At 40.1% G+C, this 144,179-nt stretch overlaps 2 protein-coding genes across 4 annotated transcripts in view; both read left to right on the plus strand.

The window, feature by feature from the left end:
- Positions 1-15,212: 15,212 nt before the first annotated feature.
- mmp17a (matrix metallopeptidase 17a) lies at positions 15,213-108,206 on the plus strand. 2 transcript variants are annotated; one of them, XM_038734324.1, is made up of 11 exons: positions 15,213-15,317; positions 15,501-15,714; positions 58,733-58,865; positions 60,159-60,294; positions 83,705-83,991; positions 92,186-92,362; positions 93,005-93,107; positions 96,550-96,632; positions 97,337-97,489; positions 98,307-98,564; positions 106,103-106,428. In XM_038734324.1, exons 2-11 carry the CDS (start codon positions 15,586-15,588, stop codon positions 106,426-106,428), a joined length of 1,785 nt encoding a protein of 594 aa, XP_038590252.1. In that variant the 5' UTR covers positions 15,213-15,317; positions 15,501-15,585. The 2 variants fall into 2 exon arrangements, with proteins under 2 accessions (XP_038590252.1, XP_038590253.1); XM_038734325.1 differs by lacking the exon at positions 15,213-15,317 and having other exon boundaries at positions 15,586-15,714; positions 106,103-108,206.
- A 10,537-nt stretch (positions 108,207-118,743) lies between these two features.
- ulk1b (unc-51 like autophagy activating kinase 1) overlaps positions 118,744-144,179 on the plus strand; it is a 28,503-nt gene continuing 3,067 nt past the window's right edge. Inside the window, exons 1-26 of one of the 2 annotated variants that reach the window (XM_038733647.1) lie at positions 118,744-119,402; positions 120,487-120,579; positions 121,024-121,065; positions 124,147-124,179; positions 125,311-125,347; positions 126,882-127,055; positions 128,136-128,209; positions 132,481-132,582; positions 133,457-133,515; positions 134,663-134,745; positions 135,092-135,142; positions 135,591-135,682; positions 135,905-136,070; positions 136,390-136,453; positions 136,660-136,746; positions 137,163-137,306; positions 137,423-137,571; positions 138,527-138,786; positions 138,895-139,100; positions 139,383-139,504; positions 139,865-139,990; positions 140,521-140,705; positions 141,029-141,222; positions 141,824-141,942; positions 142,080-142,237; positions 143,720-143,855. In XM_038733647.1, the coding sequence (XP_038589575.1) occupies positions 119,313-119,402; positions 120,487-120,579; positions 121,024-121,065; positions 124,147-124,179; positions 125,311-125,347; positions 126,882-127,055; positions 128,136-128,209; positions 132,481-132,582; positions 133,457-133,515; positions 134,663-134,745; positions 135,092-135,142; positions 135,591-135,682; positions 135,905-136,070; positions 136,390-136,453; positions 136,660-136,746; positions 137,163-137,306; positions 137,423-137,571; positions 138,527-138,786; positions 138,895-139,100; positions 139,383-139,504; positions 139,865-139,990; positions 140,521-140,705; positions 141,029-141,222; positions 141,824-141,942; positions 142,080-142,237; positions 143,720-143,855 (3,046 nt within the window). In that variant the 5' untranslated portion in view covers positions 118,744-119,312. The remainder of the gene's footprint in view (positions 119,403-120,486; positions 120,580-121,023; positions 121,066-124,146; positions 124,180-125,310; positions 125,348-126,881; positions 127,056-128,135; positions 128,210-132,480; positions 132,583-133,456; positions 133,516-134,662; positions 134,746-135,091; positions 135,143-135,590; positions 135,683-135,904; positions 136,071-136,389; positions 136,454-136,659; positions 136,747-137,162; positions 137,307-137,422; positions 137,572-138,526; positions 138,787-138,894; positions 139,101-139,382; positions 139,505-139,864; positions 139,991-140,520; positions 140,706-141,028; positions 141,223-141,823; positions 141,943-142,079; positions 142,238-143,719; positions 143,856-144,179) is intronic. The other variant, XM_038733648.1, reaches the window with a different exon arrangement.

Here is a 144,179-nt window from a genome sequence, read left to right on the forward strand (position 1 = left end):
TTTGTAAGTGGGCAAACCTGCAAAATCAGCAAGGGGTCAAATACTTATTTCCCCCACTGTAAGTGTAAAAAGTGTGGAACAATCAGAACTCTTGTTAGAGCTAGCTGTGTGGCCTAGACCCCAATGGCCACTCTAACAGGGCATCTGGGCTCCTCTGAAACAATGGACAATCAAGCACAACTGGGATTTCTAAGGCACTTTAGGACTTTGAGCATGAGGGAAGATATTTATGTCTTGAGTGCCAAGTTCTACATCTAGGGAAGGTCAGGGACCGTGCATGCTTAAATTCTCCAATCTCTGTAGTGGTAGTGTAGGACCCTGAATCCCTCAAACCCTCAAATAGAATGAAGGACCAAATCTGGAATCACCTAGTGGAGTGCCTTTTAGCACTACAGTACAAGAACAATGCTTAGGGACAAAGCTCTGAATGTCCTTGAGTGGGACTGTCAAAGTCAAAGACTGAAACCTCCATAGCTAGTCTGACAAAGGCAAAGACGAACAACTATGTCAACATGAGAAAATGCGGAAAAAGGTGAAAGTATCTGAATATTTTCAAAAGATGCATCAAAAGCTGCTACTGAGAAGGTAAATCCACAAAGTAGTCTTTTTAAGCTCCAGGATTATTTATATCTTGCTACAATTGACTGAAAAATCTCTTTATCACTTCTTTGGCTGTCATTTATTACCATGAGCAGTCTGAAAAACACACAGACACACACACACACAAACAAGTTGACTTTATAAGCTGGACTTAGGGGAGATCAGGATGGGGTGGATAAGAACATAAATTAAATTATCAAGCCAAATGGAATTTCAAAATGGGGATCTGAGTTGATGGCTGGTCAGCGTTCCCTGTGTCAAAATAAAATCATAAAGTCTCATCAATTAAAGTTTGCCATTTAAAGCTTAAAAACACTAAGATGATGGATAAACAGCAGAAAGATCAGGAACAGAGCCGTGTGCACTCAAGCAGCACAGAAACGCTGCACTCTGTTTACTTGCACTCTGATGATTCCATTAATGTTAATTTAAGGGAGGAATCAAAAAAGGAAATGGAATATTTTAGAAAGCCCAGAGCAGGGCATATTTATCTGAACTGTGCTCATATGAATAAGTAACCAGGGAAAAGGTTAAGACAGGTTATTCTTGTGTGCATGGGATGAATCTGTAAGACCAGCCTGACAGATTTTTAACTGACAGTCATATCAGTAATAGGAGCCACTGTTGTTGGGAGAATGCCCTGTATCTAGTGAGTATGTGTAACTTTTTCTTATCAATAAGTAATTTGGGACAAGGTTAAAACATGGTTTTAATTTATTCATGGGATGGCTCTACAACCCCAGACTGACTGATTGAATTCTGATTTTGTACCAAATCTGACAACCTCTTTGAACCTCTTTAAAAAATATAATTGTGTAGATTGTGAAGATTTAACAAGGTTTAGATTAACAAGTAAGCAGTGAAATGATTAATAATAACAGTGAATGTTTAATAACAAAGAAGCAACTTTAAGTATAACTGTCAGCGAACAGGGTATTTAAATATTTCCAGACTCAAATAACAGCAGCCTGTAATTTTAAAATTAATGATGTCTCATGTTCAAAGTGCAACTGTCACATTGTACAAAACTGCTGCCTTTTAGACATTTGACAAAATACTGGCCAAGATGTGTTATCCAAGCAACTTCCAGATGGTTGCAGCATTTTCAGAATCAGCTGCATTCCTTGGATTGTTTGTGCACAACATTTGCCTAAAAATGACAAAGAATGTGGCACATAGAGCCTTGTGATGGCGTGGGAGTGTTTCTTGGCATACTGAGCTCCTTAACATCTGGTGAGGATCATTTAAATGCAACAATGTACCTCAGCATTGTAGACTAGATTAATCCCTTCATAGTCACAGTACTTTTGGCTGCTTCTGGCAGAATGATGTGCCTTGCCAAGGTGCTGAAGTGGCTCAGAGTCTCAACCAACACAACACCTTCAGATGTAGGTGGAACATGAGGTTTGTAGCCTAAATGCAAAGCTGAAAGATATGCAGAAACGGCATCACTCTATTAAGGCAGCATAGACCAAACTTCAAGTAAACTACTGTACCTCTTAAAAATGTAGGCTTTTCTTAAGGCAATGGTGTCCTCCCCAGTGTAGATGGTGAATGGTAAATATTAAAGCCTAATAATAAAAGTCCTATTTCATTGTATCAGTTTGTGGATGACATTTAGACCTAATGTCCATTTAATCTCAGCCTAACTGTGGTGCATGTATGCCAGTTTCTACACTTGACTTCATAGAATGTTTTTTCTCTAATTCTTGGTCACCTAAGCCACGAGCCAGGAGATCTTGCCATGAAAATTTTAGCTTGTGATAACCACATTGTGAGTCACTGGCAGTCTTTCAATTACTAATTGATGTTAACCGGATATCCAGGTGGGAGCAGATTACAGCAGGTTTAATATTCATGAACTTTGTTCAAGATTTCACTGTACAATGTTGTCTTTTCCAAGATCCCCAGCTCCAGGAAGAGATAAGCATATTTGTATTGGTTATAGTTTTCCTTTAATATGTCTGTAATTAATGGAATCATTTGTTAAAGTGTCACCTGTGTGTTTATGCACGTGTTCCTTGTGCTTTATTTATGTTTATATGCCTAATATAAGATAGTAATAAGTCTTCCATGACATCAAAGTGATGAGGGCAACACAGAAAAGAGCCTTTTCAGCAATCTTTCTTGAAGCATTTTATTATATTTAAGTACAGTACTATTATCCTTCAAAGATGTCACGCCCGCAACTCTCACAGATTTGGACAAGGACACATACTAGCAAGGCGCTGGCAGCCAAGTGCAGTCCTGCTGTCTTTTTCCTCATCAGCACTTGCTAAACTGCCAGAGGACATGTCAGGCCTTTAACATGGCCTGCAAAACTGTCAAAGCCAAAACATTTGGCATTGTAAACTCCTCCAAAAAGTAATGGGCAATGCCTTATGGGCACTCTTAAAAACAGTCTTTAAAGTATCCGTATCTCATTCTCTTTCCTTCCCAGCCTCCATTTAGTAATTCACCCTCTTCTCTCATTGTGTCACATTGCCTCCCTCCCACCCTCAAAAAAAGCAACACCTTTTTTTAATTATTAAACTATTTTGAGATTTAAAACTTTAGTATTTGATCCAGTCTGCACCTCCTGCACTCTATGCCAGGATAGGAAGCCTGAAACAAACACTCGCATCCATTGAACACACACATAAACAAGCAACATTTATAAGATGGACTCGGGGGAAATTAGGATAGGGCGGAGAATAACATTGGGGGGGTTAAAACAGTAGTATTTGGCCAAATCTGCACCTCCTGCACACTATGCCTGGATAAGGCACAATGCACTAGATAGAATCACAGGTCTTACATCACACCACTGTGCAAACCTGGCCTCTGTAGGACTTGCAGGAAGCTGCAGGCTGGTAATTAAGCTGGATAACTAAATAGCTATTAACCCCACTGTTTTTACTGTTACTTGCTAATATTAGAGCCTTTAATTTGACTCCTTAGGGTGTTTCCATGGCCTAATTCTGTCTTTTACATAGACAGTGAGAAAGCACTTTGGTGTAGGGAGCCATGTACCAAGCTCCTGTGATAAATTATAAGTAGGCCTTTTAAGAGGTTTTGTATTTAGCTGTGTGCCAATAATAATTATAATGTTGTTTTCCTGTACCTTAAATATTATTTTAAGTGGTCACTCCTGTGTCACCTAGTGAAATGCAAAACAATTATTCTTGTTCATCTGTGTATTTAAGGCATTTTCAGAGCAGCAGTACTCTTTTGGTTGTTGAATTGCGTGTAACCTTGTAGCACTTAGGCACTGCCTCACATACGGATGCAAATAAGCCAGGAGTGATCTTTTCTTTGAACTGCTCTTCTTGCTAAACATTAGTTGGCGATGTTTTTTTTTAATTGTGTTACAGGCGAGAGACAGCAGGCCTTCAAAGGCGAGCGGCGTATACTGACAAATACAAATTGTGGGAATGACATAGGCGATGGAATAGCAGGATGTGTGAAGAGCAGATGAAAGGGGAATACAGAGAAGAAGAAGGAGGGCAGGGTGACTAGACCATTGCTTCCATGATGCATTGCTTTGCTGCATTCCCTATGGTGCAGCTGTTTGTTATCCGTCAGAGTCCCGGCGCTGTCAAAAGGAGGGAAAGCAAGCAATGTTAACTAGCCTCCCTGTGCTGACACTTATTAACACTGAAGAATAGAAGCTGAATAGACCACCCAACACATAAACATATGCACAGGGAATATAACTGCTGTACAATATGAAGTCATATACAGTCTGTGCATGCACCCACATGCCTTTGCCATAACATAACATATAGCCATTGTCATGGGTTCTACTTTACCAGACATTCAGATTAAAAAAAGCGCTGTGTAAAAAGGCACAAGGGGCTATGTTAGTGGGGGCGTGTTGCTTCAGGTTCAGGTACTTGTTGTTAACTGTTTGAACATAGCCTTAGCGTCTTTTGCTCTACACTCAATTTTGAGGGGAGGTCCATGGACTAAATTGTGATACTAAATAATATAATTAAGCCTTTGGCCATTTTTAAAGGTCAAGAAAAGGCTAGAGTTACAGGTCATTATATGTTCATCTGGTGAGAAATCAAAGGGCAACCTCCGGAACCCATTAGTTTGTTGCTAGATACGACTAAAATTAATCACAGCATGCCATGTCCATCTTTGTTTGCATGGAGGCGGAAGTTACTTATCACAGATCCTCTGGGCACAAGTACCCATCAGAACCTCACTAGAGTCTGATTAGCATGAGAGATGCATATGTACAGCTTGCAGATCTACAACTTCTTGACCTCTCTGGTGTTCACTCAGACTCAAGAGAATGCAGAAAGGAGATGGTAGATGTTAAACTTTGGACATTCATCTTTTTTTACAGTGGCAGCGTGTCAGATTTCATTACGGTGTGCTGCAGCTGGGCTGTAGGCACGGATTTAATCAAGCGTGTAACCATACTATTGCCACTAACAACAAATGGAAGTGCATTCTGTGATCAATATGCGTGTGATGAAAGCAAAATTATGTAGGCGCACACTGCAACATTAGTTCTGTGACAAACCTCTTACAGGCCTCTTAAGGCTTGGCCACTCATCTTTTCATCTCTGCATAGTGACAACTTGCATGCACATGCTCAGCTGAAGAGCATTATCCTTTGTCCTCTCCAGTTGAACTAAATCCCAATATTTAACTGGTCACACGGGTCGCCACTCTGGACCAGAGCAGCTTCTCAGAAAAAGATGAGAGGACAACAATCTCTAATTCCAGACACAACCCTGACTGTCATTGTACAGGAAGTCTGGCTGAACCACCACATCCCACTTATCCTTCTGCCACACAGGAGCCGGTGGACTATCTAGGTGACTCAGAACTGGCAGTCTGTGTACCTTAGGTTTGCCTTTTGTGCTATTTTGAAATGGAAATAAGAAAGCAAATGTCAGTATCTCATTAAAACGTATTGCTCAAATTTCGTTGCCTCTTTATTTATAAAATTATTGTGCTCTCCAAGAAACTTCAGATATATGGTTTATTGTGTACTCATTATGCTGTTTGGAAACATCCCAAATGTTTCTGTGGTTCACACCAAAGCAGTATTTTGGAAGATACAGTATGTATGTCACATTTCTCACCCCTCTGAATCACCACCCACATCTCAGATTTGTTAAGCGATTTAAATATGCACAGTTGTGTACCCACTGACAGCTGTTTCCGTCAACTGAAAACGACAAAGAAGTCACTGTCCTATGCAGCTACAGATCTAGATTCATGAAAAAATTGTGGATGAGTCCAATGAAGCTATAAAAGGTATTGTTAGGCTACATGCAAAAACAACAACTATAAAATATCCTCATATTAACGTCCATCCAACCACTAGCGCAACTTCCTTGTCAAGTAAAAATTATATTGACACTTGCTACTGATTAATTATTATTGGTTAAGGCATAACAAAGTACTTCCAAACAAAAAAACATTAACACAATGTCAGGTTGAACGCATGAAGTGAAACAAAATAAGAATTCAGTCTCAGTACTAAAGGCATATAATAAGTGATGTGTCCAATACACTTTTTGTTGAAATTCAACAAATATTTCCTCACAGTTTGGCTCCGTAAATGGAAAACAAAGAAATCGGTGAGGACCTTTCCCACACCATTGTTCCAGCAACTGGTGGCGTTAATGCTCGTGCACAAGAACAGTGGGAGAGAGTTCTATACACTAGCACATTCGAACGTGCTGGACTCAAGGCACTGTGAAGATGGAGAGATGGTCAAGAAAGTATAGGCAAAGAATAAAGTTATACAATCAGGCAAGGGTGAATGCGTTTCAACGCTGGAGAGATTTGAAATTTGGGGGGCGGGGCTTCTGAGGGAGCACTGAAGGGAGGGGTGTATTTGTTTGGCAGCTCAAATATCAACGATCCTTCATCAGAATCACTCACTCTCCGTTTAAGCAACCTCTTTTCCTGCAATTCAAACAGAAACATAACATGCATCTCAAAGAGATCATGATATTATCATGACAAGAAATATATAAAAAAGAAGAAAACTATTTATCAGTTTGACAGAATTCAATTTGAGAGGTGACGCAATTGCATAACAAATAAATGAAAAGATGCAATTAGAGGAAAATTTACATGGGGTGACGCAAATATAGACAGAGACGTCTCAAAACTTGGATATGATAAATATGTGGATATCTTGGGGATTCATGAATGTGCTTCCTAAACGTAGCAATGAGAGAGAGAAGAACCAAATCAGTTGTCCCTCCACCATGGTGACACTGAATCTCCTGTGACCCAGTCCTATAGAAAGAAAATGTACAAAAGAAGCAATATTGAAGCAAATTACCTGTAGGTGCCAGTATTGTGTGGAGTCTGACGAGAATCTAACCAAAAGACATGTTATTGAAGGAAAAATGCTTTTAATTACAGCTCATTACACTTCTCTCGGCACAATGGTTTACCAGGCAGTGAGTATGATTGATAAAAAGTTGTTACACGTTGTTGTGGAAGCTAAGAGAGAGTGAAGGACCTTTGCTTGTGGTGCCACTGTAGGAAACTAGAGGAGAATTGATAATGTTTCAGTGATGAATGATAGTGCCAGCACACCTGCGGATCGTGTTAAGGAGCGAGGAGAGTGCTGTTGATCTAAATCATTGATGGCTCTTACCGATGGCTCACGCTGGGGTCCTACCAACGAGACGAACGAGTTCTTAACACAAAGCACGTTTTCTATTAGGGCAGTGACTATAACAAGAAGGGAGCAGGTGTGCTTTTCGCTGCCTCGACCGCTGTAACACTGACAGTAACAGACACTGTGTTTAGAGAACAAGAATGGAAGCGCGACCTGTGGATACAAGCGTTGCTTTTCTTAGAAATGCACCTCACACATTTCCTCCTTTCTAATGCTTACATGCCGAATGTGTATTTGTATTACTGGTTGTGCAATCTCACATAATAGAAGAGAATAGAATAGATACTTTATTGTCATTGCATATAAATATCCAACGACATGCAGTTTGGAGCAAATAGTTGAACAAAACAACTTTAAAAATAACATATATAAATAGGCAATAAAGGTGGTAGCGTTGTATGTCTTGTAGTTCTCCTTTGAAGTCTAGCTTATGTGTCACTATGTATGGGTTTTTAATTGAGGTCAAACTATACCAGAAAGAATAGTTTAAAATTTTAGGAAATACAAATAGTAGCTTTCTTGCCAAGAGTTATCAGAAGATTGATACCACTCTCATATTTATACAATAAATATGATGCTGGAGCCAGGAGAACGTAGCTGATCTTAGCACAAAGACTAGAAACAGCTTGCCTGGCTCTGTCCAAAGGTAAGAAACTCCATCAACCACCAACCTCTAAATCTACTTGCCTGGCAACCCCAGTGAACATCACTGGCCCTAAAAAGAGAATTCACACTCGCAAATGACCTGAGCATAATAAAATGTCTAAAGAAAAACTAAGAAAAGTGACTACATACAGACTCAGTGAACACAGCCTGGCCACAGAAAGGGGTCATCACAGACAAAGCTGGCTACCAGAAGTTGAGAAACTCTGCTCCCAGTGCAACGGAGGACAGGTAGAGACAGAGCTACACTTTCCCACTCATGTCCTAAATAGAAAACCTTACGAGAAAAACCCTTCCCAAACATTTCCCAGAAATTCTCCGATTTACTAGGAGAAATACCCAAATGCCAATAATTGCAGCAAAATTTATCTCCTCTTGCCCGAACTGAGAACAACCAGTGGAAATTCAGACTGATATGGAAAATAAATCATTATTGTTGTTTTCTATAAACTTACTGTACTATTATCACTATTATTGTTATTAATATTATTGGTTGATATTTTATTAATTGTCCCTTGGCAGGAAAATAAACTGCTGCATGTCAAAAAGACATATTTTCTAGTTTTTTTGTTGTTGATTTTTCTCTCTCTCTCTCTTTTTGTCATTTTATTTTTTACAGGTACATCTCAAAATTTGAATATCGGGTAAAAGTCAATTTGTTTTACGTAATTTAATTAAAAAAGTGAAACATTTACATTCATTGATTCATTACATATAAAGTGAAATATTTCAGGCCTTTTTTGTTTTATTCTTGATGATTAGGGTTTACAGCTCATGGAAATCAAAAATCCATATCTCAAAATATTAGAATATTTGAATTGAGAATGTATAATACAGAAATGTCGACCTTCTGAAAGGTTGAAAATTTATGAAAAAGGTTAATTTATGCACTCAGTACGTTCTCAGGGTAAGTTGGCTGGCTAATCAAGCACAGTAATCACATGGTCAGCAAACCAGTTACTAGTCTTTTAAGCACTGTGGGCAGGTGCCAAATCCTGCTGGAAAAGGAAATGAGCATCTCCATAAAGCTTGTCAGCAGATGGGAGCGTGAAGTTCTCTAAAATCTCCTAGTAGATGGCTGCATTTAATCTGGACTTGATTAAACACAGTGGACCAACAACAGCAGATGACATGGCACCCCAAATCATGACGGTGAAAACTTGACTTTAAACAACTTGGATTACGTGCATCTTCACTTGTCCATGACCATGAATTCCAAACAAAATGCAAAATTTACTTTCAACAAAAAGGACTTTGGACCACTGAACAATGGGTTCTTTTTCTCCTTAGCCCAGGTAAGACACTTCAGACGTTGTCTCTGGTACAGCAGTGTCTTGAAACGAGGAATCTGACACTTATAGCTCATTTACTGGACACGTCTGTGCCTGGTGGCTCTTGATGCACTGACTCCAGACTCAGTCCACTCCTTGTGAAACCCCAAAGTTCTTGAATCGGTTTTGATTGACAATCCTCTCAAGGCTGTGGTCATCCCTGTTGCTTGTGCACGTTTTCCTACCACTCCTTAACCTTCCAGTCAACTTTCCATGAATATGCTTTGATAGAGCACTCTGTGAACAGCCAGCCCTTTCAGCAATGTCCTTCTGTGGGTTACCCTCCTTGTGGAGGGGGTCAATGAGTGTCTACTGGGTAACTGTCAAGTCAGACCATGATTGTGGTTGTGTGTACTGAACCAGACTGAGAGATTTAAGGCTCTTCTCAGGTCGACATTTCTGTATAATACATTCTTTATTGTAATATTCTAATATTTTGAGATATGAATTTTTGATTTCCTTGAGCTGTATACCGTAATCATAAAGATTTAAACAAAAAAGGCTTGAAATATTTCAATTTACGTGTAATCAATCTAGAATATATTAAAGTTTCACTTTGATGAAAAGATGAAAAGTTGACTTTTTCACAATATTCTAATTTGGGGAAATGCACCTTAATGTGACTGTGGTTTGGCAATATTATTTACCTAAAGATTCATGCCACTAAAGCATTTTGAATTCAACTGAAACTTGATTTTTTAATGTATTAAGCAGAATAACTAAAATCTGTATTTTACTAGACATAGTACTTTAAACCCAACAAAGTGATGCTGGCTTCAATTATGTCTGTCCTATCTTTGGAACAGGAGCAGTTATTAATGAAAGTGTCTTTGTTTTAGGGTGATGAGAAAATCCGACAGGTTTGCCCCTTTTAAAGTCATAACATTAACTTTACTGACAAGGGGAGATTTTAAAAATGACCCTCATGCAGGACTTAAATGGATACCTTGGCATGTATAGGGGGACAACGATATAGATGAAGGGATACATTTTTAAACGTATAGCTTTTATGATGTTGTTAAAAATAAGGATGATGCTTTGTTATTATGGTAATGGATGCTAAGCAGCTACATCACTTTAATATAGCTCAAATCCTATCGTTGGAACACACACACATAGACACCCACTATCATTACTATAACATACAATCTCACGGTGGAACGCAGCTCTAGAGGGGCTTTCAAAATGAGGCCCTTATGGTAAGAGGAGTACAGTACTCCACATACTGAAGTGGCACTTCAGCTTTTCTGTCTAACTAGAGCAGTCTTTTTGACTATGAAAAACAAGTACTGACTATTGTAAGTCGTTCTAATCCATAACAGATACTAATACATGAAACAATAGTCCTTGGGCGATAGATATTGATTTACTGTCTGGTTTTTCACATGTAAGATTTATCATTTATCTACTGCTATTATTGATTCAGAACTTTAAACTGAAGGTTTTCCAGAAATACATTAGCAGAACGGAAGACCAAGTAAAGTTTTCCACATTCAGACTTTCCCCAAGGTAATAGATTTTTGATTTGCATTTATCAAAAATTTCTCTCGACCCATAATAGATCAGTGACCTTTCCAGGGTGTTTCTTCCGCATTCTGCCCAATGCATGCTGGGATGAATACATAGATTTTTTTTCTCTGTAGTGCCCTGTGCTCCTGCTGTAGAGGTCAGGAGAAAAACTGTATTTTTAACAACCCAAGAAGACTCTTTTTGTATAAGAATAATGTGTGTTTTTTCTGCACCAGAGTGAATGTGAATAGAGCAGTAGGGTGCTCAGAAATGTGACAGAACTCTTTTGGGGAAAAAAGGCTGTAAAGGAGTTTAGACAATATGACTTGGAAACTGAGGATCAGTTTGGGAGAAGCCTTTTAATAAATCCTGCCTCCCTTCCACATTAATACATTATAAAAGGAAAAAACAAACAAAAGAAAGACTGTTTTGTTATTTGCTTTGAACCCTATGACACTCGTATGTGACTGACATGGTCTTTTATACCAGCTTATACTAGCTGTGCTTTTGGTGAACTGAAAATAGTTGCTACCCTTCAACCAACATAAACCTTATTAACAGCAATTAATATGGCTACATTTAATATCCTCATAACATGTAGGATCTGCCAACAATGTTTCCTCTTATTTCTCAAAAGGGTGATGGCGGAGTTACAGTTAGAGCCTCTAATCTTTAGAACAGTCTGCATATCTTAAAGCCAAATCTGAGATCTTAAATCCAGAGTGGTTTTTACTTTTTAAATCCCCTTTAAATACTTTCCTTTGGGTGCACAGGTGGTATAGGGATAAAGTTCCCATCCACAGAGGCCCAGGGTACAATTCCTGGTACATTAGGCCTGGTCCTGCATTCCAACAAACTGGCTGGTGGGTGGGAAGCTGGTGCTGGTTGAAATCCCTGCAGCTGCAGTGACTCCTCTCACTGGTTAGTAATGGTACTGCATGACCTTCCTTTTCACATGATCCACATTTATTTCTGTTATTGTTTGCAATCTTTGTTCTTTTTAATCTCGTTTTTGATGCTCCTTTTTTGTGTGACTTCTTTTGTTTTATCATGATGACAATCATTATTATGAATCATATTACTGGAAACCAGTTGAATACATTTTCATTCAATTAAAGCTCATTACACATACAACGATGTCAGGTGAGGTGTCATCATAATCATGAATGCACTGCCATCTTGCCATCTAGATTATTTCAATTAACCCACAACAAGAACATGAGAAAAGTTATGGGTGTCAACTTTGATAATGTTAAAAGTTTATAATATAACAAAATAAAGAATAGTTTTAATTACTATATCACAACTAAAATGACAAAGAAATTAATGCCATGTTGCTTTTTAACACCACAACGTTAACTTGACTAATGAGAAAGCCCATTAAGCAGAGCTGACAGTGTGAATACAAAACACATTAGGTATGAATTATGTTATTAACAACTATAAACATTGTCTGTATAATCAAAGCCACCTAAAAATATTCACTCCTCTGTGATACATGATGTGATTCGATGGTATACAACGATATTTGACAATATTAATTAATTCTCAGGATATTAACCTCACCAGCGCAAGGGGTCTGCAGCCAACTTGGCACAAACATGCTGCAACAAATATTAAAATGCACGTGTTACAATGGCAGCCAACAAACTCGATTCAGTCCACGTCTGCGCTGGCCAATGGGTTTTCCTATAATTATACGATCTGACCAAAGAAAATGAGCTAAATCTCTCTGGGAAATAGTCTGAAGATGGTGAAACACTTCAGGTAAAATGTGCACAGCAGACTGAGATGAGTAAATGGATGTTTTAACCTCCTGTTAATATAAAACTGAATGACTGTAGCTTCTTTTTGCCAACAGACATGCTGTGAGACACCATATTCAGATGCTACAATTATCATAATGTTGTGGTTATACAGCAGGTCTGAGTAGAACTAGAAGCAGTAAAGTTGAGAAGTTTTGAGCCTTCAGCAGATCTTAACGCTGCTGAGCAAAAACACTTATTTTTCATGTCTTTCTCCTCTGGAGCATGATGAATGACTGCTGTAATGGACCTGAATGAGGAATGGAACCAGCCAAGTAAGCATGCATGCATGTATGACCTTCTGGATCAACTGATTGATCACTTCATTGATCATGAAATGCCCCTGGATTAGTTAGTGAATTTTGATAATTATTAACATAAAATATATAAATTAATGAATGAATGGGCTGATGGAGTTGTATTATGCATTAACTGAAAGTGATTTCGTAATTGTGTTTATCTCTGCAGTTCAGCAAATGTTGAGCTTTTCTGTCATGTTTTTATAAAATATGGTTAAAAAAAGGTGTAATGGTAGGGTTCAAAATCTATGCATTTCAGAGGCTTGTGCGCTTTCTTCACTTCAAGGGGCAATCTTCTGCTGATATGTGTATTTAATCGGGTGTCAATTCATTTAAGTGTTTCCCAGCACATTCTGAAGCTGCACTTTAACTGCACAAACAGACACATCATGTAGCACCAGCTGTGTAAACCTGCAGGTAGAAAATAATTACATAACTGTTAAATGTAACATATAAATCTATCTGAAGTGGAAATGCAATATTACCAGCAGTAGATCAACTGGATAAGCTTAATTTGTGTATGTGGGTGTCCGTGTCCATGCACTCATTATGCATTTCTTTGCAGTTGAGTCATGAGGCTGTGGTACAATAAAGGAGAGCTGTGAATCATTAGTGACAGTGCAGTAAGGTTAAGGAGACTGTCCATCAAAGTAGACACAGAATAATTAAGATGCTTGCGTGTGGGTGCCTGCGTGTGGGTGAACACCAAGGTGTGTGCGTGCATCTGCATCATGATACAAGATTTGAATGGATAATTCACCTTGATGTTGTGGAGGCAGTTAATGGTGATTCTTAACAGCTAACAAAATGTTCTTTTTTACGTGCACCCTCCAGTGGAAGGTCTGGGTGCAGTGGTGCAGGGTCGTCTTCAGGTCAGCACTGCTAGAACTAATAAGGATTCAGTCTAGCTTGAGGACATTTCATGAGGGTGGATAATTGCCATATTGGGGGCTTGAATTTTGTTCCTCCAGTTGAAGGATCTTGCTTGTCATGATGTCCTAAGTTTCAAACTAAGAAAATTGTAATTGCTTGTTGCCGACTTCCAACTTTAGTCTTTTAATTGACATCTGGCTTCCTTTGACTTAATTTATTTCAAATGAGGATTTTATAATGTTTATTTAACCTTGGGCATGGCAGTCATCCTTGTCAGTGAGTCATACACAGGCAAAAGAAAATTTCACTTTTGAGCAAAACTGTTCAGCTCTGGAAGAAATAGAAATAGTAATTATTATCATGACTAATATAATTAGTCAGTAGTTGCAGCAGTTATTAATAACTGACATGTCATCTATTTTCCACCATCATGTTACATAACATTACTACCTTAACAACATGGGCATCCTACCTTCTTTATGACATTAACTGTTTTATCTTTTTGATGAATCATGATTAAAGGCCAGAGAGATTAAATAAAAGGCTCCTCGAGCTAAATTCAAATTCTCTCACAGCTGTTTAAATAAAGTCGGAGACCAAATCCTCAATACCTGACTGGAAGTTTGAACATCGGACTTCAAAATAAAAGCACGGGTAGGCTACTGTGTGGTTATTATATATATATGTAAAAAAGAGGAAAGACAAATACGCCAACAAATAAGTAAACAACAGGCTGCTGCATGGTTCAAATGTGTTTTTTTAGGCTAGGCTACATCATTATGTTTGTGGGTGAGATCAAGAAAATTTAGTCTGTAGCCTATAGCATGTAGGCTATATTCATGTATTGGCCATATCTAAAACAGCAGTCATATCTGTGTGAAATTCCTTAGCTTAAGTCTAAACTTTAACAATATTTTATTTTTTATTAAATTTAATGAACCATTTAGACAATTCAATCCATCTAAGTGAATGTGACTAATTAATATAATTGCCTGTTTTACTCTATAAAAGTAGACTAATACTTATCACAAGTTATTTCAGCCCTGATCAATGTTTTTAAATAATTGTTTATATTGGGATCCAACAAACCTATGTAACCTATTTAATGTACATTGATATGAAACAGTGAAAAGCAGCAAATAGCTACTCTTATTCATAGCATCCTACTGTAATCAGAAAATATTAGGTATAAGTGTGAATTTCACAAATTCAACAGCACTGAAAAATGCAATTAACTGATGTGAAATCAATAATTTCAGCATAGATGTACTTAAATAGCCTAACACTGGTTATCTTTGTTGTTATCTGGCATTAATGGTTGGAAGCTTTATCCTCTTAAAGCCCTAATATGTTGAGTTATATTACGCTTGTGTCATTCAGTAGAACTTCGTCCGAATCCAGCAGCGGGGATTTTACTTTGGGAATCCGGTCCGGAAGTTTGATAGGCTATTGTGGCGGGCTTGAGGTTGGTCTCCAGTGTTCGCGACACAACCGCACGCAGCTGCTTTCATTTTCCAGCGCTCGAGACGCAGCGACGGAGAGGGGAGCTCGCGCTTCTTGCTCCGGGGATGTCACCTCAGATGGACTTGATGTAGGACAAGTATACGCAGTTTATCTCCGATTAAGGCCACTTAGGTGTTAGTTTCAAGTGCAGTTTTGCGGGACACAGACTGCTTTAATGGTCTCAAGTGTTTCCAGCGCCGGTTTTAATGTGTTTTATGTGCTTGCGCTCAACAGTGAGGTAGACTTACCGGTATTCGGGCTAATTTTACAGGAGAGTCGGCGTGGGATTTATCCCGTGGATGCGGCTGTCGGGGTCGGTGTATGAGCCCTGCAGGATCAGCCTGTCATAGGGCATCATGGTTTCTCTGGTTCACACGTGGATGAGGAATATGTCTGAGATGATGCTGCTGCTGCCGATATTGTGGTTTTTACCTCTGACTGGAGCGGCTCCGTCTGTGGCCACCGAGCAGCTGGACACTGGGGTGGTAAGTTTTCTTTTCTACCTACTTAAGGAGAAGGAGGGGGCGAGGGGGTCACAAGCTTTTCTATCTGCTAGCACCAATGAACTGGGACGGTGTGGGTTTTTTTTTCTATCAAACCCTACCACACTGTGGCGAGGTTTTCCTCTGCTTCCTTAGGGCTACTCTTGGCCGTCCAGGAAAGAGCAAGTGCTGTCTCCGGATACTTGCTCTGAATTTTAACGCCGCTCTGCAGTCCAGTACAAGAGGCAGAGTGGCGGTACACACCGCATGATGGAAACCTACAGGAACTTTATTCACCCCGTCAGGAAACACCCCTTTCCAAAAAATAAATAAAACAATAAATGTGTTGGTCAAGTTGTCTGTAGGCCCTAATTAATCAATGTATGTGAAGGGATTTGCCTTGGCGTTATATCGACCTCTTTCACAGTGTGCTGACATATCCAGTGCTAATAAGATGACTGGAGCTCGCTGGGACTGACTGAACGCATGAGACAATTTATTTTATCAGGAATTTGTCAGTTATGCCTCTGAAAGACCCGGTGCCAAGTTCAGACAATTGCTGTTTAAAATACAGGTCCCACACTGGACTCTGTGGGGGAGCCAAGCCATAAAACAGCACAGTTGAGGAAGGATATAAACAAATCGATTTGAACTGAACTCTAAGACCATATTGGTACCATGCACCTATAACACCCCACCCCAGAATATCTTAATATATTTTATGTTTTTAGGCTATATGTTTTGCATGAATGATGAAGGAAGCCACACAGACTGTGAAGTGGGATCAAGACTGAGGTTAAGGGAGCAGCAAGGCAGCTGCTGTTGTAGTTGAGTTTAGTGTAATACACTATTCTGCATGTAAAAATATGAGATTATGCAAAATTCCCTTCAAAAAGTTTTGTTGTCTTGTAATAGCTGATTATTGTCACCATAATTTCATCCCCATTGAAGCTGCATTTTTCTACAATTTCACTCCTCTGGGCAACATCCGTTTTTGTTGCTCCTCATCCCGACATCTGTCTGGCTTTCTTTCAGCGCTCAAACTTTTCTCTCTGAAAACCTACGCTTGGGGATTAAGTTTTTCCCCAACAAAGACTAGAACAAGAGCACTAAAATAGATCCATTTCTGTTTCTTTACTTGTTTTTTGCTTAAAGTTTTTTCTTCCACCTCGAGGCTTCTTTGACTCGCTACTTTTTTTTAATACATCTAACACAACAGACTCTTTAATTGTGAGATTGTGTGGCCCATCATTTTTAATCTAGCTTAGACTGTGTGTGGGCGAGACAAAGAGAACAGCAACTTGCAAAACAACTCATTCAGACTCATTGCTGAGGAGGATGCCAACAACCCTGACATGAAGACATGGTCTGCTGTACCTTAGCTATGAATTCATTTTTTCAGGTTTTCAAAAAGGTCAGTTGGTTCCACATCTGACAGGGTTTTCATCACTACCTGTAGCTAGCTTTGGCCACAAGCAGCCAAATCCACAAAACAGGCTATTACACTGACATAAACAAAATAGAAGTAAAATCTTTAAAACACAGTTATGAAACTACATGAATGGACTTCAGCTGACACATCATCCTGGGTAAAGATAATAGCTTTTACTGTTTTATAAAGTTTTGTATTTTAACTAACTTTATTTTTCTTTTTGGAAAGTTGAGTGAACTCTGACAATACAGACACAGTGGTATCACTAGATGAAAAGCTGTGGTAACAGCAGTGATTTTACTCCATTTGCCATGACAGAGAAGAATTACTCAAGGGGGAAGCTTTCCTGCATTTCTAGATAGAGCTGTATGATACACTGAGTCCAAAGTGGTACTGCACCTTGTGCGCAGCCCGGGTCATTACTCTTGTTGTGATGTCTGGGAGGCGGCCTTGCCCCACTTCATGTGGCAGTAAATGCAAAGCAACACTGTCAGTCCAGGGAGGGATGCAGACCTGAAAATGTCCACATTTGTTCTATGGACTCGAACTAAATATGCCTCTTGGTTCGTGCAGTAAAAGCCTGATGTAAGCCTCATTTCCCAGTTTATTTTTGCTGAGGAAACCAGCTCAAACAATACTTTCCCATGTGTAAACTAAGATTTACAGTCCATTGTCTTGAAGTGAAACCCAAACTAAAATCTATATTTTATCATCATGCACTTGAGGTTTGTAGGCTTCTGTGGTGGCTGTAACGTGTTTCTAGCTTCTTTCTGGTAGAGGAAGAGCAGCTATAGTGACAAGTAAAGATGTTTCACCAAAACGTGGCTTCATACACCGCTTCTGTCCTGGTTCTCGGAGGATAATCGTGCAACATGGACCATTAGCCGTAATTTACTGGGCATCGATGGTGAGGTTGTCTGACCAGAATAAGACATGCATTCCCTAGCACCGCAGCTTATTTCTCACTTTGAAAAGTGGGAGCATCTGAAAATGTACCAGGTGTACTCGTAAGGTCCTCCCTGGAAGGCAAAATATCGGAACCTTTTTGTGCCTATAAACCACAGACATGAAAGTGCCTTTCAAGTTTATCATTTTGAACCAGTCACCCAGCTTGACCAGTTCTTATGAGTAAGCAGGTGCCCTGATCTTTGTAGTGTGCCTTCAGGTTCAGGACAGGTTTCGTATATATATTTTTGCGGTGCCAAGAAATAGCTGAAATACAGACTCTTTCTTCTGGCATGGAATAGGATGTCTTTGTAAGGCTTTGTTGTAAAGCTCCAGGGAGAGTGGTTCCTCCTGCCTGCTGTTCACAGGCCACATGTGACTCCTTCACTCTTGTAGAGAGCAAAAGTTAAGTTCACAGTCATGCATATTTCACAAAAATAAGCGACCATACTGTACGCTGAAAAGCCTCGTTAGAGGGGAAAGCACGTGTGAAGTAGGGCTCACTGCAGCGCCTTCTTGGGAGAGGATACATCTGATAAAGGGAGAAAATTTTAATTTAGAGATACAATGTTCTCAATTACCTGAGAGATAAAGAGTTTTCCTGCTGTATTCATTGCACAAACAGAGATTCTCATGTTTGATCACTGATAGCGAAGACAATTCTTCTAGATAATGTAATGTAACTACAACTCCTAGTTCATAATGAAAGACTGAGAGAATGTATCGGCGCAGACGGCTCTGATGATGATTAGTTGGCCAATGACTGATCTCTTGTCGCTGGGGTGCTGCTGGGAACCAGAGGGCACACCGAGAGTGTCTTTCAGTGCCGCCGAGAAGGGCTGTAAAGCACAGATATGATTAGATGATTGTACACGTCGTTCTTTCTCCAATGTGCGTGTGTGTGTGCTATACAGTCAGCACTTGAAACACGACAACAAGCCTCTGATCTCTGTCATTGCTCCAGTCCCTTTACACTTCATTAGTGGTGGTGCTCCATCACTTGGCATGTTAGTTGAGATTGTGAATTTTATGTATGTTGTGTGTCTTCATAACAGCCACACGCTGGGTCCTTAAATAACTGAACCGCACACTCAGTCTCACATCAGTGGTATTCATTTTATAGCATTGCTGCTATCTGGTTTGATACATGATTGCATGGCGTCAATTTGCAATTTCAGCACTTGAGGGAACTAAGTCATAACAACTAAAACGTAATACGCTCTCTGTTTCCTGCTCATCGTGTTATGTTCCTCCTAAGGAGTATTTCCTCCACTGAAACAGAACCGGCGAGCTTTCCAAAGTAACTATTCACCTGAACATTCAGGGCTTCCGTTTTGATAAGCAAGAGTGAGCTGACCAGATTAGCAGCTGATAAGTTACCTCAATTACTGTATATTCAGCCAGCTGTGGAATTTTATTCATTAAAGAAACAAGACCAATGATCCTAAAACCTCACAGACTGAGTGTTTATGTGTGTGTGTGTGTGTGTGTGTGCACGCGCCTGGAAGGATGACCACACCTCACCAGTCCATTTCTCACTCTCATTTTCCTGTTTAATTTCTTCAATGACAGCACCATCTGGCATCAGTTCCTCTGTAGCGGTACGCGTCCCCCCTCTGCTCCCATACCTCCGCCACTCACTCTCCATCCCTGCTAGAAATGTTTTACCAGGTATCTTATAAGGAGCAACGACAAAAAACAAACTATGGGGGGAATATGGGGGAAGATGCGCTTTAACCCTTTCAGTCTGGTGTCCTGCTCGCTGTTTAAGTGAGACGTGTATGTGGACCGATTGGTCTATCTCGCTGTAAATCAACATATCAATAGCCCAGGTCCTTATGAACAAAAGGAACGATCGCACTCTGCATGCTGTTACAGCAACACAAACGATATTTGAGAATCATCAATAGGAAATGTTAATATATAGAGTTCACTAAATAGCCTTGTTGTCATCGTTGGTTATGATGCATTGACATGGTTTGGCTTGAGTAAAACCTGAGTAACAGTTAGGTTTTGGACGAGTGAACTGTGAGTTTGAGCAAAGCTTTGTTGTTTTTACCTGTGTTATTATTTGTTAGTTATAAGGCTGTTGTAAACTCGTAATTGCTTCTTCACCAGAAACCTCACAGGTTACACAGGTTAGTTCAGTTAGTGTTTTTTAATGAAATATCATATCTGATTCTAATAAAATGTGTTTTGTTGCAATTTGTCTTACCTAAATTCTACATATATATAATCCATTAATAAATCTTAAATAAATACATCTTGCTAGTATTCACTTCAGATACATTTTCATTTTCAAATAGTTCTAGTTATTCTGAAAATGAGCATGTGCAATACATCTATATTTGAAGCTAAAAACAGACTTTGGCCTGGGACTCAAAGGGTTAAAAAATGATACTGGAACCAAACCGTTATTTTGATATAAACAAGGGTTATTTGGTATGGTTAAAAATGGCGAGGTTGCTAGAAAGAAAATGTAAATAGGGCTCACTAATACCCATAATATGTTCAGTAATTAGGTCAGTAATTTAAGTGCAGCTTGTGCTCTTAAGAGAACCACAACAATGACTCAAAGAGCATTCAGCACCAAAATAAAATCCTCGCTTCAAACATGCTCATAGAAAAATACCCGCTCGCTCTCTGCTGTTTAAATCCCAAATCATTTTATTCAAGTGCCATTAATCCTTCACCCAGCAGTGGTTCGGGAACTTTTAGTAACGCAAGATGAAAACTGTACATTTTAATAATTCAGTTTTTGTTCTGAAGGATATAATAGGGGAAATCATTTCCTCTCCAAACCCTGTTTCTCATGCGACCAGCCTGGCTGCCAACAGTACCACTACCCTCATTAGTACCGTGTTTGCCTGAAATTTGTGTACATTTCTCCTGCATTATATTCAGTCCTCTCACTCTCTCAGTCTCTTTCCTTCCATTTTACTCCTGGAATTCTAGTAGGAGGCTTTCTTCTCCACCAGCACATTGTGGTTCTTACGCCCACAGGCCCAGGGATAGAGGGGACTCAAAAAGACGGGACGCAGTGACAGTCAAGGTAAAGTACAATGGAAGTGAACATGGGGATTCACACCTGTATATATTATACACAGGTGTTATGCAGGAATTTTAAACCATGCCAGAAAAACACACTGGATGCTGGTTCCCATGTAAATCTGTTATTACACTCTTAGCCTGGATTATTAGGATTCTTTTAGCACCGCTGTCCCACTTCCATCAAGCAGTGTGACCTTCTGTCAGTAGAAAGGCACCGTGGGACTCATAATCAGGGCGAGAAGATTATTTCAGGAACAATGTCATGTGGGAGAGGGCTTCAGTGTTGGAGAGAGTGTGTTTCCCCATAAAAATTGACAGAGAGCGAATGTTCAGCATGGAATATATAGCACATTCTCAGCGTCTCAGGAAGAGGGGAACCAGTCATTCAATCTGCTCCTATCCAATCTGTCACCTCAGCCTTGTTAAGCATAAAAGTTCTCCAGAGACTTGCAAGTTTCTGAGAAGACTGTCAGCCTTACTGAGGAGTTTATGATTTCCTCAGAAACCAATTGTCAAGGTCTCAAGAGCCCTGACACCTCATTGGCTGCCACTGTAGTATGGCGGTTCTGGACTGATGTGTGGCAGCTGCGAGACTTCTGTTCGACGCTCTCAGATAATGACAATACATCGATTTCCAGATAATGTTTGACAGCATGGATTCGGAACCTGATTTAATGTAGGCGATCCTCGTGTAGACTCCTGAGTAGAATAAATAGCATTGTCAGAGGAGTCTTATCAACACTTCTGGCTACATCCTCCCAACTTTGAATTCAAGTGTAGCAGTTTGAGTAATGGGGCAAAGGTAAACAACACACGTATAAAGGTTGGGCGCACAAATAAACCATGCATAAGCCATGTCGCACACATAAACTGTAATTTTGTATTTTAGAACATGCACATCTCTCACTTACTTAAAGGGGCATTATGTAGTTTTCAGCCGCCACTAGCGGTGTGGTTTTAAGATTGCAACCAGGCGTGTGCTCGTACGCGTGGGTTGTATATTATGTGGGTCATGTTAGGTGGAGAAGCTATATACCTGAGTATTGGTAAAAGGCAATAAACCTAAACTGAACGTTATGAAGCAAACAGAGGCAGGTCCGAGCTACTGTAGCGTTAGCTGGCTGCTCCTGGCTGCGTCACTATAGGCTAACGTTAGTAAACAAATCGCTCCACATTTGCTTTTTGCCGTTACATCCTTTCTTCCAGGCTAAATCAACAGTGGTACACAGGATAGTAACATGGGTGGCGTTAGTTGGTGAAGTAATGTGGAAAGCGATATAATTTTGCACTGGATAACATTAGCAACTGCTCGGCGTTAGCCGGCGAGCTAACGTGACTTTCTCTGTGTTTCTCCAGCTTTACTAATGCTCACTTTGTTCTTACTCAACATCATCTGAACCTGTTTGGTCTGATGGGTTTCAGCACATAAACCTTTACTGTTGTTTTGTATCCTTACCTGGAGCCTGTGTTTTGCTGTGAGACGGTTGTTTTATGGTGTTAGTGGACTGCATGTCGTTACCTGCCGTGTTGTCGCTGTAGTCTGAGAGAGGCCCGGGAGCGCACAGGGCTGAATCCAATCTGGAGACCTCACATTAAAAGCAGAATAGTGGCTGATGCAAGCAACGGAGAAAACAGGTGTGTGCTTCATTTCTGAGTGAGTTTTGAGCCCATTGACAATAAGGCAATGAAAATTTGATTTATTAAAATCAAAAACTTACATATAGCCCCTTTAAGACCATGCAAGTGATTATATACTAATTATATGCAACATTATTCTTTTAAGGTGTGTACATCACTGACTGCACACCTAGATATGTGAACTATGATAAACACACATTGTAAAGTGGATTCTCAAAACTGTGTATTCAGTTTCATGCTTTTTATACCTTTGATGTTTTCCCTTGTTAAATCAGTTCCATGTGTGTTGTGTGTTTCTCGTTTTATTCTGTTCTATGTTGCACTGGACACTGCTTGGACACTGCTTTGATATGACTGCTAGAAACAAAATCACAAAATGGACACTATGGGCAATATTTGACTAATGCGGGAACAAAAAATCGGTAAAAAGTGATAAATCTTGGGCACATGTACTTTGTGGGCATCTGACAGCAAGTGCAAAAGGGCTATAGAAAATAATGCCAATTATATGATCGCATCAATCCAACGCTGTATTTCATATCTTAAAGGGTCACAACATTTTGTACAGTATTTGCACTGCAGTGCATTTAAAAAATTAAACTTTTGCCAGAGATTTTGGCAAAAGCAAACTTTTGATGCACAGAGTTGATGAGCCCCAGTAATCCAACTTCTGCTTCATAAACAGGCAGAATACAGAGTTATAAGATGCATGTGTGGTTATTTTGTAGCAGGCTGGTGTCGTTTGCATGTGATTTAATCAAAGGAAATGGTCGTGTATAATGGCACTGTGCTGTGGCGCCTCACTTCTCAAATTGGAGGCTGCAAATTTATCACATATATCTGTCATGGTGCCTTCAGATGGCCGCAGGGATTTAATGAACTGAAGGAGAAGCCCTTCTAACAGTATGAAACAGCTTCAGATAACAGACTCTGTTTGAATCACTTATGTTAACTTATAGATGAATACATACTGAATTACCAACATTTTGTGTGTGCACCACATTAATTACGTTGATTATTATTCTGGCATTTCGGTGCATTTGCTGAAAGAATAATCACCAAACTGGCAGCAGACTGACTGCACCAGAAGAAGACGTGGGTCTGATTCGTCTAATCTCAGTGCAACGTCCCAATTTCCACCAAAATACCAACAACTGTCTTTGTGCCGCCTCATGTGAATCAAGCACCCACCTGTTTGTGACTCTCCTCCCACCTGTGCAACATGCGCTCTGCTCTGGGCACCAAAATAACCAGACATAAGGGAAAATCAAATTTCAAGGTCAGGACCAGCAGCACCATGAAAATAGGGCCCTATGGGTGTTAAAACTAGCCACAGTCATATAGAGGGATTGCTGCTCTGGTGATAACTGAGGACTTAGCCAATGCAATTCTATGAAATTGTGTTTCATTGAGAGACTGGAGGAGCAGATGGAGGCTTTTTATCAGCAAACAGTCGACTGAGGGCATCTATGACTAACTGTGAGAGCGGGAATCAGGCCTGTGCAGGTGTGCCCAGTTTCACAACAAGTGAGATTTATAAAACAGAACTATGTACACTATGCAAAGCTTATGAATCTGAAAAAAAAAATGTGTTTGCATATTTCCGCTTTTGTTTGTTGTGTTTTAATCCTGTCAACACAGAGTTTTGGCACAACTAAATGTCAGACTATAGGTGAGTTTACAGAAGTAATGGAACGAACTGTGTAAGCAGTCAAGCAGAAATTACTGCTTCCCTCAGCTGCATATGATTCTCCGTCTCTCTCCATCTCTCCTGGCTCTTGCTGGTTTCATGACTTACTGTAACTATGGTTTAGAAGCATGCAGGCTCACTCTCAGGCTCCCCATGTAGAAAACCCCAAATAAACTCCATGTGGCCGTCCTATTTTAACAGAGGCATCCCTCCCCCTTCTAGTCATATACCAGATCAAGGTTTTGGTTGCCAAAACTATTCAAAGGACTGACCAGATCTTGTAATTAGGGTGGTTTCTGGAGTTGCGTTGCTTGCACGTTAAAGTTAAAATAATGCAGAGGCCTGCCATTTGAACTGGAAGAACCCCAAAGCAACAGAACTCCTCTGAAGTTCGCCTTCTGAAACTGGCAGAATTTTAATAAACCCAGTATGCATGTGTGTTTGCGAGGATAAAGAAAAAGGCTGTTGCTTCTCCGGAGCAAGATGCATACTGATTTTCATCGCTGACATTGGCACAGGAGTGATGGGCACTGCTGGCTTTTAGATTATTTTATATCAAACAGAAGGACAGCAAAAAAAAAAAGAAAAGTAAAATAAAAACTATTTCTGTGAGGAGCGTTTGATGTTTGATTTGGAATTTAATTCCAGTACTGTATGCTCTCAAAATGAGACATTTGTCAGTACATCTAAGTGAAATTAAGGAAGAGGGAGAAAGACAGACAGAGAGACAAACTGCACAACTAGGAGACGTTGGGTGTTCGTAATGTCTGTGAGTTTATTAGAATTATCATAAAAGCTTGGATGCAATAAGCATTATGGCATAAAAATCAGACTTTGCTACTGAGAGCAGAATCACTTTGTCCCGATGCACAATACACAGCCCCATTAATTTGAGAGTGACTGTTACATTCAAGATTGTATCTTGAGGTGCCCATTAAATCAGCAATTATTCATTGGCTAATTGGGTATTCAGAGTGTTTTTACTCTCTCCAGCCCATGGGAGACAAACAAAAAGAGTTATTTCTCAGTATGTCTCTCCCTAAGTGACAATTAAACTAATTACATATCCTCCACAAAAGAACAAGTAATTTAGTGATCCGACTGTTTTTCTAAATACTGTAAACTCTACTTGAATAAATTAGAAATGGCATCAAAGTTCAGTATCATGACTGAAGAGCAGGAGTTATTCAGAGCAGGTTACCAGCATACACTCACTGCAAAAGCAGAGTAGATTAATGTTTGGCCTTGATCAATTATCAACAGATTGATTATCGCACTGGAATGAACAGCAATACTGGAAGTGATGTCAGAGTGCAGTTAGGTAAGCCTATGTTTTAGTTTACACACACAAACATGCTTATGGGAGGCAGGAGGCATGTGTTTATATTGTACCTACAGTACCTGAATATGAAACATTCATCTTCAAAAGAGAAAAACATATGATCTGAACAGGACCCGAGAACAATCAGACCAGATCCGAATAGGATAATAAGATAAAATCCATTTCGTTCCACCTGAACAGAACCAAATGGCCAGTGAACACCAATGCAACGCACATGCTCCATCTTATAACCGAGACGACTACAATTAAACATGAAAACTAAACATGCCATGCTTTCCTGCAATTAACAGTTAAACACTCTCACGTCAAAAAAACAAGGACACCCTAACCAACCTTCTCGAGACCCTCCTCCTCTTGGACTAGTCTAGGAGACTATGGATAGAGCAACACTCCGCTCAGTTGCATATTTTTAGCAGTGGGAAAAAGAATAGATTCTCCGATGTGATTCTGTTTTCATCGGCTGCCGACTGCTCACATCAGTCTGTCCCATTCTTTTAATACACCATGATGAAACTGTGCTTAACTGATTGCGATGAGTGTTCTATTAATCGGGGTCAGCCATTATGCTTACCCTGTTAAGTTTAACTAAGTTTAATGAATTGATCAAGTGTTCTGTGGCTCTCCCAAAGACTTTATTCTTTATTATTCTTACAGACAAAAATGTCCCTCCCTCCCCCTGGGAAAAGGCATTGCGAATATGGTCTTATTCATCTCATAATAAAATCTAGATAAATGAACACTTGATTGTTACTTGTTTTGTTGTTGGAACAGAGTCTACAGCAATTTCTTTCTGGCTGAGTATGAGCTTTCATTCCTGATTTTCCAGCAATCCAAATGGACACATTTCGGATTTTACAAATTTAATAAAGAAAGGCAGCTGGATGAGAGCCATGCAGTATGCAAACTGGGTCACGGAGAGAGCAAATATTTCAGCAATACAACTAACATTCACATTACACTTGTTCCACCTGGTGCTGGAGGAGTTGTTGATGCCAAGCAGATAACCCTCGAGCAACTGTCAAAGCGGCACACGTTTTTTTTGGTCTATTTGAATATTCACACTTTTGGAGAATATGCTGACTTTCCCACTCATGCAACCACAAGCACAACCTGCATGTTGTTTTTTGCTGTGTTTTTAATCGCAGCGCCTTCAACTGTAATCCAGTCTTTGAGATCCACATTATATGCAGAAATGTTCTACTTTGCTGTTTTTTCACAACAAATCTGAGCATTTAACACAGACTGTGACTGTGTATTGATTATATTTTAGATGTTGACATTTATTAAACTTAGAGGCGCAAAACAAATTCTCAGATCTGACAGCTTGTCTGTAATCTGTGGCTGCTTTGACACTCACATTCGTTATTATGGGTACAGAATTGAAGCTACACTTAGTGAGTAAACAGTACACAGTTGCATGTGCAGCGTGGCAGTACAAGTGACAAGACCAAAAGATGTAAGCATATGTTAGCATACAATATGTAGGAGCACTGTATCCTGAGAGGGCAATCACCCTCAGGGACCAACTCTGCACATGCTTCCTGAGTGAACTCTGACAGAAACTGTTTTTGGTTTCACAGATTTTACATTTTTACATATTCATTAGACCAAAAATATGTGTGTAGATTTTTATGGTTTGCCTTTTCAGCCGGCTCTGCAAATAAAGGACCAGGGAGCTACAGTAGCTATTTGATCGAACTAACAGACCAACAGACCAAATCAAATTACCACTGCATACAAAAATTAAAGTGTATTATTCATTCAATTAAATTATTTATTATTCATTCTATGTTATGTCAGCAAAAAAACAAACAAGGACTAATGGCCATTCCAACTGGAACCGATAAATATTGGGCATTTTAAATGATAAACTACTTAAAATGAGGTATTGATTTAAAATAAAAAGTTGAAAATTTTCTCTCAGTCAACTAATTGCTTAATCGATCAATCATTCCAAAGACAACTTTTTGTACCTGGTACTCCTGTGTATGCTAGACGTTGTTGTGTATATCCAAGTGGAGTTGTTGGAGTGCATTGCAATGTTTAATGCATTTTTAATGCATGTAAACTTAGAATGAAGGTGCATTTTAACATCACTGCAGAACTGAAGAAACTCTTTATAACTGTTCTTGTTTAAATCTGCTCAAGTACTGCAGAGGTAAACTAAAACCCTGCAGCTCCAAAAACTTAGTTATACTTCTTAGAATTCTATGTTTCTACGCATTTCTATCTAGTGGTCTTATCAGATTTTGTCAGCATGATAAAAGCATATTCATTGTATTCCAGGACTGTAGGGCTTTCTCTCTCCTTTATCTAGCTTTCCCTATCTTTGTCCCATGAACACAGACTTTGTCTAAATCTTTACTTTTTTTATCCTGTGTGCAATTGTGAAGCAGATCTAGCTAGATAAGAAATGTGTGCCTATGGTGAAGATAGGAAACTGCTCTGTCATGATTTGTTACTGTATGTATTTACAGTATACTGTATGTGTGTACTTGTGGTCTTTTTTGCTTAGGTCAGTTTTGTATTTTTGTATAGTTTGGCCGCCTTTTAAAGGCATTGTGAGAAGAATCAACAGAGATGTTCTTACAGGATAATTGATTGTAAAAGTGCCAATGTGACATATATAAGTAATAAATTAATTCTGATATTTCGGTTATGTTTTTACTATTGGACTATGCAGAACAATGGATTAATACTGTCAGTGATTCTAGGACCCCACACGGACATGGACAAGGATCAATAGTGAAATTCGAAGTTCAGTTCATTTACAAGTTTCCAAATGTGCAATCCTGAGGTCTTGCTTGGAGTTCTCTGAAGAACAGGGCTGGGCAGGCGGCTGAACACAGAGACAGATCAGGCAACGAACGAAGCTGAGGCACAAGCAAAAACATGATCAGGCAAAAGTGTGGTAACAAGAAGCAAAAACACTCACTACAATGTGAGGTGGGCCGTAGTGTGAGTACCACATGAGAGAACAAGTGATATGGCAACGACTGGCGTGAAGGACACGGGGTTAAAATACTGTGGAGCTTGATTGCTGGGATGAGTCTCAAGTGTGCAGGTGGTCACAGGTATGTAGGAGATTGGACAGCCAGGGAATGAGCCAGAGCGCCATGCCCAGACACACACACATACAAACACACACACACACACACCTACAAACACACGCACACACACAGTGAAACACTAGGCAGAGGAAGAAAAGTGGTAAAAACACATGGAAATGGAGAGGAGGCACTGCTGACTGTGCAGGTGGTTTTTTTGCTATTGAAATAGTGAAAATAGATTTGCTATGACCTTTTTTGGTTTGTTTTTATACTCTCAATTTGACCTTTGATTTAAGCTGGACAGGTGCTACACAAAGTTCTCTGTCTCTGTTCTCTGTTGGTGTATCGTATCTAGAGCTGCAACATTTAGTTGATTAATTACTATTTGCATAATCCATTCATCGCTTTGAGTCCTTTTTGTAAGTGAAAAATGCCCAAATTCAAACTCAAATGTGAATATTTTCTCATCTCTTTAGTCCTCTATGTCAGTAAACTGAATATCTTTGGGTTGTGGACAGAACAAGACATTTGAGGAGGTCACGTTTAGCTTTGGGAACAAACATTTTTCACCATTTTCTGACATTTTATGGACCAAACAATTGATCGAGAAAGTGATCGACGGATTAATCAATAATGAAAATGATCCTTAGTTGCAGGCTGATCATATCCTCCATGTTTGGTTTCTTTTTCCATCCTGTGTGCACTAGTGTTATTTCAGCTGTGCATTTTTAGAGCTGTTTTACCCTCTGTGGACATCATAAAAGACAACAGTTATTAAGCTCAAACTATTTTTCCCCGACGACCTGACAGTCAAATTCAAACTCAAATTAGCTTTATTGGCATGAATGTATAGCAACAATATTGCCAAAGCTATATATAAAGTACATAAAGACAATTAATTTCATACATTTCATTAGATAAGGAAATAAAACTGTCAAATAAAACATGAGTGAGTCATGAGTGTGACATGAGCTCCGCTTGGATTTCTCTCCTACTACTGACTAAAATTCAGGAATTCAGTTTCACACTTAACTTCACACTTATGCAGCTGGACTGTTAGTAAAACATCTTATTACCATATATCATCACAACTTTGTCCACAGGAGGTGAGTTGAAAACACACACACACACCACCCCCTGGCATCCAGCATGGAGAAAGACATGCATTAGGAATAAAGACTCACACACTGGCAAGCTGCCTGTGTCAGTCTGGCTGTGTGGTTATGTCACAGCACCACATTTCACTCCCAGGCCAGAAGTATTGCCAGAGTTTGAACTTTGACTTAATTTTCAGGCTACAGCCGTGTCAGATAGCAAAGCTAGCAAACTCCCTCTGCACCTCATTTTGTCCAATTCCTGTCTTCAGCCTTGAAGTTTTGACTTTGTTGTGTTCTGAGCTCACTTCTGCAGGTTTGAGGGTCTGGCTGTGGAGGAACCATCTAATCCACAGCAGGCCTGCTGCTTCTTTGCAGCCGTTTTATTGCTGTAGGTCCAGTACAACGTATTTCTCTTCCTAATGAAACAGCACATGTCCAGAGAGCTCATGTCATTCTGCAGGTGCAGCACACACACACACACAAACACACAGGCACACGCACACACACACACACACACACACCAACATACTACCTCTTCTTCGTTTCTGGTAGTACTCAGTAAATGCTTTGTGGTGTCACAATAACTGCTTGTCATGTGTGTTGTACTTTTTTCACAGCTGGGAGCTTGGGGGTTTCTAAATAATGATGAAGTTTTTGTGTGCAGGAGGTTGAAACAGCTTGTATGTAAAAATGAACCAACTAAAGTTTGAAGCCAGGTAGGGATAAGATGTTTCTTTGACGTTTAAGGAGGTATTTTTCTTGTATTGTCAGACACTAGCACGCATGAGGTATCACATAAACAGACAGCATACACACTCCTACAATGTTAGACTCCATCCAGAGGGAGAATATCCCTGAGTGCAGCCCAAAAGAGAGTTAAGGCAAAAAACATTCAGCCCGGCTACAAATTCTCTGCTAAGCTGTTGCAAATACATGCTAGTGCACATTCCAGTTTTGATTACTTTGGGGCATATACTGTGTAGCATTATGCCAGGCAAGCTTTAGGACAGATTAACAAATTGTAAATGCCGTTGTTTTTACAATCTAGAATGTGAAATCCTGCATCAACAAAGCAAAGCCCTACTTTCACCCCGAATGTACAAGTATGACACAAGCAAGGTCAGTTATTTTAGAAGAGAGTCTGGCTTTGTGGCCAAAAGGTGAACTAAACTAAACAATGTGATTTGAAAATGCTCATTTAAATAAAATATAATAAAATAATAATAATAAAATAAAACAATATAGTAGGCTTCGGCGATCTTCTATATTTTCATATTGTCTAATTATGGCTACCTGAGATCACAGATTGGCTATCTGATCGCCAGGGGACAATGTCATGTTGCAGCATGCCAATGAAATGCCAGCATGGAAGAAATAGGCTTTAAGAGAAACCACCAGAAACATCTGTAAATGCACAGTACAGTGTTTCCCACAGAATTACAGTAAAGGCCTTTCAACATAGGAGGGATTTGCGCTGCATTTGCCCCTATTCAGCGCAAAACCACCAAAAGTTCCATTATTTTGATCACCATGCATTGCCCTGGCACGGTGCAAGGCATTGAAAAAATGGGGATCATGGCGCAGCAGTACGGTAGTCGTGATCTGTCTGAAAGACCTATCACTATAGCACGCCGTGCGCGTGCAGGCGGGGTACAATCAATATTGACTAGCAGCAGAACTGGCGTTCCCAGGCCAGTGTGGAGATATAATGTCTCCACCTAGTTCTGGGTCTTCCCCGAGGCCTCCTCCCAGCTGGATGTGCCTGGTAGGCACAGGTCCAGGAGGCATCCTTACCAGATGCCCAAACCACCTCAACTGGCTCCTTTCGACGCAAATGAGCAGCGGCTCTACTCTGAGCTTCTCGCCCTATCTCTAAGGGAGACACCAGTCACCCGCCCAAGGAAATCAATTTGGGCTGCTTGTACCCGTTCTTTCGGTCATGACCCAGGCTTCATGACCATAGGTGAGGGTAGGAAGAAAATTGACCAGTAGATCGAGAGCTTTGCCTTACAGCTCAGCTCTCTTTTCGTCACAACAGTGCGGTAAAGCGAGTGCAATACCGCCCCCACTGCTCCGATTCTCCAGCCAGTCTCCTGCTCCAGTCTCCCCTCACTTGTTAACAAGACCCCGAGGTACTTGAACTCCTTCACTTGGGGTAAGGACTCACTCCCTACCTGGAGTTGGCACTCCACCAGTTTCCTGCTGAGAACCATGGCCACAGATTTAGAGGTGCCAATGCTCATCCTAACCGCTTCACACTATGCTGCGAACCGATCAAATGAGAGCTGAAGGTCACGGACTGATAATGCCATCCGGACCACATCATCCGCAAAAAGCCCACCGAACCGCAACCCCTCCTCACCACGACTACGCCTTGATATTCTGTCCATAGGATATCTCCGTAGTGCCCCATGTTAAAATGCCAAACTTCATAGCAGAACTAAACATGTTGACTGCCTGGTACAAAAAAATGTTTTTTGGCTCTATACCTAATTTAATCTGACATCTGTACGGGGGGATGTATTGTTAGCACTCACCCATTTAAATTATATTAATGCTTAAAGAGTCAGGGACTGCCAAGATGGTGACGGCCAGAGCGGCCCACATTGAGCTTCACAACGGCTCTTCAGAAACCTGACGTCACAGACACTGCGTTCTTGTTTTATAGTCTATGGTTGGCAGCTTGATAAACCGAAGTGGACTTCCTGGTTCTTATTTTAATTTCTTGACAATACCCAGAGCAACATTCCCAACAGAGCCATTTTTATATTGTCTGAGTTTTGAGGGGACGGAAAACTAACATGGAAATAGATCTGAATAGTGTGTGTGTCTTTGTGTTTAACACCAGTTGCCACCAGTTCTCAGTGGGTGTTGTCATACACTGGCCCCCTAGCTAAACCCTCAGGCCTATAAATTACATACAAGATCCATAAATATACTAATATATATTCCTACAGCTTGTTTGAACTTGGAGCCGTCAGAGATACCATCTCTCATAAGTTCACATGAATGCAAACCGAGCCAATAAACCTATAAATAATAGGAAATAGAAGAACATCAGTCTTAATTCAGTGAATTTATTTTGACTGTCACACATAAAACCTTGTGCAGACTGAAACCCACTCACAAATTTACCCTGTCAGACACTTAAAAGTTAAGATTATTCTTGTCAGAGGATTGTATATTTGGCAGTTTAACAGATCTGTCACGCAATCAAGCATGCGTGTGTCTACTTGTGTGTTTGTATGTATATCTGTATGTGTGTGACTTTGCATATTTCGTCATCATTGTGGCATAGGGGATGAATGCCACAACGGGGACACTGGGCAGGCGTTATTCAATCCTTGTGTTTGTGGGCTCTGGCTGGGTGCCATGCCACATTACCACCCACAGAGAGGAACTTCAAAGAAGGTTTGGGGGCTTTTTCCCTGAGTGGAGCCACTGAATCTTCTGCCTGTTAAAATAGACTCCAGTTATGGGGGCATGTCCTAATTGGCTCCAAAAGCCATCAGTTTGTTTATCTTTAAACCTAGGCTGACTTATTTTTACTGCATGCACTCTGTGAAACCCCTTTGGAGCTAACATAAAATATACTATTTGGTGGATAATTTTGTTCAGTGTTGCTCAGAAGTCCACAACACTCTGACAGCTGTGGAAAGACTGACACCTTTGTAGTGTTAGTGCTGTGCTCTACACTTTGATGGGACCACACTTTGATGGGACCACAAAGTTTGATGGGAACTATTCTCATACCCACACATAGCAGCTCAGACTCACAAAACAATATATTCTACTTTGGTACTTCAGTTTCATTACAATGGAATAAACAGTGTTTAATTTGGCAAGTAACATAAAAATGTATTCTTCTGCACTTTTTACTTTTAACCCATTAGGACCGGATGCAGTATTTGCTCGTATATAACCACACAGGAATTCACATCCAATGCTAAAAAGGACTGTTTCCTTTTTGGTCTTTAAAAGAAACACAGATGTAATTATGAGAGGGACATGTAGGAAAATATTTTTTTGAGAGCAGCAGAATGTTGTTTTAGCACTTGTATGGCAAAGGATTTGTTCAATAAAAAAAATCCAGACGTCAGCTCTCCAATAAAACACACTAAATTCAAACCACTGCATCGTGGAAACTTGCTACGACTCTTGGCCTGCAGTGGGAAGGACTTTATGGCAGTTTACAAAGCTGCTGTTTACAGTACACCTTTGGAAGGCATTTACATCTGGAATCAATTGAATGTGATGCATGGTGCTCCATGAGCTGGACTGGTAATGCTGATAGTACTGCCACAATGTACAGCCTGGCCTCGTTGCATTTCCTCAGCGGATTCTGGCTCACATTATTTCTTACTCTTTCTCACAACCTGGAATGGCTCCTGCTAATATCCTGCACATCTTTTCACACTTGCCATGAAAAACTAGAGCTGCATTGCCAACCACAGGTGAAGAAACCAGACTCTCTCTTCTTGTAGTTCTCCCTCCTTCCATTGACACAAGGAAACACCAATGCAATATGGATATAAACGCCCAACCGGTGGTTACAGGTGGTCGAAGTGTCCTCGAACAAGATGCTGAACTCCTTGCACAGTGGGCTCCGCCACCATCAGTGTGTAATTGTGGGTGTGCATGGGTAAATGAAAGGCATTGTGTAGAAACTTTATCCTGCTCAGTTAGAAATCAATGTGTAAGTGCAGCCTATTTACCATTTACAGTGGAACTGATAGTATAGTAACATGTCACTTCTATGACTACTACAAAGAGTTGGAGTTTAAACGGGTACAATTTTCAGCAGAATTAATGGACACATGCAATATTGTGTGTCTCTGTCGGTCACTCAATGCGCGCGTCTTGAGAGTCATTACATGCATTGCATTCCATTGTTGTCTAGCTCCAGCACTGCTGCCTCTCAGATCAATTCCCTCTATTACCAGCTCTCCATCAATCCCTCTTTCACTGCTTCGTGTTGAACGGGACTGAACAAATGGCAGCCTCCATTAACCAGGCATGTCTAGGTCACTTAGTGGTAAAGATTTAGGTGAGAGAGGTACTAATTTGAAATCTCTCTCGCCTTCTCTTTCACTATACGTCTCGCTCTTTTTCTGTCCTCCCCTCCCTCAGTCAAAAGACAGGAGTTGTGTCTCAGCTCTCTGTAGAACCAGCTGTCTCTAAGCCAGGGATTAAATGATTCACTTACCAGCCCCATTTTTAATCCTCACTGTCACATTCTCGCTGTCACACACACACACACACACACACACACACACACACACACACACACTTTGTTGCTTTACATAGGTCCACAAAATTTAATTATATTTGAATTATATCTGAGAGTTAGATATGTGTAATTAAACATTGACATTCTGCTGTGAGTGGAAACTAGGCGTTAAAGCAAGCACATCCAGCAAAATGTATACTTACTACAAGTCAGCCATGTGTTCCATTATAAGCACATTAGATAAAAGTACTTGTCTAATGATGTGATTGAGTGCTGGGGTGTGTGCCATCTGCTTGCAGCAATAGTGGCTTTGAATCCAACAGATGACTATTATTATATGTCACTCCCTGGCTGTCTTTACTGCTTCAGTCCACTGCATGTACAGAAGTGTCTTGCTGAAGCAATTTTCATAATTGATTGACCGTTTAAGTCATTTATCAAGGAAAATTGCCAAATGTTTGCTGGTTCTAGAATGTCCAATAGGAGGATATGCTGCTTTCCTCTATTTTACTCAGACAGTATGAAAGAAGTGGACTTACCTGCCATGATTTCATTGGTTTGTGTTTTGAAGCCCTGAGGTGTTATTTTGACTGCTGCCATCTCGTTTTTTTGGATCCAGAAGCGACCATATTTTGACTCAAGGTCAAAGTTCTTAGATAAAAACAGAGATGGCACCCATAAACAAGTTCACGACTAGGTAAATGCAGCGCTGTTAAATAAGCTTTTTCAACAGCGTTAAATGTGCATATGCAGTGGTTACGATTCACCTCTATCCTGTCCAGGTTGCCATGGTAGAAACCTTGTGTGATTGTGTTCAATCACAAGGTAGCCAGCCCCTAAAGTATTAGGGCTGACCATGAATAGTTGAAGATTCGATGCTTCGATGGGTGTAATAGCCTGATTCGACTGTCAATCTCACAGTCCAAGCTTTGCAGCGAAATGAGGATCATACCATTTTGGCGATATGGGGCTGCTCAATGTCTGATTTTACGTAGAAAGTTTTCTCCCAGTAAGTTAATATACTGCCTATTATGATATATTTCAACATATAATGCTGTAAATAAACGTGATAAAAAAGAAGCTTTTAATAAAGTTTTTTAAAGTGTGTGAATAAATCCAAAATTGTAACCCGAACTCTCAAGGAAGGGGGGTAATACACGTGCGAGGAACTGTGACATGCGTCGGTCGCACGGCATGCATGCAAAACTCTACACAAAACCACAAAAGTGGCAGGTGAGCAGAGAGAAAATGATCAACAATAAGTCTGAGTTTAGTTGGAAATATACATAAATAGAGACTGCAGCCAGAGAAAAATAGAAGTAGGGCTATCTTGTCATGAGACTTTTTTTTACAACCAGTGGAGTCGCCCCTGCTGGCCAATAGTAAGAATGCAGGTTTAAGGCACTTCTGCATTGGCTTTACTTTTCAGACCTGAAGGTTATATCGTTGGGTTTTAGACCTTTGATTTGACAAAACAATCAGTTTGAAGGTATCACCATAGGTTCTGGGAAAGTGTGACAGTTGAGTAAATACAGACAGATAAATAATTAAAATAAGTATGAAGAAAATGGTAAAATTATGTAGCAACATCTTCTTCATGGTCTTCTGACTAAATATTTTCTTGGTGAAGGGGAAGATAAACATTCACTGACACTGAATCAGAGAGATTCTGGTGCCAACCTTGGCTCCCTGTGTTTTGGTTCTCTTGTTCATTCATCGTTTCTTTCTATGTTTGTTTTTGCTCTGTGCCATGTGCTTTTTACTCATTCAATATGAGCTTGTGGATGGGCCAGCTTGCTCTTGATTTTTTGTACCGTCCCAAGGATATTATATGACTAAACCCAGCATTTGGTTCGGAGGAATATGAGACAGAAAAGGAGAAGAAAGAATGGCGGCCCTCTTCACTGCAGGAGGAAATACAAATTTCATGTGGTCTTTGTGGCATCTGAACAAGATGCCACAAAGGCCACATGAAACTCTGCTGCCCCGCAGGGTTGTTTACTCATGCTTCATCCTGTACTTTTTTGCTTATACTGTCAAGTCTGATGAGGTTTGCAGATTACACAACCCTGCCGGCCTTACAGTGAGGTGGCCCACTTGGCGATGTGGTGCTCTGAAGAGAAGCTTCACACTTAAAACACTTGAGCTGAGGGTTGACTGTGTTAAAACCTCTCACCTCATCTTTCCCTATAAATCATCAGCACAGCTGTGAATGTAGCGGGCTCCTTCTTATTCCTGGAAACTGACATTTGCAGTTCTCTGTCATTGCAGGAAACCATTGTCAGAAAAGCTGCTCTGCGGCTTCTCCTCCTCTGTGGATGTCCTTGTGTCTCAGAACCTGCACTTGCACCATAGGACAAATTACAGTATGTACTGTTGTCAACAAGACAGAGAGGGCTTATCAGCCACCAACTGTTCTCAACTAAGAATCTGCATGAGGGCAGAGCCAAGAAATAAGTAAGAAAGCGTTCAACTGACCCTCCTACCCAGGAAACCATCTGTCTTTGAAGCCCCCCCCCTTAGGGATATGATACTGTTCTATCTCAGCCAGCAATATCTACCACATCAACAGCTCCTTATCCAATGTGATCTCTTAGCTCAGCAGGCCAACTGAGATTAATTGAAGTCAGGTCAACTGAAATACTGTTGTGTTCAGATTAGATTCTATTAATTGCAACAAAAGACTAGAATGGTGCACACAAAAGTGATGGTTTAAGCTGTTTAACCTAAAATTGTAGATGATATCAAGTCTCACATCAATATATCAATTATTAATATACAGTATGGCTCAAGTTAAGCAAAGTATTTTGTCAGTGGGGTAGTAGCTGGTCTGGTCATACTGTAGCCAGCTCCCCACACACAGTTAATAATGTCCCTCCTCCATTTTCCCTTTTACTCACTGGAAGGCACATACACAGCAGATTCCCACTGTAGTGTTAGTGATTATTTACTCTACGGCTCCCACTTGTAAAGGGACTTAAGAGCTTATATGAATCATCTCTGATGCCTACATTTTATAAGATAATGACTATAATATATCAGATTTGAAATGTGAGAGCACTGTGGCTACTGGAAGCATATACTGTAATTGTGTGTGTTCTGTTTACAATCCACTTTTTCCGCACATTGTACAGTGTACAGATTGCTTTATGTGGGTAAACGCACTTAGTGAAAATACCCTCCCAACCTACTCTACTTTTTGTGTTCCAGCAAACACATTAACAGAGTTTCTCTATGTAAATTCAGAAATAAGGTAATGAAATAGGTTGATTTTGTTGCAGTCTGCCTACACGGGAGGTCATGTTTTATTTACTTTTTATATTGTTTGAACTGTTTGCATATTTTACTGATAAGAACAGTATTACAATAGCCGACAGATCAGTGGCGTCTGCATTTACATAACAGAAAGAAAAAAGTGGAAAAATAATAAAACCATGAAACGTGTGCCCCTCTTATGGGCAAAACCCTGCACTTTATCTGAAATTTTAAGACCATGCTGAACAATTTTCAATTAGCTTCAGTAAATACTAGGGATGCACTGAAATTAAAATTCTTGGCCGAAGCCAAAACTGAATATAATGAAAAAAATAGCTGAATACTGAACAAGTACATTGACATTTTTTCCATTTTTATTTTCATTTTTTTTACCATTGCATAAATTAAACAGTCAAAATGTGCTTTTTGCTCAGTGTTTCCTATAGGATTTGGAGAGACTATGGTGGGTGGGTCTAAGGGCCAAGAGTGTCCGGTAAAGTAAATTACATTATGTCCATTTACTTTTAATGGACATATGTTATATGTTTTATACTTTCTGTGAATATAATCCAATTAATCTTGTTTCCATCCTGAATAGACACCTTATTTTGAAACTATTTTGTCACATGTGTATCATCTTCACGCTAAATTCATCAAGGCCGATCCAATTTGATAAATAATGTTGTATGCGGTTCTCGTATCGCGTAACATGAAGACATCATGGCCTCTCTTCAGGTAAGACTCTCATACTGGAACACTTGTCTTTGTAAAGAAAGAAAATGACAGGATAAAGTGGCTAACCTGCCTGTCATCTCGCACTGGTCTGTTTCAGTGGATTTACTATAAAGGCTTGAATGTGTGTGCACTCCAAATTTAGGTGCGGCTTGCTAAATCACCTTCTCACAAATTAGACAGAAATACTCAGAGGGTCAGAACATTTGTTGCCTTTTCTAAGACGTCAGTTACAGATGGAGTGGATGTGCTAGGAGACATTTCAGCAGAACAGTGTCTGCAAACGGCAATTTTTTGCATCTTTCTCGGACACTTCAAAATGCTTCCACACTGCCGACATGTCAACGTAATTCTGTAAAATTTCTTCGGTCTTTTAACTTATTAGGCCCGAACACTGAAAGTGCTTTTTTTTTACTATTTTCAGCCGATTAATTTCAGTGGCCGAACATTCCCTAGTAAAAACCCTGTAGAGCCCAAATAAAAGCAGCAGATGTTAGTAGTATGTAGAGAGCAATAAGCCTGGCCACTAAATTTGGCAAAAACTACACCACCGGATGCCGGCTAAGTAAAAAAAAAAAACCAAAAAACATTGCACCATCAGACATAGTGATCATATCATATAGTCTGGGTCCAGAGAAAAAGTTTAACCGGCGGCATTAAAGCTCCAGATAAGCACAAACCATGGAAATATGTCCTCACACTGTTAATGCTGCATCAGCTGGAAACAACACAAAGAAATGAACTGATGAATAAAGAAATGGTTTGATTTAATATTTTATGTATATGTCTCGCAGCCAAGAGAGGACAGGAGAAGGTCAACGAGGTAGAACTGGATGAGAAATGAATGATGCACATTTGGGGAGGCTGCAGTGATGTTTGTGAACTCCAGTTGGTCCCTGGATTGCAGGGAAATGAACAAGTAGACTACAAAATGCTAAAAAAAAGTTTTGAGGAACTTAAAAGGTTCACAAGATGCAAAATCCAAACTGTAACGCCTCGGAGTAGAATTTGGCTTGCCCACTTGTTTTGCACTTTACATGCCTTTTTTGAAATGAGTATTTTAACTATATATACATACTGAAAGGAGTTGAGTATGAATAGTGATTGAAGGAAGAGCTTGCATCTTGAGAGTGATTTTTAGGACAAATGGAAAATAACATAATGTTGATGTGTAGGAAGATTGAATCCAATATGTCAGTCTTGGAAAAGCTTAATTTGAAGATTGCCATATTCTGCATGGACACTGAATGCCTCCTGCATGAAGCATGAATCTCACTGGATCACGGCTAAATTATATCTTGGAATAAAAAGTCAAAAAAATCCAGTCTGTATTAAAACTCACAAGTGCTTTGGTCTTTAAGTGTGATTATTATCATGCATATTATAAATGGATTTAATATTTATGTGAAATGAAGATGATGTTGAAATCAGGCCAGATTTCAAATCCTTTCCTGAATGAATGCCTGACGTTGCAGTGCATTACCCATAATTCCTCCATTGTATTTGGCCCTTTCAGAGCCTGAAGTGCCTTACCCGCAATCTGTGGCCCACACGCTGTGTCACTTCTCTTCTTTTGAAAAGTAACTTCAGTTATTTAAACTACAATCTAAAATGAGGAAGTCCACATGCCTTGTCATGAGCTGCGTGTACTTTAGCATAATTATTCCCTTAATGTCCATGCAGTTGCACAGAAAGTCCTATGGAAGTTGAATTTAAGAAAAGGTTTGGTGAATGAGAATCACTGTGTGATCATGTCAAATGTAAACGTGTTTATGGTTTTATACAAAAGGGCTTTTGTACATCTGGCTGTTTTTACTGACAGATGGAGAAGTGAATGTTACACTTGGGAATATGCTTTTAAAAGCGTTACTATAGCCCAGCGTTGCCCGTGTGATACTAAATACTTGGGATGGATGGAAGGATGGTGAACCAGTCCATTGTGATCAGCCACCAAAGTATGCTTTCAAAAGTGTTTCTTATTCTATTTAAATCTAGGACATCAGTCATACACCTTCCTAAGATTGGAGTAAAAGACATCAAGAGAGAGACTGACTATTTTTGAGCAGAGGAATGATGGAAAGGTGCAAAGACAGATATTGTCTAGACAGGTATTAACACTTTTTGTTGCCTGCTTCATTTGAATGTAGAGTTTAATGTGTCTCCAAGGCAGCACTCACATTACCATTTCAGATGTCAGAATCTGATGATTTTCTGTGTATTTCAATAAGATCTACATGCTGATGGGTGGCGGTACACAAAAATAATGTGACCTCTTTCAAAAAAGTTTAAAATGCAAAAACCTCTAGACAGAATTCAGTTAAAACTTTCTTACTGATAGAATTCAGTTGTTAATGAAATTCATACAGACAACTTGACTACATCAATGGTTACATCACATTTCTGTGAATGTGACCATTGCCTATAGTTATAACATCTGTGTAATAGTATACTGTATTTCTACCAAGCTGACCAGGCTAATCTTTTTTCTTCAGACTGGGAAGGTCTGGGAAGGAGATACCAACTCATTAACTTCTAAATCTTCATCTCATACCTGACTAAATAGATTAACACAGATATGTTTCAAACTCATTTTTTAAACATTGACTTATGCCAGTTCTAGTCTTTCTTAAATTCTCTGCAATTTGTTTCCAAAATAGCTTCTGTTTGGGTTTGACAGATCAACTTGTTTTTCATTGTATACAACTATATGTAATGACTGGTGTAACCACAGGGAACATTACTCAGTCTTGATTCAAGAAACACAGTCTGTATACCGAATCCAAAGTTGGATTCGGTATACAGGTAAGCAGTCAGGTAGAAGGCAAACAGGCCGACCGGGAATTGGCAAAGGCAGGGTCAGGAAACACACTAAGTAAAAGCAAAAAAAAACGAACAGAAAAGCAAAACACAGAGAAAATGCTGGAATGCTAGACAGTGAAGGTAAGAAGATGGACTGGTAAAGAATCAGGGGAGAGCACAGACTAAATACACTAGAGGTAAGAGGATGATGATGGCAGGTGAAGACAATCTCACTCTGAATGGAAGAATGAAATCATGAAGGCATAACTTAGGAGACACGAGGAGATGTGTCAACATACCCATCTTCTCCTTTAATACCTGATAACAGTTGACATATCTTCAACAGTATCAATTTCTGCAAAAAGGAGCCTGGGCTAATCTTTTTCATTTATAATTCTTTGGAAGTAGGAAGTTCTATTTATAAATTATTTTAGCACTGTTCCCACACAAATGATTAACAACTATGTGTAAAGAAATTAGTATTAATTTTCTAAAAATTTGCTGATTAACACTAAACTGAAATTATGCGAATGTAATGAGCTATTTGGTAAACAAAAGGAAGAAATGAAATTTTGGCCAGCTGATGGCGCTAGATGAAAAGTCAAGGAATCAAAGTTATTACAATTCATCTGCTGGGAACCATGAATGTGCACCCATCCAATAACTTTTGAGCAGAAGACCACCAAAGTCAGGGGCCTTTGAATATGTGTACAAATGGAATGGCAATCGAAACAATAATTAACATTTCAAGTCTGGACCAAAGTGGTCGACAGATTGACCAACCAAGAGAAATTGACATCTCTAGAGCCATACCGCTAGCATGGCTCAAAAGCTGAATAAATAGGGTCTTTTATTTGTATCACTCTTTTTCTCCTGTCTTCTTCCACTTGTTGAAGAATTGCCAGTTCAGTTGTAGAGCCTGTTCTATTCTCCTGAAACCTCTCTGAAGCAGATAAAACTGGATCCTGACAAAGGCAGCGAGCTCATCCATCTTGCTCAACATCTTTGTTATATACATAACAAGACAATGGACGGAAGGTGGGGTGTAAATCTTCTGCTGCTCCCTCTCACCTTCGCACCTTTTACTGTTCTGTTTACTCAGTTTGAGTCTTTAGACATGGGGAGGGCCACAGTGTCAGGACAATCAGCTTATAAGTGGAAGAAGATCATTGGAAATGGAAAATAAAGGGTATATGCTGAATGCAAATAGGAGTAATCTGAATAGCTACAATATCATCGCTTTATAAAGATGTGGCGAAAGTGAAAGAGTAAACTGTTGCCTATTTGAGTGAGTTGATCTGATCTTGATTTGTAAGATGAAAGAAACTAAAAGGCATTATACATCATTTGATCCAATGTTAATAAGCTTTACATTTTTGTTCTTCAGAGAATACGGAGAAACTAACAGCAGAAAATTTCAGATCAATGCAAGAGCTCCAATCATATTCGTCCAGTAGTTCAAAGATGTGAACAGTGCAGTACAGTCCCTCCAACCATCCTCAGTTATTCTCTTTGTGAAGCGTCTCAATCCTCCAAAGTACACATACCATTAGATGAAGAGAAACGATGCTCCTCTCGCCAACTTTCCGTTCAACTTGCCCTTCTTGCCCTCTCTGACATCATGCTTGCAATTGTGAATGTCACACAGTCACACACACACACACACACACACACAGAGGAACATACTGTAGGAACATCTCAGATTAAGCATGACCTGGGGGTCAACATATGCTGTTAGTGTAGTGCACACATAGCACTACTGTTTCAGTTTCTCACTCAACACGCGGTATCAAGCACACTCTTTCCAGCAACACACAAAGCATCCACGAGCCATCTGGGTCTAATACATCCGCTTACATTTCATTTACATTCTAGGCATATGTTTGTTTTCTTGAGAATGAAGATCTTCTTACCTAAAAATGTACATTTTGAATATGTTAACAGGAAAATAAAGAATGTTTGTACTATAGAGGGAATCAATCACTGAGAAGACCATTAGGAGGATAAAGTGAAGCATTTTAATGAATTAAAACATAGTGTGTACCTCTGCTGTACACTGAAAGACATAAGGGCCTCTGTGATTTGTTGACCTTTACTTTTCCAGACCATAAGGTAAAAGGACCTCCTTTCTGAGCTGAGGAATGGAAGTAAGAGAGAAAGGAGAGGAGGGAGTTTAAGTTCAAGTTTAAGCAATTTATTATCGTCTGCCTTACACGTACAGCAGTACCTGTAAGGCAGATGATTTATGCCCGGTGGAAAGCTTGTGCCTTGACTACTCTCATCGACAAGATGCACAATGTAAAAATGCACAACAATGTGTACTGACAATAGAAAATGCAGTAGCCATATGCTGGTATTTAAATATCCAGTCTACCTCATCCCATCTCTTTTGCAACCTAATGTCAGCCAGTAACATTTTACATTAAATGGTGGTTAAAAATGCACAACATAGTAGATCAAAATAGCACCATAGTCTACTTAGAGCTGATTAGTGGTGACGCGCTCCTGTGACCCTGTTGCCTTGCTATTAAATACTAAGTCTGCCTATGGATAAAAAAAAAATATATATATATATATATTACAAATGGTGAAAATGTAAATAAATAACTGTATGTGTGAATGGTCTTTTTATGTTGCCCTACACCCTCATGCATCAGCAGAAAAAGACTATATGTGTGAAAGCTATGCCGTTTTTCTTAAGAGTCCTCAGCTTATTTAAAGGTGCAGCAGAATAAAATAAAAAACATTCTCCAGGTTGTTCCTGAGTAAATGAATGTGTTTAGCAAATTCATTGTAATCCATCTAACAGTTGTTTTCACTAAAGACCACACCTAGAAATCGACCATCAGGTCTGTGCTTGTTTGTGGAGATATCCATTACTCTTGTGCTGCTTATTCCACCTTAAAACCACCACTGTGCCCTGTGTTTTGTTACAGGAGATGTACTGTATATTGCACTCATCAGCAGGAAGGTACATTTAGAAGGGGTAAGTTCCACTGCTCATCATGATTTACTGGAATCTGGGTGACTTTCTATTCACAGTCAGTGATGATCTCTCAAGTTTTGTCAGCACTGAGAAAGTGATTATCTTTACACCACCGAGATACTGTAAGTCAGCCTGTAAGCATCCTTGTTGTAGAACAGACCAGTCATTTGCAGGGTGTTAAATCACAGATGGGGTCTGGCTCTGTAGTTGGCGGAAGGTCTTCTTCATCTTTATTTGACTAGAGTGTCTGGCTCTCAGGTCAAAAAGAAGTCCTGTTTGTGAGAAGCGACATATCAGGTGATGGAAATGCATCAACAGAAAACAGCCGATATCCAGGCTCAGTTTAATTCTCACTTTTTACCGCCTGGCAATACTGCAGCAATTTTTTTTGTGTGTGATCAAACATGTTTCTAAGGCAGCTCAACCTTCTCTGTTGATCACCTGCAATTTCTCTCTCTCCTGCTATTTTCTTATATCCTGTTTCTTTCACCTCCTCTGTTTGCACAGGTGAGAGTGAATCCTTCATTTCTTCAGGAAATGTGTGTTTGCTTTAAAAGTCTGCCATTGCTTTCGGTTTTTATGAGCTCCTTAGTCAAACACACAAGCTGTCATTGCTTGCCTGTTATATCATCCCAGTGTAATGCTTTGAGTAAACGATTTCTTAGAATAAGCCGGTGATATAAAATGGAAAGCTGCTTCAACTGCTTTGGAGAATGATAGCATCGCTGGAGCTTTTGCGTACACTCCCTGGGTGTTATAGAGAGAAACGGTTTGGAGAAATCTCCTTGGCTGAGAGCAGAGATTTTGAGTTGATTGATGTGACACAGAATGGGGCAGGATTTTTTTAGGACACTTTTAGGAGATATTTTTTGAAGACAACATTCAATCTTTTACGTGTGACACTGGATATTTGTTTGGATGAACATATACTGTATGTCTCATGTGCCATTTGTGAATAATAGCACATCAAGTATTCATCAAACCGTTGTAAGAAACGTTGAACTCAAGTAAAATATCAATGTATAGAAGAGTTGGTTTGTGTGCTAAGTGGCAGTGGTTGCGTCGAAAGAGGCGAACACACACCTTCTGAAACATGGTTTGGAATTACTGCAATTATAGCACTCATAACGCTTAAGCAGAAATCCTTTGAAGAAATATCTATAATTCAGAAACGTGTAGTTGTAGTTTACCAGTTGCAGCTGCTGCTTTCTTGTAAATTGTTGGCTCTAAATGCACTTTGGATGAAGGATGTTACCCCGCTTTCTTGCATTTCTCATGAATTCTAATGACTAGAATAAAGCTGCCATTGATTTTGCTCGCTTTGCCTGCGTCTTTTATTTCTGCACTTGTCACCATGGTAGTACAGTAGATTCCCCTTTTTACATAGTTTGGGGGTTTGGGTGTATCTCCTCAGCCAACAGCAAACTTTCCCTCCAGCTTGGGTTTTCTTTTTGTTTCCACTTTGGCCAGTTTTGTATTGTATTTAATATTCTATAAAAAAAATCAGCTTTGCTAATGTTTTCTGAGGACATTGCGTTTTTGGCAAGCAACACTGAATGAAAACACAAATTTAGTTTATTTTACAAGAAATATTCAAAGGGCACCTTTAATTGCTCCCCAAGATTTAGGAATTCCACACAAATTAAATAAAATACTCGTAAATGCTTTAGCAGAAACTTAATAATGCAAATAATGCTTCTAAAAGAAGGAAAAATGGTAAGTTTAATCCTTGCCTGATTGGCTCTTCCTTTCTGAGCATACATGTGATTAATCATTTGAGAACTTGAGAGCTGCTGTTAAAGGTTATCCCCGAACTTCACTGTGTCATTTGATAGATTTCCAAAAACTTTTTTATTCCCCAGTTGGATCTGTAGAGAATCTTTTAAATCACTGTATCCATGTTAATATAAAAGAGTCATGGAAATTAGTCGGTGAATGCTTGCCCCCTGAGGCATTAAACAACAGTGTAAACACGAAAGTGGCCACTGCTACTTCATTAAACTTTGAGAGACAGTGAGGTCGCAGGGTTAAACGTCTCCCGGTGACTCATTTCTTGTCAATAAGGCAGAGGTTGAAGGGAGTCAGCAGCTGTTCACTGGGGAAAAACAGAGGGAGGTTTTGTCAGAATGAGAAGCTTACAGGCACGGATGAAACAGACTGAGCTTTATATAGAAGCTGAAGGGGTGGCAGGGTGAACTTTGACCTGTTGGGGAAGAGAGTTCGTCCCATCTGGCAGGAAGTTGTTGTATGATGACTTCAATCTGTAACAGGAGGATGAGGGAATGAGTTAAATACAGCATGCTCTGTTTAAAGGCTGTTTTTGTCTACCTCTGTGCTTTTCCGTCTAAGGGTCCACACTCTCTTGCTGTTCTCTCATCTCATCTCATCTTTGCGGTCAGTAGCTCTCTTTGTTTTTCAGGGCATCAGAACATGCCAGTATGTACATGAAGCATTGCCCCAGCAGGGAGGGAGAAAGGCCGTGATTCCACGGAGACAAAGTGAAAACGAGACAACTGTGGTAGAAAAAGAAAAGGGGGGGAGTGAAGGAAGAGAAAGAGAGATTATTTAACAGAACAAAAAATAACTAGTCGTTTACCTGCTGTAGACCTAACTGTATAATGGGATTACAGTGATCAGGGCTCAGCATTTCAGAGCAAACTAATTTTGTTTTACAGGTAATGTAGCACAAAATAGAACAAACAAAACATCAGATGATTTAATACTCACTTTAATACCCATTGACAATTTGTATGAGCATATGAGAGAGGCTGAGAAGCAGAGAGGATGTGTGCATGTGCATGGGAGAACTATTAAATTACAGTGGAACAAAACTGAGAATATTGTATTATAAAGAAGTGTTGATAAAGTACAGACGGCATTTGTTGTTTACTGGAACAGAGTGCTTTGGCGCTGTATCAAAGACTTCAGAATTGTGTTATACACTCTGGTGACTTACTTGGTTGCTTCGCCATTTCTGGGATGTTTAAATTGATGAAACCCTAGACTTGACGACTACATTAGTTCCAGTAATGTTTCTAAGAAGATAACTTAAGTGGCAATATCCTGTAACGCAGTGGTTCCTAACCTTTTTGGCTACCCACTTTTAAGCAAAACTGTCACAGGTTGCATTATGTCTAGTGATGTTCCCTATTCAGTCTCATTTGAATAGCTTTTTAAGGCTAAAAGGGGAGAAACTATCCAGTAACATCAGAGAAATTTTTCTTTTGTTATTTCTTACATCAGAACCCCGTCCCCCCTTAGCACCTGTCTGATATCAGATTGGGAGGGCTGTGTCCGACAATTTCTGTAACTTTACGAAACCGATATTTAACAGATATTCACACCAACTTTACAAAGTACAAACATTGTACAAACTACTTCTTTTCTACCATAACCCGGCCTGTCGTGAGTATACGCATTGTTTTTTTGTGGACCCAAAAGACACAAGCACTAATACTAAAAATGCAGGCATGCTGAATGGGCACTTGCATGCTGAGTGGCCTTGACCTAACATGTTCGGACTTTTGAATTTGTACAGTTTGTGGCTGTGTCACTCCATGCAATATTAAAGCAGGGAATTTTACAGCCACACTGTGAAAAGCAGTATATAATTAAAAGTGTCCCATCTTAGTGAAGCAGTGGATAGTTTGCAGTGATCGCTTAGCTGTATCTTCTTTGGCTCTAGCTGTTTACATTCACTGCTTTTACTAATCCTATTGAGTTCTGCGTATCATTACATAACTGTCTTACTAATCTGAGAACTAAGTGGTTTGATGTTGGTTTGCGCATGCTGGCACAAAAATGACCGGATGTGATGATTAATGCGAATGGGAAATTTGGAAAGATCTACTGGACAGTATAAATAAGTGAGTTTATGAAGAGACATGAAGGAACAGATACAGTGACGCCATTCTATAATAAAAACAAACATTCCAATATCTTTCTTTTTGAACATGTAATTTTGTAAAAACATTTCTGTTTAAGTTGTCGATTGTGTGTATTTATGTATTCCACATTCTTTCATCTTTACCCTGCTTTTGCAGAAGTTCCTCCGTACTGCTTCATTTCTAAATCAAAACAACTGCGGGAGATCAAAGTGTCTCATTAAGAGGCAGATATAAATCCCATAAAGAGCAGCAATACTGCATGTCAGACAACACACAGTACGCAGTGAATGCGGTGTTTCAATCGCATTCTTTTAATATATAATGCAAATGAACAACATTTTAAAAGAAAGGAAAAAGTTTGTCTACCTTACATTCATTGTTTGGAAAGCATAATTCTGGATATTGTCAACACAGGCCTGTTACTGTTGTGCCAAAATATGATGTAAATTCAACCAACTTCCACATACTGTTCCTCTCACTGTGCAGGTAATGCTCCTTTCTAGTATGTTTACATCTTGCCACATGACATCCATCCCTACCTTTTCTGTCTGTCTGACACTCACTGTCTTTGTTCTAGTCTGAGAGCTACCCTCTCTTTTGTCCATCTGACTCCCTTACCTGCAAGCGATAAGGAGGGCAAGCTGACAAGATCGGCTTTGTGTTTCCCCCTCTCAACTGCTCTTGCTAAGTTGCTGCTCTTTTCTCTTCAAACTACCCCCTTTTCAACTCTACCCCCCCCATTCCTCTTTTTTTGTAGGAGACCGATTCCAATCATGTTCACTTACTGACCTCATGTCAGGTTGAGCAGCAGCAACGCTGAGTCAGTGAGGGATGGGGAGAGAGATGGGACAAGGGGAGATAATACCAAAGTTATTACAATTCATCCTGTGTACAAAAGTGCAATTTTCCTCATTTGCTGATATCAAGGTAACACTCAGGTCCACAGCCTCAGCTGGGCTGTCAAACTATGCTTTTGCATGATGACCCTTTATATCTGCTTCTGTCAAGGAATCTATCCTTCACTTGATTAAAGTATCCTGTGAAGATGATTGGTCCCTCCATGCTACACAATACTCTTTCCATTTCTTGTCAAGGAGTCAGTCTTTATTGGTACATGCACAATAAATGGTAAAGCTTTAACATTATTGATCAACATCCATTATTCTTTCCACACTTCTATCATTAAACTCTAAAATAGACACAAATGACTTTTATTGTGTTTCACAAACTCCAGAATCAACCAATGAAACCAGCTTGTTAATAACCTTTATTTCTGAGATAATTGCTCCTTGATGAATTCCATGTTGGTGTATTTATAATTAAGATATATAGTGAATCTACATTTTTAGAATGAAACAATAAACCCTTAAATCTGTCTTTTTAGTACAAATGCTCTCCCTTTTGCTGGCTTGAAAAATGGTTGTAAAAAAGTTTTGTCCTTCATAGGAAACAGCAGTTGCGGTCAGCTTGAATTCATGTCAGTTGAATAGGAAACGTGTTTTTACACTGGAAAAAAGTAGCAACATGCTCAAGGGTACATATAAAACTTATATATATATACATATAAAGCTTTTTATTGATTAAGTCTCCATAAAAGTTTCTATTAAAACACACACCAGGTAAATCAACTGTCCAACCTTGTTCTGAAAGACCATATATCCATTTTTAGAAAGGTCAGATGGAATAAGGACAATAGAAATCATGAGGCACTTCTATGTGTGTATTTGCGCATGTTTGAGTTTTTTCGTCGTCCTTTTTTTGTGGTCGATGTTACTCATGCAGCTCATGCGTGACTCACATTTACACACTCCCTCTGTCTCTCTTGTGGTGTGAAATCATAGTCAGTGGTTTGGTTTGATGTTTACAAGGCTGTACAACAGAAGGCTCCCTTGAGGATGAATAGATGTTAAGACTCAAGAAGCCCCTCTCATCAAAGGTCTCCCACCGCCTTCCTCAACGTCTTTCTCTGTCTTCCCCTTTTTCTGTTTTCCCTCACGTCTTCTCTCGCCTTTTTTCCCCTGCTGTGTGTCTATTAGAGTTAGGTGGGGTTAAGTTCCCACTCTAGTTTGCTTTCACGCACTCTCACTCACACATACATGCTGATCAGCCGCAGTCACTGTACAGTCACCTTTCTGAACAGTAGGACAGTCCTGACAGTCAGATGGATGGCAGAGTTCGGGATTCTTGACACTGTAGAACATTGACCTTACTCTGTGTCCCCACACAGCACAATCACATACCACTTTCTAATAAACAACCCTATCACCTGACAGGATTTGGGAGGAGTCTACAAAACTCCAGATTAGGTTCAGTGACAACATTTTTAAAATTCCGGGCCAGCCTTTTTTTACTTTTAACACTCTTCATTTCCAGCCTTGTTAAATATATAGGTCACACTGGCTTCTGCATTGGCACTGAGCGTTGGCATTGGACGTAAATTGTGTGCTGCAAAAATGTTAAATGTTAGATAGTTTCTAGGTTTACAGGGCTGCTGATAAAAATATACTATACAAAGGGCTTATGAGTTGTAACAAATGTCTTTATTTGTAGTTAAACCTGCAGTGCAGAACTTTTGTCTCCCCCTTCAGGCAGTGAGAGTAACTACACAAACACTGACAACACTTCTTATGATGGTCTACAGGTTCAGAAGTAAGATAATCCATAAGTAAAAGTAAGTAAAAGAGTAAAAGTCATAGCTGCATAGCCTACTACCCAAATATTTTAAAAATACCAACCTGTCCAACACAACATCCATGTCCTCAGTCCCTTCTCTTGTTTCAGTGCTCTCCAATGAGGAAAAGCTACACCAATGTTATCCGTGTTAACCCTCGCCACCCATTGCTTTCTTTTTTTGACTGTAATCCTTCCTCTGAAGTCTCTTGTTTATCAGGGAGCATCACAAACCTTTCCTGGACACTTCTTAAGTCTTTCTGCCATAGAGTCCGCCATACTCTTGGCCTATTAGGCTTTAGTTTTGTCAGAAATATCGATTTTTTGATACATATCGATTCTGAATATTTTAAACGGTTTTAACTCATTTTTCACAATATTGATACTGAAAATGTGCTTCTCTTCTCCCCGACAGCTATTTGAGACACACACCGCTGCAGTGCCCAAACAGCCCCGCCTTCTCTCACTCACAGTGCGGTCTTCTCGTCTCGTTTTCTGCCTTTCCGAGATGTTTTTTTCCTGCCATAGTTTTGACAAGGCCCGCCCTACTGTGCTCTGATTGGCTAGTACTCGTCACTTGCACACGTCCTTGTGATTGGATGCTAGCGGTGAATATGGCAAGCCCTGCCTTACTGTGCTGTCTTGGCTAGTAGCCTACTCATTGACATTACTGATATTAAAGATATTGTACAATATATAATAAGAATATAAATATTTTAAATCTGTATATCTATAGAGGAAGTGCAACTCAGTCTAACCCTTGTAAATATGACATGTGCTTCTCAGCAAATTGCGTATTTATAAACATGACTTTTTTCAATGAACGTTACACTCAGTCTTGAGCCAAATAACAAAATAGGCAAGATGATTGAAATGCAATAAAAGGAACTGTTTGATGCTAGTTTTAAGCATTAAACACTTGGTGTACCATTGTCGATACCACCACCGTGGTAAAATCGAAAAATCAATATTTTTCAAGGTACTGCATCGAAGTTAGAAATTCCAGTATCATGACAACACTAGCAGGCTTTAGCCTACCCCGTCGCTAATGTTTCTCCAGAGGCAGGTGTCTTTATTAGCATGGCTACATACAATATCACATTGCTAAAGCATATTAACACATACTACTCAATCATAACAAACATAAATAAACAAAGTAAAACATTTTCAATAATAACAGTGGATCTTTCACAGCAGTGGTTGATCATGGAGCCATCTACATGGCTCTGCGATGCTCCCCCCTTCAGCTCTAGCAAACCAATCACTGCTGGTTGGCGTAAAACGCATCACTACTGGTGCACCAGCACGGGAATGTCGCCACAGACACTACATTTAAACTACATCTACTCTGTTATGCTGCGAAATACATAGAGATTTACCTGGTGGTGATAAGCTTAATTAGCCTTGCGTAAAATTGTTTGGCAAAGGTTTAAATGTAATGAACATAATAATTTATTTGTAAAAGTCCGGCACTCCAGCTTTAACTAATCAAGTTAACTTAACAAAAAAAATCTCAGTTTACCTACATTTCTCTCCATATAGCCTGTGTGACACGGGCATCTCTAAGTCCTTGAGCTAGTTGTTTATTTGTTTGTCAAATCAGTTGTTCTTTTGTTCGGCTCTACAGCTTGAAGAAGAAATATAAAGAATGTTAACTTTTATGCTGACCACAGCAGAGCAACTGAAACATGGCAGCTTACTACAAAGAGAGATTTGATCGTTCAGAAAAAAGAGCTCACTAAAGTGGCACCGGGCTTGGCAGAGTATGTTTTCTCCATTCTCATTAGAGCTACAAGACTATGGGAATACTGGAGTGTTAGCCGTAGTTTTGTCCCAACGTTTTCAGTGTCTGTATGTCTTAATAATGCATGATTACACAATACTAGAGTCTCAGCCATCTGCGTGCTACACACTTCATACTACAGTTAATCACAGATTTAGAGAGAATAAACTCACACGAGTGACTTCAGTTCTTTCATCACATACATTGTTTTCTCCGTCTGCATGAGGACGAGATGTTTGCCCTCTTTTCACACTACCTTTCTCTTTTTTCTTACTGTTTTGGAGCTAGTGTAATTGAATGTGGCATTTAGTGTCATGCATTTTACTACTAGCACTGTGAATTGAACTACTGGATATTACACGTCTCTCCAATTACCTTTCAGTAGTATTTCATATGGATTATACCCAGTTTAATTACACTCAGTAGCAGATCACTTGAATTCCAACTGTTACCTAGAGTGTGTTGTCTTTTTTTATGAGAAAATAGCTATGATCTTTAGTTTAAATGCAGCTACTGCACTAAAACGGTACTGCTTGCCCATTATATTTTGCACTAAACATTATAGTTTGTTTTTCATTCTATTTCATTTCTGCTTACTGGTTATTTTCCGATTTAATATGTCTGTAAATGTTCAAATGTATTTCTGTGCTTTATGTAAAGCGCTTTGAATTGCCTCAGAGTTTGAAAGATGCAACACATATTGCTTTGCCATTTGCTACTTTAAAACAGACAAAGACAGCACTGCTGATTGATCCTCTCTTAGTGGTTTCCACACCGGCTGGTGTGCAGAAATTGCTCAGTTGTTCCACTGAGCCATACGAGCCTAATGTGATTGTATAAAGCATTTCTATTTTTCTCATTTTACTTTTGTCTAAGGAAATTTTCTGGATATGCAGACCGTAGCTGATGTATGTCATATTTTTTCCTTTCTGGACCACGCAGAGTAAAAAGAAAAAATATTTAGCTGTAACATCGTGCTGAAGTGATGTTGTCCTAATAATAAGACTGGGTTTGAGCAAGATGCTAAATCTATAGCAGCTCCAGGGGTGTTATCCTGCAGCTGATTCTGAGCTATTATTGCCCTGTGGATGGGAAGAAACTGACATAGAAATTTTACAACTAGGATCAATATTGCTGTATATCATTTTATTTATTTTTTTTACATTCTGCCAAAACGTTCAGCATGCTGACATATCATTCAGTCAATGGAAAGTGGGCCGGGTGACTTTTGAACCTTAAAGTGCTTAGCTAGAACACTCAGCTCAGCATAACCTCCACCAGAATCCCAATGCATTTGACCAAGACCACACATACTGTGTACTACATGTGAACTGGATCAAGGTGAGACCTTGATGCTGCTCAGACTTCAGAATCAGCTGCTTCTTTCCAGTCTTACCACATTTTTCCATCATTCATTTTCTTAATTTTTTAGGTTTTTGTATTATGTTTCTAACCGCTGGCTATGTGATAATACACTTACAGAATATCTCACTCTTAAACCTGCCCTCCTCCACTATCTAAGTAGTACGCAGAGACTTAGAGCACACAATCACATAGACAGTTACTTCATTTGTATTATTAAATAAACGGCTGGTCTCCATGACATTTATCAGGACATTAAAATAATTTGTGTGTATTATTTTTTACAAAGGTATATTTTATTTCCGAACAAGAACAAGAACTCATATACACATTGAGATTTGAATCCAGATGTTGAGACCCCCATTCCTGTCTATTTGTGGGCACAGACATATTTACATAATTTAAACACTAAAACAGATGTACACTCACATACATTATCTTTCTTTTGCTAAAGGCTTGTCATTTATCGTCTTTACCAATTTTATACTATAAAAAGTAGCCAGTGAGTTTGGATAAAATTTCATCCTTGTTTTTTTCATGCCGTGTTTTTCAAGTGTTAAAGGTTCAGTGTGTTATAGTGACATCTAGTGGTGAGAGTTGCGAATTTAGCTGGCTGATGTGAGCTTTGATGCTGGAAGCTGCCTTCTTTTATTGCCAATTAGTGATCAGCTGATTGTCTCACGAAGAATAAACCAATCCAACTAACCTTACATGATTTTTCTTCCAGGGCAGTAAAAGTGTAGCTGGCTGATGCTTCCATGCTCTATGCTAACGTTACGGTTTTATTGCCAATTAACGTTACTGATCAGCTGATTGTCTCGCTAACATAACCGGCAAAGCCAACCCACAGGCTGGAGAATTATTGCAACGACAGGGGAAACACCTCATCTCTCTCGGGGTGATTATGGCCAGCTTCTAGCTAAAGCTATCAAACAACAGCTTTCAAGTCTGACAAACTTAAGTTAATTACCTGTCCAGCAGAAAACAGACAACTTCAACTCTGCTTTGAAAACATTTGTCCCACATTATAGCCTCAGCTGTTTGTATCTGTCCGGACTCCTCTGGCTTCATGGTATAAAGATCCACAGGCTGTCAGCTCTCGTGCTAAATAACGTGTTTGTGCTCGTTCATTTGTCCAAATGTCACTTCTCTTCTTACTTCTAATAAACCAAAAGACTATTCAGAGACTGTATATTATTATTATTATTATTATTTCCTGTTCTTCTTCTACGGACGCATTTAATGTAGTGACAGGTGTCGACACTGCTGGAATTATACAAGGGAGAAGAAGAACGGCATGATGACGAAACGCGCTCTGTAGTGCTGTTTGTCCGTTGTCGGCTATTGTAGAAACATGACGACAAAATACGGTGTCCTCCACAGAAGGGGGTGCCCGCGGTTATGTAGATAAATATGGCTCATTCTAAGGTAATAAAAATATAATGGTTCATTATGTAAGGTCTTTATACACCACTGAAAACATAGTTATGGATATTATATTGCATTTCTGTCAATAGATCTTCAGAAATATTACACACTGAACCTTTAAGAAGACACTTTTCTCCACACTTTGTAGGGCTTCTGGTAGCAGAAAGCAATGAGAATTAATCCATTAATTAATCAACAAAATTTTAACTTTCATATTTTCCAAGCTGTTATTAAGACGAAACTTTTTTTGCCCTCTGCATTATCAAACTGCTTCAAGAAATGTTTCTCTCTCTCATCATCCCAGATCATGCTTGGAGTCATCTGCATTCTGTAAACTTTCCTGTCTGCTGTGCAAATCCACTGATGAGGGGCAAATATCAGTCGGTCAACTTTGTAATAACTAATGTCAGATATTTAGTAAATTGAATTTCCCCCAGTGTTTTTTCTAAGAGAACAGTTGCCTTGCTATTGATCTGTGTCACTCATCTCTGATGAGTGTTGATCAAAAACCCATTAAAAACAGACTTGTCAGACTATCAGATCATGGAGGGGTAGAGCTGAAAATAGATTGAGGACAGAGATAAAAGAGACAGCAAGAGAGAGACAGCTTAGTTTTAGTAAAGTTTTCATTCGTTTTTGTCTTTGTCACTGTAGGATGCCAAGCTCTATTCAGTTTAGTTCAGTCCAGTTTAGTTTATTCACAAAACATTAAAAACAAGTTCAGTCATTACAAATAATGCACATTTGTGAAAAGGAACACCCTTTTTTAAGCTATCTGAAGCTTTTACATAGGGGCCCAAACCTAAGTGCATATATATAAAATAACATGCAATCTACAGTATAATTTCTAACCTAAACCCTAAAAGCTAGCTACACTAATCCTACTACCCAGTGGTACCAAGAATCTCTGGCTCTATCATTCTTGGTTAAATAGGTGAAATGCAATAAATGGAGGTGAAATACAATTGATGGACAGCTAAGTTAGCCTCCCCCTAACATTACATGGGGCTCTCCTCGTAACAGCGGTTGCCACCTGCTACGTTGCGGCCAGACACCGCCCTGACCCCGGCTCTCTTGACGGATAAAACAATCGTGGCAGGACAGTTACACGACACGCAGCGTGCCAGCTCTTCTGCGGAGGACAAAAGTACACACCCACAGGTGCCTGCTATCGAGAAGGGTCCAGCTGCAGCATGCAGACAAACGTGACGGAAGTTGAACTTCCATATATGGTTTGTCCCAGAAGCCACCACGCACAAAACGTGATGATGTTTATCTCGGCCGCTCGACCCACACATAGCCGTTAAATAAAAAAATAATAAAACTTTACCACATTATGGAGAATTTAATGATGAATAACAGTGGTACGAACATTAACAGTATCATTCAGCTGTTGCTGGACACGTATGCTGTGTTGGCTGCAGTGGTCTGTGTGACTCGGACTGGGGGAGCTAACTGGAGTAGTATATTACTCTTACCTTAACCATCACAGGGCGTGTGCCTAAAGTTATTGATTATATGCATGTCTCCATTGTGTTGCTGTGCAGCCTCCGGTAACGTACTGCAGCTATATAATATTGACACCATCGGCACCATGGTCGGCACTTGCAGAGCTTCTCAACTCCGAAAACGTTTGAATACATTTTCGATTTGCCATCAATTTTCGTAAACCTGCCAATATTCGAAATCTACAGTTGATTTCTCGCCTAAAAACTTCTCAGAAGTGGATTTAAAGTTCTGTTGTTGGCCTCTAAAGAATAAAACATTTTGAATTAGGATCTATACTGTAGGTGAGCCGAGATTAACGTCATCACGTTTTGTACGCGGCGTCTTCTGGGACTTCCAACTTCCGTCAGGTCTGCAGCTGGATATACTTACCTGCTATCGGCTAATCACCACGCGCACCACTGAACTGCCGGTCCGGCTTATGAAATAAATAAATAAACGAAAACTAAAGACATTTACTCTTTCATTTTAGTTAGTTTTGCAAACCTACAATACAGTTTTAGTTAGTGAACCTTGACTTGGATAGAACGGCACTGTAGCACATGTGCTTTCCGACTATGAAAAGTCAAAATGTCTACTCTTAAAAGTCCTGTTGAGATCACAGACACCACCACCAGTTTCTTCCTCCATTTTTTTTAAAATTTTGTTTACACCAAATGATTAATTTAGGTTTACAATGGAATGCTATAGCAATCTAATCCAGTGTTTTATTTCTCAGCAGTGTATGATGATTTTTGTGTAATTTGAAAGCATAGGCCCTAGTGTAATTTATATACAATGTTAGATAACATTAGAGGGCTTCACAGTAGACTTCATTACCATGTCATACCAGGACAGGAACAGGTGTTAATAATGTTAATTATGGCTGTGTTCTACTTAAGTGTAAGTGTCCCAGTAAGCCTTGAGCAGTGAGCACACGTGCACAATACCAGGGTCATGGACCTAGAACACCTAAATAGAATGCAGATAACAACTGACACATTACTACTGTTACTACTACAATGTTCGTGGGCACACAGTATCCACAGACAGTAAACATGAACAGGTGTCAAAGCTTCTCGGCAGCTTAGGGATACTTGGAGTCCTTGAAATGCCTTGGAATGACACTTGAACTCTGCGTCTACTGTTTCCCTTCCAGGACTGGCTAAGCAAGTTTGGCTACCTCCCGCCCCCTGACCCAGTGACTGGTCAGCTTCAGACCAAGGAGGCCCTGACCAAGGCCATCAAAGCCATGCAGAAGTTCGGAGGGCTGAAAGAGACCGGAGTCTTTGGTATGTGGCTGTGTGTGATTGTGGTGAAAGGGGAGGATTATGCTGTTACTTTGGATGGATGGAGGTACTATGTGTGTGCTTACTTTGCTTGTTCCAACAATAAATCCAAACACATACAGACATACAAATACAACTGGCAAACACATAAGCAGTAAAAATTTAAATGCAATACCAGGTAATGGACAAAAATCCACTTAGGTCTAGTTTCTTCATATGAGTTCCAGTGAAAATTTAGGAGCAATCACAATGACCACAATGTGTACTATTTTTGTCTAATACTGTTCTAAATCTGGGGGACCAACAGCAGTTGAAATCTTTGGGAGATTAGATGTTAGATGTATTTGAAAATAGCATGAATTTGGATATGTCTGCATTTGGATTTGTCTGCAATGGGACTTAACATCTAAGGCAGACTGCAGGAATTCAAGGGTTTGTACTACTGAAGGAGATGAGCAATAGGTGACAGTATCATCTGCATAAAAATGGAATGCAGCATTTGATCTATTGCCGAGTTTATGCTCATTGAGTGAAAGAGTGAGTTGTATTCTAATGTAAAGTGTACCTTGGGAGGAAAATATAAGGTATACCCCACCATATAACGCAATATAATGCAGATGTCTACACACCTTGAGACACCCTGTAAACATAAATCATACTTGTCAAACACACACACAGTAGAATGACAGTACTGCATGCTATGTGATTTATAATAGTGGTCTGTGTACAACAGGAGAACTGTATATCGATTGGTATGCCATCTACTCTCCTCTCTCATAAACAGTACATATTGTCAGCCTCACTTACACACACACGCCACAATTCTCTTCCACAAACAATAACATTCTTCATCATACACACCACTACTCCATCTCACATATAAAACTGTAGAGGGTAAAAACCATGATAGTCTGTGTGAATAGTTTTGAGCGAGTACATTGGGGTGTGTGTGTGTGTGTGTGTGAGAGAGAGAGTATCTGTGCATGTAAGAGGGTGTCATATATACCTTGCATGATTTATGGCCTAAGAGGTAACTCATAACATCCTGCACATACACTTTACACATTACAGGTACTGAAACAGTCATTTGCAAACAGACGTATTGGTGGATGTCTTCCACTTTATACATTCTTTATACAATGTGTTTGTGTTCAACACAATCTGCATGCATGTGTTAAGTTCATTTTTTTTCCAGCTGTCATAAAACTAAAGTAATAAAGTTATATTTACGGTGTTTGGTTTAATTAATGTACCCCCGTCAGTCTGTATCACAATTACTTCTCCTCCCCTCTTTAGACCAAGCCACACTGGGTCTAATGAAAACACCCAGATGTTCTCTGCCAGATGTTTCTGAGGCTGAGGTGACAATGGGCCGTGGGAAACGGAGCCCAGCTCCTCCGAACAAATGGAACAAGAGGCATCTATCCTGGAGGTGGGGATAAAGGAAATATGTATCTACTGCAATGCCCTGAAAAAATAGAGTCATCAGAATATCCAGGAATCAATGTCAAGATCATTCACAATTTATCTGTAGTAATGCTGAATGAAGGGTGCTTCACATAGATGAAGCCATTGAGTCAATGGACTTAACGGATGAGGAGTTTTTATCCCCATCACAATGCTGTGTTTTGCCAGTGGGAGGCATCTAGCTGTTGCTTGGCTATCACATAATGAGCAATTAGTCACTTACTGTTGATGCTCATGTTAGCCATAACAATCAACAGTAGTAACAAAATCTGAAATATAAAATTTTATGAATATTGATCTGAAGTACTCTGCCCATTCCTTTAAACTCGATATGTTTGTTTTGCCATGGCAATATCTGTCTGTAAGATCCCCAACAATTGCTAACTTTTCTTGAAAGCTTTCCATGGGTTTTTGAGCTCAGTTTTGAACATAAACTTTTTTTTGTTGCTGAAACTGTTCAAACCCATTGGAAACAAGTAGAGAAGCTCAACAACCACTGCTGAAAATGTGCCTAATTCATCCCACTAAGCTAGAGGCAGTAAAACATGAATAATAAAGATAAAATTAAATACTGTTTTATAAGTATGATCTTGTACAAATACATACTACATAGTGTTTGTGTTTCAGTATAGTTCAGTCTATCCAAGTCTAATGCAGTTGTGTTCAGTCCTACTCAGTGCATCTCATTAGTGCAATACAGCGAGCTAGATAATAATGGTTTACATTTATATAGCTCTTTATCTTAGATACTCACACATGTACTCACAGTGCTTCAGAGTGAAGGTGGGAGGAGAACTCACCTCACAGCCACCACCAATGTGTAGCGACCCACCCAAGTGATGCATAAACCATCTAATTTTAATTTTCTCCATCTGTGCATCCTTTGGTAGATAAGGTGAATCTTCCTCAAGGGGGGAATCTTTAGGTTTTGGAATCAATTTTGGCTCAGAGGAAGAGCATTCTGTAAAAGTGGCATGCTGGTTAGAGGGACCTTAAAGCAACAGCAGACACTTTCCTCCTCTCGGATGAAATACAAAAAAAACAATTCAAACAATGATTTAAAATCCGTACTGAATTGAATAGTTCTTGCACGCAGACAGTTTTGGATTACATCTCCAGGTCAGGAACAAAGTCATTTTCATGCTCCCAAAAGATAAAAAGCTTCGTAACAGAGTCAGGTTATACTGTACGCGATAAAATAATATGGTGCTCTTAAGTGCAGCTGGACCATCTGTCAGGGATATGGCTTAGTGTTAAACAGCAGAGGAAGAGGCAGTGAAACATATGGCGTGGCCTGTGCTGATTCACACATGCAAACGGGGGTGATTCAACAAGATGATGATCTAAGCTGGTGTGTCGGGCAGTTTGCGTGACATGTGTACCCGTGTGGCAACAGACAAGCTGCACATTGATACAGTAGCTACACACACACATGCGCACACAAGGACGTGCAAACATGCAGAAAAAGACACACAAATACACCCACACTGTCCCCTCCCACATGGGTGTCTCTCTGTGTTCTGTCTCTCCCTGCTGGTGAGAGGTGTTTGTAAAGAGTCAGTGCTTCTCAGTCGGTCAGCCATCACGCACAACTCTTACCACAACTTTTAATATAATCTCCCCACTGCTCTCTTTGCCCACTCATGGGCAATGACCTCTCCCAGATTTCAGCCAACAGTGTTGCTGCTGATGAGAGGAGTCAGTCTTGAACTAACTTGTTTAATGGTGTGACAATTCTTATCTTATTACCAGTTGAAACGATGCATTGTACAGTCACTACACTGTGTGCCTTACTACACTAACAGACACAGGAAAACAGGACCATTTCCTGTTTTTTTGGTCATTATGTGTTGCATCATTGTGGTGCCACAACTAGTATTATCTTAAGCCATGCTAAATGCTCCACGTATGGCAATGTCGGTCGGTCACTTCATTGGTTCTCCACTTTTGGTCCAGACTGAACTATACCATGACATTTTGTACACATGTTCATGGTCTCCAGAGGGTAACTCCAACTGACCTTGGCAATTCCCGGACATTTCATTCAGCAGCTCAAAACTGTACATTGTCTTTCATGCTAATCAGCAAATGTTTGACTCTTTGTCTAGTAGAATCATGTAACAGTTGATCAGTTGCCCCCTCATAGCAAGCACAGTTCTTTTAGCTTGTATTGAATGTTGATTGCACAGCCAGTGTTACATTATATGATGTGTGTTTTGGAGTTGCAAAGTTTATAATTACGCATAGGGGTGAAAAGCTGCTAAATATTATGATTACACCTTAGGAGAGCTAACAGCTGCAGAATTATGCATGCTAATGAGACATTTTGGCAAACATAAAAAATCTACAGTAAAGTCAATAGCTGATGTATGTAGTAACCACAGCGACATTCGATTTTGCTCGGCAAAACACAGTAAGACTGCATTCTCATCTTTTCATCATTTTGTTTAATTCTTCTTCTCTCATTGTACACTATAGTCTTGAACCATTTTTCATTAGCGTAAGTGGTTAAATTGATTTTGTGGAGATGAAGAGCAGGATGTTTACAGCTGACAGGTCAGCACGGCATCTCAGTTTAGAGGGGTGTTGCTTTGGCAGAAGCTGCGGTGGGTATCTGACAGCAGGAACACACTGAAACAGACAGGTAGGCTGTGAAAATCTTGGCTATGCTTTCAGAATATGTGATGCTGAAATACTGTTTATCAAGAAAGTATGTTCAGTTTGCAAGCGAATACACAGTGCTTCAGTTGAAAATGATGCTGGTACTATAAACTAACAACACGACAAGCTGCTTGTTTTTTTTTAGCACGTATAAAAGGTAGCAGTATTCTGTTTGGTGGAAAAGCACTCACTAAACAAGTATTTATGTACCTCTGGAAAGTCTTTATTTCAGCCAGCCCAAGTGGGCAGTGGGCACACAGGCCAGACGGGCCGAAGCAACCTGCAGGAGCCATCGAGGAGGCTAATAGATCTAAGGTAGGAAAGAAGAAGAGCAGAATGAAGCGAGATGCAGAGGGAAAGCAGGACATCAGAGCACTGGAGGACTGAAGAAACAGGTCGATAAGCAAGAACGATGGGAAGGCTGTGGGAGCATGAGGGAGTGAGGGGGCTGCGGTAGTTACTGTGAAAATAGAACAGAAAATGAATAGAGCTCGGCTCATAGAAAAGATGGTGAAGATGATGAGGCAGCACGATGAAGAGGAGTTGTATAATGTTGAGAAGAGCTCCTTTTTAAGAGAAATAAAAACATGTACAGTATCTGTCTGCTCTTTTACTGATCCAGAAAAATGTTTGAGTTCTAACAATGAGTCTGGCATGGCTCTAGGGATGGCAATGCAGGTGTGTCGTTCCGTTTTTTATCCACATGTGTACACTAAAATCTCAACAACCATCAGATGGATTGTAGTTCCATAATGTCATTGAAAATTGTGGTCTTGAGTGAATTGTCTCAGTATGGCAAGCCGTTATAACATTCATTTATTTAACGTACTAGTCGTTTAAAAGCTACTAATACTTTTTTTCTATTCATTAATACTATTCTATATAATTCCATTAGTTACTAATAACTATTCCCGTTTTACTAGTAACAGTTGATTAGATGCTAGTACAAATTTTTTTTTTGTTACTAGTGACTATTCCATTAGTTACTAGTAACTAATTTTGAAATTTTTTTTCGACCCTCATTTTAGTAGTATCTATTATTTAGATACTAGTACCTAATAATTAGTACTAGTAACTAATTCTGAACATTTTTTTCAACCCTCATTTTACTGGTATCTAATATTTAGATACTAGTACCTAATAATTAGTTACTAGTAACTAATTCTGAACATTTTTTTCAACCCTCATTTTACTGGTATCTAATATTTAGATACTAGTACCTAATAATTAGTTACTAGTAACTAATGGAATAATTGCTGGTTACTAAAAAATAAGCTCTAGTATCTAAATAATAGACGCTAGTAAAATGGAAATGGTTACTAGTAACTATTCAATTAGTAACTGGCAACTAATGAGTAGGTACTGGTATCTAAATAATAGATACTAGTAAAATGTAAAAAGTTACTAGTAACTATTTGAATAGTTCCTAGTAACTAATGTATAAGTGATATCTGGACTGCAGAGCCCCATAGATTTCAATGGTAAAAATGTGCAATTAGTGACTAGTAACTTAAAAATAAATACTAGTAACTAAAGGAATAGTCACTAGTAACAAAAAATGAAGTACTAGTAACTAATCAATTGTTACTAGTAAAAAGGGAATACTTATATATATAGTAGCTAATGGAATAGTTACCAGTAACCAATAAATAAGTACTAGCTTTTAAATAGTGACTAGTAAGTTTTAAGTAATAAATGTTAAAACAGTTTGTCTCAACCACTATCGGATGGATTGCCAATAAATTTGTTGAATACCTGTAACATTGGTGATCACACGACCTTTAGTCAGGTCAAAGTTGGAATTTGTCCAACATGTTTGTGTATGACTTAATTCCTGCAAAACTAATGACATTCCCATCAGCCTCAGCTCTGCTTTGTATGTTTTTGCTAATTAGCAAATGTTAGCGTGCTAAACTGGTGAATGTGATACCGATTACATCTGCTTAACATCACAATGTTTGGGCTTTAAGTTTCTTGCTCCACACTGGTATGCTGCATCAGAAGTAACAGATCAGACTGCTAGAGGGATGAGTTCAGAGGGATGAATCATTTGTCACTGGGGGCAGGATGGTTATGGCTTATTGATATCAGATTACCTGGCGGCTTTGTCCCTGTGGGATAGCCTTGTTGACATAATCCCCTGCATCTACACACTGGAGGCTTTCAGTCTGAGATACAGACATTTTTTGTGGTCAAGATATGATTGCATGTGAGCTCTCGTAAGGTCTCAGCTGACCTGGAAAACCGGGTGGCAGCAATACAGCACCACACCGCACCAAAACTGTTGTACAGAGTCAACATCTGCTTCAGGGGACCAGCATGCACACTTGCTGTGAAGACCTGCTGTTTTATGACTAGAACACTTTGCTTTTTCTCATCACTCGCTCCCTCTTTCTCTCGCCTTCTCTCCATTCTACGACTGCCAACTTACTACTGCCAATCACACGCCTTTCGATGCCTTCAGCTCGGCCCCACTCGGCTTTGTGAAAAAAAGGCAGCCTGTCTTTTCAGTCCAGTGAAGCCACCTTTCTACTCGAAGCTCTCAGCCAAGGAAATAGAGATATATAGACCTCGTGTCTTCAGTAGTTTTTTTTTCAGCCTGCAGCTCCTGCCAAGAAACAGATGGCACATTTATTGTGCTTTTATTACAAACACTTGTGGATTATTTTTTATTTCAGATTAACTCGCAGTTTGAGAGGTTTCCATATGGTGTGAGTTATCAGGAATACAACATAGTAAAGCATTGATATTATATATAGAGCTGCTGATTCGGGAGTGTTTGGGTATCATTTAATAAAAGCATTTTTATCTAGGTTATTTAACATCAGGGTTTCATCACGGGTGGAAAAATCCAGAGTCTATTCGGTGACTTTATAAAACATAACCTACTGCTGATGGAGAAACTCAGGGGAGCAGACAAGGAGAGTGAGACTGAGAGAGGTGGGGAAAGCCGGTGTGTTTGCAGTGAGAGACCAGAGGTAAAGGTGTGTGTGTGAGTGAGTGCAGGGAGAAAAGAAGTCGCTGCAGGTGCAAAGCAGGTTTGTTTACAAATAGTAATAAAAATAATGTCCATGGGGATTAAAACACGCTTTCACAGGGTGGTATAATGTTAGAAATGTATTTGTAGATGGTATTTTTGTGTTGGGGGTTTTTATGTTTTCCAAGAAATAGAAATGTCAATTCCACATAATTGTGGAACACTGTTATTAACACATCTGTGAATAATTATTTGGGAAATCTGGAGCAGATTTTGAATGAACTACATCCCAAAAGCTAAACTTGCTAAATTATAACCATTAGATCTGGGAAAATTCATGATTTTACATTACAATTTTGAGCCTCAGCACTTTATAACGGCAGAAAACACTGTTAATATGACCTCAGAATCATTACAGACTGTTCATGTTTGCCTTTTGTGTCTTAATTTAGTGTTGTATACATTTGTAGAAATTAACATAAATAATAGGCAACCTGAGGACCACCTCCCTTCTGTATAATTACAAGCATTTCATTTGTACATTAAAATCCAAAAGAATAATCTCCTCATTAACAGGACTAGTTTGCATCCCTAATTTGCTTTAACATTACTAACCTCAGCTCCTCCGTGGTCACCACCATGCTTTTTTATAATTTAACTAGCAAGATGTACAGTATAGGACAGAGCTGTAACCTAAAAACTTAATGCTGATCTTATCCTCCACTAACTGACTCTGTCACTTTCTGATGCTCTCTCCCTCATATTCGCTCGTCCTTTGAAGAATGAGGAGAGGGAGACAGCCATGCGTTGAGTGTTACTGTAGCTTACCTAAAATCATGTACGATCCTGTGGAATTTTTGTAGTGGCATGCATTCATTAAGCAGCGACAGTAGGCTTCAAATACGTTGCCAGTAACTAGTTTGAACCAAGCCCTAAGCTCTGTCTTTTCAGGTAAGAGTCGCTAATGTTGCACTTCCCCATTATAGACTGGTTTCTTGTATACAAACTGGATGTGCGCGCAGCCAGGGGGCAAAAGCGCTTCAGTAGCCTTTTATGATAACACTGGTAGGCAAATATAGGTGCACATTATGTCAGTATGGTAAAACAATGCAAAGAAAATGTTGTGATCACCTTTGGCCAACCTTTAGTCATAATTGCAATAAAAATTGATCAAAAAGGAGGACATTGAATTTAACCAAACTGAAGTGGGCTTAACTTCATTTCAAGCTGGCTCATCCAAACGACGCTGAAGTTAGCTTCCGATTCGGCAGTTAAATAAAGTAAAGGTTTTTCAAATCTTAAAAGTGTTTCAGACAGCGTTTAAGGCTTTGCCTAAAATGCCTAACAGCTTTCACAGCAGTAAGAGGTGCAAAAAACGGAAGAATCAGACGCTCAGCAATGTAAGTTAACTGTCTTAAGTTCCTGCCGAATGGGAAGCTGCGAATTGCAAGCTAACTTCAGCATCGTCAGATCCAACATGCTTCTTTCACACTGTAACGTTATGATTAAAGCCCACCTGAGACACATTCCAAAATGTACAAATATACGTTACGTTACACTTCACACTACAAGATATCTCCGCTTTAATATTGTAATATGAATTAGCCTACACTAGTAAATTTAACATCTCCTGGTCACTAGGGATGTCCGCCAAGGCTCCATCCTTGGCCCCACACTTTTCTTAATTTATATTAATAACATTCCCCAGGAAATTGGTAAATCTCTCATTCACTTGTATGCTGATGATACAATCCTTTATGCCACGGGTTCCTCCTCTGATGCTGTTCAAGCTACCTTGCAAGATAGCTTTTTCCTGCAGCAATCCTTTACACAACTCATTCTCATTCTTAATACCTTTCACCAAAAGGGTACTATGCCTCTTCCAGCCCTTAAAATTACCACTTGCAAGGAGGCTATTCTAGAACAAGTCACTGCATATAAATACCTGGGCATCTAGTTGGAAACTTCACTTTCTTTCTCCATCCACATATCAAAACTGCAATCTAAGGTCAAGGCCAAATACTTCTTTCAATACACACCACTGTGCTTTATATTCACCTGTCAACTGGTCCTCCCTTCAGACTCGCCGTAAAATTCACTGGTTCACTTTCATTTACAAGACCCTTCTCGGTTGCTCACCTCCTTACTTGGGTCATCTGTTGCAGCCAAAGCCTGTCACATACAACACCCGGTCCTCACTTCGTCTTCAATTAAGTATTCCCAAAACCAACTCTGCCTTTGGTCTTGCTTCTTTCCAATCTGCTGCCGCTCACGACTGGAACGCTTTGCAAAGTTTTCTTAAACTGGATACATTAATTTCACTTTCATCTTTTAAAACTATTATATCATCTTTGTTCACGGACACTTGCAGTTGCTTCTCTACATAATTTTTGTGTTGTCTACTGTGTTGCGTTTTTAATTTGTATTTTGTGTAATTGCTAAAACTGTATGTATTTCTAATGTACTGTATTATTTTAGCCCTATGTCCTTTTCCCTAAGTGGTTACCCCACTTGTCAGGCTGCCATTGTAAATAAGAACTTGTTCTTAATGATTTGCCTGTAAAAATAAAGAATAAAAAAAATAGCTTGTAATAACCACAACATACATTAACGTTAAGCACAACAAGCTAACTTAGATAATTTACGTTTGTTTAACATAACACACGCTACACGCCATATAATTTCTACATTCTGCTGCAAAGGCAGTGTGTACATACAAACATTTACATGCAAGGCCCAATGAATAAATTATGTTTAATATACTACTCACCATTAACCACGGTATCGACCGCATTCCCGACAGCAAGGGTGCATAGATTTATGGCCAGGGAATCAGACCACACTTGTGGGTCATGCGCATGCGCAGAACCGCTATGTAGCACATCTTGATAGGTAGCATTTATCAACAGAACACCAATCAGAAGACTTTAGTCAACCGCTGTAATCAACGTAGATTACACATAGTTTGTAAATTCTTATTATAAACTGCCATTTCAGAGATGGATCTGTTTGTTTGTGTTTCATTTCGCATATTAATATAGCATGCACGACCGGACATAATGTTCAAGTCAGCTGCTAGCCAAAAAGCTAAAGGAATAACGAGGGAGAGAGTCGTTCTTTTCACAGCTGTAAGTACTGCCATCAGGCATAACTTAGCTGTGTCAAACTCAGAGATGCAAAGAACATGGTCTTCCGTAAATGTTCATGTTTAATCAGCTAAGAAACGTGAAACTTAGCCTGTAAAAAGAAACTCTGGCAGCTAGCGTTACTGCCAATGAAGCATCCACTCGGCTGGACAGAGTGGCGTTAATCAACGTATTGTGTTTTGTAAAAGCACTGAATACTTCTCTTATAAATGCATGTGCAAAACAGTAACGTTAGTTCTGAAGTCGAGATTGTCGCTTTGCTTGATTTTTTTAATCTCATAAAGTGGCGTTAAAAAAAAATCATACTCATTGCTGCTGTTATGGACGCGATTAATTTCGGGAGACACCAAATTTCCAGCGTATACCTGGCGTACACCCAAAACCACGGTGACTTTGAGATTTATCAGTATGGACATTGGCGTATGGCACGCTCAAATCCTACACCAGCTCAGGAGGTGGTGTACATGTACGCAAGTTTTGAGTTTGAAAAAAAATACGCTGCAGATTCATGGAACCAGCCACAAGTCAGCACCCAAATGCGCATTCAAAATGGCATCTAAGGTTTTTTTTTGTTGTTTTTTTTTGGCAGTGTTTTGCTTTTCTCGACATTTTGAAGAGAATAATAAAATGTTTCTAAAGCAACACGAGATTGGTTTGTCTATGTTTTTCTTGCTCAGCGTTTGAATAATATCTTGCATTAAACAAAATGTAAGCATCATCCCTTGATGTCACAATAGTAGGAATTGTAGCCGCTTCAACGCAAAAACTATAACTGCACTTAAACAGAATGATGGATGATAGTTAGGATAAATCTGTACTCAGGCCTCAGCTATACCCAGTGGAGCCTGTGCGCTTTACCTGACGTTTCAGGGTTAGGCAAGGCAGGTGTGCACAGACTGGGTTCAGTAATGAAAGGCTTTTAATGAACAAAATATTATTCAGACTGACAAAATAATAAAAATGACATTCTTCTTCTTTTAAATAATAAAATAATAATAATAATAATAACAACAACAACATTCTTCTTCTAAATAACAATGATAAAATAATAAAAATCATAATAATAAGAAGAAGAATATTACAAATTGTCATGCTATTATTAATGTGATCCGCTGGGCCTCCCCCAGTCCACTTTTTTTTTCACCTGCAATAAAGAAAAAGAAAATGCATGCTTAACTTGATAAATATTGGTCTATATTAAGCAATAAAACATTCTTACCTCTGCTGGAGTGCGCTTCTCAACCCCCACACTATTAACAGAAGTTGTAATTTTGGTCCATATTTTGTTTTTGTGGGCGCATTTAATCCCACTCTTTAAACTCCCAAATAAAACAATTTTATTTCTTTCCACTTCCCTGCTGATGGTCTTGATCTCCACGTCGGAGAAGTTCCTCTTCTTTGCCATCTTCCGTGTGTCCATGGCGTAAAATGAGGGCGTGGGGGAAGCGGTAACTTGAATATATAGGGGCGTGTTATTCTAATGACAATCGTTTTCAGCCGCGCCATTTATCAAGGGCAGGTTTTGCATACACCTGGATTTCAAAGGTACTCACAGCTTCATAAATCACGTGGTGAGATGAGTGTAAGCATAATCTTACGCCAACATATACGCCCGTTTCTATGCAAGAATGATAAATGAGGGCCACAGTGTCTTGCACATTTAGCCATCCATGGTCATGTGCCTTGGCGACCTGTCCAGGGTGTAACTTTAGTTACTGAAAAGCCGGCTTGCTAGCTAATGCATGGCATTACTTCAACCTCAAACTGATAAAAATATTACTGTAACGTTGCAGTGTGAGTTTACCTGACTTTCCTGCATGTTAATGTGAATTAACTTTTTCCCTTGCTAACCAAGCTAGCGCCACCGTCTCGTCCAAATATTGTCACGTCCAGTGCCTGGTTGCGAAAAATTAAGATGGCGACAAACTTGGGTGACGCCACGGTGTCTACATCAAAGAAATAAGTTGAAATTAAATTAAAAAGTGGATTTTGTAAAATATGTTTGTTATTTGTTTGTTATATTGAAGCAGCATCCCAATATAAAAAAGCAACATATTGTATTTGGACTGTTGTTTTCATCTTCACAGCCTTTTCATTTACACGATAACTAGAAGGTTTATTACGTTAACTTCATAATACAATTTGTTATACTTTCTCATTTCCTGTCAGTACATCAATTACCTCGACTGTTGGGAAATTCATATCACTCTGTGGTAACACTTTCTATGAAGGTCATCAATATAATGACTTATGCATACATTTATAACACGATATAATGCTTCCATAAGACATTATAACAGTTGTCACAACACAAACATGCATTAGGCGCTATAACGAAGTTCATAACTTATTATGACCTTTTGATTTAATGTTTTATAACTAATAGTAATACCATTTTATATCACTGTGCACAAAGAATCTCCGACCATGTTCCATAACACATTATAACCACCGACTCTGCCTCATTATGAATACACTTTAGTCACCATTTACAATTAGTGATATAAAATGGAATAATAGCTTATAGTAATGTTTAAAGTTATATAGCATGTCTTTGTTTGCTTTAAGTAAAGTGTTAAAATATCTATCCCTGTATAATATATTACAGATGGACATAATACCATATGAACTAATTAAAGACCTTATAACACGTAATTGTTTGCTTTAAGTAAAGTGACACACATTTTGCGCAGGAAAACAACTTATTTATGTTTCTCCACTTTATGAACAATCTGTATGAATTTTGAACATTTTGTAGTTTAGCACAAAAACACAACATAATTACATCAAGAAAACTCATCCTCAGGGTGGTGAAAGATCGCTCAAGAGAAGACCTGTTGCCGACCAACATCATGTATGAAGAGGCTCAGATGTTGTCACAGATGAATGGCGAGCCTATGGACAGACCCTAACAGATGCAGTGGACGATTAAAGACAACCACTTCACAAAACGTAGCCTATTAAAAGACATTTTAAAGTAATTGAATGGGAATACTGTTTGGGCAGTAGGACTGAGAATCTCTTGGCACCTCACGATTCGATTTGATTACAGTTCCGAGGGCAGCGATCCATCTTGATGCATGCATGCTTTTTTCTGTGAAAATTCTGGATAATTACTAAGCATTTCGTTTACACATTAAAATTCAAAAGAAATATCAGAAACAACAGACTTAACGGACACACTGTGGCCTACACTGCACATGTCTGCCTGACAGACAACTTACTAAGTAACTTTAAATATATAATATAAATATATATATAATATTTTCCTCCGCTAACTTTCACCGTCACGTTCTCCCTGTTCTGCTCCTCGCTCACTCTCTTTCGCTGGCACACAGGAACCAAAACAGCGATGAGTGTTCCTGCACGGTGTGCCGGTGAAAATCGATGTCGCATTCATATTGATGAGCGTGTGAAATTTTAGTAGCGTGGTCATTCTGCAGCGGCGAAATGCGGCGAATACAACTAACTAACAGTATCCCCAATTCCCATTTCAATTACGTCTTTTAATAGGCTACGTTTTGTGAAGTGGTTGTCTTTAATTGTCCACTGCATCTGTTAGGGCCTGTCCATAGGATAGATTGCATTGTGTAATATTTTGTGTGTTCATGTAAGGCTTTATTTGCCATTCTTATTGTCCCTACACAAGGGGGTCACTTTGTGCTGAAAAGTGTTGGGGACATTTAAGGGCTCAGATTAGGAGTGCAATGATACACTTGCTCCCGAAACGTGAACAAATCAAGAAGATATTAGAATAAATATTCACTACTGAGATATATTATTTGCCAGGACTGGGGGTCCCTCAGTAGATTTTGAGCATTAAACAATTCCTTTCCTGCATTCTGGAGACATTTTCTGGACCAATTTATGGTTAAAACGGAAAATACAAAATTCAGGTGTAAGGTGACAATACAAAATATATTGTAATATATATGTAGTAATCACCAACTTGTTTTTTTTAGCTTAATTTCTTGGACAATGCACATTCGTTTCTTGGATATTTACATTGCATGTTTTTTATTGTGCAAATAAACCTTTCTCAAAGCATTCTCATTTGTTATATTCAATTTTTGGGGACATGTCCCCAGCGTCCCTAGTGTAAATAACACCTATGTCATAAACTGTTGCTGCAGCATCATGATTTCTTTTTTGTACAGGGAATAGGAGTAGGTTGGTGGATAGATGTTAATTTGCCCAAGTAATGCATTACTCTTTTGCATTGGAAAATGTTGCCCTTCTCTTATTGATCAGCAAAAAGATTTGAGCAGTTCTAAAACCTGCTTTTATATCCATTTGATGTCTTTTCATTATATTGATTGAAATTAAGTGAGACTTAGAACGCAAATGGCGGAACTTTTGGAACTGCAGAAGTGCAGCGAGGTATGCATCTCTGTTACTGGTCTGAGACCAGTGTGGCCCCTGTATTCGCCGCATTTCGCCACTGATGAATGAATGACCATGCTACTGTAACGTGGGAGTTCGATTTGTGGTGGTTGGTGCACTCTTTATGCAAAGAAACAACAGGATGGAGACAGATATCTTACGCAGTACTTTACTTTTCACCACACCACAGTCTGTCCCTTAAGTCTGTTGTTTCCGCAACTGTTGGAAAAGTGTTAGCGCTAGCTATCATCTACCCTTTTATAGCATGTTGATTTTTTTTGGCTGCAATGTAACGTCAGCTAAATTAGTAACGGAGTAATGTATGTTAATTAGTTGTGTGTCATTACCATCTAACTTGTCGAGGAATGAGAGCATCAGGTGCAAGCTAAACTGGTGTCCTATACGCATACTGTACGTCCTGAGAGTTAAATTATATTTCAGTTTCCAGAGGAGTTGGACAACTGGTTGTTAAAGGAAGGACGCTGGTGATTATGGAGGAGCTGAGGCTAGTAAAGTAAATTAGGGATATAAACTAGTCCTTTTAAGCAATTTGGATTTTAATGTGCAAATTAAATGCTTAGTAATTATGCAGAAATCACATAAAAAAAGAAAAGATGCATCAAGATGGATCACCGCCCTCTGAATTGTAATCAAATCGAATCGTTAGGGGCCAAGAGATTCCCACCCCTACTGCTCAAACAGTATTCCCATTCAATTTCTTTAAAATGTTCTTTAAAAAGTTTTGTGGAGCGGTTGTCACAATGTCTCCAGTTGTCACTGTATCTGTTAGGGCCTGTCCATAGGCTCACCCTTCATCTATGACAACATCTGAGCCTCTTCTTACATGATGTTATAAGGTCTTAACAGGTCTTCTCTTGAGCGATCTCTCGCCACCCAGAGGGTGATTTTCCTTGATGTAACTAATTTGAGTTTTTGTGCTAAACTGCAAATGTTCAAAGTTCATACAGATTGTTCATAAAGTGAAGAAACAAAATGTGTGTCACTTTACTTAATGCAAACCATGACGTGTTATAAGGTCTTTAATTAGTTCATATGGTATTATGTCCACCTGTAATATATTATACAGGGATAGATATTTTAACACTTTACTTAAGACAAACAAAGACATGCTATATAACTTTAAACATTACTATAAGCTATTATTCCATTTTATATCACTAATTGTAAATGGTGACTAAAGCGTATTCATAATGAGGCAGAGTCGGTTGTTATACTGTGTTATGGAACATGGTCCGAGATTCTTTGTGTACAGTGATATAAAATGGTATTACTATTATAATTATTAACTATTATAAAACATTAAATCAAAAGGTCATAATGACTTATGAACTTTGCTATAGCACCTAACGCATGTTTGTAAGTGATTAGAACAACTGTTATAATGTCTTATGGAAGCATTATATCGTGTTATAAATGTATGCATAAGTCATTATAGCGATGACCTTCATAGAAAGTGTTACCCAAACGACTTATTATCCACATTCTGATTAACGCTGTTTCCGTGGTATCTGCAAAAACACTGATTTCATTATGAGTAAATATTTTGTATTTTTGTGTGTATCAAGTATATTTTTTATGTGGGATTAAACACAGAAAAAGTTTAAATACGATCACAGAGCTTGTTCGACTTAAAAAAAAAATACTCTACGCAAATACTACAATAGTAACAAATACAGTCAGCAAATTTACAAATACCGATTTCTGTTGGGTTTTTTTTAAATTTAATGTAGTAAATTCTATTAAATGCACAAATAAATGTAAAATCATCAGGGATACTGTGACATTGACTCGCATATATCATCTCTGTGCCTGCTTACGCTCTCTCTCATTCCTCCTTTTTTCCCATTAGCCTGTAACAATGCCCCATTTCTCCTACATTCCTTTATTCCTCATGCTATTGCCTCCTCTTCCATCCTCTGTTTGTTAGTTAAGCACCATAGCGAAAGATGCACAGTCTGCCCAGGACTGTCTGCTCAGTAGTGTCAGGGTGTTCTTTGATGTAAGCAGTTCTTTATGGAGGTATTATATTTGATTGATGTGGAAACGTCTGACAGTACACTCTGTTCTCAGATATTTATTTGTGAGTCAGTGATGCACACTCAGGGGCTCTGATGCTGCTAAACAGCCCTTAGCCACTGAGCCACTGATGATTCCTGCTTTATGCTGTAGCCAAAAAGCTCTTACATCTGCACTTTTACTACAGACTCTGCTGGCTCATGTGCTTATCACTTTCTAACTGCTCATCAGTCACGGTCATGAAATTTCCAGAAAATACACATGATCACACAGCCATCAGCATGATCAGCCACAAGAGGTGAGCTGAAAAAACAATTCACTGATACGGCCCGTGACTGCTTTATTGCCCACAAAAACTTCACAACTTGACCATCATCAACTGTCTTACTTTCCTACAGTTCTGTAAATATAAGTTCCACAAAAGTTACTCATGTAAAAACAGGAATGTTAGGGAGCAGAGACTCATTGCAGTAGATGGTGGAGGTGGTGATTTATGCACGGTGGAGTGCTAAGTGTTAAAATAACATGTTAGCATATGGCAGCTGGCATGAAGCAAAATAGTAAGCGGACCACTAGCAGCTTAAAAGAACAGTTTTACATGTTGGGAAATATGGTTATTCAATTTCTTGCCGAGAGTTAGATGAGAGGATCATTGCCACTCTCATGTCTGTAAACTAAATATGAAGCAGGAGCCAGCGCTTAGCATAAACAATGGAAACACTCGATCAAGACATTCTGTCTACTAGTATCTCTAAAGCTCAGTAATTCACAAATGATGTCTTGTTTGTTTAAACTGTACAGAAACTTTGGTGTGCAGTGATTTCCTTGGGTCTTGTCATCTCATTGAGGTTGCCAGGCAACTAGGGGAGACTCCAGGAAGTCAGAAAACAAATAAGTGTATTTCAACATGTCAAACTTTATGATCGAAAGGGTGCATTGGATAGATGTTGCAGTGAGATAAGTAGCAGCTGACTCAAGTTTAACTTAATTAAATTTGTATTTGAAAGGGACAATGTACATAAATGTACAATTGAGATTCCTGATGTTACAGGTACAGTATGCATACAGCCATGTTAAAGGTGAATAATAATAGCATCAGTGTTGACATTGTTGATTCTCAATTAGCCATGTCTTAACATCACACGTAAATTAATAATATGATGGGGACTCTAATTGACTGTGTTACTGAATTCCTTTGCTGTGAAGATCTGAAGGAAAAGACAGCCTGGCTAAATGCAGTTTTTCTTAGTGGGATTGTGCAGTCTCCTATAGCTGCACCTCTAGTAGCTTTGTTTGTGCTAGATTGAAGTTGATGAAACCGGACAGAAGAGAGGCTCCCCCCCGAAAACTGAATGACTTCTTGTCTAAAGTTTTATGGGCTTGTTTGTATGATTCCAGTGGTGTTAAGGTTGTAGAGTGTATATTAGGCTGACTTATCAGACAATAGGTGAAGTGGAAGAGAACAGTTGAGTGGAAGTATATCTTAGCTGCTTTAAGCCTAATTCACACTACATGATGTTAACCCCAGTATACACATTTCCGAGGTCGCTGACTGTCAGGGGGAGATTGGGGGCAAATTAGCTAGTGATCAGTGCGATAGTCGCGTCTCGATCGTTTAGGGCTGACCCTGAATATTCGAAGATTCGATGCTTCGATGGGCGGAGCCTGATTCGACTTTCAATCTCACAGTCGAAGCTTCTCATCGAAACGAGGATCATGCCATTGTGGCGATATGGGGGTGCTCAACTTCTGATTTTACATAGAACTACCAGTTTTCTCCTAATAAGTTAATATACTGCCTATTACAATATACATTTCAATGTTTAATGCTGTAAAGAAAAGAAAAAAGCCGCGCACAAAAACACATGATTCAACTATCTGTCAACTATAGGCAAGACTTGACAATTATGATTCAACTATGTAAATCCTTAGTTGGGGACAGCCCTACGATCGTTATGTGTGAACCATATCAAAAAGGCTCTCTCACACCCCCATATCCACATCCAGCAAATGAGAGTAGACAGCTACTTTCTTATTACAAGGTTTTTTTACTCACTACCTCTCTCTGTAGCACAAAAATGTTTGTGTGTGCTAATCCATTCTTCCACCCATATTCTTTGTCTTTTCCTTTTTTGTAACATATATACTTAAAAAATATAAACAACTCTGCTTAGCGCGTGGTTTCGCCTCATTTCCTGTGTCATGTGTGTTGTCTTGACATAACATGGATTGGAAATCAGTCATCGGGTGAGAAAGTCGTCAGCTGGTGTAGTGTGTGACCCCCAGTCACCAATCAGTCATGTAGTGTGAACACCACAGTGACTTCAACACTCCCTATTACAAGACAGCAAGTGGTGTAGTCTGAACACCAAAGCGATGTAGCGTGTAAAATTTTCCAAACTGAACTTTATCACCAACCCTTTTTATGTGGGTTTTAAAGCCAATGATTAAATCTGCGTACTCCTAAATATTTATACAACTTCTCTCTCTCCTGAGTAGAGAAAAAGTAGCTATGTATATACACAGGTGCTGGTCATATAATTAGAATATCATCAAAAAGTTGATTTATTTCAGTAATTCCATTCAAAAAGTGAAACTTGGATATTATATTCATTCATTACACACAGAGTGATACATTTCAAATGTTTATTTCATTTATTGTGATGATACAAGTTTTACTTTTTGAATGGAATTACTGAAATAAATCAACTTTTTGATGATATTTTAATTATATGACCAGCACCTGTATATGATGTGGCCTTTGCCAAAACATTTGACACATTGACTTGCAAACAACATTAGTTATGCCAAGATACATTAAGATATCACATTTTCCAAATACAGGATTGGGTCTTATCACTTCACTAAGAACAGAGGTTTGGACCCAAAATGCAGACAAATGTGGGTATTGGCGTGAAGGTTTAGTTTATTGCAAACATACAGTGAAACTTACAGGTGAAGAGATATAGCAGTCTAAGGCACAACTGGTGAATAATCCAATAGAAGGTAAATCCAAAGAAAATCTACAAAAACATAACAGACACGAGAAACACAGGGGAACTCAGGCAAAGAAAACAATGAACTGACAAGGAGCGAAAGAAAGACAACCACTTAAATACACTAGTGAGGGAGACACTAATTAGACACAGGTGAACCCACTGAAACAATCAGAGACAAGCACAGGAAGTAAAACTTGACAACACACATTAGGAGCAGACAAAATTACAAACTAAAACAGGAACCATGAAGCTCTCAGAAACACACAAGGAACAAAGTCACAAAACAAAACATTCAAAAGCAACACAGATAGAAAAACAAAACCGGAATACAAGTAAAACCCAGAAACTACATGAAAACATAGGAAACAACTGAAAAACCACCCAACCAACCCAAACCCTCGACAGGCCTATTATACAGCCCTGTCCGACACTAGTTGATAGACATGGGCGGTTAGATTTATAATTATTGATTTTTACAAGTTGGGAGCCATTTGAGAGGATTTGGTAAGGTTTATAAACTCTGAAGACAAATTAAAGTTGAGTAGTTTATGCAGTAGGATGATATGATTAAAGGTGTCGAATGCTTTCTGTAAATTAAGGTACACTGCCCCCACAACCATTGATGCCCTAACTTTTTAGTTAGGGCATCAATAAGTAGCTGTTTGTGTGTGCAGCAGGCATGTCCACAGCTGAAAAAAATATTATTTTGACATGGGTCATATAGTATATGACTGTAAAAGATATTTCATTATTTAAAGGATAATTTAATAGTGTTTTGTTACAGCATTTTTTTATTTCATCATAACCGCAGTCTTGACTTTTCTTGGTCAAGAATATTCTTCAGGAAAACTGTTGTCATATTTTAGTCGTGATATTATTATTATATATATTATAATAAATAAATATAATTATTACATTCATATCTGTTACTCATTTACAAAAACAGCTGGTCATTTAAGTAAAATAATACATTAAGATTGATATAAGGTAAATATATCAGCATATAAAGACATGCTAAAACGTTTGTAATGACCTTTTGTATTTACATTGTCAGACATTCTATTGTACCTTGTAATAAAATATAGAACCTGAATTGTTTAATAACTTAAGCAGAAATATTGAAAAACAAAAACAATTAGTCAGTTGAAGTTTTTGATTGGATGAAATATTTAACCATGTTCTAAATTTTACTTATACAAATAATAGATTTTTGCTTCATTGGTTATATCATGAATATATATACATGTATATATAATGCCGCAGTGTTTGTTTTGTGCTATTGTCATTACACACAATTTGTCTGCAGTGGAGAAAAAATACTTTGACATGAGGAACACTAGAACAAAGAAAAAAACATACATATGTATACAAAATACACCGGTGTGGGATTAATGAGGACAAGCTGTTTAATAAACATCAGATCTGAACGCAGTTGGTCGCTTGATTAAAACATAATCAATAAGGTTGTTAAAATCAAGGTGTAAGATGACAAACTGACAAGATCCCTGCCATTTTCTGTAAGGTTATCCAAATCTAAAGGAGGCACCAGAGGGTCCATTGTTCGACACCTGGTGTATTTTTTATGCACCTAGTGTCTCCTTATGTAAACACAAGCAGTTTCCTAGGACTGCTCCGTTCATCTGCGATGCAGGGCAGGAATGCTCTGACCTTGGCTTGACTTACCTACAATTACATACCCACACTCAAAAGCTGGCACACACATTTGGATGCACATACATACTTACACACTGACAAAACCATGCACCCTGCCTCTCCATCTTTCTCTCTCATCAACATTGTCCAAACACACAAACACACAGAGGTACACAATCACCCACTGTCGTCCATCTGAATTAGAACTAATAAGCAGGTGAATTGTCTGTGGAGGTTGAGCCATTTGTGTTGACCTTGGCAAACTGTGGTTTACCGTCAGGGTCAGACGCTATGGAAGTATGAATAAGTGGACCGAGGTGGCACATTTTTGTCAACAAATCAATGCAAGAAACACAATCATACTTACTGTACACCACAGGTCTCGACACAAAATAGGTGATCTGATTAGATTTTGAAGCGACTAGGTGCATACATTTGCATCTTAATGAGGTAAAACTCATTTACAAACTGCTACCTACTTACTGCTTTAAGCTAATGTTGCTAATACCGTCCATGTGTTTTGTGACAACATGTTGACATAGACATATTTGCTAATTAATACATTAATTAGCTGCACTAATGAGCTCATTCACATCACTGGGTATGTTAAAGACATTGTGGTAGCAGCAGAACAACAGGCAGCTAAAGTGTTCACTGCTGTGAGGAGCAGGAGAAAATATCAGCCAATGTAAGCTGAAGGTTGTGATGATGATGTTAGCAAGCTACAAAAATGACCTTGAAAGGATTAAATTGGAAAGAAGTGATGTGAGAGGTGAAAGTTTTCTTTTTCTACCAAAGGGCTGATTATGCTCCTCTCCATTAGACATATTTTTTACATTTATATACTGAATCATGAAAGACTGTTCATGGGATTACTCTGCTATGCTTTCTTATGTACAACAGTAGCCTTGACTCTAAGAGAGAGAACCCAATGGCTGTATTATGGGGTGTGGCTGAGTGTAGTCTGAAAAAACTCAAACGTCGACCTGCAGTAGCTGAAAACAGCTGAGAGAGCAATGAGATGGAACAACAGTCAAGTAGCAGGCTGGAAAACCAAAACACGAGCTGCCGAGTCGGGTGAGAATTTTCTGTGGGTTCATCAGTGACCACTTTCACATACAAGTAGTCACATGACTCCATTGTTAATATGTAAATATTGATTATAGATGCTTCAAGTACCCATTAAATTATATCTGCTCTATCTCCAAATTTAAGAAATAGCATTTTTACATTCTGAACATCAGCCACTGTGTAAATATGCCCATATATACTGATTGCAAAGGTTTATGTAGCTAGGATGAAAACTTTCTAATACCTATAATGCTTCATACCCTAGCAGAAAATTAATTAAATGCTGCACAAACATACATTACATGACTTTACAAGGTGAAATAGGGAGATAAAGAAGGGATTAACTAAATATGAGAAAGAAAAATGGGAAAAGGGGAGGGACATAAGAATATAAGTATATAACTATAAGTCTGTCTATCTATCTACCGATTAACAAACTTTAAAGAGTGAATAAAAGTATGCAGTGATGAATGAGAACAAAACTAAAACAGAGATTAAACAAGAGAGATCTGTACAAGTGTGCATTGAGAAGTGATAATAAAGATGAGAGACCACACTGGTGTGAGCTCCTCTGGCAGGTTTTCAGAAGTTTCACTTTCACAGTGAAGGTCCAGTCAACCTCAGCTACAAAGTCACTACAGAGTCGCTAAAACAGCTGCTGCTCTGGCTAGTGGGGATGAAAGGCTTAAATGCTACAGGTGGAGAACTCTGTTGTGATTCAGAAGTTATCCTGTAAAAAAAGAAAAAAGAAAAATACATCAGCAGGTCATCAGGATGATGGCTTTTAGATGGATGAGAAAACCCCTGAAGAGGTCAAAAGACAGCTCACAACTTTGTTGGATAGGTTTCCGATATTTATCTTGTCAGTAGATCTTGAAGGGTCAAACACGTCCAGCTGCAGGTAACTTCTGACCTGGAATGTACAGTAGATGTTTTGCCAGAAATAGTTAGACTTGTCCACTTAATATGGCGTGTTGACTAAGTGGTTAAGTCGGGTTGTCAGCCGTTAACCGTGATATTTTAGAATGGAATGACCCCTGTGTTCAGGACATGTAACACTTTCTACATAAAGAGCAGTCTGTAAAGCTATTGAAAGTGCGAGGGGCTCCTAGTTTCCTTACTGGTTGATGCCGGTGGTGTCATCTGCTTAACTGTGAAAATCTGGAATGATCGGCAGCAGCAGAAGGGTAATTTAGCCCCAAGGAAGAAAAACGTTAGACACATCAGAGCCGTGTTAAAATGCAAGGAGAGTTTACATCCCTATGGAAAGAAATTAATATTTGTATTGAAGCAATGGAAAGTCCAGAGAGGTCTTTTGAGTTTCTGCCTTGGCTCCAACACAGATGAGGAGTTGGTATTTGGTCCAGGAGCTAATGTTCATAGTTTATTGTGAATAATAATTTACCAATATGTAACAGAGGAGACTCTGCTTGTGAAGGTAAACAACACCATTTATCTAAATCACAATTTCGGAGGGGAAAACTGAACTGAACATTAACAATATAATCCAAACACTGTCCATTCATTGTGAAAACAAGTATCACCACAACATCTGTATACCTCATCAACCTACCCAGGGATTGCAGATGAAAATAAGGCTTTTGGGTAAATCTGACACGTTAACATCATATTGACAGCTTGAGGTTTGGAAGCATCCAACCAAAACAATCCGACGCCCTCCCTTCAGTGCTCCCTCCAAAACACATTTTCATGCACAAGGAGTACACAAGCATAGTGCGCACAGGTAAGTAGATAGGCAGGTAGGCTAGCCAATCATTTCAATCAGTCCGAATGCTCTAAAGTACTGTATTAGACTTTTCAAACAGAAAAGAGAACATTCTTCTTTGAAGGAACAAAATATTCCAGTTAAGAGCTATGTGAGTTAGCCCGGGTCCATTTTCCAGCCAAAGCTGCACTAAAAATCAAACAGAAAGAGTTGACTTTATTGGCAGCAAAAAAACCAGGCATGTTATTAACTTATGTGACTTTTTAATACAGTAACACCATGGGCACCAAAGTCTCAACAAACTAACCAAAAAAGGTTGCTATAGATTATGAAAAATATCATCTGAAAAGAGACCAGTTTTTTTGGTAGCTTGGTTGAAAATGGTACTTCAAAGATCGAGTGTGAGGATTCAGGCTGTTTTTAGTCATTTATTACATTTTATTTTTCTAGTAACTGTTGGGCAATGTATCTTAAAGGGGGTTAAGTTTGTATATTACTTTAAGCATTTGGTGGGTACAGAGGACATTTTTGTGAAGTTTGCCAAGGATACATGCAAAGTGATGTCTATGCAGAAAGGTGAATTTGATGAAAACTGCTACAGGACTTTTTGAGGAGGTAAACACAAGACCTGAGAGTGAAAATCTGGTATCAACCGTAATAACCCCTACTTTATTTTCCTTCCTCTCTTATGTAACATATCTGTCTTTCCTTTCTTCTCTCAGAGTGAGGACCTTCCCTAAGGATTCGGCCCTACTGGGCAGGGACACTGTTCGAGCCCTGATGTACTACGCCTTGAAGGTCTGGAGTGACATTGCACCACTTAACTTCCACGAGGTGGCAGGAAGTGATGCAGACATTCAAATCGACTTCACTAAGGCCGACCACAATGATGGATATCCCTTTGACGGGCCGGGGGGCACCGTGGCACATGCATTTTTCCCCGGAGAGAGGTTCACAGCTGGTGACACGCACTTTGATGATGACGAGGCCTGGACCTTCAGATCTCCAGGTGATGAACGTTGCTTTTAAGTGTCAAGTGTTGTACACATGCGCTCAAATATGCATGTATTAAATTAATTAGTGAAACACAGTGTGTGTCTGAATAAAACAAAGGGTAGAAGATAGCGGGGATGATGAGGGAGAGTGGATATGGAGTGATATTCTGGGAAGCATCTCACCAAAACCTGTCTTAGAGACTCCCAGAGTACTATAAAATGAAAAAGAGCTTGAAAACTGTTTTGAACTTCCATGCTCGCCAAGACTTCTATATCCAAAACAAGATCGCTGATTGGATTTTGGAGCCAAGCGGTGGGAGCTTCTACCCTTTGTTCATGTTCCAGATTCTATAATGAATATTTAATATGTTAGAACCATAAATATAACATACAATGACTTCAGATACAGGACTCAGAGTAGTGACTAAAGCAGAGGTGATTGTTATCACAAGCTTATTAGGAGGCATAAAAGGCGTCCTTTCATTTCCTCCAACTGCCACAACAAACAATCTACAAGTATACGCCCATGAATTCTTGTTTTTAGCTTCAACAAAAGTGTTGGCTTATATTGATCCCACCTGATTGTTAAGTTATGCTAAAGGGTTTTCACAAGAATTGATTTTTTGAAATGTCTCAACAGAGAAACAGGGAAGAACAAAAAGAGACCAAAGCACCGTATTTAGAGTGATAAATGTATTTTTACCTGACACCAAAATGTTTATTTTGATTTATCGCAATAAAAAGCTGAAAGGAATATGTCTATACCAGACCTCAAAGCAACACTATAATCTGTGATGTCACCTAACCACAGCTCCAATTGCAATCAAAAATTGGACGCAATGACAGTGATTAGATTTCCAGGGTTGTGGACATGCTATTTTGTCTAGAAATATGTGCACAAAATCTGTCTGCCTTTATAATAGCTTTGGGTATCAAGAACAGTTGCAGGTTAGAGTCGGTACCAAATTCCAAGAAACCACGAACGGGAAGATGAGCTTGGAGAAAGTGGATGAATGTCACCGAGCGGTGACAAGGTTTGTGGTGAAGGATTTGGAATCAGAACTGATTCGAGGAACAAGTTCATATACTCAAGTACTGTGCTCAAGTATAATTTAAAGTAATTTATTGCACTTTATACTTTTACTCCTCTACATTTCAGAGACAAATATTGCACATTTCGACAGCTGGAGTTACTGCTTAACTGCAAGATTATTATCTAAAACAGTGCATGTTTCAGATTAAACAATAAACTATAAAGTTAACGCCACCTCAAGCAGGTTAACATCAAAATGCTGCTTACACATTAATGAGTCAGTAAAAATAACCTCACGATGTACTACATTTTGAATAAGTACTTTTACCTTTAATAAACAATGTATGTTGCTGCTCATATTTCTGTAGTCACTTTATTGAAATGATTTTTAAAATGTTGGATTTAGTAATTTCACACTGTAGTATTCAAAGGAAACGTTTGAGTGGAGTGGGACAGAGCTAGGCTTGCTGTTTACACCTGTTTTCTAGTCTTTATGCTAAGCTGGCTATAGCACAGTGGTTTCAAAATCGTATTTAGCTCTTGGATAATACGCTTATTTCCCAAAATGTCAAACCTTCCTACTTCGTCCACCACTATTGAGGTATCACTTTATAATTACCCATGCAGATCAGACACTTATGTCTACAGTTTGCAAGCCAAGAAAAGTGATGCATATGTGTGCAAATACCATGATCACTTGATTTTAGACAGAAAAAAGACACAACTCTTCATGGTACATACTCCTCAGGCTGAAAACTAGGCTCCTCGGGGGTCACATGTCCACTATGCTGTTCTGCTCCCTAGAGATGAAACTTAAAGCTTGTAGCGGGGTGTAGATGACAATGACTGTACCAGCTGGTGAGTCTATGATGCAGCCAGGACCTGTGTTCATTTCCATTCTTTGCTTTTGCCCTGTTAAAGCTGCGCACCATTTGTTATAGCCGCTCAGTCTGCTCCAATTAGACCCCCAAGCACGCTGCAGCAGTGGCAGGACAGCATGATGCTGTAGTAGAATTATCTGCATAGATGGGGGTTTGGTGAAAGGGAGCTGGGAAGTGAACGATGGAGGGGTCAGTAGTGTGTTCTTATCTTTATTCTCTCTTCAAAATCTAAATTTCCAAGATAATGACTGATGATTTAAACAGTAAAATAAAACAAAGACAGTTATCTGTGCAAAGAGTCATGTTTCCAGGCATAAATTACTGAGCTGTGGTGGCCTAATGGAAGACAACCACATTGTTAAAAACAGCCTTTACTGTGAGCGAGAGTGAAAAGACACTGGCTGTGAATCATCTTACTTTGATAGATGTTCCTGCTTCCAAGGTTACTTCTTTCACTCGGCAATAAAAGAAATGTGCATCAAATAAAACACTTCATACTTTTTCATTTGTAAATCAGGCACCTGCCTCTTTTTGGCTGTACTCCTTAGTGGCACTTGAGCCGTCTATTTCCAAAAAACCCAAACCTGCACTGTAAACTGCTGCCTTTTGATTTTTTTTAACAGAATTAAGGTTTATGTGATTTTTATATATAGATTGTATACCAGAGACAACATTATATGTACGCTATAAAAACAAAATATTGCCCTTGCGATCGCTCTCTTACGCTTACTTCGAGACTGTCTAATCAAATGCCTTAAGCAATTTGGGACTTACCTCTAGGCCAAAGTACTTGCTAATTATAGAATTTCAAATCTTCTCTTTCTTTTAATGCACTGGAAATGATAATAGCTACCCAATTAACTGTGTAGCTGTAAAGCGATGTGGTATTCAAATGTTTCAGCCTGACATTTAGGTCATTTCAAAGCACTTACAATGCACTTTTAGTAATAAATGACATACTGCGTTGTAGTTCTACACAATGAGTGCCGCCTATGATTCTGTCACAGTATACTTTTCCTTTCTTATTATTTTTCCCTTTTCTGTTTCTTAAATATGCATTATCTGATGTTTTTGGCAGTGCAGAAATGACCTGTAAACACATTTACATATTATGATATGAAAGTTGGTATGGCAAACATATTAGGAAAAAAGTTGCCTATTTACACATCCAGCAAACACAGAAAAATATGTGTTTCTGACAAGTCTAATATTCAGTCTCCTTTTGGCTTTATATTTGGTCTCCACTAACTCCTGAGGGGAATATGTGGATTTTTAGAGCTTTTTCATAGAAAAGTCACCTACTGCATCGGAAAAAGTGTGAGTAGTGAGAGTGAACCAAAACCGTAACGTTGCTGCCTGTAAAATTAAATACTATGCTAACTGACACTGACACGCTCTGTAGGGCTGAGCAGAACTGAAGGGTCATGTGATAATTCTCTCTGGATTTGGGAATTACAAGTAGTCATATGTTAATGTTTTTGACCTCTAGCAGCACAATGGAGCTGTTTTGCTGTGAGTGAGTCCCCGTTGTGTTCATCTCGTGCATGCACACAAGGATGCACGTGAATTTGCGCGCACACAGGTGATGCGATACACATTCCAAATTATGGAGTCACATTATACTGCTGATCTCCAGCAGGCGGTAATGCGGCAAGATTTGCAGCAATAGTCCAACAAAGGTAGGAACGAAGAAGACTGCTAGCTAGCAAACATGGATATAAACAAAACAGGATTTGAAATTTTAAAGAAAATTCTATCTATCAATGTAAACAGAACTTTTGTTTGTTTACTAGGAAATATCTAAGGGCACCTTTCATATCAAAATATTGATTATAGCAACTTTAAAAACATGAATTAACATGTTACACATGGCATTTCATATTGATAGTTTTGGTGAATCTGGTTATTTTTATAATGCTGGACCATAAAGAAAAGTTGATAGATATTAAATTCTTCTTATTAATTAATTAATTAATTCTTTTTATTTAACTAGACAAGCATTATTTTGTCTTCATTTTATGTGTTGATTTGCGCTTTTCTCTTTTCTATTAGTCTGCTGGTCAGGAAAAGCAACAGGTTGCATCCTTTCTTCTTTCTCAGCATTTACCCATTGATTGTTTTGAGCCACGTGCACCTGTATGTTCACTGTTGCTCACTGTACTAATTAAATTTGGACCATTGATGTAAAAGTCCCTCATCTCCTTTTTTGTATAGCGGCCGTCCAGTCTGTTGAGTAGCTTAAAGGATCATTTTTCCAGAGCTGTCAACTTGTCTAAATTAACACAAATAATTACTTATAATTTAAAAGCTGATGAGACTTTCATTCCTCTCATTTAATTTTGACATGACATCATAGCCATAATAGCTCTTTGTATCCACTTTGCCTTGGGCATGCCAAAATCACAGTGTCTCCTAACAAATACAGACTAGCTGAAAAGGGAAAGTTACATATAACAATAACAGAGCCTGATTAAATACATTGGAAGATTATCTGCCTAGACGGGTTTCTTGTATATAAACAGTACTGGATGCGCACGCAGCCAGGGAGCAAAAGTGCTTTGGTAGCCGGTGTAACACCAAAATGTGTGACCTATCAGATTCTGTGACCCAAATGGCAAGTTAAGCACCAGAGGCTTCGTTGACGATGTGAAGCGGTTGCAGTGTGGTTGGGTTTAGGCACCAAAAGTACTTGGTTATGGTTAGGAAAACATCGTCGTTTGGGTGTAGTCACAGAATCTGATAGGTCACACATTTTGGTGTCACACCTGTCAGAAGACTGTAGTCAACTGCTGTATCCATCAACATAGATTACGCAGGTTCATTATTGTTCCAGTAAAGTGGATTCATTTCTAAAATCCGCTGCTGAACAGGTTTCCCGTCACTTTTAAGGATGGGGTGCGGTGGTTGAAAGTAACTGTAACGTAACGAGTAACGTCACTATTTACTTTTAATACCCAGTAATAAGTAAAGTAATTTAATTTAAAAGTAAGTCATTACAATTTCTAAGTAATTTGCCCAACACTGCTGCTAGATATGCCGTATAAACTGATATGCCACGAGGACAGAATGCTGCTTTCTGCCTCCTGGTTGCGCGCATCTCGGTGATGATGTTGCACAGAAACCCGTCTATAACCTGGCACATAAGTAACAAGAAGTTGCAGTGCAGGGGGTAATTTACAATGTTGCCGTTACATAGTTTGTCCACCAGAGAGCACTGACAAGTTTATTTTTCAGGTATAAAATTACCCAATTTACTCACTCACCAAATTTACCCACAAAATTACCCACTCATTTTTGCTCAACATTTCCAAATTTAAGGTAGCGTAACGCCATAACAAATCAATGAGAGTTCAAGAATCTGACTTCTGTTGTAGAGTCACTTCTTGGAGCCATGGAGATAAATATTTCAAATTGCAGAGGTCTAATTTTCATTTTTCAGGACACCTTTTTTTTTATGTATTTCCAAGGATTCAAGTACATTTCTCCTCAGGAATATTAATATTCATGATCATCTCCCCATTTGAGTTTTAATGAATAAGGGGTAAGGTCTGAGCAGTACTAGAGCATCACTGTCAGGGTAAAAATGCAGGAACTGAATTTGTGGGTCAGCTCTGGCTGCAGATGCCACCAGAATGGGTTTTTAGGGAGCTTGTGAATCATTTCAGTCTTGCAAAAAAAGGGCAACCAATAAATTAATTCTTCTGCTTGAACAGTTCCATAAAAACTGAGACTCTTAATGTTTGCTAATTTGCACTATATTAAACTCTCAGAATCAACGTTATGTCATATCAAACTTTGTTTCATTGATTTAAACGATGAAATCCAACAAATTTCCAGACCTGTGAAACTACAAGGAGGGGTTGGGGGGTGCTGGAATTTCTGTATCATCATCCTCTGTTAATTTCACCAACATGCTCCTGAATAAATTAGGTGAATGTGTTGTTTCATCAAAGCACTCGTTGTTTCATCCCTGCTTTAAACATAATAAAAACAATAATATACCTCAAATCTGCTGATACCAATATTGATTCTAGAGTCATTATGGCACTAAGTAATGTAAGTCACGATACTACAAGGATGCACATCAAATGAAAAGAATAGCCCTAGGCTAGTTGTGCTCCTGCTTCTTTGCATCTACCATATGGTATCCCATCCTTATTAAACTTTTAGCCAATTGCTTCAAGCTGTGTTTGTAGCATTCTGGATACATCAAGCTATTTTCAAGGTAGCAGTACCCTTTAATTTATTATATTTACAGTATATTATGATGCCCTGAAAATAATTTGTTAATTAGTCGCTGATCTCTCTACCCAGGGCTGGGCAAAGATTTTTGCTCCTGAGTGAAAATTTAAGAAACCAGCTGGTTAATTGTGTGGTTAAACTATTCTTTTTGGTCAGAACGTGACAAACACTTGATGCCAAACAGTGGATCACTTCACAAATCTGAGGTAGAACATTCAACACAAACATTTCAAAAAATATGATTAGTAAATCTTTTTTCAGTCCCTTTTCCTCAACAATATCTTAACAGAAAAATTAAGTGTTAATTAGTTTCTGATTCAAATGAATTAAATCAAACATTCATTGCCAATATATTGAACATTTATTATATTGTTCCTGAGGAAAATTAAATTGTGATAATTATCATTATTGTTTTATTACCCAGCTCTACCTCTACCATGCAGTAATATCATTTTGCTTTCTGTTTACTCTAAACATATATTTCTGTCTGTCTTTCTCTCTTTCCTGCTCTCTGTCTTTCTGCCACGAGTGTCGTACTCTATGAGTCTCGTTCATCCAGCTAAATCTCTCAGCTCTGACTTTGTCCGCAGGCATTAGGATTTCTTTCTGTCAACCTCTGATGTACTGTAAATACGATGACATGGTACCTACTTTGTTCTGAATCCCTGCTCTCTCCCCCTCGACCCTTTCTTTTATCTACCTTTCCTTTCTGCACCATGTGCTCCTGTAGATTAGAGTTGGCATTTGGCTTCTGATCATCCCAGGTGTTGTAAGCGCAAGTGCATGTCTCCAATTGTCCTTTGTCTTGTGACAGAGCGCAGCACTGAGATGTTGCCAAGTCAAGGCCAACATAAGGTTAACTGAATGCAGACTTCAGCCTAGCCACCAAGGAGCTCTAAGCTAGCTTGGCTTGACACGCTAGCACTCACATATTTGCAAATCTAAATCTCTAAACCCCAGTTTTTGTCTTGCTCAGCAGAGCCAGACAAGGAGTTTTTCTTTTTTAGCATTACATCGAAGGAAATGTGCTTTAATAGCCTGCAGCCTCTTTAGGTGTCTTTCCACACTCAAGTTTTGATTGGCAGCCCAGGGGCTCAGGCAGTATTACCATAGTTATCTCACTACACCACATGCCTAACAGCACTCACAGCCACCAGAGCTGTCTGTCACGCCTCTTAACTTGCAACCTATAGAGTTCATGCATAAAAGGGATAAACATGCAAACAGGGGTTGTGTTGGTTCTACAAAAGTCACAAACTTTAGGTAGCAGGATGATCTCGTCAAAGCTGAAGCTGAAATAGTAGCAGTTAAACTAAAAGTAATTAATGATTTATAAAATACTACTAATACTACTCATGTTTTCATAGTGAAAACCTTCATTATCATGTCTCATTGTGACTCCTTGTTGTTTGCATCTCTTGCTTCTACGTCTGTTGTTTCCTCTTACAGCCCAAAAAGGATGCAGATTAATTTTGAAATGTTGAGAGTGAGGGAAGAGGAGCTGTGTCTAAGATTTTGAGTGTGCAATTTTCTTGTCAAGTAATTTACTGCTGTGCTGGACAGCAACGATTGTAGGGAAGAAAAATATGCTGTGTGCAGTATTCTGTTGCTGCTTCTTTGATTGAATTGACTGCTCACCTAAATGAGGGGGGACAAATTTTAAATTTTCCAAATTGGAAGGCATGTGTCTTCCTGTTTTATTCCAGTTACAAGTTCAATTATGCCTTGTTACAAATGCAAGTGCATAACATTTATTTGCTGTTTTTTTTTCAGACTATATCAACTAATGTCAGATTCCATTTACATATACATATAGCTGAACAGGAAAACACATTAAAATAATGCAAACAATACCAAAATAAAAAATACCAACAACTTCTAATGACTACATGTCAAATCCTTTTTAAAAAACAGCTGTAACTTGTGTTTAAAATGGCCCCATTCATGATCCGATTTTGGGTGTTAAGGAGTTCTACATATCGATAGAACATGTATAAAAACACATTGTAAAAAAGCATAATGGTGATTTCCGTATCTCTCTGTCTCCTTCAGACTCTCATGGGATGGATCTGTTTGCGGTTGCAGTCCATGAGTTTGGTCACGCCATCGGCCTGGTGCACACCTCAGCCATCGAGTCCATCATGAGACCGTACTACCAGGGTCCTGTAGGTGACCCTTTGAAATACGACCTACCCTATGAAGACAAGGTCCGCGTCTGGCAGCTCTACGGTACGAGGGTACATCCATCTCTCTGTGTGTGTGTGTGTGTGTGTGTGTGTGTGTGTGTGTGTGTGTGTGTGTGTGTGCGTGCGTGCGTGAAACAGGAAGAGAGAGAGCAATTGATGAACTCTGTAGAGCAAGGTTATTGATTAATGAAAACATAGATTGAGTTAATTGGACCTCTTTACAGCACATGACCTTATCACTCCAATTACTGATATAGAGAATAGCAGTGTACGGGGGAAAGACTAATGATCATGAAGTCAGGAATGAAGTGCAGGTAAGAATGCTGAAGCACAGTACTGTGAACGGTGAGATTAATTTAATTGAATTAAAAAAGGCTAAGACAAAACTAAGAGTAAGCAATTCTGTATATTTCAAATCCCGTGGTACAATAAAATAAGTGCATAATAATGTCAAAGAGGAGGAACTAAGCTAACAAATTCCATCAGCAGAATGTCTGAAAATTTCTTAGGCTTTTTCATTAACAGATTAATTGGAATAACAAAAAAGAAACACAGATAGCTTGTTTTGTTTTGTCTGACAAACAGTACAAAACCCAGTGGAATAAAATTTACATTTATATAAAACAAAGAAAAGCAGCAAATTGCCTTGACCGTTCATTTGATCTTAGTCACATATTCTCCCTAGGTGTCAGAGACTCAGTGTCCCACACAAACCGACCAGGCAACCCCTCCCCGACGGCTGAACCGCCAGTCCTACTGGACCTTCCTGAAAACAGATCTACAGTCATGTAAGTAGATGGTCTGGTGTCTTTTTTTAGTGCAACACAAAGAACTCAACTCAACTATGTGTTTGTCAAACATATGAAATAATCCACTTCAGCCTCTTCAGCAATAATGCTTCATCCCCTCTCTCTTTCCCTTTCCTAGCCCTCTTAAACACACACACTTGTCTTCTTTTCCAATCTCCCCCAGGCCCCCTGTTTTTTTCACTGTGCACTGCCTTAGTGAAGGTGGTGGAGCAAAGACTGTAGTAAATGTCCCCTATAGATAAACACAGAAAGGCAGTAAAAGTAAAAAGACCCACTAGCAATCCTACAATGCTACAGTGCCGAGGCCCTAGAACAGGGTTTCCAACCTTTTTTATTAGATTTACCCCCACAGCCCTGCCAGTTGAACTCAAGTCATCATCGTTCCAAATGTTAATTTGAACTGATTTTAAACAGCATTTTAATTTACTTTTAAAATTGTAAAACTTGTTCTAATGGTGAAATCTGAAATGACAGAAACCATGTTTTTTTACTAGTCCAAAATAACATTACAAGAAGACATAGGAAAATTGCTTAAAACATACTGACATTAGGACATTAAGATAAGTATAGTACTGTACAGCAGTGTATATTGAACTTGGGTAAGAGGTAAACAAATAAAGTGGGGAGATTGACCCCACTAATTGCATGCCAGGGAGGGAGGCTCAGGGATGGCAGCAGGAGAGCAGGGTCCACTCAAGAGTCATAATCTTAAATGAATATTATTAAAAAAAGGGATGGTATCTAGGTATTTTGTAGGAGTTATTGCGGTGGGCCATCCCAAAAGGGGATCGGCTGCTAAACTTCCCATTGGGATTGCCCCCAGACCTGTAGGAGGTAGCCAATCCAATGTTGGATGGTTGTGATTTATATTTACATTTATTCATTTAGCTGACACTTTTATCCAAAGCAACTTACAATTGCTTTTTTATGTCAGAGGTCACATGCATCTGGAGCAACTAGGGGTTAAGTGTCTTGCTCAGGGACACATTGTTGGATGTTTCACAGTGAGGAATTGACCCCAGGTCTCTCACACCAAAGGCATGTGTCTTATCCACTGCTCCATCACCACCCCACACACCCCCACGTTTTGTTTTGTTTTGCTTGTTTCTCTCATTTTCTTCTCTGTTTGTCTTTTTCCCCCCTTTGTTGATGTTTCTCTTTTTTCAGCCCAATCTTAGCCCTTATTATTTTATTTTATGTAACCATTTCTACCTAAGGGTTAGAAAGTCAAGCATCCTTGCCCACACTTGCCAACCTTCCCGATTTTCACGGGAGACCTGATTCCCTGTATTTCTCCCGATTTATGACAAATGTTCACAACAATGTGTCCTTTTCATTGCCCTCATTACCGTTTCTGGCACAGTTTCTGGCACTGTACAGTTCATGTAAGCCCTTCAACTCACTCTGTATACGGTTTCCAACCGGACAACTAGCGAGCACATGACGAGAGTACTTTTAACAAACAATTAACACTGTTTATTCATTACGTTTATCTAACCATTTTAACTGTTACTTTTAGACCCTTTTCACGCATTAGTTTTAGCTATCTGTTTTAGCCATGTATCCATTACTTTTGGCTAACTGTTTCAACTGTTGGGTTTGAGATCTGTTGGTTGGTTTTCAACTGTTACGTTTAACTAATTCAACCATTCACTCATTATGTCTAGCTATCCATTTTAACCATGCATCCATTAGTTTTAGCTAACTGTTTCAACTTCCCTGCTTACTTGCTACTCTTGTCACACTCAAGACAGGTGTTACAGAACGTGGATATATTTTTTTAATTGAATCACAATTTGTTCTGTTTAATCAAATTAACTCTACAATCTTTCAACATTACCCCTGGCACCTGCAGAAGTAACCTCTGGGGTACAAGTAGCCTCAATTGGGAATTGGTGCTCTAGGAAAACTAGAAACATATAAAGATTGGCTTAAACTTTACACACACACACACACACACACACACACACACACACACAGGTCATTGGCTCTTCATCTGAGCACGAGTGTGCTCAGTGTCATGGCATTGTGCTGGTGCTAAAGGCTGATGGACCTTCACAATAAGTACATTTCATCCTCCAGCCACCATTACCACAAATTTCATGACCATCTGGGCATTTACTGACCATTTGGCTTTTGGGGGGTATTAAAGAGAGAGATAATAGTCAAAATTTTCAAAAGACAGTGGATGAAGGGATATGTGCAGGTGGATATTTTGGTCAAACAGTGATGATTAAGGTAAGATCATCACGTAATTCATCCTCCGTTATTGTCTGGAACAATAACTTGGACAGACCAACAGGCTCAACCTATATGCACAGCAGTGCTGCGTGTCAGTCAGACTACACAGCACATGAACCTAAGTGAATTTTGAGTGATGACCTGGATTCAGGAGTCTAGACATTCCTCACAGTAGAACTAGCCACAATAAAATATCTTATTATATTATCTTATATTGCCAGGACTATATGTCTTATACTTTCCTATACAGCACAGTAGCTCTTTGAACATGTATTTCTGTTAACTTGCCATTGTACTAACCTTATAGATTTTGATATGTTAATTATAATCAAACATCAACAGTGCCTGGTTGCTTTTCAACTGCATCAACTGTACTCTCGGTCTCTTGAATTAATAGGCTCAAGAGGGGGCAGCTTGCTTAGGGAGTGTTTCAAACTACGCTGACAACAAAACCCAGTGCTGGCTGACCTCCATGCACTCACACTAACATACAAAGAGTATGCAGCAGTTCTAAACTAAGCAGGTCTATAAAATCCTCTTTTCGTCCCTACTATTGGCCTTTCACTGCACTCATTACTCATTTTTCACCACTTCCTTCTGGTCATGAAGTGTGGAAAAGCTGAATTATACTTGACAAGGGTCACAAATGCTGACCGCTAGGCAGAGGTGTCGTGTTAAAAGAGCTCTGAATGGAGATCTTTGTTGATAATACAAGAGTGGGCTCCCACTCACAGTGGCAGCCCTGTGGTGCTAATGGCTTCATCATTGGCATGCCGACCACGTCAGTGCTTTAAATCACTTATTAGCCCCGGGGATAAATGCACTGGGGGTTCTCACTGTGTCAGCGTGAATTCATTTCATGTTTCATGTTTAGCCTATTTAATTGAAGAAAACACATGCACATGCATGCACAGTCAGACTCTCTCAGTAGGTGGCTGCAATAATCACATAGTTGGGTTTTTTTGGTATGCAAATGGCTTTAAGTGGTTTTGGTATTTATTCGTGAACTGCTAACCCTACAAGTGAAGTTGTTTTATGTTTATATAAAAAATAGGTATGTATGTATATAGCCTGTAAATGTATTTCTTGTTTTTTTTTAACAAATAAAACTTCGTTCCTCTTTCTCTGTTCTATTCTCTTCAACTTTTCTTTCCTCCTTCCTCCAACTTTCCTCTATCAGGCTGGCGCGAGATGCCCCTGACAGATGCACCAGTCACTTTGATGCCGTGGCCCAAATACGGGGGGAGGCCTTCTTTTTCAAAGGTACTCAAGTCTAAAGGGAGAAAGTGAACAAGAGAGACAGACGGACAGAGATAGAGAGTGAGGTGAATGGAGAGGAGATAAAAGTGAAAGAGAAAGGGACAGGGGCTGGGCACAGGACAGAGTGGTGGCTCCAGCGATCAATAGAAAGCTGAGTCATGTGTGGCTCCCAGGCCTTGTATCACAGACTCACACTGTCACATATGCTGCAGTCCAAAACAAAATAGCGCCATACAGCAACATTCTGGCCCCTGTTTTGCTGTATATTTATTATCTGCTGAGCTAGAAATTATTGTTTTAGGCTTATTGGCCAGTGTGGCTAGTATATTTACAAAGCACGACGGTTATCACAGCCACAACATGTTAAATAAAGTTATACTGAAAATTATTTCATAATGACAACAGTATGATGTGTATTGGATAAGGTTCCCCTTCTTGCTAATTAGTTACACCTCTCCTCCACGCCTCCTAACAAGGCAACAAAATTATTATTTTTAAAGAGAATTTTTAAAACCCCTTTCATAGTTATTGTTTGAGCTTTAGTTCATCTATAAGCCATGGTGACAGGAAGGAGGGGTACAACCTGTGATAAGATTACTGCAGACACAGGGCACTGTGTTTTAACTAAACATAGTTTTTCTTGTAATACACCCCTACAGGATATTGTGAAGAAGTTCCAAGCTCTAACCACTTCCTGTCTGTCATAGGGAAGTACTTTTGGCGACTAACTCGAGAGAAGCACTTGGTGTCTCTTCGTCCGGCTCAGATCCATCGCTTCTGGAGGGGCCTTCCCCCCAATCTGGACAGTGTGGATGCTGTGTATGAGAGGCCTGGGGACCACAAAATAGTCTTTTTCAAAGGTAAATATCTGATTTCAAGCTTATCTTACTCTAGCATCCATATTGTATTTGTCAGTGTGAATTTAGTTGACTGACCAGGCATACATTTGCTTTCTTGCAGCTCCATATCAAACACAATCAACATTAACGCACTTTTGTCAATAGTAGGCTGGACTATTGCTTTCTTTTCTGGTCTACCAAAAAAGCCATAGATCAACTTCAACTTGTACAAAATTCAGCTGCTCGTGTGCTGATCAGGACCAGAAGGAAAGTACACACATTACACACTGTTTTACAGTCACTGCACTGGCTACCTTTGAGTTTCAGAACTGATCTTAAGATTATTTTATTGAGCTACAAATCAATAAATGGTCTCGCTCCCAACTACTTGTCTGACATGGTTTTAAGAAATGTACCCACTACATCCCTCAGGTCCTATGGTAATGGGTTATTCCTAGGGTCCTGGCTTACACCCACAGTGAAGAAGCTCTTAACCACTATGGCCCCAGCCTGTAGAAAGGTCTGCCGGAGGACCTGGTGGGAGCAGAGTGTGGAATAGAGTCTTTTATTTTGTGTGTGTTTACTTTAATATGCACTTTAATGTAACTTTTATGTTGTACTTTATTTTATTCATTTTAAATGTTTTTTTTTAATTTAAACTTCCTTTTTAACTCATGTATGTTCAGCACTTCTATGTGACTTATAAACACAACTATATAAATAAATTGATTGATTGATGTATTTTTAAATGTTGCTATAGTAATTGGGTGGATACATTCCAAACTATGAAGGTGTTATTTTTCCCTTTAATTCAAACCTCTGTGTCCACCCTCTTCAGGTCTAAAGTACTGGGTATTTAAAGACAATAACGTGGAGGAGGGTTACCCTCGTCCAATCACTGACTTTGGCCTACCCTTGGAGGGCGTGGATGCAGCCTTCGTCTGGCTACACAACGACAAAACCTACTTCTTCAAGGACAGCCACTACTGGCGCTACGATGACCACCTGAGGCGCATGGACCTGGGATACCCTAAAGACAGCACGCTTTGGAAGGGGCTGCCATCACAACTGGATGACGCCATGAGGTGGTCTGATGGTGAGTGGCCATAACTTAGTTATAACTTAGGCCACAGTTATGGACTGGGTGTAACATTCATGAGAAGATTCAGTAAAAGAATGGCTCTGAATGCCAAAAACATTGAAAACATTTTCATCTTTATGCTCTGTACATATTTAGCTACATTAGTTTTAAAAATTTAAACATGGGGGGAGGGGTAGTGTAAAACGATCGATCAAATTGCTGTAAATTGTTGTTAATAACTATCATTTATTCATATATTTATATAACCATATATATATGTATATGTATCCTCTCTTACTGGGATTGCTTAAAGCTCCTCATAATGTATGGAGGGTTTCACCTCAAATCCAGCACCCTGACACTGTACACCAAGCAGGGTGGCCGAGGGCTAGTGAGTGTCAAGACCACTGTCCAGGATGAAACGACAAAGATCCAAGAGTACATCAGGAAGATGGCCCCCAAAGATGAAGGGCTTAGTGAATACCTCAGGCAGCAGAGACCCGAGGGTGAGGACAAGGAAGATGAAGAACCTTCATGGAGGGACAAGCACGGCATGTACCACAGACAAATAGAGGAAGTGGCTGATATCAAGAAATCCTGCCAGTGGCTGGAAAAATCTGGACTGAAGGACAGCACAGAAGCACTAATCAGGGCGGCACAAGAACAGGCACTCAGTACAAGATCAATAGAGGCGGGGGTCTACCTGAGACAGTACAGCACATAACAGCAGGGTGTAAGATGCAGGCAGGAAGTGCGTACATGGAACGCCATAACCAGGTAGCTGGCATAGTGACAGGAACATCTGCCATGAGTATGGACTGGAAGTCCCAAGGTCAAAATGGAAGACACTTCCTAAGGTAGTTGAGAATGACCGAGCTAAGATCTTGTGGGACTTCAAGATCCAGTGGTGATGGCTAACCAACCAGACATCGTGTTGATCGACAAACAGCAGAAGAAGGCTGCAGTGATAGATGTGGCAATCCCAAGCGACATCAAGAAGGAACACGAGAAGCTTGAGAAATACCAAGGGCTGAAAGAGGAGCTAGAAAAGATGTGGAAAGTAAGAGCAACAGTGGTGCCAGTGATAATCGGAGCACTGGGGGCTGTGACCCCCAAACTGGGAGAGTGGCTACAGCAGATTCCAGGTAAAACATCAGAGGTCTCTGTCCAGAAGAGTCCAGCCCTAGGAACAGCTAAGATACTGCGCAGAACCCTCAAACTCCCAGGCCTCGGGTAGAGGACCCGAGCTTGAGGATGACACATACCACCCCGCAAGGGGTGAGAGGGGGATTTTTCATACATATACATATATATACATATATATATATTAGATAGATAGATTAGATATAATTCTTATTAAAAAGAAATATCAATATCGTGCACTCCCGCGACACGATCCCAGATAAGCGGATGAAGATGGATGGATGGAATATCGTGCACTGTTCAGTATGACGTCATTATATACACTGACCTCTCTGAGCTCTGCGTCCCTGTGTAGGAGAGGCCACACTTATCATTTAGCTGTTTCAATGTATGCAAACTAATATTGATGAGTCCCCCCCAGATGCTTAAGGCCCCCACTGAGTGGAAAGCTACATAAAATGTGAACACAGCTTTATAAAGCCTTATGTGACTCTAAAGGGAACTGTGAAAAGTCAGGGGGAATTGCATCACTCATGGAAATATAAAACATGCTCAAGCATACTGTTAGTGTGGAATTTGGCAGAAGTGGACATTCTTTAAGCCTGCAGCACTAGCTGGCAGCTCTGCTTCTAAATGCTACACATAATTAGCTTAGCTTACCTGATCATACATCAAATCCACAATAATACCTGCAGCAACATTTTGGGAGCTTTTTATAAATCTAATGAGAATTTTTTATCATTAATTTTTATCATTCAACAAATAACAGCATCAGTGAAGTGAACACTGTACACTAACTGCACACATACACACACACACACACACATAGACACATACGTCCATACAAAAACTCATGAAGATATATAGGCACTTGGCGAAAAAACAACACATAATCAGTGACCCATGAAAGGTGAGCTGTGGTTATGGAAGATGAACTGTAGAACAGTACGTTTGCCTTTAGGGACCCTTCGGATGCAAGTTTTCGGACAACAAACTTTTTAGATTACAGGCGAGTCAGTCTACCAGAAAGAGTTTGTAAGACTGGAATCTCAGCTTGCCAACAACAGCCTTGACCTTTACACTGCACAACATAGTGGAAAGCCGTGTTGGGTGTTATGACTCCAGAAGCCGGTCTCCCCTTATTAATCTATGCTGCCACTGTGATCTCAGTGGAGTTAGATTCATGGGGGGGCACCCTATATGAAAAACGCTAAAATGGGATGACACGCTCGCTAATCTAATCAAGAAGGTCTAACAGAGAATGTTCCTCCTGCATTAACCTCCATAGATCCATCTTCTGATACGGTTGAGCAGTCAGTCGGCTTGCAGTTCTCTTCTGTAAAAGATCCGGATGGCATAAGAGCAAGAAAAAAGCCATTGAAAGACAGGGCTAATTTTAGCCCTTTTGGCCAGCTGTGCATTTTGCTGACTGCCTCCTGGCATACAGCTTCAGTGCATCAGTCCCCCACTACACTATGTGCACAATTATTTGGCAAGTATTATTTCTATGCACATTTTCCAACTCCTAACCATATAAACGTGAATGCTCAATTGGAGTTAATAATTTATATGTGATATGTGCTTGTTTAATGAGGGAGGGAGTAGCAAAAGTGAACGACACCTTAGATCAAGGTGAGCATGATTATTAGGCAGCTTCATTACCTCAGGTAAAATAGGCCAAAGAAGAGATTTAACTGACACAGAAAAGTCAAAAATTGTAAAATGCCATTGCCATGCAACACTCTTTTGAGGCGTGACAACCAGACAATCAAACATTTTGTTGTGAATAGTCAGCTGGGGCACACAAAGTGCATGGAGAAGAAAAGGCGCAAATGAACTGCAAAAGACTTGAGTAGATTTAAACGTGAAACTACCAGGAACCTCCAATGCCACCAAATTCCAGAACCACAACCTACCTGGAGTGTCCAGAAGTACAAGGTGCCAAGTGCTCAGAGAGAAATGAGATTGACTCTTGATGGACCAGATGGATGGGCCCGTGGCTGGAACACTGATGGACACAGAACCATTTTGACTCATGTGCCAGCAAGGTGGAGGAGGGGTACTGTTATGGGCTGCTATCATTAAGGATGTGATAATTGGACCTTTTGGGGTTGAAGATGGACTGAAGCTCAACTTCCCAAACCTACTGCCAGTTGCTGGAAGATACGTTCTTTAAGCAGTGGTACAGGAAGAAGCCCTCAGCAATCAGGTCATAATCTTTATGCAGGACAAAGCTCCATCACATGCCTCCAAGTACTCCACTGCTTGGCTAGCCAGCAAGGACATCAAAGATGCCCAATTAATGACCTGGCCCGCTTTCCTCACCTGACTTGAATCCTATTGAGAACTTGTGGGCCTTTCTTAAAAGTCAGATTTACTGTCAGGGAAGACAGTACACCTCTTCGAACAGCAATTGGGAGGCTGCGGTTGCTGCTTCAGTGAAAGTTGATAGTGAACAGATCAAGAAACGACTCCATGGATGGAAGGCTCGTGGCAGTTATCGAAAAGAAGGGTGGCTATATTGGTTACCAAAAATTTAATTTTATTGTTACGTTGCGTTGTTACACTTACTCTACTACTAAAAAACAGAAAATAAACAGGATAGAAATTATTTTGGTAATGTAGTTGCCTAATAAAGACAAAACTCACTTTTCCTAAGTTAAACATTCAGGTTTGAGTTTCAGTTATAATAACTGTGCATGCAGTGTATCTGCACTGCCATCAGTTACTTCCCTGCAACCATCATCTCTCCTATCAGCATCCCAGTGGCACACATAAGTATACACACTGGAAACTGAACCATCCAAATTTGCATATAGAGGCTAATTTAAGCTTTTCTGACTGATAACATGTCCAGATTCTTTTTACGTTTGTGTGTGTTGGACTTCCAATTGGCAGGGTGAATCTACAATATGTGTTTGCTGCTATTTTGATCTGACTCGCACTTTTCATGTCAGTCTTGAATTGTGTAATGTGTCCAGATAAAACTAGAAATGTGCATTCAGGCACAGTTTTAATAATACAAATCATGGGATCATTTGTTCTAAGTGGAACACACAAATGATTAGAAAGTATGCAGTGATCATTAGTATTTATATCTTCTGAGCATTAACATGTGACAGTGTTTTAAATCACTGTTTTAGATGGACACTGCCCTCACTATGCGGCCCGCAGCTTAGGCATTCATGCTGTAGCAGTAGCCATGCTGGGAATAACAGGTATTTTATCAGGCTCCCAAGTTGTTTCTGCTCATCTCCACTTTCAGCCTGAACAGTTTGTTAAGCTTCGACGCGTGAGCACCATCCTCACACAGACTGCAGCCTGCAGTATATGAGTTGGTTGTGCTTCTCAGTGACCACAGCCAAGGCTATTTTCTTTTTGAGACTGTCCCACTCATCTGTTGTCACTGAGTGTTCGCGCATGAGAAATGTTTCATTGTGGCAGCATGGGCTCTGCCTTCTGTTCGTAGATAATTGAACTGGTCTGGAGGAAAACATGTTCATATTATTTGGGATTTGTTAAGCGATTTGCAGTACTGTTTCAGATCACAACAGATTTCTGAGCAAATATTAATATCAGGTCACAGAGCTGTGACACAGGTCACAGTGGTTGGATGGGAGCTGTTTAATTTAGTACAAGAAACATTCATGGAATATTCCTGAATGTCAACATAATGATCAGGATAAAAGAAACATTCACAGGAGCAGAGTTCATACTCATTGCATTTAAGACCGCTTTGAGGCATTTACACGAGTGTACAACTTAGTAAAATAGTTTTGTCAGCATGAATTGGACCAGTCATTAAAGAAAGCCCAAGGTGATATTCACACACAACAATTTGAATTAACAACTGATACACCAATAAAAAGCAGAACTTCAAATGCATATTTAGTTTATATTATTCAATCAGTGTGTGTGATGATGCGTGCGGATTCCTCCCTTCATATCTGTCTCCTTCACCTTCCTTTAAACCTTCTCCTAACCTCCCCCTACCTTTTTTACTTCTCTTCATTCTCCAGACATGGCTAGCTTTATAGGGGGAGGTGGGCTAATGTGGTCATTATTGGAGCATGTCACACCTGAATCTGCCATGTCAGTAAACTTTACAGACTATGTGCATCTGTGCATGTAAAACATTCTGGTCTTTTGCCTGGTATAAAATGTCTACTGCCTTCTATAAAACCCACGCATAATGTCAAAATGCATGTGTGTGTGTGTGTGTGTGTGTGTGTGTGTGAGTGAGTGTGTGTGTGTGTGTGTGTGTGAGAGAGTGTTCCCAGCCGGCCCTGTGTAATTATGTGTAGCATTAACATAACATTACCCATTATGAGGAGTAATTATTAGTGTGTACCGAAAACATGAGTTGTTGACTTTCACTGAGTAGTTCTATTATAAAATGTTTGACACTTTGATGCTTCTTGTTTTCCCTTTAAACTTTATTTTGATAGAGAACACACAATGTACAATTGAATTTCTTTTAATGTTTCTCTCACAGGGAGACCTTGAAAATTGAATTAATAAGCTCACTGAGATTTAGACTTTGGCTGAACAGGTTGAGAGAGCCTGTTTCGTAACTTGATTTAATCACTGTGCAGCATGGGAGGATGTGGAGGATAATAGTACATGACCTAATGTACAAAATATGGAATAAATCAATAAGGCAGCTGTCATACTATCAATCAAAACCTTTGATGAGATTAACAGTAATGAACACTTAAGCCATTTTTCATTGCTTTAAGTATGTAAACTGGCCAAAACATTAACATTTATTAAAACTTAAGTTTAACCCTGTCAGTGCAAGTAGAATGCCGCGTTAGGTCCACTGTACAAACGAGCACAAGAATCTTGCTGCAAAACATGCACATGACAGTTGTTCACTTAATAACAGTAACAGATGTAATTAGACTGGTTAGATTCTTTAGTAAACTATTCACATTCTTGGTGTTGACTCTTGACACAAAATGTTAGAGGCGTGGTTTGATTGAGTAAAACCTGAGTGAAAGTTAAGTTACCGTTGCCCTTGTCAGTTTTTGCTTGTGTTAGTCATCAACTACTACCTTATTTTCAAATAGCCTGAAAAAGAAAATGTGTAATCCTTCCATATTTGAAGCTTATAAGAGACATTAAGAGGCACATAGATAGAAAAATTCTAGTTTTTGGCCTGGAACTGAAAGGGTTTAAAATGACATATGTTGTAATGTGTTTAAGGGTTAATTAACTCAATTGTGTATAAGAAATTACACTTTAAAATGTTCTGCTTGATACTGACATTTCCTTTGACTAGACAAGGGCCTTAGATCTGGAGTTGGTTCCTAGGTGCTGGAGAAAGGTTGCCTGCTGTTACTAAGCAATTGCAATAGGTCACATGCTGAGGGCACATTACCTTCCCATGTGGATTAATAATGTGTAATAGTGTTTGCTTTAACTTGCACTATTTTGGCAGCCTTTACCAAGCAAATCCCCTTCAAGGAGTGCCTCCACTATTTGGCTGCACAGATTAGGCTTTGATAAAGCACTTGTGGATGTTCAAAACTGGCACTAAAACAACTAATTAGCAGGAGGTGTTTGGCCCTTCTTTCAGGCCGCTCTCAATGGGAGCAAGCGACACCAACTCTCTCCCCTGCAGCACCTCCCAGCTGAATGTGTGGAAGCTCTCTTCCCTGTCAGGTATTTAGAGGTCTGTGTTGTGTCTGAGCTTTCGCCAGCTTCACAGGTCCTGCTCCAAGCTCTTTGATGATTGTGTGTTTCCATTCTATGGAAAGACACATAAAAATGCTTGTATTTATATACACAAGAACACACAAATTCATATTTACACGCACCTTTTTGGGCCAGGAAACTGGAGATGCATCAAAGCCTTTATCTGCCTTTAGGCTGCTTCCACAAGCCTAGGATAAAGAGACAGACGTGAGATAGAGGCGAGGAGGAGAGCAGAGAAAAATGAAGACGATGTGCTGACAACTCCTGGTGCACAGTGAGAAATCACAGGTTCCGCAGGTGACTGTATGTGTGGTGGACCCACAGGAGGAATGCTCAGTGCTGGTGGTATTACTGATCCTAATAAAGACAGAAAGAAAGTTAAGACATGGATAAGAAATAATAAAATAATAAAAGGAGGAGAGAGATTGTATGATGAGAACAATGCTGAAGGGAAAGCAAAAATAAGTTATAAGAAGCAACAAAAGAGCAGCCGTGTTATAAATTTTGTTTTTCTCAATAATCTTGCTAAATATATTTGTTTGCTGTATTTTAAAACTTAATTTGCATCCTTGTTGCACTTTCATCTGCCTTAAGGGCAAAGACAAAGTAAAGTTAGTATTTTATTCTGCTCTTCGTTCTGTTCTAGTGTTTTACTGTATTTCAAAACACACTAACACAACCTCGTGACCTGTCTCTCCCTCTCTCCGAAGGCTCGTCCTATTTCTTCAAGGGGAAGGAGTACTGGCGAGTGCCTGGCAGTGACATGGAGGCCGAAGCAGGATACCCCCGCCTCATCGCTAAAGACTGGCTGCTGTGCACCGAGATGCAGTCTGACTCTCCAGACACAGAGCCCAAAAGCACGGAGACGAGAGGCAACGTGCACCATCGTCCAGACCACGCAGAGAATGGATACGAGGTGTGCTCCTGCACCTCTGATACCGCTTCGCCTTTGGGCGCCCGCCCCTCCCCATCTCCCATGTGGCTGCTGCCACCCCTCTGGACGCTCTCGCTGGCCCTCCGCTCTGAACTGCTATGATGCCAAAGCACGGGACAAAGTTCTCAAGCTGGGTGCAAGAAAGAGACTCTTTCAGTGGAGGGCCAGTGGACACTCAGTCTGAATACAAACTGGAAAATTGTGTTTCTATAAATATCAATTGATATGTTTTATGCTATTATTTTTCTGTTATTTATTTCACATGCCATTTGATGGTCATCTAAAGCGCCTTGCAGTATGGGTAGTACATACATACATTATCATATTATGACACAAGGGTATATCTAGTAGGCATCAATCCAGAGACAATGACAATGAGTTACACAGAACCACAAGTTCTGTCTCTTAGTTTTTTCTCGAATGGTGAAAATATCTTATCTTTGCAAGGAAGCTAATTGCGTGGGACTGTTCAGAAATGTGTTCACAACTCCCATTACAATTATTTTTTTTATTTTTTTTTCATGTACAACAAGTTTGCAGCAATAATGAATGACATCCTGGGATGTAGGCAGGTCAGTGGGTAAATGGCTCGGTAGTACTCTAAGGCCTGTCCTGTAAATATTAAGCTATAGCTAGCAGCCACTTAGCTTAGCTTGGCTTGGCATAGCATAATGACTAGAAATGGGAGCAACAGCAAACCAGGCTCTGTCTATGGTAACAGAAAACTGAAGTGTAAAAACAACACATTGTGGTTGCAGCTATTTGCTGATAAGTGGATTTTGTTACCTTCAGACAGAGCAAGGCTAGCAGTTTCCCATCTTCCATGGTAAGCTAAGCTAACCAGGTCCCAGCTGCAGGCTTTTATTTACCATACAGATTTGAGAATGGTATCGATCTTCTCATCCAACTCTCAGCAAGAAAGCATATTTCCCAAACTGTTGCGTTAAATAGTGCCTGGTAAGTAGAAACTCCTGCCAGGCTGCTTATTTCCTCCCAGTGTTCTCCACCAATCAAATGGTTATGTTTCAGTTTACGTTGGTTACAGTTATGACCGTGATGGGGATCTGAGTCTGAGTCCACCAGAGACAAGAGACAGTACGTTAACGCAGCCTGACAGGAAGAGCTGCCTGAAAGACTCAAAGCAGGGCAAATAATGACATTCTCGAATATAGATACAGCAGTTAGACAGGTGACTGACACCCCGGCATGTATCTAGGCAGACAGGCGAAAAGTACCCTGGAATGTAGTGTAGATAGATAGTTAGGTTTACAGATGAATGGCCCCATGGGATGTTGACAGGAAGACAAATGAATGACAGACTGGGATGTCGACAGGTAGATGAATGCATTCAGGGCTGTAAACAGGTACACAGGCGAATGCCATCCGGTACATGAAGCAAAGGGAACCCTGGGCCGTAGGAAGTGAGACAAACTTTTGTGTCACTTAACGCCATTATCCTAGCTTAAATCCCTTACCTGAACTCCCACGCTCTTTGAGGAACTACTACTCATGTATCTCCATGAAATCATTTTCAGCCCTGACACAGAAGCATTCCCTGCCATTAAAAGAGGCAGTATTGGTTTTGTTGTATTTTTTGTAATTAATATGAATAGAAAAGTGATTCCATATCGCTTTTTAATCATATTTGAAGTTCACCAAGCCTTTTTCCTCACCGCCAGACAATTTCCTTCAAGTCAAGCTCTTTCTGGTGACTCGATTTGTTCTCTGATATATTTACCTTCAATTTAAATATAGACACAGATATATTTGGGTTGAGATGTCCCATGGTCACTGAGAAACCATGTGGACTGTGTATATTTCAAGGTGTGTTTTCTAATGTAAAATATTTTTGTAGAAAAATAAAAGAATCTGAATGACTTTATTGGCTAACTGTGGTCACATGAATTTGTACTGAGACAGAATACTTGGAGTACTCAGTGTTGTGGCTGTGTGAGTGTGTAATTATTTAGTGTCATTGAAAAGGAGCCCAGCCTTGAAGACAGATGAAGGTAACATGACAGCTTGCAGACACCAACTGGGAGCCACTCTCCCATCCCACTGATGTTCTTAAGCATGTTTTCTCTTGTAGTGGTCACTGCTGTTCATCAGGAATGCAAACCATGTCATGTCAATCACACTCCGAGTGGTTTTGTGAACGGATTTGCAGGCAGAGGATTTTATAAATATATATATAGCGGTGCAGTGGTGCAGTGCTTAGCACTGTCATAGCAAGAAGGTTGCATGTTCAAACCCCGGTTGCCCCGGCCTTTCCGTGTGGAGTTTGCATGTTCATGCGTGGGTTCTCTCCGGGTGCTCCAGCTTCCTCCCACTGTCCAAAGACATGCGACCTGTCCAGGGTGTACCCCGCCCTTCGCCCGATGGCAGTTGGGATTGGCTCCTGCCCCTCGCGACTGTGTACGCAGGATAAGCGGTAGACAATGGATGGATGGATATATATATATATATATACATACATACACCGGCACTTTTTCAGGGAAGTACATCAGAGAAGTGATGCAACCTGATCCAAAAATATTCAGCAGCTCAGATACTGCTTAGTTGGAGATCAAAGTGAACTGTGGGTGGCAAACAACTAAGACAAGTGCTTAGGAACATTGCATACCACAAGAACCCCAACAGACTTTCACAAATTAAAATTTAGCAAGAGGCTACTGATGACCTCTACCAGAATATGCACAGCCAAACTTCATTCTGTTTGGAGAAAAAAGTATCAACCATTATTTCTGCTATGATGACCCTCCTGCTTGATTGTTTATTATTCCGTTTACAATTCTGTTTTGTATTCTGCACCCCAAGATTACATGCACAAACACACTTGCCATTGTGTTTTGTTGTAATAGGTTGCAATTCTGTGCTTTTCAACATACTTTTTTTTTTTTATTCTCGTAATTTACTATCATGTTAGTTTATAATGAATCCATTGTTATTCCCACTGCTTCTCCCCTTTGTCACGCCTCGCAGGCCGGGCTGTGACGCCACTAAGAGCAGCAGTTTTTCTTTCCTCCTCTTGACACACTTGAGTGGTGTTAATTAACTGGTGTAGCTTGGTGGCCACCGGGAGAGCACCTGCTCCCAGGGGCGAAAGCAGCAGGACGGGTCACTTTTCAGCAGTTTGTCCAACTGATCCTATTTGAGCTGCTACATTAACCAAACCTAATTGTTACAGTTTGTAGGCACCTTGATTGCGGAAGTGTAATGAGCATTATGTTAAATTGTATTTTTTTCATATAACTGCTCAATATAACGTTACTGTTTTTAAAAAAAAGTCTTTTCATTTTTATCAGCCATTCCACATTCACTATATTTAATTAATACATCACAACCTGACTTGGTCTTGATTGGCACTGCTGCCGAACAACTGTGTGAAATATTTCCAGCCAGGCAGGTTTGCATCATTAAAATTAAGACTTCTCCCGTCTCCTGGGGCCCTGAAATGTGACTGTTTCATGATGGGAGGACCTACAGCATAATCAGAACTGATTACATTACGAAGACATGCACAAAATATACAAATGATATATTAGGCTTGATTTGTTTTACTTGTATCCTGGTACATCTCAGAAGAACTTCATGGAAAATTTGCCATAAGCATCCTATTATGTAATGATAAAAAACATTTTTTTTTTTAAATAGACAAAGAACTGTAAGACTAATGGGCACACAGGCTGACAGATGTAAAGACATTTGGACTTCTATGGCTAACATCTGGACAAAAGTAAATATCTGGTAGATTATTTTTTAATTACAAAAGAATCCTCTGCAAACAGAGCTAAACTTTCCACAACAATGAACACTCAACAACAACTTGCGTGGGATTTCTCTGCCCCCCTTGGCTGGCAGATGCCAAACTCACAAACTTAGAGTACCACAGTAAGTTCAAATGCAATGCTGTCAAGAGCCCGGCTCTGAGTTGATGCATGGCAGTGGGGTTGAGGGGAGGGTCCACAGAAGGAGCCGCTTCAAGCTTGCATGGTTAGAATCATTTGGCAGACTTGTCATCCTGGGCTCTGGCAGCCCTCTGCCGTCACATTCCTGAAAAGGTCACATTGAATTCAAGTCTTTGCCACACAAGCCGGGGGATTTGGCAGGAAGGAAGGGTGCACCCATTATTATCTACTCAGTCCGGAGTTTGAGCAGAAGCATCACCTCCACCCTTGACGCCTGGTGTGACAAAGTGACAGTGCTGGCTATGGGAAGGTTTACCTTGATTGAACATGTGTGGACTAATGTTGCAAAAATAGACACAGGGTACAAGCAGTGTATGAAGCCACAATGCCATATGGGTACTGAAAGCACATATAAAAAAGTAAGACTATAAGCAAGACTGTTGGCTTTTTCATCATTATTCTGCTGCAGTCAGACTGAAGAGGAGAGCAGAGATGACACTCAGGTTGATGTTATTATGACATATAGAAGCAAAGTGAGCAACAGAATTTTAAAAAATCAAAATACAGGGAACTTGATGAGGCTAGAGACACTCCTGATCTCGCCGGACTGTCAGTCTGGTCTTTCTCTGGTGAGCGAACTGACACATTTTATGAGGTGTTGACTGTGAAATGTCCCTGAGGCCCTCCATCCAGTCGAGATAAAACAGCAACACATGGTTTTCTAAAGATTGCCATTCTCATTTATTATCCAACAGGTAACAAGTTGAACGTGACTCATTAATGCACTCAAACTCAATTCAAGGTGTACTTCTTTGCATGTAAACAATTAAGAGGTGAGCAAGCCTGTAGATACCAGCCGCTACAATTTGAGATTATTATAATTAATAATTGTCACCCATTTCATTTTGTTGTATCTCCAGCTCTTAAGGAGAACTACCGATTTTACACTTCAACGTCTGTTTACAGGTCTTGGAGAGTACTAATGTATATGTGAAAAAAGTATAAAGATTTTGTGGCTCAGAGGAGGGATCTGACTGCAGCTGCGGTGGGGCTGTATGGTTTTAAGTACAATTTAACTCAACTTTCGTCACATACGTTAATCATTGTACCATTATTTGTGACTAACACGTGGGGCAAGCTTACAATTGCTTAGTGTTGCATCAACTTAAATTATTTGTACCAACTGGACCTTAACAAAGTGTGGGCATAGCTAGCTAAACCCAGCTAGCATAGCTATAGCAAGCAATTCAGCATCCATTGTTGCTAATAATGTAATGCTGGTGGCGAAACATTTAGTGGAGCTTTGAACTGTTTCAAATGAATTCTCTTTTTTTTGCAGTATTGCCTGCATCAGACACATCCAGCTATACTAGGCTATGTGTTGTCAGGAATAAAGCAGTTTGAACAGGGACCCTACTCGCTCACTCACACTGCTGCTTTTTCCTTTCATCTCATTCACTCTATGGAGGCATGTTGTTGATCTCACCCCTGTTCTTCTAACCTTTGCCAACTGAATAGACTCAGCATCTTTATCCCTGTTGTCATTTAGATTTGTTATGTTTAGGCATGTAGCTGTTGCTTTTACAGAATGACTGCCAAAGAGCGCAAGGGCTTTGTTGAGGCATGTACACCGGTAAGGAATTTTCAGTAAAGCACATTTCTGAGGCAGCCACTGTGGTATAGTGCCTTAATTTAATGTGTGGCAAAGAACAGCAATTGTCTGATAGTACCGATTATTTTAGTTTTTAAAGTCCTTGCACACTCACACAGATGTTTGGATTTTTATTTTTATTTTTCCTGGCTGATTAGACCTGTATGCTCAGGTAACGGTTTGGCAGAGCTACGCTGGGAATTACCCGAGGTCATCAAACTCAACAAACCAATAAGAATAATGAAGGCAAAAGTTGCCCCAGCTGTGTGTGTTCCCACCAATCAAGTCTTCTTCTGTCTTGTGTAAACATTAAATACAGTTGTACGATGTAAATACACATTTTTGGGTTTTTGTGAAAAGAATAATTTAAGATTGTTCCAGTGGAAATGGCCATTAGATTAGATAGCCAACAATTTGTCCAAAAACCAACCAAAATAGATTGCCACCAGTGATGTCACTTGAGTCATCAGCAGTTGGGGCTGAAGAGTAAAAGTTTGAAACCTGGGGGTGTGAAGTTAGAAAGAAGTGAGGTTACCAGACCTCTAGCCTGCTACTCATCTCTGCTTGATGCTAGCAGCTTGAGGCTACATTAGCCGCTACTAGCATCTCACACCAAAATCTCTGACCCAACTGTTGACGGTCGAGTTGCATTGTGGGTAATGTAGGTACCAACGTTTTGACAAGGAAGAAGAATTTGTGGATTTAAATATAAATTAAATAAATAAATAAATAATACCATATGTAAATCTGATTCTGCTGATCCTTTTTTTAAACTATCCATCCATGTGTCAATCAATGTGACAGGAGTCCAAAGCTAAATCGGTGGAGTACACTTTTAAGCACGTTGTAGAGGCCTTAAAATTAATTTCCTGTTGTGTTGAGAATATATAACAGAGCTGCTAACACCTAAATACTGTTGAACAGTAGTGGATTAAAAATGAAGAAAAATGCACAAATACTATCGCCCTCCTCTCGTACTTCAATTCAAATACAGGGAGTAGTGAGAATACAGAAGGTTAGAGTTGCAGAGAATGATCAGCAGGTCTGAAAGCATTTATCACTGTGTTCCTTCACTCGGCTACTGTAATATTTTAGTGATCTGTAATGTGACACCACTGAAGTCAACACTGACGCGTTAAACAACTTGCGTTTTGGGAGTTAGAGCTACTTGACGGTTTAGAAAAGCTTTATATCCAGTCTATGAATACCAAAGTGTCCCCTGAGTCCAAACCTCCCTCAGTTGTAATAGAGTGTATTGAATTTCCCTCAGCTTCTCAGTTTAATTATCTGGCATGACCTACTGGCGGGAGCACACACTTGAGCATAGCAATGCAGTATGCAGACAAAACTATTATGCTGATCAAGTCCTGAAAGTTTATTTCGGTGCGTAGATGGGTTTGAAAAAGCAGTGACCTTCATGGCGAGATTCATAGTGATCCATCTACATGAAAAAGTTGGCTACCATTCAGCGGTGCAACATTTTCAACTAGTGGGTAGTGTAAGGCTTGACGTTAGGCTGAAGAGATGAGCAGGGCACAATGCCACAACACTTAATGTTAGCAAAGTGGAGATTGGCCTTGGAGGGGGCGGCTGCCCTCTAGCCCTCGGTCAAGGAGGAAAAGTTCTTTATGATGAATTTGATTTATAATTCACAAAGTAGTGGTGGTTTATAATGAGCTGAAATGAGAAAACATAAAACTAAATAAACAAAAAAATGTTTGTTTTTTAAAACAAGCGTTTGCTAATTTATTATTTGTGAAATTTTGTCTTGGTTCGCCTGCAAAGGAGACAGTAAACTGTTAATAACTTTTCCTTGATACAGAGATGAATTCAGGGGATATTTGAATTGGCTTAAAATGAATGCTTCATGAAAAGACAAGTTGAAGTAGTCTCTACAAAAATTCAAACACACACACGTTCACACACAATTGTTTTTCTCAGTGGTCAGGAATTCTACTGACTGTTATTCTTTTCGTGAGGGCTTTTCCTCACTGTACTGTACCCTTGCCTCATTGAAACCCTTACCCTAACCATTCCTACTCTAAATTTAACTATCAAACAGATCTTAACCCTAAATGGTTAACCTCATCTTGTGGGGCCCATGTTTTGTCCCAAGAGGAAAGTTAAGTCACTGTGTGAACAGGTAACCCCTTTTTAACATGCATAGCTGTCTCACTGCGTGATCATTTGTATGGTTAAACATGAATAAGGTGGATACAGTGTGACAGTGTACCCTGATAAAACAGGTTATTATTTCCCTTACATGTATGTGTATGTGTGCGAGTAAGTGTGGATACATGTGTGTCAGTATGTGTGACTGTCAGTCCGATGTACAGATACAGGAGATGTAGATAATGTGTTACATATTGTGTGTTAATATTCCGATTTAAGTGACAACTTACATTAAGTTTGTGTGCAGTGTGCAGGTTAATTGAGAAACTGCTGGCTATGGAGTCTCTTCTCTAACCAGACTGAACACCTGAAGGCCCTTGCACCAACTGTCACCAACAGAGACTTACTGTGGGCCAGGGAGAACCAATCAATCATTCTGAGGGAACCACAGAGCAGCTAAAATATTCAAAATCAGAGCAAACTCCTGCAGAGTAGACACCTGTGATGGTGGCTGGTGGGCCGCTTACAGCAAAATACACCAACTGTCCTATACAGTCAAACATTCTGACATGGTGAAATACGCTGAAGGGTAGCAGGGTGAAAACGGATTTAACATTGTTTTATGTACATGAACACATCACAGCATCAGCCTAACTGCAGCCTGTTATCAGTGGGGGCATGATTAGGCAGAATTGAACTGCACAGCTCTGTAATTTAGCCTGATTCTTTGAAGGAAAACCACCATGACTAATTTGTGATAGCATGCACCAGTGTTGCTGGACCAGTAGCACACAATAAACTGCAGCCATCTGACTTATTACCAGCTAAGACCCAATACTCGTTGATGTCAGATTGCCAGTGAGAGTTGGCTGAGAGTGGAATGTGTCAAGATAATCTTACTGGTCCTTCCACTGTGTGTCAAAAGTTCGTCTCCCTTTGAATAATTGATCTTTGACAATGTGAAGTCAACTTAAAATATGTTTTTTTTAACAACTTCAGTGTTTCATGATACTGTCACTGATGACATTAAATTTCCCGATTACTGAAATAAATGAAATGTTGAAATGATATGACTTAAGAACTTTGTTTCCATATTTTCATCCCAACGCAAAAAAAAGTATATAATAGGCATGCTCTGTTTTGCAGTCCTCTACTGCCCCCCTCTGGTACTTTCATACACATAAAAGATTTTTTGTGTGTGAATTTTGTGTTATGAATTCATATCACATTTTTATTGTTTCAGTGTTAAATTATGTGCACATTTATCATCTGCACCTGACTGTGCAAAGACTTTCCTGTCAGAATAAGCGTTATTTCCAAGTAGGTTTAAACACACAAGGAATTTCCTTTGGAGACTTGGTGCTCATCAAAAAAATAAAATATATAAATATACAAATAAAGAATTGACAAGATATATATATATTTATATATATTTATATATGTGTGTGTGTATATGTGTATATATATACACACACACACACACACACACACACACACACACACACACACACTAGAATAATAAAGAATATGTGCAATATGGCCGATGCAGTGATATGCAAAATATTATATATCATTGTCTCACTGCAAGCAACCCAGGCAATGGTACGACTTCACGGTGTCAACATGGAGTCACACAGGGTGATGGGGGTGGGTGGGGCTGGGCTCTTGCTGAAATCCACAACCAGCTCCACTGTAATCCCCACCAGAGATGACCCCAGTGAGGGTGGTGTCATCCTCAGGAGCTTGACTGACTGGTGACTGGAGATGCAGCTGTTGCAGGGGGAAGAATACAGCCTTGATGGGAACCAGTGCTGATGGCCCGGGAGTTAGAGACATGTATTCAAGGACTATAGATGACAAGCCATCTGTATATGTCAGAAATGCATCAAATGATCTGCAGAAACAGAAACAAAAATGCCTTACATTAAAATTAAGCTTCATTAAATTTTGCACATTTAAATACTTGAGAGACCAATACAATTAATGGAGTGTTCTGCATTTATAACTGGACTGAAGGACATTTTGTGTAGTCTAAGTTGCTTGTATTACTGTCCCTAAATCTAAATGTAAATCTAGAGGTGACCGTGCGTTTGCTGTGGCAGCTCCGAGACTCTGGAATGAGCTGCCTCTACATATTAGACTTACTGAGTCATTTTCTGTTTTTAAATCTCGTCTTAAAACTCATTTATTTTCCTAGGCTTTTAATACAGTTTGAGGGTTGTCCTTTCAGTTTTGTATTATTGTATTTATTTTTTGTGATTTATTGTTTTATTAATTTTCTTTGTTGTGCCTTTATTGTATGTTGTTATTTATTTGTAGACTGTGTTCAGCACTTTGGTCAACAGTGTTGTTTTAAAGGTGCTATATAAATAAAGGTGGATTGGATTGGATTGGATTACTGGAACATAGACAGTGATGTTCCAGGCATGAAACTAGCAATTATTTAGTCTCTGCAATGCCAGTTCAAACCCAACTTACATTACTGCTGACATCCTGAATGAGGAAAATTTAACGCTACTTTTTAAAATTTATTTAATTTAATTTAACTTTTATTTAACCAGGTGTGTCCCACTGAGATCATAGATCTCTTTTACAAGGGAGACCTGGGCAAGAACAGCAGCGACACAACGTTTCAACAATAAATTAACATAAAATCACATACATATAGAAGTGGGTAAAAGACTGGAACAAAGTAAAGACAGATGTCTTAATATTTTACACTCGGGAAAGCAGTTACACTAGCAGTGGTGCACGAGAAGTACAGAAATTTCTCATCCTGGCCAAGTACACAAGTAAAGAAAAAATTTATTAAGTCTGTCTTTGAGTTTTTCCTTGATTGCATCTAGCGTGTTATTAACAGATTATAGTGATACCATCGTTCTGATTCTTTAGACAGTCACCATCTCTGTGTGGGGATTGACGTTTACTCCATGGCAGCCTCTTCTTCTTCTCTGCCTTGCAGCTCGGACACTGACAAAAAAATAAATTGGATGTATTTTACCGATAATGTAAGTGTATGTTACTGTCCTCTTATGAAATCCCTCTAGAGCTTACCATCACCGCCTTCCTATGTTATGTTTCCTGATAGGCTGGAAACAAAACTCAGTTGTCAGACAGTAGGCTGTTGCAGAATAAAACGCCTTTATTGCAAACTAAGGTGAGGGCCGGGGCTGGGGAATCCAGGGAAGGCAGAGAGAGTGGAGGAGGTGCAGGTGAAGGTGGTGTGGCTGGAGGTAGCGAACAGGAAGCGAGCAGGCGGGTGATAATCCTAAAGCACAGGAGACACAGGTTAGCAAGCAGGTAAAACACACACACACACACATACAAACACACACAGCAAAACAGGCAAAATCCACAGATTCAAAGTTGGCCAAGAGTATCTACCGCTAAGGCTGAACAACAATCTGGCAAGTGGATAGAAAGCTGAGGTTGACATACTGCAGGTAAACAGGATGATGAGAGGCAGGTGAGTAGGCTGAGGATCATTGTTGGATTACGAACAGCTGTGTGAAGCTTGGAGCCAACAGACACACACAGACAGAACAGACAGGGGAGACAGAAACACACCCAGCGAACATCCTTTTTCTGTTTTATTTGTCACTTCTTTTGATGTTCTTCCATCTGCACCTGCTCTCTGCTGTCATCTTTTCCCAGATTCTCCCATTTTGTCTTCCATTTCCCCCCATCATTTCCACCTCTCTTGGCTGCTGTCTCATCCTCTCACCTGACATTTTTCTCCATTTATAACATTCAACAATCTTCCATCTTCTCATTTCCTTTCACTTCCCCCTCCTCATTTGCCATATTTATGCATACATTCTACTGTTCTTTTCCTATTTTATGTCCTTTGGACATGTGAATCTCTCTCTCTCTCTCTCTCCTTATATTTGTGTTTCGAGATGCAGTGCAATTTGTATTTACTCCCCTTTTCCCCTCCCCTACTCTGTATTCTTCCCCAGCGAGACAAACTACAATAATTATGCAAAGGTGACACGCCTACATACAACAAATAATGGGGATTATCACTTGGTGTTGGAAGCTCCCACTACACAGTCCATGATGAGAGCGATGATGATAATCATGAGGATAATGATAATTATGATGATAATTGTACTCTCTACCTGTGAGTATAATAAAAATAAAGTTTGAGATCACCAATTAAACTTTAATCAAGAGCAAATGCTATTATTCCCTCCTATTATAAAAGAAGATTCATTTGAACGATATTATGGGATAAATTCCACTTCCAAGATCATTTATAACCTTTTGTTTCAGTTGCCTCCCTACAAGGATTCCTGGAAAGGAGTAGCTAGTAAAAAATATCCAGACTGTCTGAAACACATTAGAATTATGCTGCCAAATGTCTTAGTATTTTATGCACAAATGTTATTTGTCACGTTTTGTGGTATTTTGGTTGTATTTATTTTGAATCTGACCCTGACATGCAATTCAATTCAATTCAAATCAGCTTTATTGGCATGAATGTATAACTACAATATTTCCAAAGCTACAAATAAATTACATAAGAACAATTAATTTCAATCCTCTCTGCGTTTACTCATTCTGTGACACAGTAATTTCATTAACAAGAATATATAGCCAAAACAAACAGTATAATATCAATACTTATTGATAAAACATTCAAATATAAAAACAGCGCAGACATGTACTCAACATAAAGTCACTTTCGTTTTCTGACTAGGGTCCTCTGACGTCACACCTACAGCTGTAGTTGCTCTACGCATGCGCTGTGTTGCAGCGGTGAGACGCCGTTGGCTTTGTTGGGACCACCATTACTTTCAGCGAGTCAGCTGCTAATTGCGAGAGATTACGGTGAATATTCACAATGTTTTCTGCTTATTAGACATTGTTAACTTCTTTTAAGTTCACAGCCAGCGCTCGTTTCGCCTTGTGGACGCTTCAGACGACAGAAGCAGAGTATCCTCTGAATATAAACAAAACGCAGCGAGCTGCTCTTTAAGGTGGCACGGCAAGGATATCTGCGACAACAAGACTCGTCCTGGTCCCGTTTGTTAAGTTGGCTAACTTCGTGTTGGCCGCGTAGGCAGCGATGGAAGTGACCATACAGCTTTGTTAGGAGTTGAACTCCAAAACGTGTGCGTGCGAACATGAGAGAGAAGGACAGTTTGTTGTCAGGAAGGCAACCCATGGCAAGTGAAAGAGGGGGTGAACATCCCTGCTGCTGCCCCTACTTCACAGAGGAGAAAGGAGCACTTGCTAGCGACAAGGGTGACCTGAGGACTCCTGATCATTTGTCCGCGTCTAAGTAGGATAAAATCAGACTTTGGCACAATATGGAGACGGTGGGGAAATTCGAGTTCAGTCGGAAGGACCTCATAGGACATGGCGCATTTGCTGTCGTGTTCAAAGGCAGAAACCGAGAGGTAAGTCGTCTAACTATATTGCTTTTAAAAAATATATATCTAGTTGCAAACAGACGACATTAAAGGTCGCTAAAGAGGTTTGGTTGTATTTTTAGGCGTGAATCGCATTTTATTGCCCATCTGGTGTATTTGTTTTCGTTGTACGACCTTAAGAGGCCTGGTAATAGTGCATACAGGATGTTTCCTAAAATAACCGGCAGTTAATGGATAAAATGCTGTAATACTTTTTAAATTACTTGCGTCACATTTCCTTAATGCATGGATACTCACTGTGTGAGGGTCTTTATTTTTCGGCAGGTTTCAAATACGCACGGCCATAATCGTGGCAAATTTAGATGCAGAGCAGACATAATTGTTTCCATACAGAGGCCATTAATGAACATGTTGAAACATGCCCTATATCTGGAAGGAAAGAGTCTAAATTACAACGGCTTTACAGTCATTTAATGACAAACTGGTAATAAAATGTATCACATCTGCTGATACAAATAAAACACCAAGGTAAATGTAGGCTTGTAGCATCTTTGTTGCTTCATTAGTACATTGGCACATAGATAGGGTACACTTCATCCATAATAGAGGATAATGTCATCAGATAACAAATATTGCAATGCGTACATAACACAATGCATCCAAATAACTGAACTAAATATGCTGTAATGCACTGACAAGGACATAGCATTGGGTTGTAGGAAATATAGTATTTATAGTGTATATATACTATACTATTTACTTGCTATATAATGTGCTATATATATGCTACCTCCTTGCTGATTACAGTCTCAGCAGATAAGTAATCAGTACCAAATTCATTTAGAAACGCTGAAGTACAGAATACTATTTCAAATCGGAACATTGGTCAACAGTAGTCCAAAATCATGTGTTTGAGTGTGCTAGAATCTGTGATTTTGACAAATGGACTATGCTGAGACATGTTAAAAATGTAACTAATTTGCTGTATGTACTGATCACTGTACTGTAGTGCAAAGACAGTAGATTGTAGTAGAGCGCAGTGTTACACATGCTGCATTGTATTTGTTTAAGCTACCCAATACATGATTTTGCATGTAATGTTTCCTGCTAGAAACATGACTGGGAGGTGGCAGTAAAGTGCATAAACAAGAAGAACTTGGCAAAATCCCAGACACTGTTGGGAAAAGAGATCAAAATACTCAAGGTAAGTTGGAACCTCTTGGAAAGTACTCTTTCCCAAGATGTAATTAGGTTACTAAATGTCTTTGTAACAATATTATAAGGAACACATGCATAAGTAATGTGTAAACAAACATTTGTTGGTTTGAAACCAAGTAAGAATGGTGACCTGCTGGGCAAAAACAACACTTTCATTCCACATCAGCAGTGGTAAATCTCAGCGTTACTGTGCGGTTGTCAAATGTCCCACCTTGAGATTGTGAGAAGTGTCTGTTTATCATTTGGCTAGTGTTGTGGTAATACAACATTTTGTTGTAGTAAATCTTTCAGTATCTAAAACTGGAATATGTAAGAGAGAGAGTGAAATATGAGCAGTGATTGTCTCAACATGGTCATCCCGTTGAACATGGGGAACATAGTGAAAGCAGATGTGTCATTCAAATAATGCTTTTCTCTGTCATTTCTGCAGGAACTGAAACATGAGAACATTGTTGCATTACTGGACTTTCAGGTATTTAAAACTGCACACAGTATCTAGATCATTTTTTTCACCGGCTTTGTTTATACAGAGAATCAGACTGACACCAGGGTCTCTTTTACAGCTGAGCCCTGTGTATAGCACACAGCAGATACAAATATCAATTATATATATATATATATATATATATATAATATAATTTTAGAAAAAGTGTAATTTATTCCAAGAATTCGCAGCGTTATATTCAAAGGCCGTTTTCCCTAGCTCAGAATGGGCTTGAGGAATTTCTAAGACTAGCCAATCTTTGGAACATGTCTGATAATCGCCGACTTCCCAATTTATTTTAGCGGTTAGATAGCTGGGATCATGTCAGGAACAGGCAGATTCTGCAGTTTTGAGGCTTCTGTTTATATACATAATTATCACACCTCGTATTGTCCCAGTTTCCCCATCAGTCCGTGCTCACAGAGGAGAGCAGATGGGTTGTTGGTTGTGTCTGTTCCGCACGACCCACTTGTGGCTCTTGCAGCTTGAACAGTTTTGTTTTTCCTAGTTGTTAAATGAGGCTTTTCTACATTTGTTTGCTCTAAAAACTGTTTCTGTTCTGTCTTGTTCAGGCATGTTTCCCTCTGCTCTTCCCACTTACTGCAGATCTTTATAGCTTCATTAAAATGCTTCTGCCTTTGTGTCCCATTGAGCTCAGTCATCAACGCCCATGTTTACTTTCTGTCTACTGTCACATGGGTGGTTCCTGTTGGTCTCTTTGATTAAGGCTTTCTGGGAAGTGTAGTGTCTTAATGTTTGACTTGCCTCAAGTATTTCTGCTCCATTACAAAAGACATGTCGCCACCTTTTGGTCTAGACTAGGGGTTATGCTTCCATACAACCTGTGCATGTGTACATGTGTAGACAGAGATACCAGTATTAAACTCTGAGCTCAGTGTCAGTACTAGACAGGTGTTGCATTGTAGTAGCTTAGTAACCAGTCTGAAGCTCACTGTGGCAACACCTGCCAGATAGTTAAAACAACACGACTGCCTGCACCCACACAAATACACATCATAACTCACCAGGTATTTCTTTTGTCTTTTTGCTCTATGACTAACACACTGCCATCTGGTTAAAACATCGAATGCACAGGTTAAGCTAATTGTGAAATCTGACAAGACTACAGTTTTGCAAAATGCCGAAATGATGTAGTAGTACGGGGCAAGGGACAGTCTGCTGTCGGAGAGACTCATGTCTTTGTGCAAGGGTTGCAAAGCTTTTTTCAGGAATGTTGACAAAAATGGTTTCTAACCTTTCATCCTATACCCATATCTTTTTTTTTTTGTCAGTGGGCTCAGTTATCGTGCAAAGAAAGGTTACAAAAAAGTCATGATATGCATATGCTGAGCACTGCTAGGTGCCTATACATCCCATGCAGAACATAACAATATTTCACTCTTATCTTTATACTGACGCACAGTGGCACCTCTCTCTGGGCATCTAAGATAGTCCGAGCCGGGGCTCTAAGATTATAGGTTTGTTGTTGCACAGCAGAAGACAGTGTATATGTTCTGAGTAGGAGAGCCTACCATCCAGCCATCTAATTAGGTCAGCAGGAAACTGAAACTAAACGCTGGACAACAGAGAGATGCATTCACATTTTGTCTTATTGCCTTATCTAAAGTGACTTAAAATGAGAAACGATTTAATCGTCGTGGGGTTACAGGCAAATGCTTGTGTGACCGTCGCAGCACTAAAGGATGTGTAGCAATAGAACAAGTTCCTATTTCTTAACAGGTTTTGAGCAAACAGCGAAAACATCAAACAATCTCTGGTTCCAGCTTCAAAAATGTATGGATTTACTGCTTTTTTCCTGTTTTTAAGTTAGGAATAGGCAGATTAAACTATATTGAAAATAAATAATCGCAGCCCTAATGTAATGTTTTAGATACACATTTTCACTCATAGAGCAACAGAGGCTACCTGTGCTGTCTCCACCTTGTGAACCAGGATATAGTCACCGCTACAAGAGTGACCTGCTGATCTCAGAGTTTTACAGCAAGCCGTAGCACCACAATCTGTCCATTCTGATACTCCTTACAACAAACAACTTTTGACAGGGAAACTTTATCTCACAGTTCCGTGCTGCAACACTGTGAGATAAATGCAACTGAGAGACAGCCTGTGGAAACCAGATGGTTGGCTGTGCGACTGAAACTGACAAGGCTGGCTGGTTTGGTCGCTGTCCGTCTTCAGTAAAGCCAAAGACAACCAATTTCAAAAGGCCTGACTCAGCTGAACTATAGAAAACGGCGTGGCCTCTGACTGATGGATCCATCATGACACTGAGATGAGGTCAGAGTGAAAGGCCGCAGTCATCTGTAACCATGTGATAAGGGAGCTTTTTCAAGCTGGCCGCAGTATGTTTTCTTTTTTCAAAATGTTTGCCTCAGACAGACAGAGGATAGTAGAGGAAAGTAACTAACAGATGTTAGAAAAGTTGCTGGAACTCTGAGTCCCCCAGATGTGCAATATCAAAACGTATCCAAGTTTTTAGTAAATGACTAGCTATTTATTGTTTGTCATTGCTGTTGTGGCAGCTTATAAGGTAAAAGGTTACAGTCAGGTAACTACCTCTCACTGTCTCTCACTTGCTCACAATTTACCCATTGTTTTGATCCTGCTGTTGCAGGGCCAACAATCTGATTCCCTAATTGTTGTTGCCTCAGTATTAATCTAGCACAGGAGATTGTTTTCATAATTTCTCACCAGGTGTGCTTTTACTTTTTGTAATTAGCTGTTATTCAAACTTTTGTAATGACTCACAACCACTGAGTGCAGCGGTGCACAAGTCTGGTATAGGTCCAGCTCTACAAAATTACTATTTTTATGTGGACCACTACTGTGCAAAGCTTTGGTATTTGTTGGCATCTGCCTTTCAGTTATTTTTCTCAGACTAAATTTTTTTTCTTAGCAGTTAATCCTAGCAGTTTATTTGCAACCTTTTAGGCTGTTTCAGCCATCTGAATCACCAGCTTAGTTTGCTCGAACATGACCGGCGTACCTCCTGTGTCTGTCACTGACATGTGTTTGTTTACCCCCCACTCTTATCTCCTCTCTCTTTAGGAAACTGCCAGCTCAGTGTACCTGGTAATGGAGGTAAGCTCACTGTGATGTTTGGCTTTGTTTGCTCAGCGCTGTATTGTCTGACAGGGCCTGGGCTATAATTAGCTTTGTCCTCAGGCGTCAGTGGGGGTAAATGGTCCCAACATCCACATGCAGCTAGGTTTTTTGCTGTGGCTTCATAATGTTTACCTGATGAAGAGCTACAGATAAAATAATATTTGTAAATCTTCCAGCTACCACTTTACTAGTACTTTGGAATTTGAACTAAAGTTGAAACGTAATACTCATGCTGTACATATTTGTCATCCTGCAAGGCATGGCAGGAAAGGCAAGTATTTAAATGCATGTATCATTATATTTTGGGGGATTTTCCTCAGCCTGGTTGTGCTGTTAATGTTTGTTGTACAGATACACGCAATACCGTGTTGACATTTTTGCCAAGACAAGCCAAAAAGCGTGCTCAGGCATAACTTCAACATAAAGGTTACTGTTCTAAAATGGCCGACATTGTTGTTGGCAAGCGGACATGCAGGTGTTTAGCTTGGCAACACACAATGCTCATCAGAGGCATCAGATCTCAAAATGCGGTGTCTACATTCGCAAAGAATACTGAGAACTGCAGGGAAAACTGAAAATGGTTGAAATCTGACTGTAAGCAGTTTTTCATTTTCATTCTTTAGTTGCATACCCTTTAGCTTCTGGGGTTGGGTTGTCTTCCTGGGGTCCACATATAGCAATAAAACAGCAATTAAACGTCACACAGTATCAATGAAAAGTGCCTGGACACACATGTAAATGGATTGAAAGGGACAGCAGATGCATCTCTCTGACTCGTTCCATTTAGTATTAGCTTCGTGGTTTTGCGCTTATCTCGGTGTCTTAGAAGAGGAAATGACTTGTGAGGCAGCCTTTCAGAGCCACACCTCGTCCTCTCCTGGGTTCAGTCACATAGATGCCGGGAATGAAAGCAAGGCTATGCATCTGTAAACACATCACTCTTCAGCAAATCACTGCTCTGATCTCAGTCTCTGAGTCCCTTCAGAGACTGGATGATGTCATTCACTAGTTACACACCAGCCCTCCGTGTTACCTGTGTGTCCTAATGTTATTCCTTTTCATCTCTTTCTCTCTCCCCCTTCCTGTCTCTCTTCTTTCTAATCCTAGTACTGCAATGGGGGTGACCTGGCTGACTACTTACACTGTAAGTGCAGTAATTAATCTACGACTTCCAGTTGCTTCTAAGTACAAAAACTGAATTAACACGTTTAATCACAAATATTTATAATATCTGTTAAGGTGTTTTATTTACTACTTTTTGTATGAGGAAGACATCTTCTTCCAGATGTGCAAGCAGGAAGTAAACTAATCTCTTTAAATTTCTTGCCCAAAGCCAACAATACAACTTTTAGAGCTTCAAAAATAAAATAAAAAGACGCTGCCACAATTGTGACCGGTGGGGTTAAACGAGTGAAATGTCATCTTTGTTGCTTGATGACAAGAAACTAAGAGTCCTTGCTACATGAAAAACAGTCTGTGAATTCCTTTTTCTGTAGAGATCATAAATGTTTCCAAGCAAAGGAGGTGAAAACTAGACATTTGAAATAGTATTCTGTACATTTACTGAGATTGGAGTCAGTTTAAGCTAAATCCAAATTGTGCAAGGCTGTACTGTTTTTTATAATGTGTATTTTTTATTTTTTTTTTACTGGTATGAACTGACCTGTGAAGACTGAGCCTCTGTAAGGATGGATTAAGGTTAGGGTTACTCTAGGGTGACAGTTTGCTTACTGCCTTTCAAAGTTAGAAGCCCATGCAAAGTTAGTTGCTCTTACATCTTCACATCCACGTCCAAATCTTTCAATAACAGGATAACAGCAATTTACAATGAATAATACAGGAACCATTTCAGATCTGTTAGATGTGCCAAGATTGAAAGAGTGCAAACTAACACTTGTGCTTTGGGAAACACTGAAAACATACATTTTTCTGACATTTTATAGACCAAACAACTATTTGATTCATCTGGAAAATAATGGACGGATTAATCAATACTGAAAATTATCATTCGTTGTAGCCGTACTCCATAGCCAGTACACTCAGCTAGTCTGAAGTGGGACTGTGTCTGTCAGTGTGGGGGAAAAAAGACATCAGCTGCTAGCCGTTTGCAGACAAATTATGGCTGTAGCTGCTAACTCTGTCTGTCAGGTATCCAAAGTGGGTTTGATTTTGGATCCACTACCCACTGTGGTCAGTGAGCAAAACTTTTTTTCCTGGCCCAAGTCAGACCTGAGCCTGGCTTTAAAAATCTGTTGGCAGGAAGGTGGAGCCAGAGAGAAATTCAAGACGAGGGAGGGACTCTCACATAGAACCATACTGTACCACTGTGAGACGAAGGAGATGATTGGAGGGAAGGAAGGGACAGGGAGCAGGAGGTGGCAGTGGGGTGATGGGAGAGAACAGAGGGGGAAAATATATCTTACAGATATTTTTAGAGGTGAAATGAGATGACCTGTTTTGTGTTGCATGGTCTGACTCCTGTTTTTGTTTTTGGAAAACTAGTATGATTTACATAGATTTAAGAATCTAGTAAAGAGGCTCATTCAACCCCCACCATGTGTCTTACGTCAGTAGTTAATTTCACACGCCCTGTGACGTATGAGAATCAGGCAGTACACCTAGGAATTCACTTGTAGTTAATTAAGCTTTTATTTATTTATTTATTTGTTCCTCTGCAGCCAAAGGCACGCTCAGTGAGGACACTATTCGGGTTTTCCTGCAGCAGATTGCAGGGGCCATGAGAGTCCTACAGTCGAAAGGCATAATCCACAGGGACCTCAAACCCCAGAACATTCTGCTTTCCTATCCACCAGGACGCAAGTCACACTCAAACAACACCTGCATCAAGATCGGTAGGTTTGATGGTGAGAGGGTCTGCGAGCATGTACACATGGTGTGATGATGGCATGTGCACATTTCATCATCAGTTTTCTGTTGTTGCCTATAAACACAATGGGCTTGTCACAATGAGTGCCTGGCAATCATTTTTTTCCAAAGATGGGGGGAAAAAAAAGACAGAAGAAAAGTCTGAGAGAGAAACTAAAAAAAATGGTCGATGATTATTAAAAATTGAACACTGGATTTATACAATGTAAAACTGGACATTATAAAGATATGTTCTTGCTACATTTGTTCACTTCTTGTGTTTTTTAATATTGCACCCATTTTAAAATGTAGCAGTGCATGTAGTATCTGTTGATTAATAAGGGCATGTAAAGATAGTCATAAATAAATAGAGCAAAAAAGGTGAACATTGACATTCAAGAGGAAAGCACCAGAACGCTCCTGAATCTCATGAAGCAGCACAAGGAAATCCCTACGGCGTAATCATGAGCCTTACAGACCATTTTACAGCAACAGGACCCAATAATGATTTCCCCATGGTAATTTATTACACTATGATTGTAGGACTAAACTTGTCAGAGGAAATTGGTTACATATTGAATTTCAAATTTTCCCTCAGCAGTGTTTGTAGTCGTCCTCTAATAAAACACAAAGAAAAGAGGAAACGTCCACTGATTTGACCCAAAGGATGACTTTGGTGTAATAACAAGTAATCACCATAATGAGTGTCATGGCCAAGTATAGTGTGTAAAGCTGTTTGGAAACTCTGCTAATCCTTAAGCCTATTCATTCTTGTTCCTCTGGAGAGAATTCATTGCCCTGTGGGAGTGAAGTCTGAGGCTTGTGTCATTCCCAGTCACTGCAGACTGTTATTAGCCTTGTGATCCTGGGGAAAACCTGCTCAGTCACACTAACAAACTGTTCACACACATACACTCATTGTTCCTATGCAGACACAGGTACTGACATAAAAGCACATCCATAGTGTGAGAGGGATTCAATGTAATGAGTATAATCAGCCAAATGTTATGCATTTCCAGCACCAAATGCTAACTCATCCTCTTTTGCCCCCCCCCCCCCCCTTACAGCGGACTTTGGCTTTGCCAGGTACCTTCAGAACAACATGATGGCGGCAACCCTCTGTGGGTCCCCCATGTACATGGTAAACACTTTTTGTTGCTTTATATAGATATGAGGGTTATTGAACCCAAGATATGTCAGATTGGATGATTCTGTGTTTTCAGTCAGACTAGAGGTTAATAGACCATCACAAGCAGAGAACTTTTCTTAATTTTTAGTAAAAAAAATAAGGCTGTTTTCCCATTTCATTTTGAAAACACAATTATTTGATAAGCTCAGTGCTAGTTCTTCTAATTTTACAGTGTTACCTAAAAAACTTCAGGTTACCCCAGTTCTCGGAGTAGCATGAGTGAGATGGGATGCACCTCCCCGCGTATTCATCAGAAGCATTTATCTCATTACGCCAATCCTGATTGGCTGCTGATCGTGGTGTCTGCGTCTGGTGGGTACACCTACCCTTAAATAGCTTACGCTACAACGTAGACACCATTCAAAATAAGCACCTCTTTTCACTTCGCCCCTGCAAGAAGGGCTGTCTCGTGAGACATCTCACTCATGCTACTCTGAGAACCGGGTTTACGCAAGAAACCTAAAGTTCTCATTCATAGCATTCGTTTCGATGTCTCACTATGGGATATGGAGACTCCCGTATTGCCAGAAAAGCTTATCTCAACAACCACCGGCTCTCAGGAAGCAGCACTCGGTTCCAGCGAGGGCCCTGTGCTCAGAACTGCACGCACCACACTCTGAGCAGAGACATCCAGTTTATAAAACCGGGCAAAGGTGAGGGGCGAGGACCAGCTTGCCGCTGCACAAATGTCCTTGATATGGACCCCCTTAAACAGGGCCCAGGATGCAGCAAGGCCACAAGTTGAGTGAGCCCGTAGGCCTGGCGGAGCCTGCAGACCCCGACTAGTGTAGGCCAGAGCAATCGACCCCATAATCCAGTGGGAGAGCTGTTGCTTGGTAACGGGCTTGCCCATAAAGGGGCTAGCCCAGGACACAAAGAGTTGGTCACTTCTCCGAAACCCCCTAGTCCTATTCATGTAAAAGAGCAGGGCACGAACCGGACACAGCACGTGCAGCCACTCCTCTTCAGGGGAGGAGAAAGGCGGCGAATAGAATGCCCTAAAGTCAATGGGCGAGCACGAGCCAACCACCTTGGGCACAAAGGCAGGATTAGGCTTCATCGACACTCTGACATCCCCCGGAGAAAATTGAGTGCATGAAGGATACACCGAGAGTGCGTTAATGTCGCCGACCCGTTTTGCGGAAGCCAAAGCCAGCAATAACACTGTCTTCAGAGACAGATGGTTTAAATCAACTTCCCCCAGAGGTTCAAAAGGGGGGCCAGAGAGCCCATCCAGAACCACTGCCAGATCCCACGGTGGGGCCAGTGGCCTGGAAACAGGGAGTAGCCAGCATGCCCTTTCAAAAACCCCACATGACAAGCAGCAATAGCAGCCAGGTACACTTTAATTGTGGAGGAGGCATTTTGTTTGTCAACCAAGTCCTGCAGGAATGACAAAATCACGCCAACCAGGCACTGAAAAGGGACATGTCCCTCCTTGAGACACCCCTCCTCAAACACTGTCCACTTACAGTCATAAAGGGACCTGGTGGAGGGAGCCCAGGTGCTCTGAATAGTGTTAACCACATTCTGAGAATCGTGGATCGTGTATTGAGAAAAACAGCGGACACTGTGCATTGACTCTCGATGTGAACAGGTCCACCTCGGCCCGGCCATAACGCGACCACACTTGCCTCACAATGGCTGGGTGCAGAGCCCAACTGCCGTATAGCGGTGCGCCCCTGGACAGCAGATCCGTGCTCAGGTTCAGAAACCCAGGGACATGTGTCGCTCTCATAGACAGGAGACGCTTGCTGCTCCAGAGTATCAGTTTGCGTGCCAGCGTGTGAAATTGACGGGAACGCAACCACCCCCTGACGGTTTATATACGCTACCGTAGTCGTATTGTCCGTCCTCAACAGAACATGATGCCCGCTGAGAAACGGAAGAAAACGCCTCAGGGTAAGAAACACTGCCAAAAGCTCCAGGTAATTTATGTGCGAGCGCCAGAGATTTTCTCTCCAGATGCCCCTCACAGACCGGCCCTCGTGTGTTCCTCCCCAGCCCGACAAAACTTGCGACCGTGGTGACCACCTTCCATGACAGGATGACGCCCATGGGCACACCCTGCACCAAGAAAGCTGGATGTTGCCAGAGGCGCAGTGCCATCACGCATTCCACAGTGACTGTCACCCTCCGTGCGCCATGACGGACAGGGTCCAGTCCGAAGGAAGCCACCCAGCGCTGGAAATCCCTCATGAACAGGCGGCCTAGTCTGACCACCAGGATCAGTCCCAGTAACCTCAGACACAATCTGAAGGTGACGGATTTGCGTAGGCGAAAATGCTCGGACAAGCCCTGACAGCCTTTACCCTCTCTGCCGCCAGGCGAGCTGTAAAGGACACCGAGTCCAGGTGTAACCCCAGAAATATTATACTCGCTCCTCTGCACGCTCCTCTCTGTGTTGGGGGTGTTGGGGGTGTTGGGGGGGGGGTGACAGCAAATTGAAGCCTGTAGCCCCTTGATATCGTTCTTAGCACCCAGGCCGAAGTCGTGAACGCCGCCCACCTTTCCCTCATCAGCGAGAGAGAGGTGGAAGTCCCAGTGTCTCTTCCCCACTGTGCGTGACTCCTGGTCAACACTGCGCATGCGTGAGGTGTTAGTGCACCGATGGAGTCGGCAGCGTCTTGCGTCCTGAAGGGAGCCGTAGCTCTTCTCGGGAGTGGTGAGGCTGCCGAACCGCTAATTGTTTTTTTGTTCACTGTTTTTAACTGCGCCCTTGACCTTAGGCCTGGATGCCGCAGCGTAGCCGGCGTCAGCGTAGGAGCCTTCCTGGCCAAGCCCGCTCTCGCCTCCTGCCGTGGAGGGGCAGCTGGGGCTTCGGCCACTTAGGGATTTTAAACTGAGGGGGTTGGCCTCATCTTTCCGGGGAAGGCAGAGCTGTAGAGCTTTGTCCTCCTTCTTCCTAGCCTTCCATCTCTGCTGCATGGAGGCCAGAGCGGTGCCAAAAACCCTGTCAGGGACGATCGGCATGTCCAAGATGTCCTCCTTCTCCCTGTCAGACAAGTGTGTCAGGTTGAGCCATCTTGCTCTTTCCTGTAAAACCATCACTCCCTTAGATTTACCTGTGGCTTGGACCGAGCAGCGCTGCACGCAGAAGCAAATGTCTGTTATCACGGTAATCTCTTCCCACACTACGGGGTCAGGCTTGGTGGCCATGTCCTCCATCAACTCTGCTTGGAATGCGGTGAGCATGGAAGAGACATTCAGGAATCTGACACTCAAAGCTGACGCTTTGTAAGCCCTCTCAGTCATAGTGGACTGGAAACGGTCCGTTTTTGATGGCGGTGTGGGGTTCCTGGAGGATGCCATGGTCTGTCACGGGTGGAGGTGGGCTGCAACTAACGGCTCCATGGGGGGCATGTGGAGCATGCCAAGCTTTTCCATGCCCTTAAAATCCAGGGAGGAAGCGCCTTGTATCGGGGTCGTGCTGCTGAACAGGTGTTCCTTCCATGAAACTGAGACCTCATCCAGTAGCTCAGGAAAAACTGGGAGTAGCTGTTTTGCCATCCTCTTGGCCTGGGGGAATTTCTTACCCTCATTACGGGATCTGGTGGTCTCCGTCACAACCGCAGGCCAGGGAATATTCATGAACCCGGGGGCTTCAACGGCCAAGTGGGCGTGTTCCAGCCTGAGGCAGGAAGAGCAGACCTGGTGTGTGTCCCTGCTCAAAATTTTATTACCGCAGCGGCAGAGCTGAGCCCCTGGATCACCGTCTCCTCTGGTGTGAGGAGGATTAGATTCCATCTTCGTTAGCTGGAGTGCTAAGTAAGAAGAACGTCGCATTAGCTGGTGTGCTAACATGTTAGAAAAAGACTTTACCGTGAAACGGCCAGGCGGGTAATGCTCCATTCTGTCGTGAGACCGAAGAATTGAAGCGTGTCGAAGGCAGCTAGCGCCCGGGGACTGAGATGTCAGCTCTAGCTAGCCCGTACGACAGATTGAGATATGCTCCGAAGCGAGAAGAGGTGTTTGAATGGTGTCTGCGTTGTAGCGTAAGCTATTTAAGGGTAGGTGGACCAGACGCAGGCACCACGATCACCAGCCAATCAGGATTGGCATAATGAGATAAATGCTCCTGAGGAATACGTGGAGAGGCGCATCCCAAAGTGAGACACAATCGAAACAAATGCTATAAATGAGAACACACTCTAACACTAACTTAATTGTTAATCAAAGACTTCCACTGAAGTGTCGCAATCTTATTGTTTTTCCCTCACCAGGCTCCCGAGGTCATTATGTCCCAAAACTATGATGCCAAGGCTGACTTGTGGAGTATAGGAACCATAGTGTTTCAGTGCCTGACTGGGAAGGCTCCTTTTCAGGTGAACACACTACATTCACAGGTTGTATGCTGTTTGATTCGGGCTACATTCTCGAGCATGCATGTTTTTTTTTGGAATAAGACCTGTTCCAAACATAGTTACTTACATTGTCATTTAGGGATTGGTCAGCATCTAAATTCCTAAATTTTCACAAGACCCAATTAACAACAATCATTATGTTATATATGATTTGACTATAATTCTCTCATTCTCTTGACTTTTCTGAAACCACGCTGCACAGTTGTATGTCAACTGTGTTTTCAGCAAAAGATAATGTAAATGTATTTCTGTGAAAGACAACTTTTGAAATAGGCTGCTTATCTGGAATCTCTAAGGGCCTTTGCATGAAATCTAATATTTTAATATGATTTAAAATGTTGCACATGTGCAGTAATTGAAAATATTATCCAAAAACCTTGCTAAATGCTCCTTTAACATGTTTTCATTCTTGGTCACAAACTGTAGCTCAGTATGTTTGTTAAAAGTATATAAACAGTCTCTTTTCACCAGATCATGTGCAAGATACACAGGAACAAAAACACAACATTTTGCCTCAACTGACTTAAATGATGCTGTGAAAGATGTCACGCATAACTTCTTATAAATTACCTTAACTAAAGTGGCCCTGCAGCATTTCTGAAACTACTAGAGTAGTTTCACTCTTAGCTTCAATGACAGGCATGTTAAAATGTGTAATTGTGTTTATTAACTGTGCCTGGCTTGGTGTTCAGTCTGTGCAGTGGCAGCATACTGTGCCCTAAAAAATGTATGCAACTATAGTATGAAAGGGTGTTATGATTGTGTGTGTACATACACACATTTGCTGACATTTACATCTTTTCAGCTATTGCTCTTCCCATTTTGTCATATTTAGGCTAGCAGTCCCCAGGACCTCCGGCTGTTCTATGAAAAAAACAAGACTCTCAGCCCCAAGTAAGGAATTACAGCGAGATGAAAGCTTGTATATTTTTCATGTGATTAACAGATGTTACGGTTAGACTGAAAAATATAGTGAAGTTCATCATTTTTGTCTGAATGTGTTGTATAGATTTTGCTTACCAGAAAAGAGACACTTTACTGAGATAAATCTTCAGAAAGAACAACTAATAAGAAGCAAAGGTCTGACCTAAACTCCTCAGAAAGAGACTATTATCTTTGAAAAATGTGTTTGTTTTGCTACAGTGCTATTAAAATCAGATATTTAGATCAGTCACCAAAAGAAGTCTTATACAGAGATCCACCAAATTACAGCCATGCCCGCTGGGTTGTTACAGTTAAACAGCAGTTTTACAACAATATTAGAGATGACAAGACCCCAACAACCTATGCATTCACAGCACAAATGTTTTACATTTCTGTTTATCACAGCTGCCTAATGAATGCCAACCTGAAATTCTCCTGTTTTAGGAATGTTGACCACTTCAATTGTGAAAGATACTAAATATTTTGAAAAATGTTATGAATTATTTAGTTTTCTGTGGGGGATACAGATTCATATTTTTTTGGTAACAAACCAAGGGTTGCTTAAAGTTGCAGTATCAGTAGTAAAGGATTTCATTGTCTTATTCAGGGATGCATGCTCCGATACTGATATCGGATATCGGCCTGATACTAACTCAAAAAGCTGGATTGGGTATCAGTGAGATTTGAATTATGTGCGTACTTTGCAATGCATCAACAGTGCACCGGCAGACCCAAATATTTTGCTAGGAGAGCTAGCATAGCATGGACAAAGCTAAAAACATCAGCAGTTTGGAGGTATTTCATGCTCGCTACACCAACAAGTTCTTGCAATGTCTGCAAAGCCAATGTTTCAGGGTGTGTCGGTAGCACTGCAAAATATAACCCCACCAACTATTTTGTTTTACCAGCTTAGGATGCAATGTTTAGGTCAAGCATGATGTTGCCTTATACATAAAAGAATGATTTCTAGTCTCTTGCTCACAGTGAGGAATACTTCTTATTCCTTTTACACTGGTTTAACACTGAAAAAGTTGGATCAATACATCCCTAGTGACCTTTAAATCAAGTTTTTATCTGCACAGCAGCACACACTGATGGTGGTGTTATTTGTCTGCAGCATCCCCAGAGAGACTTCAAGCCATCTGAGGCACCTGCTGCTGGGTCTGCTGCAGCGCAACCACAAGGATCGCATGGACTTTGGTTAGTGAACATCAAGCACAGTAAAATGAATAAAACAGTTATACAGACTATATGGTGTTGGTGCAGACCTGCACTAATAAGCGTTTTATAAATGCTTACCCGGTCAAATAACCCAGACAGCAGATGCAAAAAATAATCCTGTGAATGTAGTGTTTCTCTTTTTATAAAGAAGTGTTGCATAAAGAAATAAGGCCCATGGAAAGAAAGATCGAATGTCTCTGTCTATTCACTGTATGCACAACACTGTTGGTCATTATATTTGTTTCTTGTACTGCAAAGATTCTTAATGTAGGAAATGTTGCTCTGATTCACTACCTCCTGCTAATTCCATTTCTTCTTGTGGTAGATGAGTTTTTTTGTCATCCTTTCCTGGAGGCTAGCTCATCCGTGAAAAAGAGTAAGTAAGAAGAAACAATACACTTCTCAATGGAGCTTGGTTGGATAATTGTCAAGAATACATATTTTCTGGACTAAATCTGTATTGTACCCTTTTGAATATTTATGCAACTCAAAATTTCCTGCACCTATAATGTCTAGCACTTCGAGTACACAACACGCACAAGTAAATAAAATTCCACCTTTGCCTAAAACACTAACTACACTAACCCTCAAATAATGCAAGATTGAAATAATGTCAGTGTCATCCAAATGATTATTTTATTCCATCTAGCAGTAAGTAAAGCCAGCCACATAGTATTTCTTCTCAGCAAAACACCATGACATGTTGTGACATACGACATGGACTTTTCTTGTAAACAGAAAAGGTTTCCGTTTCTCTGTTTCCCACCAATCCGCATTGTGTTTATTCTTGGGTTGTCTAATGAATGTGTTGCATTTTGTTACAGCGACTCCTACTGTGTCCATGACCTGCTTCCCAAGCTCTGCATCAGCCAGCTCATGTAGCAGCTCTTCCACCTCTCACCTTGCCTCACCACCGGTTTGTGTTTAGTTATTTCTGTATAATTTCTTCATTATTTCCAACTTTCTCTTTTGTTTCTCTGTCTGTATCCAAGTAACAAACTGTCTTTGCACGTGTAGTCATACAAGCCAGCCACATCCACACTTATGTTAGCCTTCCCTCACTGTTTGCTCTTTTATTAGTTATTTTTTTCTTTCTTTCTTTGTTTATCTGCTACTTTCTGTCTCGTTGTGTCTGCAGCAGTCTCTTGCTGAGGTTCAGCATTTGCGTGCCAAAGCCCTGGCCTCCCCTACCCAGGAGGCCACTGGTTTTCTCCTCAAGGACTCATCTGGAGGGGGCGGCAGCAGCAAGAACTCCTCCTCCTGTGACACAGATGACTTTGTGATGGTGCCTGCTCACTTCACCAGTAAGAACACTTTTTTTCTTTTAATGGGATCCCAACCTAAATGTCAAATGCAGCTGTGCGTAGCCCGAGCCTTGGCTCCAGCTCTATGGAATCACTGCTGAAGTCCATGAATCTTTTATTCCTTTCTTCAGACTAGACTAGCTTTTATGTGGCTTTTCCAGCATTTCATAATCTAAAGCTCTACTCTATCTAGACAATCTACTCTGTCATTATTTAGTCTCTGTTTTTAACGTCTATTATTCATTTAATAGAATGGACAATAATTGGGGAAATGTCCTTTTCACTCTTCTTTGATTTTGCTGTTCTTTTGATCTTCTTGGTTTGCCAGCGGGTGAGCTGACATGTGAGAGTAAAGTGCTGCCGGACAGCCTGATGAACAGCGGGTAAGAAACAAGGATCGGTCATAGATTGCCATTCCCTGTATTACACTTTCATGTAGTTGTGTGACAGTGTTACAGAAGGCAACTCATACGGGAGGATTGTAATTACATTTACAGTAAAACTGAGAACATGTGCTGCATTCCTTTTTAAAATGGCAGCTTAATAAAGTACTAATGGTATGTCTTCTGTGTCCCTTCTCTTTAATCAGCTCTCTCCTGGCTTCTGCTGGTCTGTGTAGCCAAGCCAAAACACCACCACACTCACCTTCCTACAGTGGGTCTCCAAGTCCTGTGAGGTAACAGCACAAAGCTGAATGTTTGGTTGTGGTAATAGATGTGTAGCTCACAGGGCAAGACATAAGAGAAGGTTGGGGAGATATGGTAATGATTGGTAGAAGAAGCAGCAGCAATGGCCAAAGAAGCCGGTGGAGTAAATTATTTGATATCTGGTACATTCATTAATTATATGTTCTAAGTCGACTCAAGCAGAAAGTTGTGATTTTTTTCTGAATTTATAGTATCAGGTAAGTTAAATAAAGACTTAAATGTAGCCTTTAATTAACTTCAGATCATGTCATGTTATCCTTACACACAATGCAATGTTTGTTTTTACATTACAAACACTGATTAGCAGGATTATCAGTGACAGAATATCACACACACACTAACCCTCTCCTCCTCTCCTCTGTGTTTTTCTCGCTGTTGTTGGCAGGCCCAGTGAGTTCTCTGGAGGTAACTGTGGTGGTAACTATGGAAACCATGGTCAGTCATTGCCTATCCCAGTCCCCACTCAGCTCCAGAACTATCAGCGCATGGAGCAGAACCTCTATTCTACCAAACAGGATGGCTCACCACGGTCCGTATCCACAAACGCACAAGTGCAACACACATGCTGTCCCACTGTTGCAAATGTAAATGATTATTTACGTTTCTTATATTGACTGCAGCGACTCATGAACTTTATATCATCAGGCTGTCGACACCAGTGCGTCGTTGCAGCAGTGGAAGCTCGTTGGGCTTTGCTCGGACCGGGCCGTCACCACCTTACGGGCAGGGAGCCATCACCACCAATCGCAGGCTTTCCCTGGGAGGTGCCAGACCTTTTCAGCTCTCCCCTCAAGGTAGCTCTGAGGCTGGTCTTCAATATGTAAACCACTTTTACGAATGCAGATCCCATCCTTTCTCTGTACTGTATATATATCTTGAATGAAAGTTGATGAATACAGCAGGATCAGTGACGGGATCAGTGGTTGTTGGCTTTATTGTAATGCATCTGCATGAAATGTTGAAACGGTTGACATGAGTTGCAAGCAATTCAACCAACAAGTGGATTTTTCCATCTCAGATAATTAATTTGAATTTTTTTTAGAGGCCCTAAGAGCTGGACGTATTCAGTATTCTCCAAAAGTAAATTTCTTTCTTATCTCTTCGGGGCTTCTTGACTACTGGGTTTGTTGATTAAAAGACTGATTGATTACATTGATTTATCATCGATTAAGTTATTTATGAAGTGGAAATATGAAGCAGCCTCTGGTTCTGTGTTATAAATCAATCTAAGCTGAATATCTTTGGATTTTGAACTTTCGGTTGCGCAAAAAAATTTGAAGACATAATTATGAACCCTGGGGACTACTACTGTTTTTGTTTGTTTGTTTTTATAGACTAAATGGTAAGTTTATTTAAGTATTTATTAGGTGCAGCCCTAGAAAGGCGATTAGCTTGTTATAGGTGGTGTTGCTTGAAAATTCTGCTTTGCTTTTGGTTGTGGTTAGCATTTGCCAATGTTGTCAGAAGTTTTGAAATTTAAATGGATGAGAAAATGAACCAACCTCCTACGCACACAAACACACTCCTTCTCGCCACCAGTTCCTCTCTACTCTTCTGTGCCTCATGCTGGCACAGTCCCTTAGCTGTCTGCACATGCATGCCGGCACCGGCAGGGCAGCGGGGGAGTCGGACAGTACTTGTACATCTCTGCTATCTCTTAGTGGATTTGTTGTTTTGTCTGGCACTTGATTTTGCGATGCCAGCTGCTGTCTGAAAGCAGGAATATTCTGACCGTTGTCTGTGTCACAGCTCCTCAGCACGTTGAACCCCGGCTGACATCTCATCAACGCCCACCGATGACAGGACTGGGCACACGGCTCCACAGTGCCCCCTGTTTGTTGGAGTGTGCAAGTGGTGGGGGCAGGCAGAAGATCAGGAAGCAGCACTCGGACCCAGTGGTGGCCCCCTCGGCAGGCCTGATGACTGTCCGCCCTCTACACTCTTCCCCCAGGCTCAGTGAGCTGATGCAGCGTAGCCCCCTACCCACCATCCTGGGCTCCCCTTCCAGGGTGAGTCAGCTCTGTGTGTGTGTGTGTGTGTTTAATTCTCTTGAGATTCACAGAACAAGAAAAGACTACCAAGCATCTTAAACAAACCCCTGGTACCTCTCCCCTCAGACCATCCCTCCATTTGAATTCCCCAAGCCCCCCAGCTCTCCGAACCTTGTGACCTTCCTGACACAGCAGGGTTTGGTCATTGGCTCCCCTTGCAGCAGGACTGCCCCTACAGAGCCCAGAGACCCAGGACAGCTAACTCCTACACAGGTCACCCAGCCTGCCCACTGCATCCACAGACTGAATGATGATACCAAGGGCTTTGGAAGGTTAGATTGTTGTTTTCTATTTATGTTTAACATGCTGATGCTCCATATCCAGGAGGAATTATTTGCCTACAGATACAGGATAGAGTGGTGTGCGGTACAGTAACTACATATACAACACAAATAATAAAATACCTTAAATACAAATAAAATAGGAAAAGTAAATAATTTAATTTAAACAAGGTGTTGCTGAATGTTGTTGAAAGTGATTTCTTTCTTCATGTCACTTTCCTTCCTTTCATGTTTTCTGCTCTGTGTCTCTGTCTCCTGTCCTCTTTGGTGCAGGTCTCAGAGCGCTGGTCGTCTGTCCGACATGCTGCTGATGGCTGCATTTGGACCAGGAGGACTTGTGGGTGACCGAGGTAGCACAGAGAACCTGACCTCTGAAAAAGCCATAGACATAACAGGTAGGCATGGATTGGGATTTCAGTTCATTTATGTGGCCCATTCCAACTCGTAAAAGGTTACTTCAGGATTGTGTGAATGTTAAAAACTACTCCTAAACTGACATAACAGTGAATTACAGCAGCAGTCAGTTTTAAAATAACAACTGTTTCTAATATTTGTTATTCCAGATATCAGTGTGGCAATAACATATTGCAAGTGGATAGAATTTGATACATTGCTATTCCAATTAATTATTTTAATTTTGTAATTTACAGGTCTATCACTTTCCGGTGTATTTTGGAAAATGAAAATGGTCAATGATATATACAGCCCTGATATTCAGGGTTGTCCTTCAATCACATTTTTTTTCTTCCCTCTAGTGCCCTCCGGCGGTGAGGGAGGCCTTGCACCTGGCTCCAGCAGCCCAGCACAGGTGGTTTTCACTGTGGGCTCTCCTCCCAGTGGCAGCACCCCACCTCATACCTCCAGACAGAGGAAATACTCAGGTAGCACATTAATTAAAAGCAATTTGTCGCCACATCTCTTCTGCAGCAGGTGGGAATCAAATTCCACAGCAGCATTACTATTATGCTCTGCACGTCATACAACACAGAGCAGTGGGAGGCTATTACTTTGATGTGGAAACTTAATTAAATGTCATGGAGATAAGCATAAAAGGTTGATTTTCCGCTAGCCAAGATTAAAATTAACCAAACTGCGGAGAGATATAGTTACATTAAGGGAGTAATAACCCAAATAACCGTTTTTCCGAACACACAGTTTTCCAATGGGCACTTGGAGTGTTTATAAAAAGAAAAATGTATGTAGCTGCTGGCTGATGTTGATCATTAACTGGAACGCATCTCCACTCAACACAGTACTTAGCGAATGTGCGAATGCCAAGTTGGTAGAAATGTTACCCACACACTCAAAGTGTTTATCAACTTGTTCGTGTAGATTTAGCTATTTATTGTAATAAACAATAAATATAAAATTTAACAAAAAAATTTCCATCTCCTTTCACTCCAACTTTCAGGCTCCTTCACTGCAGTCAGCCCTGCAGGCTCCTTCACAAGTCGCTACCCCCAGATAGGCCCCTATGTGGATGGCTTTGAGGCTCCTTCCAGTCCACGCTACAGTTTCACTGATCCTATCACAGCCAACATGGGCGGTCATGTAACCTTCGAGGCTCCTGAGCTGCCTGAGGAGACACTGATGGAGGTGAGAAACAGATTTTATACACAGCTCTGGGAAATGGCAAAAAAAGGAGTCACCCCTTTTATCCTGTGTATTCTGTGTATGTATGGAGCAGTTACCGCTTTTAAAAATAGAACGGAGCAGAGTGTAATTGAAGTGTCTTTAGCTCAAGTCATTGTAGCTTAATAGCCTACGGTGGAATCTGAGGATAGAATAATGAAATTCATGGAATGACCTGTCTCCTGTTAATGCTTGTGCTGTTTTCACCAATGCAGACTGAATGCCGAATCACATTGTGGTGTCCCACTAACACATCTCTCTTTCCGTCTTTCTCTGTCGGAGTGCAGCAAGAGCATACAGACACAGTGCAAAGCCTGCGTTTCACGTTGGATTTCGCCCGCTGTCTGATGGAGGTGGCTGGAGCCCGTGGGGCTGCGGTGCTTGGGGAGCTGGCGGAGCTGGGGGACATTTCTCATCCCTCACTCCTTCAGCAGCAGAGCCTTGTAGCAGATCAGATAAGCTCACTGAGCCGAGAGTGGAGGTAAGGCCAAATCAACTATGGCTGTAAGTCTTTGTTGATGGCAATGATTATGTTGTTTGGATAGAAAACTTTTTCAGCATGGCTCTCCTGCATGTGCACCATGTTTGGTGAAACATGTATAAAAAAATGTTGGCACAAAATGGCGAATAAGCAATAAGATCTGTACTTTCATCGCATATTTACATGATAGTATTTAAGTCAAGGGAGTTTTGACTGTCAAAATTTCTGCTGCTTCCACCAGAGACAAAGATATCCATATACAATAAAAAATGAAGTGGTTGCAGAGAAAACTGCGGATGAAAGTTTTTCAGCTGAATCTTCTTAACTGTGGCATGTTGGAAAACAAATGGCATGTCTCTGAGTGATCATGACAGTTGGTCAGAGATTGCATCTGCACCCTACATTCATGTTTTCTCACTTTTGATTGTCTGTGACTGTTTTGATGCATAATTGCTCATACATTTGTTAGGTGAGTTTATCATTGCACTAACTTTCATAATTGAATGGCAACATTGTATTCTTATTTCATTTCTCATTTGTCAATTTATAATTTGAGTTTTAAGTACTGTGTATGTATTTGTGTGTGTGATTTTCTTCTCAGCCATGCAGAACAGCTAGTTCTCTACCTTAAGACTGCAGAACTCTTGTCCACTGCCTTACACACAGCCATGGAGCGAGTTCAACAGGGCAAACTCTACCCATCTGCTACAGTTAAACAAGGTATAAGCAAGTTCTTTTTGTAATTTGGGGGGGGTATCTAAGTTGTATATTAAAACAAAATGAAAAACATTTTTACAGAATGATTGTCTTGGTAGTATAATAAATTACATCTTTTCATATACCCTGTCCATATACAGTTGTGAAGAGGCTAAATGAGCTGTACAAGACCAGTGTGGCATCCTGTCGCTCACTCAGCACCCGTCTGGAGCGCTTCTTTTCAAGGAAGCACCGTCTAATGGACCAAATCACCTCCATCACAGCTGAGCGGTTGCTGTTCAGCCACACCGTGCAGATGGTAAGTCCAGAGGAAACATTAGACACTTGGGAGGCAGAGAAGGAGACAAGGGATATTGACCAAAAGGACAGCATAATCAATCAGATACTATGTCTGTGCGCATCCAGTAAAAAATAGATGCTAGCATTGTTTCAAACTTGTATGAATGGCGAAAATATCCCTCCCATCTATTAAAGGTACTGTAGAATACTCATTTTCAGGTTCATAATTGTATTTAGGGTTTCTACTAGAAAACGTTTAAATGCTTTAATGTTTAATAAAACACATTATTTTTCTCATACTGTCCGTTGCTTCAACACCTCTTTTCATCCTTTGTCTTAACACTCTGTTTTGGCTCCTGTATCTTTAAAGCCCCCCCTCCTTACTTTATAATTTTATTCACTGGTTTTGGTGAAACTGGATCAGAGTTGATAGAGAAAATATTGTCTGGTTGTCCCTCTTATGTCTTCCAGCTGCTCTGCCTCCACTTTTGGTGATTTACAGAGTTTATATGCTACCAGTTACTTAAGTCGCTAACTACTTCTATGAGCAGCTGCTGCTAGCTACTCAGTTAGCTGTGCAGCTAGCCGTGCTATTGCTGATTCTGCCCTGATTGGAAGCTTGGTGCTCCAGGATTGTGTTGGTGTTTACACCTCTAACAATTGTACAGAAACTTTGAGCCGCTGGTTCAGAGCAAGCTGATAACAGCAGCTACCGTTAGTGGTAGCTAGCGGTTACTGTGGCGTTAGCATCTGTTCATCATGAAACTTCATAAATCACAGAGTTAAGGCAGAGCAGCCAGAGGACATCAGAGGGAAAACCAGTTCCTTCATAACTGCAGAAGCATTTTCTGAGACATACTGAATAACCTCCAGCACTATCTCAATAAGCTCGTATGACCCATAGACTGTATATAAGGGGACATAGTCATCGTGACGCCAGCCGTTGGTTTGTGGACTGCCGTTTTGAAGCCTCGAGTTTGGCCGATAGGGCGCTGCCATGTTGAATTTTTGCAACCAGCGGCACCAGACGTGATCATATTTGGATGAGACGGTGGAGCTAAAAGCCATGTGCAGAGCTAGCTAGCTTGCTTAGCTAGGTGCATCTGTAATTCACGTTAACTGTCATTTTAACAGGGCTGACAGTTTTGTCTATTGAACAACAGTCTTAAAACTAAATGTACTCACTAGAGAAGGTGAACAACCAACTCCTAATAAGCTTTTTCAACGGCGCTGGTTAAATTTATACAGAGCTGTGGGTGCGAGTCACTCTAGCCTGATTGACAGGTCACCATGGTAACGACTTGTCAATCATATCCCGCCCTGAAGCATACTCTGCTTTATGGTCTATTTTCCTCTAAATGGGACCATAATTTACTAAATGAATATCAGGTTGTATTGAAGAAGTTTTTTTTCACAGAACTGAGGCTTACTGCATGTTTATAGATATTTCACTCAAGACTAAAATCAAACTTTTTACTTGAGCCTCATGGTGTCGTCTCAGGTTCAGGCTGCTGCGCTGGACGAGATGTTCCATCAAGGGGAAGCATCAGCCCTGCGTTATCATAAAGCTCTCCTGCTGATGGAGGGCCTGTCTCTGCTGCTCACCGAACAGGAGGACATCCTCCGTGTTAGCAAATGTAAGTATGTCTGTCAGCTCATCTCATAAAAGAAGGGATGTATCCACTCAGCACCAGCAAGTCCCACCTAGTTTGGTGTACGGTATTCCCACATCTGAAAATAATCTTTTGTGATTATTATTAAATTTTGAAAAAAATTTGCCATTTAAATTTCTCCATAATTGAGTATGTTCCATCTATACATAAACGTTAATGAGCTATGAGCTAATGCACAGACCTAACCTGCACACCTTTGGACGAGAAACCATAGAACCTGGAAGAAACCCATGCTAACACGGTGTGAACATGACCTGTTACGCTTACCCATCCACTGTCTTTTTTTCT

This window comes from Micropterus salmoides, unplaced genomic scaffold (genome assembly GCF_014851395.1).
Source record: "Micropterus salmoides isolate LMB-PRFRI ecotype aquatic unplaced genomic scaffold, ASM1485139v1 Ms_hic_scaffold_20, whole genome shotgun sequence".
Taxonomy (NCBI): domain Eukaryota; kingdom Metazoa; phylum Chordata; class Actinopteri; order Centrarchiformes; family Centrarchidae; genus Micropterus; species Micropterus salmoides.

Coding starts and splice junctions, on each gene's coding strand:
- mmp17a (XM_038734324.1), top strand. CDS start 15,586: ATGGTTTCTCTGGTTCACACGTGGATGAGGAATATGTCTGAGATGATG. Junction 15,715..58,732: donor AGCAGCTGGACACTGGGGTG/GTAAGTTTTCTT, acceptor TTTCCCTTCCAG/GACTGGCTAAGCAAGTTTGG. Junction 96,633..97,336: donor GGAGGCCTTCTTTTTCAAAG/GTACTCAAGTCT, acceptor TGTCTGTCATAG/GGAAGTACTTTTGGCGACTA.